The sequence below is a fragment of the Tasmannia lanceolata genome, unplaced genomic scaffold (genome assembly GCF_043159265.1).
Source record: "Tasmannia lanceolata isolate RefF3 unplaced genomic scaffold, GAP_Taslan_0.1 ptg000005l, whole genome shotgun sequence".
NCBI lineage: Eukaryota > Viridiplantae > Streptophyta > Magnoliopsida > Canellales > Winteraceae > Tasmannia > Tasmannia lanceolata.
In genome coordinates, this window is record NW_027518682.1 from 13,292,925 (window position 1) to 13,437,103 (window position 144,179).

General features: G+C 38.1%; 6 protein-coding genes and 1 long non-coding RNA gene across 17 annotated transcripts; 5 read left to right on the forward strand and 2 right to left on the reverse strand.

The window, feature by feature from the left end:
- Positions 1–4,805: 4,805 nt before the first annotated feature.
- Positions 4,806–10,117, forward strand: LOC143877569 (GDSL esterase/lipase At5g03610-like). Its single transcript, XM_077379711.1, has 5 exons — positions 4,806–4,979; positions 5,120–5,335; positions 6,756–7,027; positions 8,577–8,880; positions 9,667–10,117. Exons 1-5 carry the CDS (start codon positions 4,919–4,921, stop codon positions 9,876–9,878), a joined length of 1,065 nt encoding a protein of 354 aa, XP_077235826.1. The 5' UTR covers positions 4,806–4,918; the 3' UTR covers positions 9,879–10,117.
- Positions 10,118–15,508: 5,391 nt separating this feature from the next.
- On the forward strand, positions 15,509–22,839 carry LOC143877567 (GDSL esterase/lipase At5g03610-like). 7 transcript variants are annotated; one of them, XM_077379707.1, is made up of 7 exons: positions 15,509–15,759; positions 16,414–16,458; positions 16,576–16,767; positions 17,375–17,646; positions 20,956–21,201; positions 21,735–21,792; positions 22,479–22,839. In XM_077379707.1, exons 2-7 carry the CDS (start codon positions 16,422–16,424, stop codon positions 22,718–22,720), a joined length of 1,047 nt encoding a protein of 348 aa, XP_077235822.1. In that variant the 5' UTR covers positions 15,509–15,759; positions 16,414–16,421; the 3' UTR covers positions 22,721–22,839. The 7 variants fall into 7 exon arrangements, with proteins under 7 accessions (XP_077235822.1, XP_077235824.1, XP_077235823.1 ...); XM_077379709.1 differs by having other exon boundaries at positions 16,651–16,767; XM_077379708.1 differs by lacking the exons at positions 15,509–15,759; positions 16,414–16,458 and adding an exon at positions 15,824–16,413 and having other exon boundaries at positions 16,651–16,767.
- A 3,442-nt stretch (positions 22,840–26,281) lies between these two features.
- LOC143876673 (GDSL esterase/lipase At5g03610-like) lies at positions 26,282–41,649 on the forward strand. 3 transcript variants are annotated; one of them, XM_077378361.1, is made up of 5 exons: positions 26,282–26,374; positions 26,469–26,651; positions 27,250–27,521; positions 28,659–28,962; positions 41,207–41,648. In XM_077378361.1, exons 1-5 carry the CDS (start codon positions 26,314–26,316, stop codon positions 41,416–41,418), a joined length of 1,032 nt encoding a protein of 343 aa, XP_077234476.1. In that variant the 5' UTR covers positions 26,282–26,313; the 3' UTR covers positions 41,419–41,648. The 3 variants fall into 3 exon arrangements, with proteins under 3 accessions (XP_077234476.1, XP_077234475.1, XP_077234477.1); XM_077378360.1 differs by lacking the exon at positions 41,207–41,648 and adding an exon at positions 29,636–29,933; XM_077378362.1 differs by lacking the exons at positions 26,282–26,374; positions 26,469–26,651; positions 27,250–27,521; positions 28,659–28,962 and adding exons at positions 36,213–36,349; positions 37,014–37,190; positions 38,425–38,696; positions 40,163–40,466 and having other exon boundaries at positions 41,207–41,649.
- A 14,814-nt stretch (positions 41,650–56,463) lies between these two features.
- Positions 56,464–65,822, forward strand: LOC143877570 (alcohol-forming fatty acyl-CoA reductase-like). 3 transcript variants are annotated; one of them, XM_077379713.1, is made up of 10 exons: positions 56,464–56,625; positions 56,728–56,831; positions 59,353–59,555; positions 59,638–59,738; positions 60,450–60,630; positions 61,297–61,458; positions 63,147–63,228; positions 63,443–63,709; positions 64,746–64,873; positions 65,607–65,822. In XM_077379713.1, the coding sequence occupies exons 1-10, from the start codon at positions 56,547–56,549 to the stop codon at positions 65,758–65,760; spliced, it is 1,461 nt and encodes a 486-aa protein (XP_077235828.1). In that variant the 5' UTR covers positions 56,464–56,546; the 3' UTR covers positions 65,761–65,822. The 3 variants fall into 3 exon arrangements, with proteins under 3 accessions (XP_077235828.1, XP_077235827.1, XP_077235829.1); XM_077379712.1 differs by having other exon boundaries at positions 56,468–56,625; positions 60,438–60,630; XM_077379714.1 differs by lacking the exons at positions 56,464–56,625; positions 56,728–56,831 and adding an exon at positions 58,816–59,079 and having other exon boundaries at positions 60,438–60,630.
- Positions 65,823–75,455: 9,633 nt separating this feature from the next.
- Positions 75,456–83,429, reverse strand: LOC143876675 (proteinaceous RNase P 3-like). Its single transcript, XM_077378363.1, has 7 exons — positions 83,175–83,429; positions 81,827–83,055; positions 79,966–80,055; positions 79,682–79,842; positions 78,874–78,997; positions 78,272–78,340; positions 75,456–75,690 (listed from the first exon to the last, which is right to left on the reverse strand). Exons 2-7 carry the CDS (start codon positions 82,718–82,720, stop codon positions 75,670–75,672), a joined length of 1,359 nt encoding a protein of 452 aa, XP_077234478.1. The 5' UTR covers positions 82,721–83,055; positions 83,175–83,429; the 3' UTR covers positions 75,456–75,669.
- Positions 83,430–84,599: 1,170 nt separating this feature from the next.
- Positions 84,600–98,004, reverse strand: LOC143877571 (proteinaceous RNase P 2-like). Its single transcript, XM_077379715.1, has 6 exons — positions 96,777–98,004; positions 93,207–93,308; positions 92,886–93,058; positions 91,578–91,698; positions 87,008–87,076; positions 84,600–85,155 (listed from the first exon to the last, which is right to left on the reverse strand). Exons 1-6 carry the CDS (start codon positions 97,707–97,709, stop codon positions 84,859–84,861), a joined length of 1,695 nt encoding a protein of 564 aa, XP_077235830.1. The 5' UTR covers positions 97,710–98,004; the 3' UTR covers positions 84,600–84,858.
- An 814-nt stretch (positions 98,005–98,818) lies between these two features.
- LOC143877572 (uncharacterized) lies at positions 98,819–103,669 on the forward strand. Its single transcript, XR_013250670.1, has 2 exons — positions 98,819–98,958; positions 100,781–103,669. It is a non-coding gene; the product is annotated as an uncharacterized LOC143877572 (long non-coding RNA).
- The last annotated feature ends 40,510 nt before the right edge of the window (positions 103,670–144,179 follow it).

Genomic DNA, 144,179 nt, shown 5'->3' on the forward strand with positions numbered 1-144,179 from the left:
TCCTGTCAACCAAACATGGGATTTTTATTTTACTGGGATACTTCCAGGGAGTTTTTTTTTCCACCAATCTCCTAGAAAGTTTTTTGTTCCACAAAAATCCCAAGAACCAAAAGAATTCCGGCAACCTACCAAATCTGTAATGCAACAGCCTCATTTCTAGGGCTGCAACTCGAGCCGGGTTTTACCCGACCCGACCCGAAAATAGCCTGGGTTGGGTTCAGGTTTCTCAGGTTTCGGGTCGAGCCGGGTTGAGCATCCAAAAGCCCGCATGAATCTTGGGTCGAGCCGGGTTTGAAGGGGCCTGACCCGACCCGACCCGAGTTACATAAGCTATAGTATGTATTTTTTTTCTTCTATTGTTAGTTAAAAGTTAAAAGTGAAAACCCACGCACACACTGTTATAGTATGTGAGTGTAATTTCTGCTTCTATGAGTTGAGTTGATTCAAGTGTTTGATTGTATTTACAGCATTGTTTGATTACAGCATTGTTTGATTCAAGTGTAATGTGAGTGTAATTACATCATTGTTTCATTCAAGTGTAATGTGAGTGTAATTTCTGCTTCTATGAGTTGAGTTGCCTTGCCAAACAAGAGTTTTCCTTAAAAAATTGCGTCAACGTGAAAAAACCCGACCCGACTCGAGATTTATCATGGGTAGGGAGGGCCGGGTTTAGGAATCGTGGGTTTTTTTGAAAAAAAACCCGACCCGACCCGACCCGAGATATTTCTCGGGTAGGGTTAGGTTCTCCAAAACCCGACCCGCCCGACCTGAGTTGCAGCCCTACTCATTTCTACACAGCAGCTCTACATGGCAGATGAAAAGAGTATGTATTGACACGGGATTTGCTAGGCAATTTTGTTGAAAGCCATTTTGCAGTAGATAACAGCCACCTCAGATAAATTTAATTAATAAAATAAGGGGGATTTGCTGTTAACTTACCAACTTCTCCAAAAACTTAAGCTGTTGGAGAAAGACGTTATTTATCTTTTATACTTTAACACTCCCCCGCACGTGTGGCCCACTTGGCAAACACGTGGCACATGTGGTCCCACTTTGGGCAGACCATCGCATGTGGATTTTTGCTATCCCGGAGGTTTGAACTCGAGACCTTTGGCTTTGATACCATGTTAACTTACAAACTTCTCCAAAAACTTAAGCTGCTGGAGAAAGGCGTTATTTATCTACTTTCATTTGCTAGCGTCCACCGACATAAGTTATTTCGCAGATGGGCTATTGCATGTGAGAGCAACCACACAGGCTCACTTTTCAGCAGATTTTGTCTTCATTCGTGAGGTGGTTGCTCTCACATACAACAACCCATAAGCGAAATGCCTTCTGCGATGTACACTAGCAAATCCCATAAGACAAATCTGCTAAAAAGTGTGCCTGTGAGGCTATTATCCCGTGCAAATGTGAACCATGAAATGGGTTTCCGCCAAATTGCCTAGCCAATTCCATCATTCTTCTATATAGATATCTTTCCAGGCGTCATTATCCAATGGTAAGTTATACAACGGATTCCCAAATCATTTTCATAAAAAAATAAAAAAAAATAAATCTAAATAATAGATGGTTTATTGCTACCAAACCCACAATGAAGGTGGTCCTAAAGTCCACCGCGACAAAATAGAATGTTTTTTTTTTTGGGTAGGTAAGCTGGGATTGAACCACGACAAAGTATAAGTTGCACCAAAAACAGAAGGATTTTTTGGTGACCGACTTTCAGCCATGTTTGCCTCGTGACGGAGCATATATATATAGAAGAGACGCGAAACAAATACTATGGAAGATTGCACTGGTGGCCAGGATGGCCTCATATCATTGCTCAGCTTTAATCTCCACCGCACATTTGTAGTGATTGAAAAGATTCTAATCATCTAATTAGTTGCCCATTGAATATTAATAATTGGCCATTTTTTTCTTTAACCGTCTTTTTCCAACCTGTTATGGGTATCTTTAATTAGTTTTAGCTTGGCCACCCTTCTTGAAAGGGCTTATTTTGATTTTCCTATGCCGAGAATTAAAAATAAATAAAAATGGAAACATCTACACGAATAGGCGGAAGTCCAAGCGGCTTTCAATGGCATAAAAGAGGTGAGTAGGGACCGTCTGAAGAGTGTAATTGTTGAAGGGGATTAGTTTAATGTTATCCGGTGGCTGAGGGGTGGGGTGGCTCCACCTTGGAGGTTTTTGGATCTTTTTGACGAAATGGAAGATATATTGACGGAATCAGATATTGAGTTGATTCATGTTAGAAGGTTTGCTAACGAGAAGGCGGATGCGTTGTCTAGAAGAGGCGTGGTATGCAACTCGATGAATTGGTCTGATCAATTTCCTTTTTGATGTCCTATTCGTTGTGTAATTAGTTTTTTTATTTTTGTTCTGTAACTTTGGGTATTCCCTTTCGGGTGTCCCTTCTGATTCTTTTATAAAATTTGCCATTTCAAAAAAAAAAATCTACACAAATTCGTTCTGCAAAATAAATGTACACATGACTGTTTGAAAAATGAGTTTTTTTTACTGTATCTACGCTGATCATTCGCTTTGTGAGATTCTTATTCTTCCATTTTTGATTGTTCCTTCAGCTTAGCCAGTCTGCTATTCACACAGAAAAGACCGGCCCCGGTATCTGGGATGTGCGGGAGAAGGCCAATTGCGAGAAGGTGATTCACTGCCTTGACACCTGGGATGTGCGAGGAGGTAATTGGCCGCCCTGATTCTATAAGAGATCAGGATGATTGACCTGTTTTAGAGCCAGGATGGGGTATTCACAAGATGAGTCGGATGAGCCTTACAGTCGTTGATGAATGATCCTGCATGGTGTAACCGCATGACGATATATCTAGTTCCGGATGGTGTGTTCTTTCTGAATTTACACCATGGCGTGTGCACTAGGTGCGACACGTGCTAAAGACCATTACCTACAGGTGCAGGATTAATCCCTTTTACCTAGCACCGTGTGTGAGGAGCCGGTTTCGTAAGTAACCCTTGTGCCTTTAGGACCCTTCGCTTTGCTATGAACTTGAGGTCTGATGCTCGCTACTTTGGCATGCTAACCTACGGTTGTGATCGATTCGACCTACTGGTGCATTGCTGGGAAAGCAGTTGGACTGATACGGAATAACATTATGGTTGGGGAGGATCCCATTATATTTACACTATGGCTAGGCTATGGCATGCACTTGTTTCTCTTTATCAGCCGCGGCATTTTTATCTAGTTTTATCAGTCGTTTTGCAAATTGTTTTCTAAATCTATTTATATAATTAAATATGCTTATTTTAAAAAATGGTTTTGCAAGGCATCAGTTTACTCGACAAATGTACAAGTGCGTGCTGAGGTGAATGGGGGCTCTTTGGGATTAGAGCAGTTCATCTCGGTGTATATTGTGAGGGTCTAGGGCAGGTTAGATGGGGCTGTGATGTTGCCGTGCTGGTCAGTTGGAGATTTGGTACGGTGCTCTCGTTGAGGAGATAATTGGTCATTGAGGTCTCACCTGTTAGGCTTCGGTATTTGAGATCAGGTGTGGATGGTTAAGATTACTATATGGTTAGTTTTGTGCCGTTGATTGACTGCCTTTTGGGTTAGGCAGGTTGGTAATTATCATTATGCCTTGGGGTATTTTGGCATTTTATCACTAATGGCGCGACTGTAATAAAGTCGAAGAAGGAGGGCCTTTTATTTGCTCTTGAAAGTATAGAGATTTTGGGGATAATTTAATTACCAACTTTCCTTTCTCTATATAAGTGAGTTTATGGCTCATTCTCTACACACGTAATATTCTCTCATACCTCTTCTTCTTCTCCTTTTTGCACTTTTCCATCCACCCTCGATCCCACTCGTCCATCTTCGTCAGACTGAGACCTAACGGGCGTATAGTTACAAGCACCCTAGTGGTGTACATACAAACCCCCTTAGGGTTTGCAATCGCCTTCCATCTCATTGTTTTGTGGTAAAATGATAAATGCGCACCTTTCATCACTTGGGACACCCAGCTGCATTGTACGTGGCAATCAGGTCACTTCATTCCTTCAAATGTGAAGTACATCAGCACCTTTGCAGTCATAGATACACTGTAGCTGGGTGTCCCAACTAATGAAAAGAGGCGCATTTATCATTTCCCATCTATATATTATAGGGAGGAAGGGCAGTTTCACTGTTCATACTCACGTGGCAGCCCTCCTCTTCCTCCCTCACGTGTATGGCAAGAAATTTCTGATGTGTCATTTATAAATCAGAATTCAAGAACCCATTGCCTTTTAAATTGGTCATTACTAAAAAAAGCCCATTTCCATTTTTGTTTCCATTTAATTTGATCATTACTAAAAATAATTAGATTCGATGCGCAGGTTTCTTCTATAAAAAAAAGTAAGGTTTCTCCCAGTGATATTTAATTAGTTGATATTTTACCCACTAAAGCGCTTTTTGGATAAAATCTTTTTTTTTTTTTTTTTTAGATTTTGTGAATTCTAAAAGCTTAGAATCGCTTCCCACGTGAAACGCAGCTAACAACTCTCCCCCTTCCCACATGTTAAAAAGAGTGGTGTTTACACTACACGAGCCATTAAACAAATTGTAACTTATATAATTCTCCACCAAACAGGAGACAGCGAGGGTTTTATAAACTAAAAAAACTAGCTTTTAGCGACTGCCAAAATAGACCTCGTCGGCCTCTCTCTCCGCCCGCCCCGAGTAAGTGGAAATTTTCTGTAGTTGAATAAAATAACACATAAAAGACTAGCACGATTTTTACACGATGACACCTTCTCTCTTTCCCACCTTTGCCGCTTTATACGGCACATACTGTTTATAAATTGAAGGAATAACACTTCTAAAAGTATACAAAGCCTCTATTCTCAGAAATAGCACTACCCATCAAAAGGCTCTATTCTACTTTTGCTCTCTTTGCTTTCTTGGTTGATGGGTTTGATGGAGAAAGAAATATTCTTTTGCTTTTATCTCTTCTTTGTTTTGTTGATAGGTAGAGAGATGACCTTCTCGTCCTCCTCTTCTTCTTCTTCTTCTTCGTACTCTTCTTTCTGCTGCCTTTGATTTGTAGGATGCTGATTTGAGTTTGGGAATATTGAAGGTTTTGTTCTTTGTTTTTTTTTTCTTTGATAGGGGTTGAGGTCCAAGGTTCTCATCATCATCATCACCACCATCACCACCACCATCGTGTTGGTGAACATAAGCTTTTCGTTTTTGGTGATTCGTATGCGGATACAGGGAATACTGCAAGATCGGTGTCTCACGCCTGGAAGGAGCCTTATGGGATCACCTTCCCTGGTAAACCATCAGGCCGTTGGTCCGATGGCCGGGTCTTGACCGATTACTTATGTGAGTTTTTCTTTTACTCGCTCTCTCTGAATCTAAAAAATAATCATTTTTCAAAATTTCGCATTTAATGATCTGATTTTGCCTTTTCTAGTGGTTTTTGTTTTTGTTACTTGTCATGACAAGTGATGGTTTAGCTCTCTCTCTCGCTCCAACATATATGCCAAATCAGAAATTTCTACTAATCTCAGTTAATTTTAACTCCGTGTTTAAAAACTCCTTGACTCGGCAAGGAACTTGCCTGAGTCGACTCCTTTTTACTTCGGCCGCATTCCGCGTTTCACCACATCCGCGTTCCGCGTTTTGCCTTCCAGAGTCAATAAACTCCTTTGACTCTCTCGAGTTATGACCTTGTCAACAGTGTCCACCACGTTCTTGGCCGCGTCCGCGCCGAGTCAACAAGGATTTTTCTTGACCGCGATTCCGCGTCAAATCCGCGTTTTTAAACACTGTTTTAACTAACAACTTATAAATAAAAATGGTAAAAGATATGATTAAGGAAAGATAATCCTAATCTACTCTAACAATGTGATCCATCCTAGTTGTCAAATCTACAATCTTAACTTGTCTAACAGCTCAAAGTTCTTTTTTTTTTTAACAAAACCATGAGAAATTTCTCCATCCGAGAATAAAAAATATCCGTTTCCTATTTTACCTCCTATACTAAATTTTAGGCATAAGACTTTCCATGTTTGCAAGATGCGCCTGGATCACTCTCTCTCTCTTTTGTGTGGGTGTGGAAAAGTTCCCCCCCCCCCCCCCCCCCTTTCCTTTTCATGATTTCTATTGATTTTTTCTATTTTACTAGAATAATGATGTTGCTTTCTTTAGCTTGGATGATTTATGGGTTGGGTTTACCAATAAAGTGAAATTTCTAAAGTGGTATTTTGCGCAAATGTTTAACAAGAAACATTCCTTCGTTATAGAAGTTGGGGGAGACTAATGTGATGCTGCTTTCTTAAAACTTCGTATCAACTTCTAATAAGAAACTTTCTATTTTTCCTTTCACAAATATTTTAATGGTATCATTTTATTCTTACTTTGATCTTCCAATAGCTTCTTGGGTCTATAGTTTTAAATTTTTTTGTTCTAGCTTGTCTTTCCTTTCCACTTTTACTTTTCTGCACCTCATTATGTCAGAAAATTTTCTCTTGTTCTTCTCCTTCCACGTGATCTTATCATTCACTTTTTAAAAAAATTCCCCGTTTCTTTGTGCCTCACACTTGCTCTGTTTTTCCTTTGTATTCTTTTTATGTTATTCGTGACAGAGACTGACCCAAAAACGGACAAAATATCCTATTTTTTTATGTCTTTCAAAACCTTTCCCATTCTAATTAAAATTTCTTTGCATAGAAATTCGATTACTCTTACGTTCACCACATTTAAATTTTCATAGTTTTAAGTATCGTATTTTTTTTCTCAGCTTCATTCCTGGGAATTCGAACTCCCATCGCTTACAAATGGAGGAAAATGGGGCTGAAACCGCTACGACACGGGATGAATTTCGCCTTTGGAGGGTCGGGGGTCTTCAATACGTTAAGTCCGGTACCAAATTTAACGGCCCAGATCGATTTATTTCAAGAGCAGATCAAAGAAGGTGTCTATACGAAGAGCGATATCGAATCCTCCCTAACTCTAGTATCTATCGTCGGCAATGACTATGCTGCGTATCAGGCCCGAAACGGCACGTTACAGGTAATATACCTTCTTGTTTTTTCGCTCACGTGAGCTTTGGAGGGGAGCATGACACTAACATTGGTGGACCCCATCCGCCTTGGATTCATTGATACCCACCTAAGGGTGGCAAAATCAACCGAACCGAACCGAAAATTCGGTTTCGGTTCAGTAGAACCAAACCGATGATTATTTCGGTTTCGGTTTGGAGATAAGTATGTTGGGTTTGGTTTTGGTTTGGGGTAAACCGGGGTCAAACCGAACTGAAACCAAACCGTTGCCACCCCTACAGGCACCGAGCCAAAGGAAAGATTCCAGATAAACCAACGCACGTGATAAAGTTTGCAAAATTGGGTCTCACATCAAATGTGGGTCCACTATATTTACTTTGAGAGTCTCAATAATGCCCTGCTGTGATTAAAAGGAGCCCAGGTCTAACTTTATAAAACGTAAGGATGCGTTCATCATTATTTTATACAACACTAACTTTACTTACTGGAATATAAACATTGAAAAATATCTGGCATGACCAAATGTACGTAAGGTTATCTGAATATCTGTCACCATTTCTACTTGGCTGGGTGGACAAAAAAAAAAAAAAAAAAAAAAACCAAGTATTTACTTGTTCAACTTGTAACACAAAGTATTTCTTTCGACCTAAAATGGGCGTAAAACAAATTTTACACTCATTTTACGACTTAAAGATGGGCATAAATTTGTCTTGCGTCTAAAGAAACAGAACCCTACTAAAATTCTAGTTTGAAAATGTGCGCTCAAATAAAAGATCATAGTCACATCAGACCCACCACCTACGATTTGGTCATGAGATCTTGATCCGACGCTCATCGACCATATTGATGATCTAATGATCATTGGGGTCACCAAGCATGATTTGATATTCAGATCTTAATCTAATGATTACCAGATTGATTTCTATTTAGTTCTTAATTTATAGACCATTGAACTCGTGTTATCCGATGACCATCAGATATACGCCAGCTTGACTTAATGATCATTGATCCTTGGTAAATCTAGTTTAATCGGATGAGTTATCAATTAACAAAGCACGAAAGCCAGGATCTTTCAGAAAATGAATTCCTATTCAAAGAATGCATAACCGCATGGATAAGCTCACACCAACCCGTCAATTTTGGATCCAATTCTGGATTTTCCTTGGGAGGTATCGGGAAGGAATTGGAATGTAATAATATTGATTCATACAGAAGAAAAGGTTCTCTATTGATTCAAACCCTGTACCTATGGGATAGGGATAGAGGAAGAGGAAAAAACCCGAAGATTTCACATAGTACTTTTGATCGAAAAGGACTCAAATTTTAATTGGCCTTAGCAATTTAAAAGGAATTTTATATCTATTCCTTTTGGTTTCTTGGGCTTCTTAGACTTGTCCCTGATTATTGGCTTTAGTATTCTCAATTTATTTCCCCAACATTAACATATTTGTATAGTTTTTTGTATGCTTAAAAGACCATCCAAAAAATGTGAGTGCACTACTCATTTGGGTTTCATTGTGTTAATTTCTAACTTCAATACTTCTGTTTGGTTGTTGTAGGGTTTGCAAGCCTTCGCTACATCTTTAATTAATCAGCTGGCCATTGATTTGAAACGGCTTAATGATCTAGGAGTGAAAAATATCGCCATGACTAGTCTCCAGCCTTTCGGATGTTTGCCTGGAAACAACAACATGGCTTCTCTCAACCAGTGCAATGAGACTCTGAACCAGGCTTCCACTGTTCACAACCTCTTATTGGATGCAGCTGTACAAGAGTTGAACAAAACTAATGAGGGTCTAAAAATCACAGTTCTCGATCTCTACAACGCCTTCATGTCCATTCTCCAGAGCCCTACAAACCAAGGTATTGTCTAAATCACTGCTTAGGAGAGAAAAAATGTTTTGCTGGTTATGTTTGGGTTCTTGGACTTAGGCATGTTTGGGTACCATGAAATTCCCACCCCCCCCCCCCCCCCCCGCCCCCTAGAATCTTAGCTTGCCCAGTGGTGAGGGAGGGCGGGAGCTGGATAGACACCAGAGTTACTGAGGGGAGGGTAAGAAAAGCCTGGAAAGCTAGGATACAAAAAACTCGACCCAAAATATGATTGATTTTTTCTTTGGTTTTTAGTGACTTGTCACCCTCTACTCATCTGTGCCCTCTAAAATTTCTCCTCCCACCCGCCCCCTCTACTCATTTGTGCCCTCTCAATTCTCTCCTCCTACCCACCCATGCTAGAGTGTGACCGCATGCTAAGAGGAATGCCAAGTGGATAGTTGTTCTGATACCTAGATTAAGGATTTGATCATCTGATACCTAGATTAAGGATTTGATCAATCTCTGTTGATCTTTGTTTACAATAATCTGTGCTTATATAAAAACACTTGCAGATAAGAATGATAATAAGGGAGAATCCTATTCAAAACCAATTGCCTAATTTATTCTAAGTACCACTCATCTAATTCTCATTTACTACTTGATGATCCCTCTAACAGCCTTACCCCTCTCACCGAGAAACTAATTTGTCATGAAAAAAAATCATGGTTAGTTGGTTACCTAACATGGTCTAAATTTTCCTTGTTTTGCTGGTTTTGCTATGGGTTTTTGGAAAAATCCTCATCATTTTCTATTTTTACTATGAAACTTTGGCAGGGAGGTGGAACATTGAGAATCCATTAAAGGCTTGTTGCCAGCCAATAAACAGCAGCTACTCATGTGGGAGTACAGACGAGAATGGGAACGAAATGTATACATTATGTAAGAAGCCACGCTCGTCCTTTTTTTGGGATACTTTTCACCCTACCCAGAAAGGCTGGACTGCTCTTGCCGCTTACTTGCATACTACTTTCCACACACTCTCCTAATCTGAGAGAGAAAGATCAGTTTCTTTTGTTCATTGGTTTTCAATTAATTTTTTTTTTCATGTAATAAAGAAATAAACGTGAACAATTCCGGATCTCATGAAAATTTGGGAAACATTTGTAGGGATAATAAGGAGAACATAAGAATTAGGCTTCTCTCGTTGAAACGTTTGTAGCCGGTTTTATGGCAACATTGTTTGTTTGCAAGAACATTTTAATGGAAGTGGGTTATTCTTATTTAATGCTTTGGAAAACAATGAGAGGCGGGAGCCCACTCGATGGACCAATGGGATCTTATTATTTCATGAGTTAGCCTTTTTTTAATCAATGGTATTTATTTTTGGGAAAATTACATGTACACCCCCATTGGTTTGGCCATTTTCTGCTTTAAACCCTGTGATTTGGAACTTACCAACGACACCCCCTCAACTATCCTTGGGTTTTTTTAATGTGACGGAGTAGGCGGAAAGGGGGAAATGATTGTTATGCCCTCGTCTTCCCCATCTGAAATTAGGGTTTTCATACTTTAAAACTGAAAATTAGGGTTTGATTCAAACCCTTGTTTATTTATCAACATAAACTCTCGATTTAGGAGTTTTATTCACATCCTTATTATGATTTGCACATAAACCCTAATATTTTAGGGATTTTTTTTATTTTTATCAATATTTTTTTCTTGAAATGGGGGTTTGATGTAGCCATGGGGTGGGGTTTCATTGTCTGTGGTGGAGGTGACGGCGTTGGTCGGAGATGGCGGCGGCGGTGGTCGGATGTGGCGGCAGCGGCGTTGGGAAATGGGGTAACTCTAATCCCTTTGCAAATGGCCGAAAACCAGTGATAAAGGGTATTTCGGTCTTGAAAATATTAACCATAGTTAGTTTTAGTCATTCCGTCGGGTTAAACTAACGGACCGTTAATGGAGGGGGTCTACTTAAAAATGTCAGGAAGTTGAGTGGGTGCCTTTGGTAACTTCCAAACCACAGGGTTTAAAGGGGGAAATGGCCAAACCACAGGGGGTCTATCTGTTATTTTTCCTTTATTTTTTGAGCAGAAGATTTTATGAAATTGGGGCGTCAAACAACCCACCACAGTGACCCGTTATTTTAGACTCTCTTAACAATATTTTAGAGAGTTTAAATATGTAACAATAAAAAAGCTACTTTGCCTTTTTGTTTAAAATTTGGAGGGAAGATTCAAAATTTGAAAGATCCCTCTTGTTTACAAAAGCGAGTGTCTTTTGTGTTTACAGAGACTTGAACCCAAGACCTTGGGGTGTGTGTAGTGGGCTGTGGGCTCACATGCTCACTTTTTAGCAGATTTTGTCTTATTTTTATAATTCATCTGAGGTAGTTAAGACAAAATCTGCTGAAAAGTGAGCCTATGTGGCTGCTCTCACATTCAACAGTCAGCGTGAAATGCCTTTCTGCAATAGTCCTAAGCAAATCCAAAAATTAAGAAATAGAAGGAAAGGGATGTCAAAATAGTTAAATGGCTACCCAGCTTGTATTTTCTTTTCCTTTTTTACCGTCAAATGTCAAATCCATGGGGCGGGGAATTCTTGTTTTTTTCGTTTTTTACCTACTATGGCGTCTGCTTAATTACATTTGGATTGTCGGAATAAGGAATCGTCCTATTATCCTTTAAAAGGAATGAGAACATATTAAAATGAAATTTTGAATTCAAAAAATTATATTTAAAATTCCATTCCGACTGGTGTGGAATCAGAATAAAAACTCTTGCGGCGAGAAACAATTCCCACATCTCCCCCTTCTAATTCAGCCCTAAAGTAAATTCCGGTGTAATCCCTTGATTCCATTCTTTTTTTGAACCAAATGATGGAATAGAGTGGAATTGGAATCAGATCCTGATTCCAGCAATCCAAAGGCTGAGTCGGAGTTCTTGTGGGCAAAAATCAGAGACAAAAGATTGACATTTTTCAAAGGGAAATGATATCAGCACTCCAAAATTTTGATGATCGCACTCCTCACTTTATTAAAAGGGGTGGGCCCAACCTAAATAGGTTGTGCCCAAAAATCATTTCCATAGGTTGATCCTAACCGTCCAATCTATAGAGGAACAGAATAAACCCTCCAATCTATAGAGGAACAGAATATTAGAGGGTTGATCCTAACTCACTATAGATCGGAGGGTTAGAATCAACCTATGGAAATGATTTTTGGGGTACAACCTATTTAGATTGTGGCCCATCTAATGGACGGTTTGGATCATCCTATGGTGCCGGCCATACCCCCCTTCTAATAAAGTGCGGAGTTTGATCATCAAAATATGGGAGTGCTGATATCATTTGTCTTTTTAAAATGTGTAAGGGTAATTTTGATAATTTAGTAAAATAAAAGTTTAAAATACGTTATTGGACCACTATTCTTCTATGTACATATCTTTCCACGCGTCATTATCCAATACAGTCTTGTTCTCATTTCATTTTCCAAAAGAAGAAAAAAACAAAAGAGGAATGCTAGGGTCAAGCGGTAAAATAGCCGCTTGAACCTACTCGGGTTGCTATTGGATAAAAATCCTCATTGATATCCAAAATCTATCTATTAACTACGGTTAGAAGAGAATTCCTAATTAGTCGGTTGCATTACTTTTTCTCTTTGTTTGGTTTCTCTCTTCAACCGTGATATTTTGATGCCATCAAAATTACGAGAATTTATATGATGGGTGGCCGTGAAGTCTTAAAGAGTTGGTACGGCCCACTTTTTTTTATGATCCAAACCGTTCAACTGTTTGGGCAATTTGTAAATAGGTTGTGCCCCAAAAATCATTTCCATAGGATTATTCTAACCCTCTGATCTGAACTGATCTGAATATGTAGTGCCCCAAAAATCATTTATGGAATCTTCTACAGATCGGAGGGTTAGGATCATCCTATGGAAATGATTTTTGGGGCACAAACTATTTAAGCTGTGCCCAAATAGATTAACGGTTTGGATCATAAAAAAAAGTGGGCCGTACCTACTTTTTTTAGACTTCACGTGTTTTCACGGCCACCCATCATATAAATTCTCCAAAATTACACCCATTCGATGTCTCTTTCCTTAATTTACCAAAACTACCCTCATAACAGCCATCAAAATTACACCCATCCCCAATTCAGGATCTTTAAAAATATCAGTGGGTTACTGGCTATTTTAGTCAACTACAAAAAAAAAAAAAAAAAACACATCTCTCTCACACCCTCAAAAAACAGTGGGGCCCACATTTTTTGGGTGATCCAAACCGTTCATTTGTTGGGCCTGATGTAGATAGGGTGGGCGAAGAAAGAAAACCTTCTCCGTAGGATGTTGCTAACCCTTCGATTTGTGGAAGTTTAAAATGGATGGCACAGTATAAAAAACTTCCACAGATCGGAGGGCTAGGATTATCCAATCAAGAAGATTTTCTGGGCCCACCCTATCTACATCAGGGTCCAATATATGAAAGGTTTGGATCACCCAAAAAAGTGGGCCCACCATAAAATTTCTTATCAGAAAATCAGAAATCAACTTGCCTGTCAATCCAGACCGTTGCTTCATAGTTTTTCTATTGCCAATTTGACAACCACAATTTTGATGGTTAGACTAGTTCCCTTGGGAGCGAAATTTGATCCATGGAATTTCTTGGATTCAGATCTTTACCTGCAGTTTTTTATTCTTCTCCTCCTTCATCTTCGATATTCATGGTTTTTGCAGTAATTTAACTACAATTAAAGCATTGTAATATTTTTGCACTAATAGATGGATTCTCTATTAGTGCAAAAAGAGGTAATGCAACCGCCTAATTAGGGATTCTCTTCTAATCGCAGTTAATAGATGGATTTTGGATATCAATGAGCGCCAACATGGAGGATTCTTATCCAATAGCAACCTGAGTAGGTTCAAGCGCCTCTTTTTACCGCTTGACCCTAGCATTCCTCATAAATCTACACGAGACCGTTTCAAAAGGTTTGTCATCAACCCCACGAAGAAGGTGACTTGAGCCATGATTTAATCTCTACCGCACACTTGTAGAGATGGGAACCATTTATCCTAGGGCCCACCAGCGATGACCCGCTGTTGAAAATATCGCATAAGAAAATGAAACTTTCATCGTTTTCCATGCTTTTTGGGGCACCCCTTCTCCAAACTTCCAAAGGGCTTATTTGTATTTTCCATTCCAAGAATTTAAAAAAAAAAATGAAAACATTTTAACTATAGAAATAAAAAAAACAAACCTAAAAACCTAATCATCCCTGAGTCCAAAGCCAATGACTTTTTGTTAGACATGCAAAAAAGGAAAAAAGAAAAGAAACCAACGAAATACGTCTCTAGGCGTCATGCATGTTGCATATGCATAATCAAAGCTGTTGAATTGTTGCCACAAGTCTTGCCCGTTATAGTTAGTCACACCATAGTAAAATAATCCTAGATCATTGATCAAATAAGCTGCCTTTAATTGGGAGCCCGCCAATAGAAGTTAAATTGTTAGTTTTTGTTGGCATTAATTACACATATAAAATGTGAAAGTGGGCTGGGATTGAGGTCATTGATGCACGCGAGATCACAAAAAATATTCATAAATAGATTTCTAAGCATTCTGTTGCCCACTCCATCTCAAAGTGGTCGAGGGGGGAAATCGATGAGAAAAATTAATCAGAGCATCTTATATGTAAAATCCATGTACCGTTCGGGCTAAGGAGATCGGAAAGCCGGGAGGAGCTGGGCTATGTTCACTTGTTTTCCTGGAAAAGGAAAAGAAAAGGTTTTTCGAGAATCTGACGTGGCATTAGGAGAAGAAATCCAGGAAAACTATGCAGGAAAAGGTTTCCCGCGCCTGTTCACTTGCGCAGGAACTGTGAAGGAAAAGGTTTCCCGAGAAACTGCTTGCCCACCTTTTTTCAGGAAAGCAAATCCCACCAAAATAAAGGGAAAATGAATCTCACACTTGTGAGAAAAGACTTATTTCCACATCATTTTTCCCAATTTCCATGTCAGATGTGACATTTTCCATCTAGGCTCTTTCAAAATCCCGTAAAGATAAGTGAACATGCGAATTTTAGCTTTCTCGGGAAAAAATGGGTGTTTTCCCAGAATTGGTCTCCCGAAAACGCAGTGAACAGAGCCTAATTGTTAGGATAAAGCTGCTGTCTCATTCATACAAGCACCTAAGTAATTAAAAGTAGGTAAATCATACCAGCACAACCATGTTTTTATTGTTGCACAGTCATAACTTGTTCTTTCTTTTTTAATTGGCTTGTGAGAGCTTTTTGGGAACTATAATAACCTTTTGACATCTCTTTAAGCACTAAAAGACAAGATGCTTTGTGGAAATATCAAAATATGGTGGTGCTGATATCATTACCCAAAAAATAACTAAAGCCTAAAATATCACTGAAAATAAATCAGCGAAAAACTTCTATTAAACTATGTCAGATCGAAGATTCGAGCACCAATAGTTTAAACAGATTTGCCCAAGCTGTTGTGGGTCCAGCCCATGTAGGCCCCACACTCACTCACTTATTAGAATCCTATCAAAATAGGAAATGAGACATTTCCTTATTGAAAAAGGAAGAGGAGAAAGTCGGTGGTGTCAGGTGTGTGTGGGTGTTTTTGACGTTTAGTGAAAAACGTTAGAAAGAAATAAGGAACAGAAGGGAAAAAAAAAAAAAAGAGGGAGAGAAGGAGAAGGAGAAGAAGAAGAAAAGCAAGGGTTTTTTCTTGGTGGCTCTTTCGAGAGCTTTGTGTGAGATCAAAATCAAGATTTTGGAGCGTTCTTTTTGGAGATTTTTACTACGCCGTTGGACCTCTCGTTGCACTGAGACTTCGCGAGAATTTGGGTTTCTTCGACTTGAAGAACGAAATGGGTAATTTTTTGTGAGAAAGTGAGTTTTGTTGTTCGCAACAAGGTAACCCTTTTATCTCTCTCATTTCTTGTATTTTCTCAAGTTTTGAGTAAAAACTTGAGAGAAAGACGTTGTATTACTTATTTTGATTAGTGGATATTTTGTCTGATTCGCCCTGTGATTTTTCCCTCTTCGTTGGAGGGTTTTCCACGTAAATCTTTTATGTTCTTTTGTGTGATTGCTCTCTTGATTGTTTGGTTCTTTTATCTACATATTTATTTGCATCGTAATTTTAGTAGGTTTTCTTTGGCGAAAAACCCAACATACGTTACATGCGGCATTAAACAGATTCTAACCCTCATTCTTCCCTATAATTCTCTACCACAACTCAACAAGGGTTAGAACAGGGATTTTCTCAGCTCAAAAACTCGGCATTTCTTGTAGTAAAATAAAATATAAAGCCCAGCACGATTTTTCTACAGAAAGTGATGGGAACGATGGATCCTTGTCTCGTTTTACGCTTGCAACTTTCTACAGAACATACTATATATAAATAAAGGCATACAAAGTTTCTGTAGTAGGAAATAGCACCACCCACCAAAATAATGGTCTTCTTTTTCTACTTTTGCTGTAGTGCTCGGGTTCTTTCTTGGTTGATGGGTTTGATGGAGAGAGAGAATCTCATCTACTTTTTTCTCTTCGTTGTTTTGTTGATAGGTAGAGAGATGACCTTCTCTTATTCTTCTCCTGTTTTGTTGATAGGTAGAGAGATGACCTTCTCTTATTCTTCTCCTTTTTCCGCTGCGGCTGCTTTTGATTTGTAAGATGTTGATATGAGTTTGGGAATATTGTATGTTTTGTTCTTTGTTTATTTTATAGGTGTTGAGGTGCAAGGTTCTCATCACCACCATCACCACCACCATAAGCTATTCGTTTTCGGTGATTCGTATGCAGATACAGGGAATACCGCAAAATTGATCTCTAGGTCTTGGAAGGAGCCTTATGGGTTCACCTTCCCTGGTAAACCATCCGGTCGCTGGTCTGATGGCCGGGTCTTGACCGATTACTTAGGTTACTCTCTCTCTAATCTAAAAATAATCATTTTTTAAAAAAATTTCGCATTTAATGAACCGCTTTTGCCTTTTATTGTGGTTTTTTACTATCCCTGCATCACAAGTGATGGGTTGGTTCTGTTTCCCTTTCTCTCTCCTGGGCTGGGTGGGTGTGGAAAAGTTTTTTCCCCCTTTGATATTGGAAATGATTTCAGCACAAACATGTTTTGATGCCATGGCCTCATGTATCTTGTCTTTTAGTATTTAAAGAGCGGTAAAAGGGTTATTACGGTTCCCAAAAAGCACCTAAGAGACAATTAAATACTACATGTCAAGAATATAGTTGTGCTGAAATCATTTCCCTTCATATTTTTCTACTTTGCCAGAATAATGATGTTCCTTTCTTTAGCTTTGATGATTTATCATTTGCTTTTTACAAGTATTTTTTCCAGATACCTCTGTGCCTCATACCTGCTCTGTTTTTCCTTTGCACAGTTTTATTTTTATTTTTATTATGCATTTCAAAAGCTTTCCCCATTCCAATTAAAATTCCTTTCCATAGAAATTCGATTACTCTTACGTTCACCATATTTAAATTTTCATAGTTTTAAATACCATTTTTCCAGCTTCTTTCTTGGGAATTCGAACTCCCATCGCTTACAAATGGAGGAAAATGGGGCCGAAACCGCTACGATACGGGATGAATTTCGCCTTTGGAGGGGCGGGAGTCTTCAATACGTTAAATCCGGTACCAAATTTGACGGCCCAGATCGATTTCTTTCAAGAGCAGATCAAAGAAGGTGTCTATACGAAGAGCGATATCGAATCCTCCTTAGCCCTTATATCTATCGTGGGCAACGACTATACTGCGTATCAGGCCCGAAACGGCACGTTAGAGGTAATATACCGTTTTAGATTTTTCCTCTCACGTGAGCTTTGGGGTGGAGCTAACATTGGTGGACCCCATCCGCCTTGGATTTATTGATACCCACCACCAAGCCAAAGGAAAGATTCCAGATAAAACAACGCACGCGCCTGATGAAGCGTACAAAATTGGGCATTTCATCAAGTGTGGGCCCACTATATTATAGGCTAATGATATTGGCACTTCCATGAATTGATAATTGCCCTAACTCATGTTGTCATTTATTATTTGAACAGCCGTGGACAATGTTATTACAGTTCCCAAAAAAACTCTTAGAAGCCAATTTAAAAAGGAAGACAAGTTGATATTGTGCAATTATCAATATCAGAAATCCATATTATATATTATAGGCTAATGATATTGGCACTTCCATGAATTGATAATTGCCCTAACCGCTGTTGTCTCTATTCATGAGGTGGCTGGTCTGTCATGGACGATAGCAATTCCCATATAGTAATTGGTTGTTTCACATGGTACACATTCAATTGCCTAATCCTTTAACTTAGTTTTTTAGGATCCCCAATCATGGTGTGACAAGTGGCTACTTATAAAACATCAACAATCCAATAAAAAACGTTTGTGCCATGTTGGACCACCTTGACCTTTTATTGGAGAGTCTCAAGTCTCAACAATGGCCTACTAGTTTATGAAAAATCGATGACAGAAATGCCCCTTAAACTCATTTCAACCACTAATTCCCTTTTGATATACATTTTACAGAGGGAAGTAATATATCTGCCCCATTTTTACTTGGGACAGCCTCCTCTAGTGTACTTATGAACTCACTTTTACACTATAGGTGGTTGTCCCAAGTGAGAATAGGGGGTGGGTATATCACTTCACTTTTGCTTTACGTTTTACACATGGAAGTGATATATTCGCCCTCTTTTTACTCGGGACAACCCCTTCTAATGTATTTATGAATTTTCTTATACACTATAAGGTGTTGTACCATGTAAAAATAGGGGGTGAATGGATCATTTCACTCTCTCATCTCCTCTCATCTCTGGTCTCTCTCTGCTCTCATCACTCCTCTCTCTCATCTCTCTCTCTCTCTCTCTCTCTCATCTCTTTCATCTCTCTACTCTCCTCTCTCGCTATTTAAACACTATGAACGATAATTAGATCCGCTAACCACTATGAACCACTAATTACATCCTCTGAACCACTACGAACTATTATTAGACCCTCTAAACCACTATTTAGACACTATTAGCCACTTTAGACCCTCTGAACCACTATTTAGACACTGTTAGACCCTCTGAAGTACTCTTTATACCCTATGCCCTCTGAACCACTGTGAACTACTAATTACACCATCTGAACCACTATTTAGACACTATGAACCACAATTTGAAATGGAATGAGGTCGACTATGCGATCGACCTTCGAATGTAGTTCATAGTGTCTAATATTGGTTCATAATATCTAAATAATGTACAGGGTGTAATTAGTGGTTAATAGTGGTTAAGATGGTCTACTAGTGGGTAATAGGGTATAGAGAGTGGTTCAGAGGGTATGATTAGTGGTTCATAGTGGTTCAGAAGGTGTAGTTAGTGGTTCATAGTGGTAAGAGGGTGTAATGATTGTTCATAGCGTCTAGAGAGAGAGAGAGAGAGAGAGAGAGAGAGCAAAGAGAAAGAGAGGAGATCGATGAAAGAGATGACAGAGTGAAATGAGATATTCACCCCTTATTTTTACTTGGGCAGCACATTATAGTGTATAACAGAATTCATAAATACACTAGCGGGGGTTGTTTTGAGTAAAAAGGGAGCGGATATATCACTTCCCTGTGTAAAACGTAATGTAAAAGTGAAGTGATATATCCGCCCCCTATTTTCACTTGGGATAACTCTCTATAGTGTAAAAGTGAATTCATAAATACACTAGAGGAGGCTGTCCTAAGTAAAAAAGGGTGCAAATATATCACTTTCCTCCGAAAAATGTAAAGCAAAAGGAAAATACTAGTTGAAATGACTTTAAGGGGTATTTCTGTCCTAAAAATGTAGTCAACATCAACCTCTTTTATTGTTTACAAAACACCCCCTCATTTTGATCATTTTCCCTTTATTTAATAAATTATGATGGAAACGAACCATGACTAAGTATATAAAATAAAGATAAAGATGCGTTCTTCATTAATTTATACGATACCGACTTAAAGAAGAATACAAGCGTTGTAATATATCTGCCACAACCAAATTTAAGGTTATCTACTCGTCTGTCACCATTTTTACTTGGTTTGGCAAATAATAGTAAAAAAAAAAGTAATTACTTTGTCCAACTAATAACATCAGAGTTCTAGAATTCCACAAGTTTCTTATTATTTTCGCCGTATTATCATATTTTACAACTTTATTATTATCATTAATTTTCTTTATTTAACAAGTTCTAGAAAATAAAAGACCCAAATGATATCAGACCCACCACATGTGAATTGGTGATCATGAGATCTTGAACGTCATGGTTAGGATGATTTGATGATCATCTGGCCCTCCACGTATGATTTGATCATCGGACGGTGTGATCAAATCGTCATCGAATAAGACACGTTTGATCTTATAGTTAGATCTTAATTTAATGTTCATCAAATTAAAGTCTCAAAATTTCAATGGCCCTTGCAACTTAAAAGGAGTTTTATATTACCACTCCTTTATAGACCGTTTGGATACATGGATTTTATAATCCAGGATTGTAAAACTCGGGATTTAGCTTATGAAGGCTTGTAAAATCCAAGTTTTAGCTTGTGAAATCTAGGAGTTTATAATACTGGATTATAAAATACAGGCATTTTAGACTTGTATCTTTTTTTTTGTTTTGAAATGGCAATAATTATATATAGCAAATTTAAGAGGCGGAGATGGACCACCCATATCTACAATATGAAGCAAGAAAGAAACAGGAACGAAGAAAAAACAAAATACAGAGAAAATCCCTTCTCAAGGAGGAAGGTGGTCGAACCACATAATAGAACCACCGGAGACACCACGCTTAGCTAGCGCATCCGCCGTATCATTTGCCGATCATTGGCTTTACTATTCTCATTTATTTCCCCATCAACATTTTAGTGTACTTTCTTGGATGCTTAGAAGAAAATAGGACTACCCATTTGGGTTTCTATGCTAATCAGTTCTAACTTCATTGGCTTTACTATTCTCATTTACTTCCCCGTCAACATTTTAGTATACTTTCTTGGATGCTTAGAAGAAAATAGGAGGACTACCCGTTTGGGTTTCTATGCAAATCAGTTCTAACTTCAGTGCTTCACTTTCCTTGATGTAGGGTTTGCAAGCCTTCTCTACATCTTTAATAATTCAGCTGGCCATGGATTTGAAAGGCCTTAATGATCTAGGAGTAAAAAAGATAGCCATGACTAGTCTCCAGCCCTTCGGATGTTTGCCTGCCGACAACACCTTGGTTTCTCTAAACCAGTGCGATGAGACTCAGAACCAGGCTTCCAGTGTTCACAACCTCATATTGGATGCAGCTGTACAAGAGTTGAACAAAACTAATGAGGGTCTAAAAATCACAGTTCTTGATAGGGTCCGGACTCAGCACTGAGGGAATCCGGACTCAGCACTGAGGGGTCCGAACTCAGCATCCAATTAGCTGCTGGCACGTGGCCCTCACAAGGACCGTTGGAAGGCCAACACCTGTCTCCACTAGGTGTGGCACCTGGACCAATCAGGGACCTCCACCTGCCCTCCTTAGGTATGAGACCTGGTCCATACAGAGGCCACCACCTGGCTCAGAACTACCACCTGTCCTAGACAGGTGGCTCAGAATCACTATAAATAGCCTTCACTTGTACTAAGGTGAGGGTCCTGGAAATCTGAGAACCAAAACTCTAAGCTTTTTGCTCTGACATTGCTCTGCACTCCTGCTCATACTGACTTGAGTGTCGAAGCGCCCGTCCGGAGTATCACTCCGGGTTGGTCCTCTGACCCTTTTCTTTCTTGTCTGTACTCTTGTGCAGCGCAGGACTCAACCAGCCCCTCAGTCGTGGCTTGTTAGCTCGGACCACCCAGCCCTACCATAACCTGTTACCGATTTTAGGCCTAACAGTTCTTGATCTATACAATGCCTTCTTGTCCATTCTCCAGAGCCCTGCAAACCAAGGTATTGTCTGAATCAATCCTTGTTTAGCTGGTTTTGTTTTGGGTTTGTTGTGAAAAGGCCAATTACTCTAGAAGCTTGAGCTAAGAGAGCTTGATATTATTTAATCATTTATACTTCATCACTCCCACTCACGTGTGGCACCTCTTTTTTTAGGTTGGCCATGGTAGATTTTTAATATCAACGAGTTGTTGGATTTTGAATCTAAGACCAATTGTTCTGATACCATGTGAAACAACCAATTAAATAACGCCAAAAAAGAGAGTTAAATAACACCAACTCCAACGGTTTAAACTCTAAACTGTTAGAGATGGTGTTATTTATTCATTTATACTTGTGGTCCGTTTTTTTTGAGTTGGCCATACGCGTAGATTTTTAATATCAAGGAGTTGTTTGGTTTAGAACCAAGTACATCATGTGAAACATTCAATTACTCCAAAATCTTAAACTATTAGGCTCTGTTCCTTTCAGATTGTTCGTATGTTTCAGATTGTGCCTCAATCGACCGCCATAATCTGAAGCGAACAGGGCGTTAGGGCTGGTGTTATTTAAACTATTAGGCTCTGCTCATTTATACTTCATTCTTGGAAAGGCTCAATTACCTTAAATCTTCCAAAAATCTTGTTCTGCTGGTTTTGTTTTGGGTTGTTGGATAAGGCTTTTCTATTTTTACTTTGAAACTTTGGCAGGCAGGTGGAAGTTTGAGAATCCATTAAAGGCTTGTTGCGAGGGAATAAACAGCAACTACTCTTGTGGGAGTACAGACGAGAATGGGAACAAGATGTATACATTATGTGAGAAGCCACACTCTTCCTTTTTTTGGGACAGTCTGCACCCTTCGCAGCATGCCTGGGCTGCTCTTGCCGCGTACTTGTCTCCTACTTTCCACACTCTTAATCTGAGAGAGGAAAATCAGTTTCTTTTGTTCTGATTTTCAATTAGATATTTTTCATGTAGTAAAAAATATAAAAGTGATCAATTTCTGATCTCATGAAAATTTAACACATTTTACAGGGAATAAAAAGGAGAAATTAAGAATTATCATTCTCTTACTAGAGCGTTTGTAGCCAGTTTCATGGCAACAGTGTTTTTGTTTTGTTTTTTTTTGTTTTTTTTAATGGGTAAGCTGGGGTTTAGCGGGGACCCCTACCGATTTATTAGATAAAGAGAAAGATAGTAACTCGGAACATGCAAGAGAGGGAAAAACTAAGGCGCGGCACATTAAGAATTATCATTCTCTCACTAGAGCGTTTGTAGCCAGTTTCATGGCAACAGTGTTTTTGTTTTGTTTTTGTTTTTGTTTTTAATGGGTAAGCTGGGGTTTAGCGGGGACCCCTACTGATTTATTAGATAAAGAGAAAGATAGTAACTCGGAACATGCGAGAGAGGGAAAAACTAAGGCGCGGCACATTAAGAATTATCATTCTCTCACTAGAGCGTTTGTAGCCAGTTTCATGGCAACAGTGTTTGTGTTTTTGTTTTGTTTTGTTTTTTTTTTTTTAATGGGTAAGCTGGGGTTTAGCGGGGACCCCTACCGATTTATTAGATAAAGAGAAAGATAGTAACTCGGAACATGCGAGAGAGGAAAAAACTAAGGCGCGGCACCTATGAGCGACAAACACTAAGCCTAAGAGCTTAAAATGCTCAATACCTGTGAATTACATGGCAACAGTGTTTGCAAGTACATTTTAATTGAAGTGGGTTATTCTTATTCAATGCACTTGAAAACAATGAGAGGCACATCTTTTGTGAAGGGGCCCACTCGATGGACCAATGTGATCTCATCATTTCATCAGTCGATCTTTTTGGGGAAACGTTTTATTCGCCTCTTTTACTTTGGCCACCCGCTTGTAGTGTAAAAGGCTAGTAAAAAATACACTAGAGAGGGGTCATGCATGTTGCGTACGCATAATCAGATCTGTTGAATTGTTACCACAAGTCTTGCCCATTATAGTTGGTTACACCGTAGTAAAATAATCCTAGAACATTGATCAAATAAGGCGCCTTTAATTTGGAGACCTCCAATAGAAGTTAAGTTGCTAGTATTTTGTTGGAATTAATTACACATATAAAATGTGCACGAGGGGGGGGATCAGGGAGGGTCATTGACGCAAGCGAGATCACCAAAAATATTCATAAGTGAATTTCTAAGCATTCTGTTGCCCACCCCATCTCAAAGTGGTTGAGGGGGGAAATAAAGGAAAATAATAATAATCGGAGCATCTTATACGTAAAATCCATGATCCGTTCGGACTAAGGAGATCAATGACTGCGTACTATGGAAGCAGGGAGGAGCTAATTGTTGGGATAAAGCCTAGACAAGTCGAAGGGAAAAGAGGACATCTGAGCGAGTGTTGTCTCATTCTTACAAGCACCTATAGATACCAAGTAATTAAAATAAAGGAATGATATCAGCACAACCATGATTTTATAGTTGCACCGTGCCAACTAGTGTTTTTCTTTTTTAATTGGCTTGTGAGGGCTTTTCGGGAAATGTGATAACCTTTTGACGGCTCTTTAAACACTAAAAGACTAGATGCTTTGTGGAAATATCAAAATATGGTGGTGCAGATATCATTTCTCTAGAAATAACTAAAGACTAAAATATCACTGCAACTATCTGCCAAAAACTTGTATTAAACTATGTCAGATCGAAGATTTGAGCACCAATAGTTTGAATATTGTGTCTCGAGCATGGTTTTAAATTTCGGACAACACCGAAACTGAAACGACCGAAATCCAAAATTACCGAAACTTACTAAATTTAGGTCAAAATTTTGGAACTTTCAGTAATTTTGGCAAAATTTCAAGAAAAATATATTTTTTAAATTCCTTTACAAAATTTCAGCCGAAATTTCTGCCAAAAAACAGACATTTTGTTCATCTTTACCGAATTTTGGGATTTCGTCTGAAATTATAACAAAAAAGCATTTTCGTACTCGTGGGTGACTAAATGTTGTAGAATCGTCCTTGTAGCCCTATACCTCTGTGCTTCTTAATAAAATCTAAGCTCCTCCGAGTGATATTTTAATTAGTTGATATTTTCCGACTAAAGGACTTTTTGGCAAAAATCTTTTTATTTTTTAATAAATCAGGTTTGCACTCGCACATAATGAGGTGGTTAAGTGCATAAATTTGTAAAATTTTAAATTGGTGAATTCTTAAAGCTTTAAATCATTCTCTACGAATGCAACTGGCGTAGCCAGAAGCGCGAAGAACGAGTCGGGTTGAACAACGTTGATACCGTATCGGAATAACCTTCGAATTCATGAAGGATTGTTCTGAGAATCCATGAAGAACAAATAAAACCAGCACTTTCTCTAAAGAAAAAAAAATTTCTTTAATTACAAAACAAGTGTGAACCGAGCAAACAACCCTTTCACTTGAGTATTTATAAAACCACTATTCTATAATCTAAGTAAAACTCTTCCCTAAGCATTGATATAATCTAATAGTTGTAATTAAAGCCCTAAAACTCAACTTTCTAAAAATAACTAAAATCAAACTTTACGAATGAAAATAGAAAGAGTTCGTTCCCTTTTAAGCTTTAGGTCTTTCTCTTCTAAAGAGAACAGAAATGAATTTGTTAACCACGTCAGCTATCCATTTCCCACATGAAACAAATAAAGTTATCCAAATAACTCTATCCTCCCATGCGTTAAATAGTGGCGTTTACGCTACAAGCCGCATTAAACAGATTCTAACAATGCAATCTTCCCTGTATTTCTCCAGCACAACTCGACAAGGTTTAGAACTGGGATTTTCTCAGCCAAAAAACTCGGCATTTCTGGTCGTAAGATAAAAGATAAAAGAGGAGCACGGTTTTTCTAAATGAAGTGTTGGAAACAATGACGACTTCTCTCGTTTAGACCGAGCAAAAAGTGATCAGAACCCGCTGGTTCACCCTGTCCGCCCGTTATTTATAGTCCTGCTTCACTAAATTAGGGACCAGTTGAAATTTGACCCGGTCTGTATGGAGAACTAGGCCAGGCTGGGTGGACCCACGGGCGCCCCTAAAAACCCAAATGATCGATATTTAATTGGTGTAAGCTCTTATAGTCCCTTATTTTTAAGAAAGTACTGTACGGACTACATTATAGGATGATCTAAATCGTCCATGTGATGGAACACAACATAAATAGGTTGTGCCCCAAAAATCATTTCCATAGGATGATCCTAGCCCTCCGATCTATAGAGGTTTCCATAAGTAAGAATATGCAATTCCTCCATAGATCAAAGGGCTAGGATCATTCTATGGAAATGTTTTTCTGGGCACAACCTATTTACGTTATGGCCCATCCCGTACGGGTGGGGTCCGGGTTAACAAAATTGTGACCCTGTCCGTACCACCCGGACCCGTATGGGTTGGGTGAGACCCGATCCAGCCCACCCGTTTGCCAGGTCTAGTCTCGTTGACCGTTTCCCACTTTATACAGCACATACTGTATATAAATAAAGGTATACAAAGTTTCTATAGTAGGAAATAACACTTCCCACCAAAACCATCGTCCTCTTTCTTGGTTGATGGGTTTGATGGAGAAAGAAAAACTCTTCTACTTCTTTCTCTTCTTTGTTTCGTTGATAGGTAGAGAGATGACCTTCTCTTATTGCTTTTGATTTGTAGGATGTTTATTTGAATTTGGGAATATTGAATGTTTTGTTCTTTGTTTATTTTATAGGGGTTGAGGTGCAAGGTTCACATCACATCCACCATAAGCTTTTCGTATTCGGTGATTCGTATGCGGATACAGGGAATACTGCAAGATTGCTCTCTAGCTCTTGGAAGAAGCCTTATGGGTTCACCTCCCCTGGTAAACCATCCGGTCGCTGGTCTGATGGCCATGTCTTGACTGATTACTTAGGTTAGAGACTCTCTCTCTCTCTCTCTCTCTCTCTCTCTCTCTCTCTCTCTCTCTCTCTCTCTCTCTCTCTCAAGTAATCTTTTTTTTTTAATTTCGCATTTAATGATCCTTGGTTAACAAAGTTGGGCTACCAGAGGGAGACTCTTTCTTATTTTCAGTGATGGCAAGTGTCGTTCTGCTCTCTTAGAAACTTCATATCAATATCTTTACTGAGAAGAAATTTGATGATTTTGCTTCTCTCTCTCCTCTCTGATTTCTATTTCTCCTTTCGCTGATAAGAATATGTTTAGGACAATGTTAAATTCGCACACCCAGTAGGATAATTCGCAACCCTCTAAAGTGATTTTTATACCATTAAAATATTAATGATCTTCCAATGGCTCATGTTATATTGTTATCATTCGCTTTTTACTAGTATTTTTTCCATATACCTCTCTGCCTCATACCTGCTCTGTTTTTCCTTTGCACGGCTTCTTTCTTTCTTTTGATGCATTTCAAAAGCTTTCCCATTCCAATTAAAATTCCTTTCCATAGAAATTTGATCACTCTTACGTTCACCATATTTAAATTTTCATAGTTTTAAATACCATTTTTTCAGCTTCTTTCTTGCGAATTCGAACTCCCATCGCTTACAAATGGAGGAAAATGGGGCCGAAACCGCTACGATACGGGATGAATTTCGCCTTTGGAGGGGCGGGAGTCTTCAATACGTTAAATCCGGTACCAAATTTGACGGCCCAGATCGATTTCTTTCAAGAGCAGATCAAAGAAGGTGTCTATACGAAGAGCGATATCGAATCCTCCTTAGCTCTTGTATCTATCGTGGGCAACGACTATACTGCGTATCTGGCCCGAAACGGCACGTTAGAGGTAATATACCGTTTTAGTTTTTTTTCGCTCACGTGAGCTTTGGGGTGGAGCATGACACATTGACACTAACATTGGTGGACCCCATCCGCCTTCGATTTATTGATACCCACCACCGAGCCAAAGGAAAGATTCCAGATAAACCAACGCACGCGCCTGATGAAGCGTACAAAATTGGGCATTTCATCAAGTGTGGGCCCACTATCTTTAGGCTAATGATATTGGCACTTCCATGAATTGATAATTGCACTAACTCATGTTGTCATTTATTATTTGAACAGCCGTGGACAATGGTTATTACAGTATCCAAAAAACTCTTAGAAGCCAGATCAAAAAGGAAGACAAGTTGAGATTGTGCAATTATCAATATCAGAAAGCCATATTATATATTGGGTAATTTGTTAGGGTCCATCGCGCAGAAGGCATTTCGCGGCTGGTCTGACATGCGAGATACCAGCCGCAAAAAGCCTTTGCCGATGGAGGCTAGCAATTCCCGCAAATTGGTCCACTGAAGTATAATGGTTAGATCTTAATTTAATGTTCATCAAATTAAAGTCTCAAAATTTCAATGGCTCTTGCAACTTAAAAGGAGTTTTATATTACCACTCCTTTATAGACCGTTTGGATACATGGATTTTATAATCCAGGATTGTAAAAATCGGGATTTAGCTTATGAAGGCTTGTAAAATCCAGGTTTTAGCTTGTGAAATCTAGGATTTTATAATACTGGATTATAAAATACAGGCTTTTTAGACTCGTCCCTGATCATTGGCTTTACTATTCTCATTTATTTCCCCATCAACATTTTAGTGGTCTTTCTTGGATGCTTAGAAGAAAATAGGACTACCCATTTGGGTTTCTATGCTAATCAGTTCTAACTTCATTGGCTTCACTATTCTCATTTATTTCCCCGTCAACATTTTAGTATACTTTCTTGGATGCTTAGAAGAAAATAGGACTACCCATTTGGGTTTCTATGCTAATCAGTTCTAACTTCATTGGCTTTACTATTCTCATTTATTTCCCCGTCAACATTCTAGTATACTTTCTTGGATGCTTAGAAGAAAATAGGAGGACTACCCGTTTGGGTTTCTATGCAAATCAGTTCTAACTTTCAGTGCTTTACTTTCCTTGATGTAGGGTTTGGAAGCCTTCTCTACATCTTTAATAATTCAGTTGGCCATGGATTTGAAACGCCTTAATGATCTAGGAGTAAAAAAGATAGCCATGACTAGTCTCCAGCCCTTCGGATGTTTGCCTGCCGACAACAGCTTGGCTTCTCTAAACCAGTGCGATGAGACTCAGAACCAGGCTTCCAGCTTTCACAATCTCTTGTTGGATGCAGCTGTACAAGAGTTGAACGAAACTAATGAGGGTTTAAAAATCACAGTTCTTGATCTATACAATGCCTTCTTGTCCATTCTCCAGAGCCCTGCAAACCAAGGTATTGTCTCAATCAATCCTTGTTTTGCTGGTTTTGTTTTGGGTTCTTTGTGAAAAGGCCAATTACACCATAAGCTTAAGCTAAGAGAGCTTGATATTATTTAATCATTTATACTTCATCAATCCCACTCACGTGTGGCACCTCTTTTTTTTAGGTTGGCCATTGTTGATTTTTAATATCAAGGAGTTGTTGGATTTTGAACCTAAGACCAATTGCTCTTATACCATGCGAAACAACCAAATAAATAACTCCGAAAAAAGAGTTAAATAACACCAACTCTAACGGCTTAAAATTTAAACTGTTGGTGATGGTGTTATTTAATTATTTAGACTTAGATTTTTAATATCAAGGAGTTGCTGGGTTTAGAACCAAATACATCATGTGAAACAATCAATTACTCCAAAATCTTAAACTATTAGGCTCTGTTCGTTTCAGATTGTGCCTAAGTGCAATTTTGAGCCCATAATCGGACGGGGGCTATCGGCTCTTAATCGGCCGCCACAATCTGAAGCGTACAGGGCGTTAGAGCTGGTGTTATTTAATCATTTATACTTCATTCTTGGAAAGACTCAATTACCTTAAAATCTTCAAAAATCTTGTTCTGCTGTTTTTGTTTTGGTTTGTTGGAAAAAGCCTTATTTTTTTTTCTGGTTTTACTTTGAAACTTTGGCAGGGAGGTGGAAGTTTAAGAATCCATTAAAGGCTTGTTGCGAGGGAATAAACGGCAACTACTCATGTGGGAGTACAGACGAGAATGGGAACAAGATGTATACATTATGTGAGAAGCCAGACTCTTCCTTTTTTTGGGACAGTCTGCACCCTTCGCAGCATGCCTGGGCTGCTCTTGCCGCCTACTTGACTCCTACTTTCCGCACACTCTTAATTTGAGAGAGGAAAATCAGTTTCTTTTGTTCTTGTTTTCAATTAGATATTTTCATGTAATATAAAAATAACAGTGATCAATTTCAGATCTCATGAAAATTTTAAACATTTTATTGGGAATAAATAGGAGAAAATAAGAATTATCATTCTCTCACTAGAACTTTGTAGCCAGTTTCATTGCAACAGTGTTTGCAAGAACATTTTAATTGAAGTGGGTTATTCTTATTCAATGCACTTGAAAACGAGGAGAGGCACATCTGTTGCAAAGAGCCCCACTTTCTTTCTGGGAAAGTTTGCTTTATTTACCACCACTCGGTGGGAAGGCAAAGGCAAAAGTAGAAATTGCCTTTTGAGTTTTTGAAAAACCCTATTATAGAGAGAAGAGGTTTTTGTCTCTGAGGGTGTGGCAAGAGTGGAAGTTGTTGGGCTGTGTCGGCTGCCTCAAGGGGGAGAGAACCACAACTTGAGGAAAGAGAAGTAAGAGAGAGGAGAGAGGAGAGAGAAAGAGAGGGAGAGAGAAGAAGAAGAAAGTGGATTTTCTTTGGGCTTTTTCTTGGGTTCCTCTTGGAGCTCTCTCTTTGATTTTTTTTCTTGGATATTCTCTTGGGTTTTTCTCGGGTTTCTTTTCGGTGTTCTCTTGTACGGTCTTGGATTGAGAGAAGCAAGGAAATGGTTGCGGGTTTTGGTTTTGGGTTTAAATCCATTGTAATTGTTATATATTGTTTTCTCATAGTGGAAGATCGTGTTTCTCGCCAGTGGAGTAGGCTTGGCCGAACCACGTAAATCTTAGTGTTCATCTTGTGGCTTGGTTTATTTTATTTTTCGTTTAATTTGTGCATGATCGGATCGGATTGCCCGGCGGATTTTCTCAACTCGATGGACCAATGTGATCTTATCATTTTTGGGGAAACGTTTTATTCACCTCTTTTCCTTTGGCCACTCGCTTGTAGGTGTAAAAGGCTAGTAAAAAATACACTAGAGGGGTGGTCTCCCAAGGAAAATGCTAATCACCGTCTCTCAAAGTCTTCTCCTTCTAAAACATCATCTTCTTCTGCCACGAATTCCTTGATGGGGAATAATCAATTTCTTCTCATGCTAAATAGCTAGAAGCCTTTATCCCTTCTCGGCAAATACTTGATTCTACGTCATACACCACAATTGAATGTTGGATTTCAATGTCAAGTGGTAACATTTGTCTGAACTAATTTGCTACTTGATGATCCAACGGTCAGATCTGATCTACTCTAACCGACCTCACCTCTCACCGCTTGACAATACTATTATTGTTTTTGAACGGCAATGAATTAAATTAGGGAAGTGATACCCCCCCCCCCCCGCGGCGGATATTTAACATTATCCGTTAAGAGACAAAGAAAAACGTTAAAGGTGGTGAAGTTATCCTCAAGCAGTGAACCTTTCTCACAGAAATTGTTGAAGGTGGGTGGAATATCATTTCCCCTTAAATTAAAGTAAGAGCGATCAAGACAATACAGATAGCAAGAAAGAAAAAAGCAACAAAACACAACACATTAGGTCCGTTTGGATGCCGAGAAGATTTTGATTTGGATTTCTCTCATTTGCAGCTCTTTTTGTGTTGTGATTTGGATCCAAATCAAATTCTTTGATTTCCAAATTGGCGACTGACAGTGGGAAAAAAAAAACACACTTCCAAATATGCTGTGGAAATAAGTAATTGGAAATCAACAAATCTGGTGGTTTCCTTCACCCTCTTTGGTCCTCAACATCTCCCCTCCAGCAGAAATTACCCCCTTCCCTCTCTGTCTCCCTCAACATGAGCTTGCTGATCTATTCATTATGTACTCAAAACTCAATTCCAAATCCAAATACAAACTATCAGGTATCCAACGGGCCCTTAAGGGCGTAGAAAATCAAATACTTCCAACTCCACTCTTGAGAAACTAATTTATCATGAAAACAAATTCATGGTTACCAAACATGGCCTAAATCTTCCTTGTTTTGCTGGTTTTGTTTTGGGTCCTTGGAAAAATCCTTATCTTTTTCTATATTTACTTTGAAACTTTGGCAGGGAGGTGGAACATTGAGAATCCATTACAGGCTTGTTGTGAGGTAATAACAACAAGTACTCAACATGAGCTGGCTGATCTATAATACAATATAGGAGGTATCCAAACGGCCCTAAAGAGATCTATAAAGAGATGTAGTTGACGTTGAGAGGGGGAATTTTTGAGATTATAAGATTTTATGTAAAAGTGACCACGGATCTTCTTCTTTTTCTTTTGTGTTATCAAATGTGAGAAAATTATATTGGATTTTTTGCTTTGCAATTTCTTCTTCTTCCACGCCACTAAGTTGGTATCAGAGCTCTTGTGGAATAGGATTTTTTTGCTTTACAAGATTTTATGTTTTTTTAAGAAATGGAAGAAGAAAAATAAGAAGAGTAAAAAAAAAGGTTGGAAATATTTCTTAGAAAAGAGGAGGAAGGAGAATAATAAATATTTAAGAAATAAAAGAAAATATTAAAAGGGAAGAAGAATATATATGGAGAAGAAGACTAGGAGGAAGAAAAAGAGAGAAGGAAGAGGAAGAAGCAGATGGTTTTAGTTGTTAAGATCAATATGGTTGTAAATTTGTTTTTAAGATTATTGGTTTTTGAGTGGCAGGATAGAGGGATTAAATTGTAAATTAAGAGGGACTTGCTAGAGACCACATTGAAAGGCATTTTGGGGCTGGCTGTTGCATGTGAGACCAGCCACAGAGGCTCACTTTTTTGTAGATTTTGTCTTATTCATTTAATTCACCCCAAGTGGCTGATCTCGCATGCAATAGCCATGTATCAAGCTGCGAAATGCCTTTTTGCTATGGTCCCTAGTGTCAACACAAATTTTGCGAAATTCAATATCACAAAATTCGAGACAAATTTCAAAGAATTTGTAATTAATAAAAATATAGTACAACTTTCTAAAATCCTCTGATTAACAATCATAGTGGTGAAGACGAGGGCTTTCGTAGCGTGATTCTTGTCTCTATCTTCATGGGACAGTTTTCTTCAACTACTTGATAGCTTTAGTTGAGGGAGAGCTTTTTCTTGTTGTCTTGTTGAGGGAGACTTTTGTTCTCTTGAATTAGCTTTATCTCTAGATCTTTCTTATTTTTCTCTTTCCTTCCCTTGGCTTTCTTTCTATCGCTTCTGCTTGCATTCTCTTTGCTTGCTTTTTTTTTTTAATTTTTTTTTTCCATTGAAATGAGATGATAACTCCTTTATACCCTCCTTCCTCAAGAAATAACTACCCACAACCACTTTGAATAGTTGTGTGAGTGGTTGTGGGTCCAACTACCTCTTTGGTGGTGATGGGCTGTAATTGAATTAGTGGGCCAAGGGCATGCCACTTAGTGGGCATTCCATTTGGGCCCAAGTGGGACCATTTCCATGTAAAACCCTTTTTATGGGTATGGCCCACTTAGCAAATTGAGGGGAAATTTAATAATTTAATGTAACCATTTTTTTTATGTCCACACCTAGACCTAGCGAACAGGTGGGCCGGGCCGGGTTTTCCCCAACCTGTACGGGTCATGGTCTTACGAGCCGGGTCATAAATGACCCGGAATTTTACGGCTCACAATTTGGTGAACCCGGACCCCACCCGTACGGCAGGTGGATCCGCAAGTCACCCGGTTTTTTTTCGTTTTTATTTGCTATTTTTATTCTCACACTAAAATAGGATGATCCAAACCGTCCATGTGATGGGCCATAATGTAAATAGGTTGTGCCCAAAAAATCATTTCCATAGGATGATCCTAGCCCTCTGATCTATGGTGGTTCTGATCTATGCAATTCCTCCATAGATCAGAGCACTAGGATCATCCTATGGAAATGATTTTTGGGGCACAACCTATTTAAGTTGTGTTCCATCACATGGACGGTTTAGATTATCTTATGATTTTGTCCGTACAGTTGTACTTTCTGAAAAATACGGGACTATACGGGCTTAAATCATATAAAATCTAAATCATTTGGGTTTTTACAGGCACGAGCAGGTTCACCCAGGCCGGCCCAGTTTTGACGTGACCCGTACAGGCCGGGTCAAATTTCGAACGGGTCACTAACTAGTGACCCGGACCGGACCCGTAAATTACGGGCGGGCCGGTTGGACCCGCAGGTCTAGGTCACTTTTTGCCAGGTCTATCCACACCTAGCAAATCTCAAAATTAAGAAATAGAAAAAGGGATGTCGAAATAGTTAAAAGACAACTTTGACCTGAACTATTGAAACGTAAGCAAGGACATAGGCAACTTGTATTTTCTTTTCCATTTTGACCATCAAACGAGGAATCATGTCTTTTTCTTTTAATTTGTTACTTAATATGGTATTAGCTTGATTGCATTTGGATTGCCGGAATAAGGAATCACCTGGACATCATATTCCTATTATCCGTTAAACGGATTGAGAAAGGGAAATGATATCTCGCCCCGCCACCCCACCACCCCCAAAAAAAATAAAAAAATAAAAAACAGATAAACTGCCCCCTTCAACGGTTTCTGTGAGAATGGTTCACTGCTTGAGGATAAATTCACCCCGTTTAACATTTTTCTTTGCATGTAAAACTTTACTAATGACGTTAAAGACGGGGTGTTTTCCGTCAGAGGGGGGAAATATCATTTGCCATGAGAAAATATTAAAATGAACATTCAAAATATAAAAAAATTCTAATAAAAATTCCATTCCGACCGGAGTGGAATTAGAATACCAACTCTTGGGGGGAAGAAACAGATTGTGACATTTTTTTCCCCTATAATTCAGCCCCCGTGTAAACTCGGGTTCAATCCCTTGATTTCATTGTTTTCGAACCAAATGCTGGAATAGGGTGGGATAGGAATCAGATCCCGATTCCTGCACTCCGAAGTCAGAGTGACGGAGATATAAGGATAATTTTGATAATTTCTTAAGTGTAAAAGAGATTATTAGTCCATTATTCGTCCATGTACATGTCTTTCCACGCGTCATTATCTATTAGTCTGGTTCTAATATCAATTTCCGAAAGAAAAAAACAAAATCTACAAGAGACAGTTTCAAGAGAAATTATATGATGCCCGATCGGGCGTGTTCTGGTAAAAGAGAACCCCCTTGATATGCGATCCAACAGCAGCCCCTTAAAAAGATGAAAAAGGGAGCTGCTGTTGGATCAAATATCAAGGGTGGCGCCTTTTTTAAGAGCATGCCCTATCGAGCATCATATAAAAACTTCTGTTCCACCACACGCTTGTAGTGATGAAAACTATTTATCCTGCGCCCGCTATCCTAATCATTAATTAATTGCCCATTGAATATATTAATTATTACCCATTTTCCATGCTATTATGGGCAACCCTTCACCCAAGGGTCCTGCAAACTCGGTTCACATGACCGTTTCTCTAGATATCACTTTGCGTTGAAAAATGAGATTTTTGAATGTACGCGGAGTTGGGACATTTTTTTTTTCTATTAAAACTTTGACATTTATTACGCGCATACTATAACAAATAATTTTATTAAACATCATATATTAAACATAGCGATGCAAATAGCCTGGCTTGGGATGGGGTGGCTAGGTGTAATGACCCTTTTTTTCAACCTAAACGAAGGGTCTTAAACTCTCGCCGAGCATGGCTACATTGCATACACATACCACACATGAAAACACTCTCCAATTAACACACCATAGATTCAACACCACAATACAAGAAATAGATCGAAGATTGGCAATCTCACTTTTATCTCTTCATATAGCAATTCATTCACATATACAAGAGGGGAGCCTTACATAGAGGGATGTTGTGGAGAAAATTGGGGAAGAAGATGATGGTTGCAGGATCAAATGGTACACTACTCTTACAATTGATGGTGGATTGAGGTAGAGGATGCTCACTACATATTCTCCTAAGAGTTGGATGGATAGAGGGGTGCCCATTGTAGGAGATGCACTATGTCAGTACCATGGTCAGCCACACTAGCCAAATTCACTTAAATACATAGAGATAACAAGCAAGTATAATTTCATTTCATTACCTAGCCAAGCTACTTATAACCAACACAAAAAGGTGTCCATATCAAATCAATGCCCAAGCAAAAATGTTCAAGAGAGTGCCCGTATCAAATCAATGCCCACGCTTAAAATCATTCATGTCAAACGCTATATATTTCCCACGTGAAAAGAATATGAAGTTATCCAAATATTTCTCCCATCCCCACGCGTTAAAGAGTGGAGGCGCCTTTGAGCAAATTGTATCACGACACGTTCCTATAATTATCAACTATGTGTGAATGGAGATTTTCTCAGCTCAAAATCTCGGGAAAGTCATCTCGTTTATCCTATAAATAGAAGTATACAGAGGCTCTGTAGTAAGAAATAGCACCACACACCAAAATCATCTCGTCTTTTTCCACTTTTGCTCTATTGATCTTTGGTTCCCTCTGCTTCTTGATTGATGGGTTTGATGGAGAAAGAGAAACTCTTCTACTTTTTACTCATGTTTGTTTTGTTGATAGGTAGAGAGATGAACTTCTCTTATTCTTCTCCTGCTGCTACTTTGATTTGACAGACAGCCGATTACTGGGGTTATTTAGTCTTTTACACTTTAACACTACTCCCCCACACGTGTGGCCATTATATGTACAGGTGCAACTGGGGTCGGGTTGAGGCCAACCCGAACCCGACCGGAGGAAACATTTACTCAACCCGAACCCGACCCGACCCAATTTCCAACCTGATGAGGTTCAACACGACCCAAACCGAGGAACCCTTTTTTCCAACCCGACTTGAGTTCAACCCGACCCAATCCAACTTCTTAAGCTTACTAAAAAAATAAAATTTATTAAAAATGTTGGGTTTCACTCGGGCCAGGTACAGTTGGCCAAACCCTCAAGCTGATCCGAACTCAACCCGAAGCCGAACATGACCCAAACGCAACCGGCCCGGCTTTTTTTCCGGTTGAACCCGACCAGAGTTGCACCCCTAATTATATGTGGACTTTTAATATCAAGGAGTACATTTTGAACCCGGGGCAATTGCTCTAGTTCCATGACAAACATCCAATTATTTCAAAAGCTTAAGCTGTTGGAGATGGTGTTATTTAACCATTTATAATTTAACATGTACGATGTTGATTTGACGTTGGGAATATTGAAGTTTTTTTTCTTTGTTTTTTTATAGGGGTTGAGGTGCAAGGTTCCCACCACCATAAGCTTTTCATTTTCGGTGATTCGTATGTGGATACAGGGAATACAGCAAAATCCACCTCTAGCGCGTGGATGGAGCCCTATGGGATCACCTTCCCGGGGAAACCAGCCGGCCGTTGGTCGGATGGCCGAGTCTTGACGGATTACTTAGGTGACTCTCTCTCTCTCTCTCTCGTGTTGGTGTGGGATGTTGCAAACTGTAAGTCAAAATAAATGTGTCTTGTTTTGTTAAAAGTCAATATTGTAGTCTTCTAGGGTAGTTATTATGTGGGGAAAATTGAAGTCATTTTATATTTTCTAGAGTCCTTAATGTCCAGTTAGATTATCAAAAACTCAAATGGTGAGTTTATATGTTGTTGTGCAGGATACCAAAAGGACTCATGGGAACTACGAATGAATGTTTAATGTATTTGCTATTTTAGGAGTCGTAGGTATATTAGTATGAAGTCATTGTTGTAGAGATTATAAGCTAAAAGAAATTCAACGTAAGCTTAGATAGAAGCTTCAAGGGTGAAGGTTTAAGGGAGAAGAAGTGTAGAGATTTTTTGTAAGTTGTATAAAATGGTTAAAAAAGTTGGGTTACTAGGGGAGGCTAACTCTTATTTTCAATGATGGCGAGTGTCATGATGCTTTCTTAGAAACTTCATATCAATATCTTCACTGAGTAGAGGTTTGATGATTTTGGTTTTCCCCCTCCTCTCTCCAATAAGAAGCCATCGATTTCTCCATCGTTCACTAATATTTCAATGGTATCATTTATTTTCTTACTTTGATCTTCCAATGTCTTCTTGGGTCTGTAGTTAGTTTTTAGGGATTTGCTAGGGTTTTAGGGATTTGCTAGGGGCTCCATTGCATAAGGTATTTAGCGGCTGGTCTGACGTGCGATCTTCCAATAAGAAGCCATCGATCGCACGTCAGACCAGCCACCTCATGAATGGAAACAAAAGATCGCAGAAGGCATTTCAAGAGGTGGCTGGTCTAACATGCGACAGACCAGCCGCGAAATGCCTTCTAGGATGAACGCTAGCGGTTCCCTAATTTTTATCTTTTAGCTTATCTATGCTTTTTCACTTAATACTTTTCTGTATCACATCATGTCAGAGCTGTTTCTCTTACTTTGTACCTAAACCCTGCGAAAGTGCCATGAAATATTCCATTTTTCCTTTGCGCGCTTTCTTTCGTTCAGGGATACATATCAAAGAGAATTTATATGACGTAGGGCTTGTATTAACAGGTATAAATGATACAAATGGTGTTTATACGACCCTTCCTAATATAAATTATCTATTTCAAAAGCTTTACCCATTCCAATTAAAATTTCTTGGCATAGAAATTTGATTACTCTAACGTTCACCACATTTAATTTTCATCATTTTCTTTTTCAGCATCTTTCCTGGGAATTCGAACTCCCATCGCTTACAAATGGAGGAAAATCGGACTGAAACTGTTACGATACGGGATGAATTTCGCCTATGGAGGGGCTGGCGTCTTCAATACGTTAGGTACGTCACCAAATTTGACTGTCCAGATTGATTTCTTTCAGGAGCAGATCAAAGAAGGTGTCTATACAAAGAGCGACGTTGAATCCTCTCTAGCTCTCGTATCTATAGTTGGAAACGACTATGATGCATATCAGGCCCGAAACGGCACCTTAAAGGTAATCAACCATTACATTTTTTTCCTCTAAGAGAGCTTTGGGGACCTAGGGGTGCAACTGGGGTCAATTTTTAGGAATTCGAGTTGAGCTTTTACCTTCAAATCGGCTCGGGCTTGGGTTGATTCCAATTCATTTTTTAGTTAAAGCTCAACCCAACCCAACCCAAGTTACACCCCTATTTGGGGTGACGTTTGACCGTAGTTAGCAAAACGTAATTTGGCAAAAAAGTTGGACCTGAAAATTTCAAGTTTAATACGGTATTGATTTTTAAAAAAAGGTCTTAAAAAACGGCCCAAGGTAAAGTGACAAAAACATAGGTGGACCCAATCCGGTTTGAATTCATTGATACCAACCAAGCCAAAAAAATAAAAAGAAAAAAGACTCCATTAAGTGGGCCCACTATATATAGGCCAATAATATTGGCCCCGCCATTAAATGATAATTGCACTAACTCATCTTGTCATTCATTATTTAAACAGCCGTCAAAGGATATTTACAATTCCAAGGAAAGACAATCATTGTGAAATATAATATCTTTTTTTTTTTTTTTTTTGGGTAACGAAGGGTGTCCCCCGGGGGTAGGACTATTTCCCTACGAAAAACGCTCGTCACTGGAGAGCAAACCCATGACTTTACGCCAAAGAACCACACCCTTCCATTGTGAAATATCTGCCACAACCAAATATAGCTTTATCTGTCACCATTTGCACTAGGTTTGGTAAAAAAATAAAAATAAAAAGTAACTCCTTGTTCAACTAATAACATTAGAGTTCTAAAATTTCATAAGTTTCTTATTATTTTCACCCGATTATTATATTTTACAAATTTAACATAATCATTAATTTTTGTTTATAAAATCCGACGTTTGAAAATAAAAAGGCCCAAATGATATCAGATCTGCCACACCTGATTTGGTGATCATGATTCGTTGCTCATCGGACATAGTCAGATGATCTGATGATATCGGGCCCATCACGTATGATTTGATATTCGGATCTTAATCTAATGATCATCGGACATAGTGTGATCAATTGATCATTGAACACACACGTTCAATCTGATAGTTAGATCTTAATTTATTGACCATCGAATTAAAGTCTCGAATTTTTATTGGCCCTTGCAACTTAAAAGGAGTTTTATACCAACGAATCCTTCGTAGGCCGTTTGGATACATGGATTTTATAATCCAGGATTCTACGGATTGTAAAACTCGGGATTTAGCTTATAAAGGCTTGTAAAATTCAGGTTTTAGCTTGTAAAATCTTTTACAATCCTGGATTATAAAATCCAAGCTTCTTAGACTTGTCCCTGATTATTGGCTTTACTATTCTCACTTATTTCCCCATCAACATTTAAGTATAGTTTCTTGGATGGTTAGAAGAACATGTTGGAATATGTGTGGACTGCCCATTTGTGTTTCTATGCAAATCAGTTCTAACATCAGTACTTCTCTTTTATGTTTGTAGGGTTTGCAAGCCTTCGCTACATCTTTAATTAATCAGCTGTCCATGGATTTGAGACGCCTTAATGATCTAGGAGTAAAAAAGATAGCCGTGACTAGTCTCCAACCCGTCGGATGTTTACCTGGTAACAACAACTTGGCTTCTCTCAACCAGTGCAATGAGACTCAGAATGAGATTTCTAGTGTTAACAACCTCTTATTGGATCAAGCTGTACAAGTGCTGAACAAAAGTAATGAGGGTCTAAAAATTACAGTTCTCAATCTCTACGAGGCCTTCCTGTCCATTCTCGATAGCCCTGCAAACCAAGGTATTGTCTCAATTTCTGGTTAGGAGAAAAATCCTTGTTTTGCTGGATTTGTTTTGGGTTCTTTGTGAAATAACCAATTACTCCAAAAGCTTAAGCTATAAGAGCTTGGTGTTATCTAATGATTTAGACTTCAACACTTCCACTCAAGTGTGGCCCCTCTTTTTTGGGCTGTCCTTGCACGTAGATTTTTAATATCAAGGAGTTGTTGGATTTTGAATCCAAGACCTGTCCTGGGGCAATAGGTATGATACCATGTGAAACAACCAATTAAATAACACCAAAAAAGAGTCAAATAACACCAATTCTTAAGGCTTGAGCGGTTACAGATGGCGCTATTTAATCATTCATACTTCACTTGTGGCTCCTCTTTCTTGGGTTGGCCGTACATGTGGATTTTTAATGTAAAGGAGTTCTCACGGTGAGAAACCAATTACTCCAAAAGCTTAAGCTATTAGTGTTGCTGTTATTTAGGCCCTGTTCCCTCCATATTCTGACAACTGATGGTGAGGGCCCCAACAGATTATTGGTTCAAAATTAAACATAAATTGGGGCCAACAATCAGTTCAGGCCCTCACCATCCGTTGTCATAATCTGAGACGAACAGGGCTCAATCATTTATAAATCATTCTTGGAAAGACTCAATTACCTTCAATCTTCCTAGCATTTTGTTTTGCTGGTTTTGTTTTGGGTTGTTGGAAAAAGCCTAATCTTTTTCTATTTTTACATTGAAACTATGGCAGGGAGGTGGAAGTTTGAGAATCCATTAAAGGCTTGTTGCGAGGGAATAAACAGCAGCTACTCATGTGGGAGTACAGACGAGAATGGGAACAAGATGTATAGGTTATGTGAGAAGCCACACTCTTCCTTTTTTTGGGACATTCGGCACCCTTCTCAGCATGGCTGGACTGCTCTTGCTGCATACTTGCGTCCTACTTTCCACACACTCTCTTGATCTGAGAGAGAAAGATCAGTTTCTTTTGTTCATTGGCTTTTAATTTGATTTTTTTTTCTATGTAACAAAGAAATAAAAGTGATTAATTCCAGATCTCATGAAAATTAGGGAAACATTTTATAGGGAATAAAAAGGAGAACATAAGAATTAGGCTTCTCTCTAGAATGTTTGTAGCCAATTTCATAGCAACAGTGTTTGCAAGAACATTTTAATTGACGTCGGTTAATCTAATTCAATGCACTTGAAAACTATGAGAGGCACATCTGTTCTGATGGGGGCCCACTCGTTTGTAGCCCATATGGCATAGTTAGGGCGGAGGCAGATATAGGTTGAGGGGGGCCATAGTCCCCCATGACTTGCAAAATTCCTTTTATAACATGACTATACATGCATGCCCACCCAAATGACCAATGCAGACAAAGGTAAATTAATCCTGCCCCCCAACTGTAAATTCCTGGCTCCACCCGCATAGTGTTCAGATTTACAGGGCTCTGGAGAATGGACATGAAGGCATTGTAGAGATTGAGGACTCTGATTTTCAAAGTAGGTAGAATGTACCCCTGAATCTTCATCTTTTCAAAATAAATGAGAACCAGCAAAACTACCCAAAATTTAAAAAAAATATGGCACTAATAAGTAAACAATTGGCAGAAATATGTGACAGCAGGCACTGTGGACCCCGATCCCGGAGAGAGGTGGGGGACGAGCCCCCAGCGGCCTCTTAGATCATCCACACGTGAAGGAGAGCTCTACCAAGGAACTCTCGAAACAGGTGCCACCCTCATAGCATATCACGGGTGACTATATAAAAAGAGATACCTCTCGATTCGGGAACAAGTCCGGATTCGAAACGTACCTAAAGAAACTCAGAGTCGCCATCCATGGTATACGGCCATGGATCCTTAAACAAATATGCTCTGTATACCATGGATAACCAGAAATGAATGGGTTCGTGCCTGATTACGAAGGGAGAAGGTCCGAAGAGCGCCTACAATTCGTTCGAGTGCAAGCACTTGGTCTCTTATGCCATTTATTATTAGATCCAAAGAATTTTGGGTAAAATCATATGAAATTGGAACAATTCTCAGGAGTCGTCTACCTAAGCATGCATTTCCTTAGAATAGAAATAATAAGCATACAAAAGATAAATGAAAGAAGTGTGTCACCTAAACATAGCTAGGTTGTAAGTGATATGCCTAATTGGTGTCTAAGTTCTAGTAGACATACACATGCAAGCTACAGCTAAAGGTATAGGATCAGTACAAGAAAGTAAGAAAACACAGCAAAACACACAACACAAATCAACTCTATACATGACTGGACAAGACAAATCCTAAAACTCTAATGCAGGACTTGACTCGGACCAAGATGATCGTCCATCCTAGCTGCTCTACGTATCCCGGCCTCGGGAAGAATCGGAGTCAACGTAGTTCGATGACCTATTCTAACTACGATGCCTAACCATCTAGAACCGCTATCCTAGACTCGATCCACTAGACTCGACTGATTTTTAAAGCTTTTTGCATGATTGCTTAAGTTCAGGTGAATTGTAATTTTCAGGACTCTCTATATGCCCTACCTAATGTAAGTTGATTAACCTTAAGCTAATGTAGGTGGGCCTTACATCCTATATGTAACTGGGCTGTGCATCCTAAAGAAGACCACGGGCTGACTATATGCTTCATAGTCTAGCTATCGGTTCGACTAAATGTCTAACCGATCAACTCGAGGCCTCATAACTCTAGGGACACTCACACGACAGGACACACCATATCAATACAAATCAGGACAGACTCCTAACTCTAAAACACCCCAAACAGCTATGACAGACTCCTAACTCTAAGGGAAGATCTTTTTGAAAATGTTTTGAAGAATTTTTGTATTTTTGGAAGATTTGGATTGTTTATTTTTAAAGGTTTGGCTGGACCTGGGATGTGGATCCCAAGCTGCACTACATACCCCGTGGAAAGGGATCAAGCTAACGTAGTTCGGAACGAACTTTCCTAATACGCTATAAAAGTCAACACTTTAGTTTTTTTTTAAAAGGTTTTTGATGTTTTCAAATGTTTTTGAAGTGCTATTATATTTTTGACAATTAAAAGTATGTTAACACCCTTTCCGCTAAAGGAGATCCGATAGAAGAGCCTCTATACCCACCATATCAAGATAGGGTATTAAAGAAGGAAACAGGATCCCTAAAGCCTTGGGGGAAAAGACAAAAGAATGAACTAAAATTCAAATATGAGAAAAATAATCTCAAAGAGATGACGAGACTTAGCCAGTCTCCAAGATAGAGGATATCTAACCTATGGAGTAAAACCCCTAAACAAATAACAAATGACAAACTTCTAGCCCTAAGGGCAGACTTCTAATCAATGACGCTAAAAAAAAGTACCTGACAAGACAAACGGTGTCTAACAACTCTATGAGAGGGGGAGAACATGAGGCTAGGTAAACCTCCTAAAGGGAGAACTCTCTAAATGAGACAAGGCTTGTCTCCAAATAGAGGCTCTGCAAATGAGGCAAGGCATGCCTTATAGACACAAAGATGGGCTCTAAATGAGGCTTGACTTCCAAAGAGAACTGCCTCACGAGACAAGGTATGTCTCCTAATGGGAGCTCTAGATGGATCTTTCATTGCCCTAGCAATGAGGGAGCAAACTATCTAAAAGGGCGTTTAAAAGACTAGGCAAGTCTACTATATAAAGGAGGGGGAACACTACTTGGACTGAGTAAGTCCCCTAAGGATGGGCTTGGGATAACTCCTTCATCGCCCTTTTCAAGAAAACAAATCTGTACAAGACAATAGAAGACTCTTAAGCTCTATCACATGTCTAACTAAGCATTAATTATTTAGATAAACATACATAAAACTAAAACCAACACCTATAGGTAAACAATCATGCTATGATGTCATTTAAAACTGTAATGTAAGCTAAGTGAGCTGAAATCAAAATTACTTTCAAAAGGGATGCTTTGAATTCTTATAAACTCAATAGAATCTAACCATATAAAAAAATGACACTACAGGTTATGAAACAATATGAATCAGACCTCTATTAGAAAATCGAAAGAAAAATATGAAAATGTAAGTGCATACATTTCAAGGCACCAAATATATATCAGTTCAAAAAAAGCTAAAATACAGAGGATAATTGGACTGATCACACCAAACATGTAAAGAACCTAATAACTAAACTCACATGCACCCAAGGGAGAGATACCCCATGAACCATATATCATTGGAACATAAAGAAAGAAATCCATATTATTTTATAAGGGTTCAAAACTACTTGAACATGCTACACGAAGATATTCAAAAGACCATGTACCCAAAGCATATAGACAAATGAAAGTTTTAGATAAGCAAACTCCCATGACTAGCAAATTGTTTAATTCATAGAAATTTAACCATTGAATTATATTAGGAATAACTACTAACTTTAGGTGTAAAATAAAACTTAAGGTTAGCTCTACATTCTAATATATGCTCATGGCAGTTATGCTACCCAAGACTAATACAAACTTATGATGTCATCTGAATCCCAATAAGACAAAAAACTCTATATTGACTTTAAATGTCTATCTAAATTTATTGCGAGATTATGAAATTGAGGGTAAAGCTATTATACTAACACTTTAGGTAGAAATGATCTGTCATTGGCAACAATTCTAACATGCCCAGATATTCCAGCTTGTCTAATCCTCACCTTATCTTTTAATATTTCAAAGCATAACAATTCTTAAAGGAGACAAGTAGATCAAACTCTCTACCAAATAAGTGAGCAGTCATTTAATAACGTTACTTGAGTGACTTATCTCATGCTTTGCAAACTATATTACAAATTTGTATGTATTTAAAATAATTTTAAAGAACATATTTTATAGCTTCAACTTGCAGTTCAAATAATAGTACTAAACTATCTAATAAAGAAGTACACACAGGACAAAATTGAATGAATGTATGTTACATAATTTTATAATAATAAATAGCTTCTATATTAATTAAAAGGACCCTATACACTTTATGAGATAAGTTATCCTTTACCCTTATAACCTTCCATTCAATCTCAATAAACAATTTATGATATGAACATGTCCTTATTAACTCACACAACTACTGACTCCTATAGTTTTCCACTTGTACACATTATTGCAGGGACAGTAACTTAGCTATTTCACAATCGACATATCATACTAAACTAATATCTCAAGAAGACATTGAAAACACTTAAACCAATCTATTAATGACATATTCGTTTCACCTGCTACTGGAATTTACTAGTGACAAAATTCAAGCCTAACGACATGAGTAAATTCTCAGCTACAATAATGTACCTTCTTGAATATTTCTTAACTCATTACTACCAATAGTGCAGGAGTTACAACTATGTAATAACTAAGAGACCCCCATAAGTCACGGGTGCATTAAAAGAAACTAATCTTTGTGCTAATTTTAATTTTTATGACAATTTACATACCAACCCAATCAAAGAACAATTCTATGAAAAACTGGCCTTTGCGTATATTTATAAAAAAAATTTCTATTTGGATAAATTTAACCTGACAATATACTATTATATGTGCTATTGTCCAAAAACAGAGTTTCTTTTTTATGTAGGCTAAAAATGATGATGGTCAATGATGATGAACATGGAATAATATTTTTCTCTGTCAATGAGACATCAGGTGTTCAACAATTATGAGAACATTGTGTTTCAAATGAATACAAGCATATAATCATCTCATTAAACAAAAACAGACATCAGTTCGGTTAGGAAATACAACAATCTTGTCAAAATATTAACCTAAATTTCTCAATCACCAGGATTTATCAAAATAAGGCTGACTTAAATGCAAATGACTTGTGAGCATTGTAATCTAGTGGTTGCCTTATACGAGCCACCAAAACATTTCAAAAGTGATTTGACTTCCAAATGAAGATCACAGACTATTCAGACAAATGAAATTATGTAAAACTATATATATATATATATATATATATATATATATATATATATATAGATATATCCACAGCATAAATACAGATGCTTACTCAACTGAAATAGTATACACAAGTAATGCTTGTACCACGATATACTGACCATAATAATATCATGAATTCACAAATCAATACCCAAGTACATCTCTAATGACTTAAATGAGGCTCTGTATAGACTCTAAGTATCACAAATCAACATTCTCGTGACTTCAAACAATCATATCTCATAAAAATTCAATACAAATTCAAACATTTTGCACCTAAAGGTATCTAATTGAATAAACCATAAGTACAATAACATATGTCTAAAAAAATCAATCTATCAATCACTCAGAGAACAACATAAGCTACATATTCATTCTAACTAGAAAATCAAAGATACTAAACAAATCTATTGAACAACAAGCCTAGATTATTCCTATATATGCAACAGTATCAAAACGCTAAAGTGATTGGGCTATATGGGCAGATAAATAAGAAAATTTTTGTCAATAGAATACCTATAATCTATAAATTCTCCATAATTTCAAATAACACTCTTAAGAAGAAAAAAATCCCTTTGATAAATTTCAATTAATATATGAAAATTAAGACCAATAGAATGGGAACCTCATCATTATGCTATTCAAATGCACATACACCATTCAGATACACTCTAAGAATTAGATGTTGAATCTAAAATCCAGACCTATACAAATGAGATAATGAGCCAAGATGACAAAATATCTTATTCTATAGTAATGAATACATCAAAGGAAAGAAAATGAATACATAAAACTTTCTTTACAATAATCTTCATTGAACCCACTCTTAGTCCAAGACTCACATGATTTTAACATTCAAGGCCATGATGGAGACTCAAATGAACATTAATTAATGACCACATTCTCTTTTATAGTCCATAAGCATATATTTGAATATAAAGACACAACTGAACTGAAATTGAGCATATACATGACTATAGAGACACAACTGAACTATTGCATATATTACTCCAATTTGTATTTCCAAGAGTAAAGCTTATGACCAATTCAATCTAATTATGAAATCATGCCAGTTGAAACAGAGGTGTGAAATTCAAAGGTCTAAAAAAAAAATATTTTTATTACAAACTATTCTTTTGAATTATTGTAACTAAAAACTAATGAAACATTCCTATATGAAACAAGAAAACTAAAATAATTTAGATTTAAGTCTAATTAATTCATGCTCAACTAGTCCCAAAGGACTATTCTAAAATGGGATAGAATATCACTTGTACTGCCTTTTCTTTTTCTCAACTTTTAATTTAACAGAACTCTTCAAGGATATAAAACAGAAACTATTAAATGAACGAGGATATAATTTTCCTTCTATGAATTATGCCATAAGAAAATCATTTTGTAACCATGGACGCACTGTATTAAACATGTACATTTCAATCAACCATGCTAATTCATCAAACAAGCACTCTGTCTTTATGTTTTCTTATTCTTATAACAACAATCTCAAATGAAAATCCCAGTTTTTGATCATAAACAAAATTTGACGTGCATCGAGACGATGATTCGACATATATCTATAAGAAATCAACTTTAAGAACCAAAAAAACTTATATCATTTAGATTTCTGCACCACTAATAAAACTATAGAGAATCAATCATAAAATATGGAAGGAGATGATCAAGACATAAAAAATAGAGATAATGACGATTTAATCATCTAATTAATAATGCTACACTCAAATCATTCTCAGCGTGAGATCCGAAGTGACAATGAAACCTTATATACTTGAAATTCTAGCTCTAGAGTCCAATATTTTCTTCTTTATTTTCTTTAGAAATCCAATGTAATGAACTTAATTTAATAATTAAAATCAAATATAATAAGCTTTCAGTCAATAATCCTCAAATCATAAGTAGCATAAACTAAAGCAAGAATATAATCAAGAGAGACATTTGTAGATTAAAAATTAATTTTCTTAGAAAAGAAAGATAATCGCAGATCAGCAAAACTTGCTAAAAATAATGATTTTGTAAACATAGCAAAGTAAATAAAAATAATCAAACTTATTAACAACAAAAATCACAAGAAAGAGTTGAACTCTGATCTTCTCGGATCCATGAATCACAGAAAAAGATGTTACATATTTACAAATAAAAATAATAAAAATAAACAATCAGATAGAATAATAATAAAATAAATATAAACATAATTTTGCTCAAAAACCTCATGAATTCATTAATCTTAACCTAAAGCTTAAGATAAGCAGAAATCATCATAAATACATCAAACTAAAGAATAAATTTAACAAAAATACCTCTTAGTTGTAGTAATGAATGTAACAAGCTTTCCAATCCTCTTCTTACGATTTTGCGATTTTTTTTCACGAAGATTATAGCATAAAAATGAAATTGAATCCAAAAATTCAAGAGCTAAGATCTCGAACCAGACAAATCATAGATCTATGGATCAGAGAATGAAATGATGAACTAAAAGCTTCAAAACTGAAACTCAGATATCTAAACTAAGGTTTAAAGGTTAGTAAGTTGAAATAAAAGTAAATCTAGGGTTTCTAAAGATTTGAAGCTAAAGAAAGAGAAGATCTAGGTTTTGTAGCTTTAGCTTTAGGGTTTGAGAGGTAATAGATTCGAAAGATGATTAAAAACAAGAGAATCAACGAATCTAGTAACTAATAGAAGAGAAATCAAGGTTTAAAAGAGATTATGAACTAGCCGAAACTTCAACAGAGCTTACCGGAGAAAACGAACTTGATCAGAGTTATGGTTCTTTATGAAGAAAAGAAACAGATCTAGGTTTTAATAGTGTCTTAAAAGAAAAAATAGAAGAAGTTAATGAAGAAGAATAACGAGGTGATGTCCAGTCAGAGCTTGGCCGGAATCTGACCGGAGTTAAGCTGGGGAAGATGATGAGAGAAATGAGGGTTTGAGTTTTTTTTTTCTCTAAGCTTCAAAGCTCTGCTAGGTTTCGGATTTGGGGAAAAAATTAGAAAAGAATATCTCCTTCTAAACGAAGCCTCTTGTCATTTATTTATAGGGAAAGCATGCTTAATTTTCATCCCCCCTATAGTTACAAAGACAACCCTTATATATATATATATATATATATATATATATATATATATATTTGACCTGGTTCGGTTTCAAATAGGGTGATCCACAAAAAAAAAAAAAAATGGTGCAATAAGAAAATTAGAAAATAAATTCGTACCCCTTTAAATGTCCAGGGACACCCTCCTGCTGCTATTTAAACAACAAATTACTCTGACAAGACAACCCTCAGACTGGATAAACTACGCCCCTTCTGCTACACTATTTTACACTAAGCTACCTACCTCGCTTGTTCGCTAGGCAAATCTCGACGGATTTTTCTGAAATTTTAGAAGGACCTAAATGGGTCTCTAACCTACCCTAGGGACGAATTTGGGTCACCAGATCGTAGATTTACTTAGGTTTTAATCAAATCAAATGCAAAAGGGGTTCGGACAAAATGGGGTGTCTAAAGGCACAAAACTAAAAAAAAAAAAAAAATTTGAATCGACACTAATGAGTACAAGAAGGCGAAAAATCCGAAATAATATGAAGTAATTAGTAATAAATCAAAGAGAATTGAAAGAATACAAGAAAATAGATGAAACAAATTGGTCGAAAGGAAAAAAAAAAAAATCGGGTGAACCATAAAAAAATTAGGTGAGACTTCAAAAATAAGGTCGACCCATTAAAATAGTGGGTGGAACCAGGAAAATTTGAGTAGAAATCGATGCAACCGGCTGATATTTAATGATCAACGAAGGGCCACTCCAAATGAAATTCCTCAAGATGCGATCAAGTTCATTCACTTTATGGACCAGTATGGTCAAACGGTTTTAAGCACTGTTTTGACCAGTTTCCAATCTTCCAGCGCGGGAGTGGTGACCATTAGTCCACAAGGTTATTCTGTTTCGGACTTTCGTGAAGAGGGCAGCAGATAGTCTGGTAGATGTAAGATTGTAAGAGGGCAGACCCACATACTTCATGGGAAGAGAGACCCTTCTTTCATGTTCAGATTTTGACAGATAGCATGGCTACATTGCATACACATACCACACATGAAAACACTCTCCAATTAACACACCATAGATTCAACACCACAATACAATAAATAGATCGAAGATGGGCAATCTCACTTTTATCTCTTCATATAGCAATTCATTCACATATACAAGAGGGGAGCCTTACATAGAGGGATGTTGTGGAGAAAATTGGAGAAGAAGATGATGGTTGCAGGATCAAAGGGTACACTACTCTTACAATGGATGGTGGATTGAGGTAGAGGATGCTCACTACATCTTCTCCTAAGAGTTGGATGGATAGAGGGGTGCCCATTGTAGGAGATGCACTATGTCAGTACAATGGTCAGCCACACTAGCCAAATTCACTTAAATACATAGAGATAACAAGCAAGTATAATTCCATTTCATTACCTAGCCAAGCTACTTATAACCAACACAAAAAGGGTATCCATATCAAATCAATGCCCAAGCAAAAATGTTCAAGAGAGTGCCCATATCAAATCAATGCCCACGCTTAAAATCATTCAGGGCAAATGCTATCTATTTCCCACGTGAAAAGAATATGAAGTTATCCAAATATTTCTCCCATCCCCACGCGTTAGGCGCCTTTGAGCAAATTGTATCACGACACGTTCCTATAATTATCAACAATGTGAATGGAGATTTTCTCAGCTCAAAATCTCGGGAAAGTCATCTCGTTTATCCTATTATCCTATAAATAGAAGTATACAGAGGCTCGATCTCATAGATTTCTCAGTCGTTTTCGTTGGATCAAATATCATGGGTGGCACCTATATTGTACCCGTGTAAGTTACACGTAGCATTGTGCTATGTGAAACAACCAATTACTCTAAAAGCTTAAGCGGTTGGGGTTGGCGGTACACATGGATTTTTAATATTGTGGAGTTGATGATGGGTTTGAACCCAAGACCTTCTGTGAGGCAATAGCTCTGACATCATGTGAAACAACCAATTACTCCCAAAAAATGTGTTCTAAGTAAACACTCATTAGGGCTAATTGTATGGCAATAAAAAAATTTGAAGGATTTGATGGGTTTTAAAACCAGGACCTCTCGTGAAACAACCAATTACTCCAAAAGATGTGTTCTACATATACACTCATTAGAGCTAGTTGTATGACACAATCAAAGAATTTAAAGGAAGGTAACAAGAATAGAAATCCTAACTACTAAACCCACTTGCCTAACGCCCTAACCTATCCAAAATACCTAATCTACCACTTGCCAATCCAATGGTTAGATCTGCTGATATGATCTATTCTAACCAAGGTTTAAAATTTCGGTTTCGGTACCGGTTTCAGACCTTGAAATTTTGAAATTTCGGTCGAAATCTAGTAAAAAAAAACAATATTTTATTCATTATTAAATTTCGGTAATTTCGGTGGAAATTTCGGTGAAATATTAAATTAATATTAAAAAAAACAAATTTTTTTGTCAAATTTCGGAAAAACCTAAATTTCGACCGAAATTCCGAAATTTCAGCCTAAATAAATAACCATTTCAGTTTTGGTGGTTTCGGTGTCGTTCTCCACCGAAATCCGATACTTCGGTCCGAAATTTAAAGCCATGATTCTAACTCGTGAACATAGAATTTCACATATTCTTGATATATAGGCTAATATATCGATATAGGAGGGAGTCAGATGTCCGATATGGCCTAGATATCAGGACCTCAAAAACTTTAAAACCTTGGATGGGAAACAACAAATACGTTGATAAATGTGGGAGACCGAAGACATCTCTCTCTCTCTCTCTCTCTCTCTCTCTCTCTCTCTCTCTCTCTCTCTGTGACTGGCTAGAATGGGTACCCTTTAACTTTGACAAGGCACCCATATGAGTTTGTCCCATATTAAAAATGATAAAAGCAAATCAAATAGCACAAACTGAAATGGTACAAAATGCCTAAGTTTTTTGGTGTCAGTAAAATTTCCCATATTTATTACCCCATGAAACCGCCAACCACTTCCCTTTATCATGTCCTCCTTGCACATATAAATAGATTCATCACACACTAAAATGGCGGACTAAACAATACTCTCTAGAGTTTTGTTTTTCAATTTCTTTCTAATCTTTCCAATGGATTTCGGTGGTAAAGTACAATCTCTTGAGTACAAATTCATCATAGTTATTGTTGTACCGGCTTTCTAGCAAAGATTATTAACCCCATGCTCTACTTTTATCTCCTCTCCTTTTCTCATTATTGTTTTTTCCTTTCTCTTCATGTCTCTCTTAACAGTTTAGCTCCACTGAATGTAGTTTTTTCTCAGCTTGTCCATTGGAGAAGCTGAATAGAGTTCACCTTCATGTGAAGAGGCTTTTTCTTCTACTATGAGCTACAGACAATGAGATTGCTAGCTAGGCTTGGACAGCGAAATGATGTATGTCATTTCACCTCGTCTATAATACTATTTCTCTACTCTTTCCTATCAAATCAGATCGTTTTAGGACATTCCATAACTTTCTTATGTTTCTAGTAAATGTAGTAGAGCTAACTTTGAGGGTATTTAATTCGGATGCTTGCAAAAACAATAAGTAAATAGATGTGTCCGGTCCTTACTTCTCTAAAAGAACCCACATGATTCTAAGGATGATTAACAATTTATGTAAAAAAGAAGGGATTTGCTAGGGACCATCGCAGGAAGGCATTTCGTTGCTGGCTGTTGCATGTGAGAGCAGCTAGAGCGGCTCACTTTTCAACAATTTTGTCTTATTCATTTAATTCATCTGCGGTGGCTGCTCTCACATGCAACAGCCAGCCGGGAAATGCCTTCCTGCGATGTCTAGCAAATCCTAAAAAAGAAAAGGAAAGAGAGAAATTTGCCCAAGACTTCATGTGCCCAACCATTTATCTTTGATCAACGGTCTAAATTGAAGAGTGTGATTAAATGTGATTAGCGGAGCCCTATTAACAATGCTTGGATTAGAAGTTGACTAAACGGATCTAAAGTGACATGAATGTTTTAGTGGAGCCCTATTAATAATGCTTGGCTTAGAAGTTGACTAAATGGATCTAAATCAGATCAACATGCAGCCCTATTAATAATGCTTGGATTAGAAGTTGACTAAATGGATCTAAATCAGATCAACATGCAAAAGCGAAGATCCTACATCGAAAGAAGTGGAAAATGTGGATGGGCTTATAAGGGCTTGGGCACCCTGCTAATGCGGGTGCTTCAGAGGGAAGAAGAAGAGAAATAAGAACACAAGAACACGTCCAAGAAAGCAAGAAGAAAATGGGAGCAAAGCTCAATCCCATTGATATTCCATCAATTACATAAGTTTATCAAAATAAAAAAATCCTCCCTAAAGATGATTTCTAACCCTTTAAATAAAAGACAACCAAAGAAAATTCGTCCAACTTCCTCCACAAGCTAACTTAGGGACTAACATAACATTAATTGCATAAGAACTCACTAACTTTGACTGGTTTGGGAACCCACAAACACAGTCTACTAAACCTGCCATTACTTTCTAACCATTTGTTCAATTTTCGAGCACAAACTACTTTTTGGAAACAACTCAAAAAGACCTACAACTTTACAGTTTTATCACTTTCCATGGTTCTGTCATTTAGAAGTCCAAAAATTAGGTTAAAACACGGGCAGCATCATTATTGCGGGAATGCACCTTGGAACTCCACCAAAACCATCTAAGCATGACATGGCTGCCATGTTGGCATTGCATCACCTGCCTTTAACGGCTAGATTTTAAGGGTGAATTCTACTTTGTCCCAACAGGTAGCACATCGTTGATCGAAACACAAAAATGAATGGTGTGAAACCTTTCACCACCTCGAAAACCTCCTCATAGTCTCGTACAAAATTTCCTCGCACTGCTCTCGTGGATCTTATGGAGCATCACAATACTTTTGGTGAGCTACAGTACTTATTGCTCACACTGTTCATGACTAGGCCATTCTAAAAGAGGTCAATGTATGATTGATTCCATGCATGGATCAGACTGCAGACAATCATGCATCTAGGCTTCACTCGGTTTCAATTATTGCGTCCTAAACTCACAATCTACTCGAGACCGTTTCACTTGCAGGGGAAGATTAGGGATATATAAGTGTTACACCTAAATGGCTATCTTTGTGATTGTCTCCGTTTCACTCGCACAGGTTTGCAACTAGTTTCATATAATAATACGAGAATTTATATGATAGGTGGCCGTGAAGACACGTGAAGTCCGGAAAGTATGGTACGGCCCACTCCATATGATGATCCAAACCGTCCATCTGTTAGGCCAGAACTTAAATAGGTTGTGCCCCAAAAATCAATTCAATAGGATGATCATAACCCTCCGATCTGTAGAAGATTCCATAAATGATTTTTAGGGCAGTACAATTTAGTTTTCCAGCGAAGCTCATAAATTAGTAAGTCTATTCATTTTACTCTTTAGTACGTACAAAATAAATAGTCTGACCAACCCATCTGGTCCATTTAATGATCTAGCACTAAATATAGGTAAGATTTTAATGATTTTGTCAGTATAATCTCCTAAATATAGAAAAGTTATCATTATTTCACCCTTATGGCTATCTTTTCTTCTCAATCTAAAAGTTTTCAGATGGGTGAATCAAGAAAATAGAAAGTCAATCATGCTTCTTCTTTACTCCATCAGAACCTACCACATTTCACATGTTGTTGTACTTTCATCAATCCAATTTTGCTAGTTGATAAGATATCACTAGAATATGCCTCCAGTGGAACCCAACATGAAGCTAGATGTAGCTCAAAATTATTCCTATCAGACCATCCTAACAATTGGATCAGTACTGATAAAAAAAAAAAAAAAACAATTGGATCAGTGCACTTATATGTAGAGTGCTGTTCAATATTTTCTTAGTAGAGAGAAATACCACAACATAGCGGCCATATGAGCAATTCTAAGAGGATTTTAAAACCATATCCTACACTTAAGATTGATCCGTAACCTGCACTTCATAGGCTTTTTTGGAAAATTTCCAACACTGGCATCAACTGTAAGGTCAGTGAATGACAATGAGAGTTGTTTATAATAAATAATATAACACTTCACATTCATAAACCATTTTTTTCACAAAAATACCCATGGGTTTGGGTGCAGATGGTGGGCCCCACAACATCAAAACATGAGGTGTAAAATGGTGGGCCCCACCAAGATGTGAATGAGGGGTAAAATTTTCCATGGAAAATATTATTCCCTTGAAAATATCCCCACATTCAATTTTCCTTAAAAAAGGGTAAATTTATTAATCTGGAAAACAATTCTCATGGAATATGAGTTCACAAGATGCTGGAAAATATATTTTCTTTGACAAAAATTTCTAATGATTTTTTTCAGGTAAACAATCGAATGATAACTAAGGTAAACGTGGTGGGACCTTAAAAACATGGACGAGAAGCATCAAATACGTTGATAAACATGTCGGGACCATGGTTGCAAATTTCAGTTTCGGAATGTGTTTCGATCCTCACCGAAACCGAAATTTCGGCCGAAATCCGATACACCGATTGAAAATAATATTATATTCAATACCAAATTTCGGTAATTTAGGTCGAAGTTTCGGGAAAATATTATATACTTAGAGAAAAAGATCTTTGGGTTAGAATTTCAAAATTTCGTCCAAAGTTTCTGAAAAAATGAAATGTCAAAATTTCGGCCGAAATAAAGTACGGTTTCGGGTATTCCCAATTTCGGTTGGGTGCTCTAAGCCTCTGACTGAATTCCTCCAAATTTAAAACCATTGGTGGGACACAAGATGACAGGCTCTCTTTCTCTCTTGCATTGGCTGATATGAACGCCCTTAAAAGTTGACATGACACCCATATTAGTTTGTCCATATTTAAAAATGTAAAAGCAAATCAAATAGGAGAAACTGACACGGTACAAAATGCCCAAGTTTATTGGTGTCAATAAGATTTCCCGACTTTATTACTCCCATGAAAATGCCAACCACTTCCCTCTATCATCGTCCTCCTTTCACGTATAAAAAGATTCTTCACATTGTAAAATGGTAGACTGAACACTGCTCTCTAGGGCTTTGCTTTTCACTTCCTTTCTAATCTTTCCAATGGATTTTGGTGGTATTGCAAATTCCTTTGAGAACAAGTGCATCTTAGTCACTGGTTGTACAGGCTTTCTAGCAAAGAGTATTAACCCCACTCACTCTTTTTTATCTTCTCTCCCTTTGTTAAATTTGTTTTTGGTTTCTCACCTTGTCTCTCCTGATAACTTTGCTTCCCTGAATGTAGTTTTTGTGGAGAAGCTACTTAGAGTTCAACCCAACGTGAAGAAGCTTTTTCTTCTACTGAGAGCTACAAATGATGAGAATGCTAGGCACCGCCTACGAAATGATGTATGCCATTACACTTTCTTCTCTATGGTTCCTAAACTTTTTTCTACAAATCAAATTGGTTTGAAGGGGACATTTCAATATTTCATTACAGTCTTTCAAATGTTTCAAATAAATGTTAATCTAACAGTGATAGTTTTTAATTCTGCTGTTTGCTATTAAATGTAGGGAAATGATATATTTGTCCATTCTTTTACTCGGGACAATCCCCTCTAGTTTATTTATAACTATTCTCTAACACTAGCGGGGACTGTCCCAAGTAAAAAGAAGGGGTGAATATATCACTTCCCCATAAATGAAGCTCAATTGGTTTATACTCCGTACCTCAACCTTGAAGTGTTAGGTTCAGTCCCAGCGTTCCTACGAAAACAATTAATAAATAGATGTGACTGGTCGTTCTTTCTTAAAATCTCAGGTGATTGAGTGATATTATGTACTTTCTATGTGGCAAGGAAGAAGTTAGAGAGATATTTAGGCTATTTTGGAACAATTATTCAACAATTTTGATGATATTTGATAGGCCTGTCTGTAGTCATATATAACTAGTAGCCCTGGGAAGAAAAGGGGGCAAATATATAACTTTCCTAAAAGCAATCAATGTATGGATGAACCCATTGCCAGATGTTACTCACAGTACTATTGGCTAGGGCTGCACAAAATAACCGGCCAAACGATAAACCGAGCCGAACCGAGCCTTTCGGTTCGGTTTTTCTAGGCATTGGTTCGGTCACGGTTAAGACTTTTACGGGATCGGTTTGGTTGACAAATTTTTAGTTTTAATCCGAAAAACCAAGCCAAACCGATGGGAAACTGTAGACAGCCCAGTTTGGCCACCCCCTGTAGATGCCCATTTTTGCCCCCTCCCCCCCGAAAAAAAAAAAAAAAAAAACTCAAAATTGCACCTCCTTTCTTTTGTCTTCTTATTAGAGAGCATTTTTGCCATTTTGGTTAATCTAGGGGTAATTCTGTCATTGTAGTCACCGTAAGGGTATCAACCCTAGATTTAAATGCAACATAAAATCCTCATTTGGGAGATAAACCGTGAACCGAACCAAACCTAACCGGTCAAAATCGGTTCGGTTACAGTTTGGATTTTCTCCAAACCGATGTGATCAGTTCGATTCGAAAAACCAAACCGGACCGAACCGTGTGGAACCCTACTGTTGGCTATCACATGTCCAGCCTATTGCCCTTGGTCCCATCATGATCGGATGATTCTAGGCCATTGATTAAGGATGATGAAAAGTATGTCCTTTAAAATTGCACCTCCTTTCTTTTCTCTTCTTATTAGAGAGTATTTTTGCCATTTTGGTTAGTCTAGGGTAATTCTGTCATTGTAGTCACCGAAGGGTATCAACCCTAGATTTAAATGCAACATAAAATCCTCATTGCTGACACACATGTCATGTCGTGTCCGATACGACACCCGTGTCCACACGTGTCGACACTCCCTTTTAAGTGTACTGCTTAAGTGTACTTCTAGAAGTGTCAGTAACTTTATATATATGTACGTGTATGAGTGTGCCACTATTTCTAGATTTTTAGGGCTTTCCATGTCAGATACTTCATATCCGTGTCAAAACTCAGCACAAGAATCTGTGCCCACAAATCCTGATTATATGTACTTTCTATTTTAGCCGTGTCTCCGTTTCTAAATTTTTGGAGTTTGCCGTGTTCGAGACTCCGTGTCCGTGTCGACACACGACACTCGTGGCCGTGTCCACAAATCATAGGTTACCAAACATGTAGATCCTTTCACCTTCTTCATGAAAATTTTCTAAAGGATTCATTAGCCGACCCCAACTAGATCGGGACAAAGGCTTAGTTGAGTTGAGTTACCAAACGTGATTTTGATTCTACAGTATCATAATAAAAAAAAAGAACATAATCAAGAATCAGAATCAAAATCAAGAAACAGAAACAGAATTGTTGCCCAATGCTCCCTTAGGTTATCCATTGGTGAGAGAGGGTGAGAGTCTGGGTGAGGGAGAGACCTGAGAGGGATTGAGTGAGAGGGTAAGAAAAGGCTAATAGATAAGGGGAAAAACCATCTCTCAAAATTTAATTTATTTTTTCCTTATTTTAGCCATTTCTCATCATCTGCTCAGTGCTCGCTCATTCCCTCTCAAGTGTCCTACTCTCACCAAAAAAAATCATTGTTGCCAAACATGGCCTTAGAAAAATAATTTCCCAAAAATAAATAAATTGAGAAATTTTTTTTTCATGGCTGTGAAACACTCTGAATTTCAAGGTTTTTTTATGAAATTTTTTTTCTGAAATTTCTTTTTCCAATTAAAATTTGTTACAAGAGCTTGGAAAATTTTATTTTCATGGTAAAAAGACTTGTGGCTTTCTGTATCATTGAAATTTCATATATTTACTAATTGATAGTATTAAATCTCCAGAAATATACACTGATTTGTTTTTCTTCTTAGTTGCAAAAGAAGGTTATGCTTCTATGGGAATAACACTTATAAAAAAATTGTTAAGTGTAATGGACCATCACATCTTGTTTTATTTTCAGGTTATGGAGAAGGAGGTGTTTAGGCTTTTGAGAGAAAAATATGGAGAGGGTTTTTATGCATTTATTTGGGACAAGGTGACTCCTGTTTCAGGGGACATCGCTTATGAGAATTTGGGAATAAAGGACATTAGTCTCAAGGAAGAGATGTGGAGAGAAATCAGTGTTATCTTAAATGTTGCTGCCACCACCAACTTTGCTGAGAGGTGATACTGGATTACAATGAAACTTAACTTTCCTTTTTAAGTTTTTCATTTGAATTCACAACTGATTTGAAATTGGCTGTAGATATGATGTCTCCTTGATTGTCAATACCTTGGGAGCTAAGCATGTTTTGGAGTTTGCAAAGAAGTGTGTGAAACTAAATATGCTTCTCCATGTTTCAACCGGTATGTATTAACAAAAACATTTTCATTTTTCTTTTTGTAGTGGTCGCAGATATGATCTTACCGATGAATTTCATTGTTCTGGACATTGGCCCAAACAATTATATGGGAAATCCTATTTCCTTCCCTTCACTTAGCATTTGTTTGTCTTTTATCTAAAAGTTAACTGCATCTTCACCTCCTTTTGGTAGCCTTTGAAAATAAAGCCATTTTCAGGAAATAACAAACAAAATGGAGTTGGAAATACTGTCAAAGGGTATCCTCTCTTCGGCTGGGGGTTGGAAATGTGTGTGTGGAAAATGATATTTTCAACCCTTTTGGTGATGGTTTTGCACTTTATAGTTTGTCTTTCCTTAAAAATGACTTCATTTTTGCCTTTGGTTTGTCTTTTCTTTGGTTGTTTGAGATCTTTTTGGGAGTTGTAATAGCCTTTGAAAGCTGGTTAAAAATGTAAAACAAAGTGTATGTCCATTTATCAAAGGGAAATGATATCCCCCACCAGCCCCCCAACGTTATTCGTTAAGCTTTAAAGGCAAAGAAAAACGTTAAAGGGGGTGAATTTTTCCTCAAGGCAGTGAACCATTCTCACATAAACGGGCGGGGGTATCATTTCCCTTTATCAAAATCTAAGGCATAAAATTTTCCCAATCTGAAATAGATATTTTGGTATTTTGATTAATCAATTTTCATATGGTGTTCTAGCTTATGTTGCAGGGGAAAAGGCAGGCCTTATATTAGAGAAACCATTTCAGATGGGAGAAACACTAAATGGAAGAACAGGCTTAGACATTGTGGCAGAGATGAAAGTGGTAGAGGAAAGATTGAAGGAACTTCGTGCTGATGGAGTTACCAAGAAGGGTGAAACAGTCGTCATGAAAGAGCTGGGCATGAAAAGGCATGGGACCCTAAACATGGAAACATATTAAAATTTTGAAAGTTTTTTCTTAAAAACTGACGAGACCCTATTTGTTTTGGATTTTGAGAACTAATTGTAAGTCCATAATGATTCTGAGTCTAATGATCAGTTTTGGACTCACAACCGGCTCTCAAAATCCAAAACAATCAGGGCCTAACTCATTAGGGTCATGTTTGTTTTGGATTTTGAGAATAGATTTTGATTTCAAAAATGATTACTGAACTCCAAATTAAGGCATTGTTTGTTTTTTATTTTGAATATTGATTTTTGAGTCCAAAACTGATCATTGGACTCAAAGTTAAGGCTCTGTTTGTTTTGGATTTTCAGAACTGATTGTGAGTCCAATACTGATTTTTGGGCTTAAAATTAAACCAATTAAGGCACTGTTTGTTTTGATTTTGAGAACAATACTGATCATTGGAATCAAAGTTAAGGCCCTATTCATTTTGGATTTTGAGAACGGATTGCGAGTCCAAAACTGATTATTGGACTCAAATTTACGTTTAACTTTGGTTCTCAAAATCCGAAACAAACAGGAAACAAAGAATAAATATTTACCTTGGGCTTTTTGCTTTCAATTTCTCAACAATCTCTCTCTTTTTTGAATGGCCTTCTTAACAATCTCTTTTACTTTCAATATTCCAGGGCTCGATTGTTTGGTTGGCCAAACACCTATGTATTTACTAAAGCAATGGGAGAAATGCTTCTTGAGCGACTAAGAGAAAATGTACCTCTTGTCATCATACGCCCTACCATCATAACAAGCACTTACAAAGAGCCATTCCCTGGCTGGATAGAAGGCACCAGGTACATTCATGGACAGATTATTCTGCTTATAATCGTCATGACTTGCATACTTTTATTGTTTCATATTGCTAACTAGTTTGCTTAGGCTATGTTTGGCAACCATGAAGTTTTTTTCCATGGAATATTAGTTTATCAGGTCGTGGGAGAGGGGGCTAAGGAGGGTGGGAGATGACAAGATTTGAGATCGTAGGACTGAGGAGAGGGTATGAAGTAGCTAAAAAGAGGGAAAAGTTAAATTATATTTTGGTTAGAGCTTCTATTTTCCTTATTTGTCAGTCTTTTTTCACCCTATCCTCACTCATGCCCTCTCTATTCTCTCCTTTTCCCATCCTCCCTAGTCCTCTCTCACCACGTGATAAACTAAGATTCCATGGGAAAACTTTTCATTGTTCCCAATCATGGATCTCCATCTCCTCTTTGGCTCCCTTGATCTTCAGTTTGATTCATGCCATTGATCCATGGTCCTTGGCTTTGTCTTTAATGAGATCTTCAACTTAAACACAAAACTCATTACTACAACTAAATTACATATTGAATCAACTTGTGTTTGGAATCATCAAAACATGACTTAGAAGATTGCCAATGTTGAACCCTCGGGCTTACAGTATCCACGTCCACATCACTCTATATATATTCAACTTCCCAAGATTTTCATGGATGTTTTGACTAGTCATCCTATTTTAGATTCAAACTTAATGCTATGTATCCTGGTTGATCTTGGTCTTGCCTCATGACTACACTAATCTGGTCACCAAGATCCATAATCACTCATCTTCTGGGTTACTGTGGCAGAGGGTTTTCTACTCCTGGAAGGGGATTTCTCTATTGGTTTTCCAATTACACTACTACAAGGGAGTGGACTAGCTCTTCTTATATGATAGCCCTCTTAGCCACGTTAAGCCGTTATGCCCCACCTTTCAACCAACCTTAATATAAATACGCCACTTCCCACGCCTCAAGAATTGGGTCCTTTAACTGATCAAAACAGATGACTTAGACAGTCAAGAAAACAGCAATGTCAAAGGCTACTCATATTGGCACTATGATGTTTTGATAATGGGACGAACTCACCTTCTTGTCTTTTCTTTTTTAATTGGACGATGATGGCTTTTTGGGATTCGTAATAGCCTTTGACAGCTAATTAAATAATTAAAGGCAAGGTGAGTTTGCCTCATTATAAAAACATGGCACTGGGAATATCAGAAGCCTATAAAAATGATCTTGACAAACAAGAAGCTTAAGATTGTACGTTGCTTGAGATTTTTGTCTATGACCCAGTAATTTGAGGACCCAACACCAGCTTTGAATGTTTTTGGACCTGTTCGTTTTAGATTTTTGAGTCCAAAACTGGTTATTGGACTCAAAATCGATTTTCAAAATCTAAAACAAACAGGTTTTTTTTCTAGTTTTAAAACTGAAACTGAGTATTCGACTCAAGATTACATTTAATTTTGTGTCCAATAATCAGTTTTGGGCTCAATCCATTCTCAAAATCGAATAAAAACATGGCCTAAACTATTGGACCTTGCTTTAGCTGCCAATATTTTTTGTGGGAAAATGGAAATGGTAGGTATAAGTGTATTTATACAATTTTTTCGAAAATATTTCATTATCTGTGGTATAAAATGACAAACATACTCCTAATTTGATACATGTGTCAATATTAAGAGGATGGTTTGTAACTGCAGAACTATTGACAGCATCATCGTGGGTTATGGCAAAGGGAACTTGACATGTTTCTTGGGAGATCGAAGGCAGACTACTGATGTGGTAAGTTTGCTCAACCCGACCCGAGTTGCATTCCTAATCTTGAGTATTGTAACTGCTGTGACAAGCCAATTAAAAAAGTGTACAACAAAGTGAGTAGTGCCATTATCAAAATACAGTAGTGTAGATATCAATCACCACATACACTGTGAATGCATGTAGTAAAAAAATGAATCAGGCTTATGAATTTTGACATGATGCTTGTATGCTGATACAGATCCCTGGAGACATGGTTGTAAATGCTATGATGGTGACCATGGTGGCTCATTCACATCAACCATCCAGATTCATCTATCACATTGGTTCATCTGTGCAAAATCCCTTTTGTATCTCATTGCTTGAAGATGGCTGCTACCGCTACTTCTCTAAGAACCCATGTATCGGAGGCGATGGAAAACCTATCAGGGTTTCTAGGGTAACAGTCTTCAGCACCATGGCTAGCTTTCGCACTTACATGACTCTACGTTACATGCTACCACTCAAGGTTAGTTTTTTTTTATCTATAAATCCTGAATGTATACGAAGAGAAATGAGATATTCATCCCCTTTTCTTCCCCGGGCCACCCCCTGGTAGTGTAAAAAGAGTTGTCATAAATACATTAGAGGAGGGTGGCCCACGGAAGAAAAGGCACTTCTCATTTATAAAATATATACCAATTAGTCACCAACCATTATGAATTATGGGGCACAACCTATGATTTGTGGACACGGACACAGATGTCGCGTGTGTCTACAACGGAGTGTTGGACACGTCAAACCCCCAAAATTTAGAAACGGGGACACAGCTAAAATAGAAAACTTATGTAACTATAGCTTGTTGATATGGAATTGTGTGTAGAGTTTCGACATGGATATGAGTTGTTTGACATGCAACATCTAAAAATCTAGAAATGGTGACACGTGCATACACATAAAATTATTGATTATTACACAAATACGTGTCCCCACGCCCACATTAACTCTAAAACTCCTAGCAATACATTTAGAAGTGTCCAAAGGAGTGTGTGGACATGCGTGTTGTGTCGGACAAGGCAGGACACGAGTGTCAGCAATAAATTCAGAGTGTCCGCTAAATCACATTGTACATCCTATTTACGTTGTGGCCCAACAACAACAAATGTACAGATTGGATCATTCCATGAAATGGGCCCACTGCACTCGCACACAACATATAAAATCTCAACGAATATATAGGTAGATAAATGCTTTTGTAAATATTTGAATGGCAGGGCGCATGAGTGTGGCAAGCCATGTTTTCCCATTACATATATTTTATAAGTTAGATACTTTTTTTTTTTGCCAAAGTGCTGTTTGAGTATTTCTAAAGGCTTGATCATTTTCGCTCATGTTTTTTCTTCTTATTATTTGTATCCCAACAATACTGTTATCTGTTTTAATATGAGAAACATTGGGCAAAAACATTTTTTAGATACAAATATAAGAGGTCTGCTCCAATGCCTGTCTGGCATTCATCTGATGCTCCCTTAACATCTATTTTTCCTGTGAATTTTTCCCTTTAGGGCTTGGGAATTGCGAATGCAGCATTTTGCCGGCTTTTCCATCGTCTGTATAATGATCACAGTCGAAAGTACAATTTTGTTATGCGTTTGATGGATCTATACGAACCTTACTTGTTCTTCAAAGGATGGTATATTTACTTTCCATTCTGTATTTACTTGTTCTTCAAAGCGAGGTCTATCAATATCATAACAAGTAGGAGATGATTCGCACTCCCTTGCCTTGAAATTTGCAGTTCTCTCCTCATTTTACACAATTTTCATTGCACCCAGTAATTGAAGCTTAAAATAAAGAGAGAGCTGCCAATATCAACACAAAAGAGTGAAAATATAATATGTTTTTGCTACTGATATTGGCACTACTACCATGTTTTGATAATTGCACAAACTCAGTTCGTCTTTCTTCTTTAATTGGTTTCTGTCTTTCTGAGAGCTTTTTGGAAATTGTAATAACTCTTTTTTTCTGGTAGATGAGCTGGGATTGAACCTCTTACCTCAAGGTTTAGAAACAAACCCTTAACCAATTGAGCTAGAGGCTCCACCCAGTTTTAATAACCTTTTACAGCTGTTTAAATAATAAAAGATGAAGTGAGTTAGTGCAATTATCAAAACATGGAAGTGCAAACATTAGTAACCTATGTTTTTACGATAAAAGTAAGAGAAAAAAACCATAGAAAATCAGGATAATAAAAATATATTAGATGAAATAAATAAGGTTTCTATGTTGATAATCACAGATATATCTTGATATATAGGTGATATGACAAATACCGCAAAGTACGTAAATAAGTTTCTAAATTTTTTTTTTTGAGATGGAAATAAGTTTCTTAATTATTATTTAACAATCCTACCGATGTTGTTCAGCTTCGACGACTTGAACACGGAGAGGTTGAGGGTGGCAATGAAAGATGATGGCATGGTAGATGACATGTTTTGTTTTGATCCCAAGTGCATCAATTGGGAAGATTATTTTATGAAAGTTCACATCCCTGGAGTTGTAAAATATCAAATCAAATGAAAATTGTAAAATAATTGTGACGCCGCACATTCAATATTCTATGATTATGCCATTCTACCATCTCTTTTACTAAGATTTAGGGTGAAATTGTTAAAGAATATCTCTCTTTGCAGTCTATGTTATAAAATTCGATCGAAAATATGATATTGCTCGAAGAATCCGATATTAATTGTTGCTAATGTTTTATCAAAGACGAACACTGCATCTCAAAATGCTATAACAAGGACTGAAAACTTTCCTGTAGATACGGCATTTCTTCTCTATGATATCATATTTGATGAAGAGTCTGATATCTAAAAAAAGGGAAAAATAGTAGATATGGTATCTCTATTGGAGAAACACAAAATGGGCATTGTCCAATTTGGAGATTTACCTGTTAATTCATTTATCTAGTTTCTTTGTATATTTTCCCTTGGGTATCCCCAAGATTCTGTAGTCTTTTTTTCGCCTTTGAATAAAGGTTGCTTCCCTTGCGGCTCCATGGGCTACTGTCTCTAGGCATCTAGGCCCTCTTATGGGCCACAGGGCCAATGTATTTGGGGCTGGTGTGTATATGGGGCTCTTATGGGCCGAACTCATGGGCCTATGGTGGGCCAATTAAATAAGAGAAAACGTGGAGCCTGGACCTGGTGCAAACAAACATAGACCAACAAGTTTAAGTCCATTGATCTGCAGTGGTTGAGTGGGCTTCAGGACGGTTATTCATAAGGCAAACAAACACACAAAGGCCTTGTTGATGGTAAACACAAAAATGCTTTAAAGATAAAAGAAAGAAAGAAGGGCTGATGCAGTGCCAACTTGGCAGCTATGTCACGCCGAGGTGGTTTGGGTGGAGTATCCAAGGTTGTTTTGTAATTTAGCTGATTCCATTTCCTTTTTCTTATCTTGTCGTCCACTCGTGCTCTACTTTCTTTTTCTTCCCTCTTAAGCACCCGTATTATTGGCTCTGTCAAAAGAGTAATGCTAGCATGACCGAGTAAAACCGAGCAGGGTATAGAACAAATGGGTTCTCGCCACAACATCACATAAGGTAGCCGTTAGCCTAACAATTCTCATTGTTAGGCTCTCCCATTGGTCTTACTTTCGATCACGATATCTTTGAACTTGTCAAAATTCTCACAAATGCAAGATAAGGAAGGTTATTTTTGATTAAGTAGGGGTTTTTAGTAATTTTCAAATAGGTATAGTTTTGGTCATTTTCTATGAGATAAGGCCAATTCGGCCATTTTTATAAGGAAATTTTATTCTGGTGAGCAGAGGAATAGGGCCTCTAAGGCCTAAAATACCGGAATTAAAGCCTCTAAGGTGTACTTTTCATACTCTACACGCTCTCCACCTCCTCACTATTTTCAAACCTCAGAGTACCCCTATTCTTTGAACCAAAGGTTGATCACTTACGAGAAGAGGCCCCATTCTTTGGACCAAAGGTTGATTACTTTATACACGTTCTCACCCTTTGCTTTGGTTTCTTCTCACTAAAATTAAATCAAACAACAGAGTTTGTACTTTTCACTTGCAGGTATGTAGGGAATAATACAAATTAAGGAAAAACGAAGAAATTCTAGGAGCAGAAGATTTTGTCTTGTGCTTTTGTTCTTTCATTTTTTATAGCTTTGGTATAGTTTTTTAGCTTTGGTATAATAGACGCATTGGTCGAGTAAGAGTAGCTTCGTTGATTTTTTTTTTTTTTTTTTTATCACTCTCGTCATTATCAGAAGATGGTCATGGCCTCATGGGGTGTTGATGGCCCCAAACATATATAAAGTACTGATAAAAACAAGTAAAAGGAAAAGGAAAACAAAGATAGGTGGCTCTATAGTACAATTGTTTTTGTCCCTAAAAGGTTCATTTCTGTGTTATTTCTACCTTTCTTTCTTTTTCTGTCAATTTGGTAGCAAAACAAATGGTACAACAAATCATATATCCCCCTCGTAACTCAGTGTGTTACATTGAACATTATTTACATTTCAAAACTTGCGCGCTCATCCAACCCAGCGTTGCCCTTGATAACTCCAGAGTCCAGACCTCTACACCAACAAATCCACATATATTCACGATATATGACCATGATAACATCACCAAAAAGAACTACATTTTATATGGGTGGTCATGAACTGATCAGCTTGAAGGAGATGAAAATCGAACTTTTAATATTCCTTTGCCTTTCTCTGCTCTGGTGAACTTGCGTGGAGGTGGTGTATAATGGGAGACGTTGGAAGTTTCTAGCAACTGTCGTTCATCATCATCTTCTTCGTCATCGGCATCATCGTCATCATCCTTGTTATCATCATCATCATCATAGTTAATGCCCATCTCGTTTGCGTCCGAGCTAGCTCCCATTTCTTCATCTTCGATCTCGCTTGAAAACTCTCTCGTGATGCAAAGCCAATTACTGGGTATCTCATACATGTTCGAACTTTGTAAGGGCAAATGCCATGACCCTCTTTCTGACTCCTGCATTACATATTGCACAACGGATTAGTCATTTCCTCACAATCCACACTCTCACCATACAAGCTCATGTAAATTACATGTGGATGAATTGATGCATACATACAGATACAATCCATTCACTCTACATACACACCTACATTCATACAAACTCACCATTGAGCTAGAGCCTCAATCCCTTCCAGCGATTAATTTTAATAGGCTCGATGACTCGATGGATCATGGATTTAGGATAATCGATCAAGGTGCTCTTAACGGCAATTGGCCAAAGCTTAACACGTAGATGAGAGCACAAACTGGGCCCAATAACGCAAATTAAAAAAGTGGGAATTAAAGATGGTACTATTATTCAAACAAGTGAGTATCGATATCAATCCCCTAAAAAAGCTGATGTAAAACCTAGTTTGTAATGTTTGTATTTTTACAGTTTCTTGATTTTGTATGAAAGGTGAGGACTCCTTCTTTTATTATTTAAAGAGCAAATTAAAAAAGTGGGAATTAAAGATAGTACTATTATTCAAAATTTATCACAGTTTCAAAAAAATCTCTGAAAAGCCAATTATAAAAGAAACAGACAAGCTGGGTTTGTGCGATTATTAAAACAATTGTGCTGATATCATTTCCCATAATATAAATAGGGAAATGTTACCGGCACTACTGTATTTTGTTGAGGGCACTCCTCGCTTTATTAAAAGTACGGTATGGCCCGCACCATAGGATAGTCCCAATTAATGTATAATGGGGTCATTCTTCATATGGATTGCAATTTGCAACCATGGTTTAATTTACCGTTGAGAGAAGCTAGGGATACAATTCGGGTCGGGTCGGGTGAGCTTTTGCTAAAAACTGAATTGGAATCAACCCAAACCTGATCCAAGTTTTTGGTAAAAGCTCCATTCGACTTCTTAAAATCAACCCTGGTTGCACCCCTAAGGACCTATTTGTTTTGGATTCTGAGAACCGATTGCGAGTTCAAAACTTATGCCCTGTTCGTTGAGTGTTCGTTGAGACTATGACAACTGATTGTGAGCCCCAAACCCATTATTGGACTCAAAATTATGTTTAATTTTGACTCCAAAAATCAGTTTGGGGCACAATCACAAACGAACAGGGCTTTATTATTGGACTGAAAAATGAACGGTTTGGATCATCCTATGAAGTGCGTCCCAGTGTACGATTTGAAACTACACATGGGCACAGCATATAAAATCTCCCCAAATATGAATCCAATCTGATCATACAGTAAATTTTGGATCCAATAAACATACCAGTATTTGTGGCTCACGTATGAGTAATTGAGTAGTGTAGAATGGTGCCCCCTCCCAAACATGTGTAAAATGGAGGGACCCACCCTATCAAAACTTGTGTAAGATGGTTGACCCCACCTTATTATGAATGGATTTGGGCGGACAGTGGAATCAACTCGTCAAAACTAAGTATAAAACGGTGGGCACCACACAATGCATGGGTTTGAGTGGAGATGGTGCGCCCTACCCATGGGTGTAAAATAGTGGTCCCACCCTACCAAAACATGTGGGCCCACCCTATGGATGGGATCGTTGGAGATAGTAGCTCCATCCCATCAAAACATCATATGTAAAATGGTGGGCCACACACCCCATCATAAGATTAGGTGTAAAATGGTAGGCCTCACCTATGCTATTCATGTGGTGTAAAAAAATTCTATGAAAAACAATATCTTTTGGAAAATATTCTTCCTTGAAAAAGTGGGAAAAAAAAAATTCAGAAACTAATTTCCATGAAAAGTGAGTTTACAAAATGATGATAATTTTATATTTTAAGGAAAAAAAATCTAGTAAAATTTTTTCACATTACAATAAAAATTTTCCATAGAAACAAAAATGCTAAAAAGGTAAAAGTCGAGTTTAACTATTTCATATAATGATTGGAGGATTGCTTCAGTAAGGTGCATACTCAATTACTCATTGTTTTACAATGAGCTATGCCCTCTATAATAAACTGGATGATACCTTCTATTGATCTGAACCGTCAATTTGGCACGTCTTACTATTGAATGTTAGACTTTAATGATTGAAGTGGTTTCTAGACCACAGGAGATTCATAGCAAAGCCTATTATTAAATGGACGGCTCAGATCAATCAGTGGTGTGGCCCAACTGAAACGGACGCAGAGGTAGGATCTCGTAGGCAAATAGAACATAAAAGTGACGTCCATTTCAGTAATTTCCTTCTATTCCAGAGCTTCAAGTACTAGAGAACTGAGCTTTTGATTTGATAGGTAGCGAAAGCTTCTTGTCTTTTAGTGTTTAATTAGAGTTGTGAGAGCATTTTGGGAACTGTAAATAACCTTTTGAAAGCCCTTTAAACACTAAAAGACAAGAAACTTTTGCTGCCTATCAAAAGAGTGGAGTGCTAAAATCATTTCCCTTCTTTTATTAATCTTACTTAATTTGGACCATTTCTCGATCTGTGCGTGTCATCCTTGCGATGGGGCAATTCTATGTATATGTATGTGAAGAGAGAATTTATTTACATTTAGTCGTCATTTATAGGGGCAAAACTCGAGCTGGATAGGATTGGGTTGTGTCCAAGCTTATTCCAACCCGAGGTAGCGTTAGATCAACCCTAACCCAACAAGAGCCTCAAGTCAAAGAGGGTCAACCCTAACCCAACCTACCTGTAAATCTTTCAACTCTAACCAACCCGTCAATCCCAGTTTTCCAAAATCAGGAAAGGTTGGATAAGGAGTTCGGGTTGGCATGGGGCAAAAAAGGACAAAAAAAGTACGGATATACAAAAAAACCCATAACCCTATGGGGCTGTATGGATATGCAGATTTTAGAATCTTGGATGTCCTCAAAATGCTGGATGGTAGACGAGAGAAGGAGACCATCCGTCCTTTTCTAATTTCTCGCCCTTCTTTCCGTCGAGCGAGAGAGTAGGAAATCGTCCCGTGTTTTCAGGTTTTAGAAATCTCAGGATGGGCTGGATTTCTTACTTCAAATCCAGGATAATCGATTGCAAAATCTAGAATTTTACACCGCTTTCAAACTAAGACCTGGATTCTCAAATCCATGTATCCAAACAGCCCCTAAGGTTTTGAAAACTGCAATAAAATCACGATAAAATTATGGGAAGGGAGTCAATTTCGGGTTAGGTTGGGTTACCCAAGGCCTCAAACCTAACCCAACCTAAAATTAAATCGAGTTGCCGTTTCCCAACCCTAACCCAACCCAACCCAACCTGAGGAAATGTCGACCCAACTTGAGCCGAAATCGGGTTGAAACCGTCATGTTGCAGTGGAACTCATCCCAAGTTGCACAGCTAGGCATTGACCTTTCCAAGTTATATATACTATCCCTCGCGCCTTTACGATTAGGAGTTATTTACTTTCAGTCCACATTCCTCGTACCTGGTTATCGGCCAAGTACGTTTGTTTTTGTTGAAAAGCAACAAGGGGACTTATAACCGTATCCAACAAAGGGAGACAAGTCGTCCCACCAACCAATTGGCATACAGAGTAACCCAAAGATTCCTAGAATTTAGTTAACAGACCCCCAACTACAGAATTTGTCTTGTGCTTCAAGACACCTAGACAATGACCGAGTGAATCTCATCCAAAACATACACACTATCAGACCTGTCAATGGCCAGAAGTGATAATAGAAGATGTGCTTCCAGCATGCAATGCTCTCTCATTGTTGGGTTCCAACTGAAGCACAAGAAATCCCTCTGTGTTCACTCCATTTTTCGCTAACTGGTCCGCTTCTTCATTAGCGGATCATCTCTTATGTTGGAAAGATGGGTTATCCAGCTTGATGAGATCTCGTATTTCGTCAATGATATCAGCTAGATACCATGGAAAAGCTGATTTGTTTGTGGCCCAGGCAATGGCGTTTGCCGAGTCACCTTCAATTAGCAAAGGACCGGATCCATGCCCTACAAACCACTTCAAGCCCCATAGTAGCGCTTTAGCCTCCGCTTCATTGGCGACACAAGAACCGGCAGGGCCCGAGAAGAATATGAGAGAAAGCATTTGAATGCCGAAATAGGCCTTCAATCCCCGCCCGTCCCGGGTTACCTTTTGAACTTCCATCAAAGTTAAATTTAGTCCAACCAATTGAGAGAGGTGACCACTTCTGCATTGCTTTAGTTACTTTCCTTCTTTCCAAACACTATTACCTTCCAATTACACAAGATCTCCCTGACACTATATTTTGGCGCGTCTTTACCGCTCCTGCACCAATGGATCATATTCATCTTGATATCATGCACAATCTTACTGTAACATCGCTCTGTCCTTGAAAATCCAATTATTCAGCCACCACATGGCCCGACCGAAGTCTCCAAATGGTCCCCCATCCCATCCAACAATACATCTTTTATAGAGTTCTCGAAAGACAATGGGACTCAAAATCTTTGATGATGTTCATCCAAATACAATAGGAGAAGGGGCAATGCAATAGAATATGCTCTAAAGATTCTTCACTTTGCTTACAGAGTGGGCACTAGCTTGCTAAATGAATCCTCCTCCTCTACAATCGTTCACATGTATTGATTCTTCTCTTGACCACAGTTCATGTACCGGGTGCGTGGGTTCCCATACCTTCGCATTGATCTCGCTCTCTGTTTAAGGACACCAGCCTATAAAAGAAAGAGTGGACAGTGAAGGCTCCACTAGGGTTCGGCATCCACACCCTCCTATCTGTGGAGCTACAAGAGAAATAAGAACATAAACGTGAGAGAAGAGTAGAGAGGCTTCCTATTTCATTATCTTTGAGGTTACGCCTAAGCCTTGGGGACCACACAATGTTCCCATCCCTCCCCCTCTCCATGTAGTCACTCACTCTCACCTCCCTATCAGCCGCTAGAAGGTATAGGCCTAGAAATGCATGGCACAAAAGGGACTCCCCTAACCAAAGGTCTATCCAGAACCTTGTCCCATACCCCCTCTCCACTCTAAACCTCGGTCAAGTACATTGGGCATAGACACATCCCCTAAGAACTCCCTTTATTAAATGGATGCCTATAATTGTACTTGAGAAGGAGCTCATAGAAAGGAAATCCTGACCTTTGTAATCGCCTGATTTAGACAAGTGACCAAGCCAGCAACCAATATACCTCAATCACCCAGTTGCAAGCGATTGCACAGTCAGTTTGGTGCTTCAGGCCAAAATTGGCCGAACACAATGAACCGTGACCATTTCTGGCACAACGTCATCAACCAAAAGGGAAGAGGTATTTTCTCTACCTACAGGCACAAAACCAAATTCTCTGCCATTCCTTCTCCCTCTTCATTTTCTACTAAACCGGGGAAACACAAGTACAAGTGTGTTGCTACTGAAATCTAGAGTGAGGCTCTCGAGTGGCGAGCAACGCTGAGACAGCTCCCAGACGAGGATCTACAACCTACGAGCACAGAAGAAAAGTTAGAAAGTTGTCGGAGTTTGGACTCCAAGGAGGCTCTCTGATGCCTAAGTCAGAAGGGGCAACAGATATGCACTGAGCTCTTTGCAGGCTTAGTGAAAGCAAGAGAATGAATATTGAATTTGTACCTTTGAGCCTTGTTCCCTTTATGTAGAGTAACAGTCTCCAGCCAATTAGGAAAGTTGCCTCTCTGGACTCTCATGATTGGCTGGTTTTCCTAAAACTTCGGTTTCCTAGATTATCTTTGGCGGCTAAGCTGAGATTTAAGGTTGTAGCTTTAGGGTTTCTAGGACTTCTTGAAGAGGTGCGAAGCTACCCTTCTGCCCTTTCCAACCGTTGAATCCGTGCATGCCATGTGTTGGCCTCTGATTGGGCGCTGATTTTTACCCCAACAAAGTGAAACCTTGTAAGGACAACACCAATAGCGATGGCAAAAATGGGTGTCAAAATTGAAAGAAACCCCCTGAATCGAAGCTTGAAGAGGTCAGAGTAGGAAAAAAATGCCCCGATTTTCTACAACAAAATTTCACCTTGACAGTGTCAAAATCACTCTCATTCAGAACACAAATTGATCAAAATTGATTTGTTGCAAGAAAAACTTGGTTGCAAGGTTACCCTCCAAGAACTTGGTCTGTTGAGAAGCTTGTTACCTTTTGATGTTGGTGTTAGAGATGTCTCTCTTAGGGTGGCGCACATTGCCACTTTAGTTAGATTTGAATTAGGATTTTCTAACTGAAGGTTTAAGTTAATTAAAGCTAAATCAAATTAAGTGTCCAATCACAACAAAATTAATTGATCCCCACGTATTGTTTATATGCAAACTACAGTACATAAAAAAGTTGAAATAAATCACATAACATGTACCAGATATGATGAATAAACACCCTCCCTTTATTCAAGAGAAGAGCTTCGGCACTAATCACACCCAACTTGAACCGCAAACTCTCCTTAGTCCTTGACACTAAGAGAAATGAATGCATATACTAAAGGTTGTACATAACCATTACTTTCCGTAGATAAAAAAGGAAAAAAACTCTCCTTCCGAGGATTCTCTAGCAAGGGAACATGAAGAGCTTCATGGTTCTGATACTATGTATAAAATATGCAACAAGAATAAGAAAAGCAGAGAAGATGAAGGAAGAAGAGAGAAAGCAGTAGAAAGGAGAGGAGAAGATGAAGGAAGAAGAGTAGGGAAGAATAGATGAAACTTTTGATCACGAGGTTAGGAAAACCATAACCCACGAGCTCTATATATAATAGATGTGAGTGGGGGAAAACGCAAATACATGAAAATGGGCCCCACTCATATAATTAATCACTTAAGTGACTTAATGTCAAATTATATAGACAACCATCCATCGAATATAAAAGACAAAGGCACAAAGGAACCTAAACCAGCAACTATATGGGTCCTACAGGATCTCGAATACATCAACCAGGATAATAAGAAATGTATGATTTTTTCTCAAAGGTAGAGCTTATAAAGAGCAAGTATGGTGTGATGCTGTTTCTATGGAATTGTCACTCACTCTTGGAAAGCCCATCGCAATCTAATAGATGTGTGATACAAAACACGCATTATGGATGGGTGATGATGTGGAAAATGTTATTTTACCAAGTATAGGAGAAAATGCTCCCAAATCTTTACAAGGAGGTAGCAACTATCTTTATTTGAATTTATGAAACAACGGCATGAAAATAATATCATATCTTTGTTGGTGGCAAAGAATGAAGACAGGCACATGGAGATTCCATGTATCAAGTGCATGGATTCGTAGTCACCCATCATAACAACAAATTCAATGCAGTACATGTAACATGCATAGGGCTGGAGCCACCTTCCTTTTTTTCCATTTTAGTTGCCTGCACTTAAATCACGTTATAGTATGTTTTCAAATAGCGTATAGATTCCTTTTTTTCTAGAATGATAATATCATATAGATTCCATTAATTTGTATACAAGGTATTTAATGTCACTAGAGAAATCGCTTGAGGGCTGGGAAGGAACAACTGACAGCAGGAATTATCCAATGCTAGCCAAATATGACTTCTAGTTGAGCTTGGATGCCATCTAGCCACGGGAGGTTACACTAGTTAGGTTTAAATAACATGTTTATATATCAAATACATAGGGAAAGATTTACATTTATACTATGATTTGTGGATACGGACACGGAGTGTCGGACACGCCAAACCCCCAAAATTTAGAAATGGGGACATGGCTAAAATACAAAGTAAATATACTCATGATTATAGATACAGCATACAGATTCATATGTTGGGTTTCGACACGGATGCAAGTTGTCTGACATGGCAACATCTAAAAATCTAGAAATAGTGACACGTACTTGCATATAAAATTACTGATTACTATCATAATTTGTAACAAAATAAATATGGTATTCATTTAACAAACTAAACATGTCCAAAGGAGTGTCGACACGTGTGGGCACGCGTGTTGTGTCGGACATGGCAGGACACGTGTCGGCAACAAATTCAAAGTGTCGACTAAATCATAGCATCTATAGGGTTATAAAAAACCTAAGAGATTAGGGTAGAAAGAGGTTGTTAAAGTATAAAAGATTAAATAACGCCTTCTCCAATAGCTTAAGCTTTTGGAGTAACTGGTAGTTTCACATGGTATCAGAGCACATGCCTGGGTTCAAACCTCCTTGATAGCAAAATCCACATGCAATGGCCAAACCCAAAAGTGGGGCCACATGTGCCACGTGTAGGGCAACCCAAAGATAGAGGGGCCACAAGTGAGGCGCAGTGTTAAAGTATAAAAGATTAAATAACGCCTTCTCCAATAACTTAAGCTTTTGGAGTAACTGGTAGTTTCACAGAGATTTACAATGGCTTTAAATAGCCTAAGTGCATAATAGAGAGATATTCAGGTTTAAAGGATTTTAACAGGCATAGGGCTTAATAGATAGATATTTACATTATAGGGTTTAAATAAACTTGGGGCTTAATAGAGAGGGAGAATTTCTCTTGCATTTATAGGTTTTTAAATAACATAAGGGCTTGTGAGTATGATGGGCCGTAAATAGCCTAGGGGCTTGTGTGCATGACAGCTCAGGGTTTCAATTTATTCTATATAAGTAGGTATTAATTTTCTAGCTATATAGTATAGATACATATATAGTACAATGCTGCAGTCCAAACTCAATACCCAAAAAAGGCAGTAATGGTAAAAAAAAATGTAAACATGCAGCAGTCCAAATTCAACAGCCAAGAAAAACATTTACATATGGTTAAGATGATTTTTGGGAGATGTTTGCATTTCTAAGAATGATCCAATGCTTCTTAGATGCATCGATGCTTCAATCATAGTATGCATGAAGAGCCCACATTGATTGATTATAAAATATATGCATGTTATAGCCCAAAGAAAAAGAGAAAAGAAAAAACAACTATTTTAACTGTCTTCAAAGGCTATTTCAGCTACTAAATTTATATCATTGCCTGTTTTTTATATTGTACTTTTTCTACGGATCCTGATCTGATTAAGTTCACCTGATCAGTACATTTTTGGGGTAATGAACCATCAGAATGGTTTAGATCAATATGGCCAGCCCCATATATACGACATATACATATAGGAGCTACACATTATTTCAGACTCACATGGCTTTATGACAACGAAAGCGCCATTAAAATGTCACAGAATCTTATGTTCAAGCCATAGCTAAACACATTGAGATAAATTTTCACTTCATTCCTAGATGGTAGAAAGTTGACGCACATACCAAGCAAAGAGCACGTGGTTAATATCTTCACTGAAAGACTTAATGTAGAATATCATCTACATCTACTTTACAAGCAAATGATCAGAGGAAAATTTCAGCTTGAGGGGGAGGGTTAGAGAAGTCATTATTCATAAGGGAATATATATGTAATTGATATATAAGGGCTGCAATGTACTATATTCAGTATTGAACATGACTCCTACATGAATTTTGTGTCTCTCTAGCATCACTGTTCTTCGCATTACATCATATATCACCTTCAAACTATTGTTTTTTGGTAGGTAAGCTGGGATCGAACGTCCAACCCCAGGGTCGAAGAACATAGCCTCACTTTCAAACTCTATACAGGTAGATTCACCAAAAAATCGGTTGGTGATCCCAAGTCCTAACTATCCGATCAAGAACCATAATAGTGCAAATTATAAACATGAAGTTATCCAGATTTAATGGCCAAAAGTGTTATTGAATACGTGGTTAAAATAGTTGAGTTTTGGGTTGGGCTATGACCAATCCAAGATGGAGCCCAACACATGAAGGGGTTATATCAAATCAAGTTGGGTCTCATGGGAATGATATACTTGTGTATTTAGGACATTCAAACCCCCCCCCCCTCCAAACACACACACACACACACACACACACACACACACACACACACACACATATATATATATATATATATATATATATATGTGTGTGTGTGTGTGCATGCATGTATGTATAGGTATATATTAGTTTGTCTTAGTAATATAACCCATAACCAGCATGGGCTTGCCTAGAAATCAAGAAGCATCCGCACCATATGTTGATTTTTGTAATAAAAAGGCCATGAGAAAATAAATGCTGGAAACAACAATATAAAAGTATCCGAAATGAAACAAACGAAGGTAAGAATCTTACTTGGATGACCGAAGAGAAAGGGGGTGGCATCTTAAGTTTCGCTGCGGCATCCACAATACTAAATCGAACCTACAAAAATAATAAAAGGCAATAACGTATTCAGTGAATGATGACTATAATTGTCCAACTTTAAAACATCACTTAGGGGAATAACGGGAATATAGGAGCATAACAGGAATATCATGTCAATTGGAGACATACTAAATTGAACACTCACACCCTTTGCTAAATAAGTGAAGTGATCAACACAAAACTCAACTGAATCAACTTGATTTTGGTCCAAATTCCAAGACCAAACTCATGTTTTATAGAAATTTGGCCCATTTGATGACTAACAAGGTGATTCGAGTTTAGGAGGTTGGCAAAATCCTTGAGACTCGACCAAGTTAGCCTCACAAGTCAAAAGGGTTGACCCAAACCCAAGTTCTAGAATATCGGTCATGAAAACAATTCAATACAAAATTCATCTCTACAACTTGCCTATTAATCACTAAATAAACAACATATTAGATGAGAAAGCAGGGTGTAAAACTAATTGCCAAGTGCAATTACAAAAAGGATCAATTCTGCAATTGCAATCACATTAGAGGTAATGTGCATACCTGATATTGCTCTTTCCACTTGAGAAAAAAATTGTTGCCCAAGATTAGAAATTTTGGATTGCTGTTTATTGAATCATTCGTCACAATCAAACACTTCCGTTTGACTGCTGCATAGAGACAAAACCTGATGCATAAAAAAAGTGTTTTCAAATTCCAAAATTTAGAGAAAAGGAAGCCACCAAGCAATCGCTACCCAATCAACACATGAAAAAGTGGAAAAAAAAAGAGAGAAAGAACTGCACCCTATGGTCAGGATGTGTAATTGTAGAAAAATTCGACAGGAAAAAATGGATCCGATAAAGAAATAAAAAGGGACAAACCATAAGATGCATATATTGAAATTTTACGTGGTTCGACTAAGATGCCTTTTCCACTATGAGAAAGAAATAAAAAGATTGCAGTAGGATTAACCCGTTACCACAAACTGCAACCCTTTACTTCATCTTATCAACTAAGACCGTACAGAAAACAAAGAGAAAAAATGCTCCCCTCTCAATTTCTCAGCACAAGAGAAAACCCGAAGAAGAGAGCTCTCTTTCTTTTCTCACTCTCACCCCACTCACATTCTCCCTCCCCCAACAATATATTTCTGAAATGATGTTTGTCTTTGCATAGTCCCAGGTTGGAATGACAATGCAGAATAAGAGCATTGTGATGAGTGAAGCTTTGCAAATAATCTGAATCTTTGAAGGCATTGAAAATAAGGGCATTGTCATGAGTGAAGCTTTGCAAATAATCTGAATCTCTAAAGGCAGTCAATGATCACCAGAAAAGAGTGCTTCATAGTCACAGATTCACAGATTCATACCAATCAGAAGCTCCATTTGGTGCTGAGTGAAATAGCTGTTGATCACGCCATTGGTTCAGAAAAGCTGGAAAGGCTTTCGAAACTTCCCGTAAATGCTGGTCATCCAGTATAGCAAGTGGAGATTTGTTTTTGTTGTATAGTTCTTTGACAACAAGAATTAGCTGCTTGATACCAATTTACAAGCAAGCATAAATACGGTGAGATCCCCATGACTAGCCATAAAGTAAACCCTCTTGAGAAATGGAAAGCCACACATGCAAAAAGAAGAAAAAAACCACCAATACCTTAGAAGGGCGAAATCCACCATATTCAGAGTGTCCAGCATTCTTTCCATCCACTACAGAATCATACAGATTATGATTATGCAGCCACTCCTAAACAAGGATTATTTACGATAGTGTCAATCCATGAGAATATAGAGCAACATAGAGTTCATCACTTAAGAAGAGGCGACTCGTGCCAAGTTGATGGAGTAAAAAGAGGTAGGGGCAGACCGAAAACAACTTGGGTAGAAACAATGAGGAAAGACTTGATATCTAGGAACATAACAGAGAAAACGACCTTGGATAGGATAGAATGGAAGAAAATGATCCACGTAGAAAAACCCAACTAGAGCAAGGATTAGAGCCAGGTAGATTCCTTTCACCTTCTTCATGAAATTTTTCTAAAGGATTCATTTAGCCGACCCCAACTAGTTTGGGACAAAGGCTTTGTTGAGTTGAGTTGAGTATAGAGTTCATCACTTACTTTTCTGGCATTAATCAGAAACCAAACTATACATTATAATTTTGACAAGAAAGTTTAAGAATATGTTATTTAAATAACTATTGTTTAAAAGATGCCTTTTTAAACAGGTCTCATCAACTCGAAGAAACAGTCAGCAAGTCAACTCATTTTGGTCAAAATTTTGAATGAGCTTTCCTGGACTTAAATTGCCAAGAATATAGAAAACACAGTTCAGAAATTGACTAAGAACCCAGAAAACTAGTTTTGAAACTCAAACTTGACCAGAAACTTATAAAATTCAAAATTTGGGACTTGGGAGACTTGCAGAATGTTTCCTGCAAGAAACCAAGAAGTCAATAGTAAAAATAATATAAGAGGACTCCGGGCTCAACATCATACCACTTTACACCCATGTAAAGTCCAGAGACTTTAGAGTTTGAAACCTTGAACAGGCATAATACCGCATGCACTCTTTTCCACATGAATATCAAATGATTTCAAATGATTATGATAATAAATGACATGATTTATATAGGGAAATGATATCAGCAAAAACATGTTTTGATAATTACACTGACCCATCTTGTCTTTTATTATTTAATGAGCTGCCAAAGGTTATTATAGTTGCCAAAAAGCTCTTACAAACTAATTAAAAAGGAAAAGACAAGGTGTGTTTGTGCAATTATTAAAACATGGTTTTGCTGATATCAATTCCCTTTATATATCAAGACAGAAATGATAACTCGATTTTCAAATGCCACTAGTGTAAGCAGAAACATAAGATAAAAACTAACATATAACCATCAGTTGTCCCCTTTTCTAGATTCCAAGTGAGTTATTGAATCAATAAACAATAGTCAGAGATTTAAAACTTTGTGGCAGAATCCATTGATCAAACTAGGCTCTCATACTTCCAATGTCAGTAGATGAAGTGAAAACCAAGCAACAATGCTAGTCAATTTCCAACAACCTTACTACTTGAGTTTGGATGTTTGAATCTTGCTTTGAACTGTGTATTGGACAATTCATATTGAAACCCATTATACAAGCTTTGGAGATCCAAATCCATAAGAGACTCAAAGTTGCTGTGAAAACGACCAGTTACTCCAAAAGCTTAAGCTGTTGGAGAAGGCGTTATTTATTCTTTTATACTTTAACACTCCCCCCTCATGTGTGGCCCCTCTTTCTTTGGATTGGCCTACACATGGCACATGTGGCCCCACTTTTGGGTTGACCATTGCATGTGGATTTTTGACATCAAGGAGGTTTGAACTCAAGACCTTTGCTCTGATACCATGTGAAAATGAGCAGTTACGCCAAAAGCTTAAGCTGTTGGAGAAGGCATTATTTATTCTTTTATACTTTAACAGTTGCAGATTTAGAGTATCCCAAAGAAAATTAAAACACGCAGAAATTCACCTGAAAATTTCTGAAAGTTGCTGTGATTTCCTTGTCAAATGATAAAGAAGCAATCAACTCTGCCAACTTTTCTGTCTCTGCCAGATCAATATCAACGTCAACTAAAATTTCTTTGCAACCGGAACAGGAGCCATCTGAACCGACACGAGATCTAGAGAATTTCCATTTCCCCTTCCCCAACCATCCCAGCCCATGCCAACCTCCCCCATTCTTCAAAACCGCCTCTTTGACCAAACCAACATCCCAATCCAATTTACCCATTTTAGACGCCGATTTCAAGCTAAACCAATTTTTTAATATCTGTGCAGTTGTTTCACTGACACAACTCACAGACTCTCTCAGTTTCTGCAAATATGAATAAACCTTTTCAGCTCTCTCATAGAGGGCACTAATCTCCAAAAGTGCAACAATCTCTTTCTCCTCTAGCTTGACCCCCATTGAAACCATGTACTCTTCAACAGAGTAAGCCTTATCAACCTCAAGATTCTCACAGAAAAAAGAGAGTGGTATGCGACATGAACTCAAAGTTGGACACAAATTGTAAAATCTCATGTCCTTCACCAATCTGAATGCAATATCACCTTTCTTACGGGTAGCGGCAATCACCACCAAGGGTGTCATATCTGCTTCGGTTGGTTTGATATTACTAGCAAGCATGTGATTAAAGATCTTGTAACCGATTCGGTGAATGTCACTTCTTAATGAATTGTCTATGGGTTTGGCCTTCGGATCACAAAGACAAGTGGCACAGAGGGAAAGGAGGATATTGAAATGACGGTGATTGAGATGGATATTTTTAGAAACAGCATCTTTATAGAAGGACAATGCGGTTGGAAAGTCTTTGTCAAGCTCGCATCTGGTGAGGTTCTCTAGTAAGTTCCAATTCTTCTTCATGTCTGGATCCGTCTAATTCACGAGCACCAAGGCTAGATTTCCAAGAAAGAATGAAAACCCTAAAAATCAGAAACCCTACCCAATGAACCTTTCTTTGTCAAATCAAATGCGTGAGGGCCTCTAGTAAGTTTCAATTCTTCTTCATGTTTGGATTCGTCTAAATCACAAGCACCAAGGCTAGATTTCCAAGAAAGAACGAAAACCCTAATTCAAAACCCTACAAATCAGAGACCCTACCCAATAAACCTTTCTTTGTCAAATCAAATGCGTGAGGGCCTCCAGTAAGTTCCAATTCTTCTTCACCGTCTGATTCGTCTAATTCACAATCACCAAGGCTAGATTTCCAAGAAAAAACGAAAACGCTAATTCAAAATCCTGAAAAACTAGAAACCCTACCTGATGATTTTCAGCCTCCAGAAACAGATTAAAAGAGAGAATCAGGAAAATCAAATACCTTAAAATCTTTCTGAATCATCATCTCATTTGAAGTCTCCGTCACAAGATGCCGACAAACAGAAGAAGAAATCTTGGAAATAGATTATAGTTTCCATGTCAAGATCTCAAGATCATGAAGAGAGGGAACAAGAAGATCTTGAAAACCCTAGAATCAAGATCGAACTCTTATATACTCAGTGCGATTTTGTGGTCTCCATGGATGCATTTGAAGAGAATAGAAGCGCAAAACCCTAGGGAAAACTCGACTAGTCTCTCATCGATACATTTGAATAACTGTTACTTTGGCGCCAATGCTCTGGGTATTTAAAATGAATTATTTAAGAGAAGGGCGATGTGCGGTTGGAATTACGGAAACAACCTTGTTTTTTTTGAGATAATGACAAAGAAGTCCTCGAGTTTTGAAAACGTGAAAACTGAAAACGATATGACGACTCGCTCGTTTCAGGATTTCTCCAAATATCCAATATAGCGTTGCCACGTGTCATAGCGTTGCTACGTTTAATAAAAATTTCGAGAAATCAGACTACCCCATTTAATTATGCTCCGGTGTCATTTTCTTCCCCTTAATTCCGTTTATTTTTTAACCAAACCCAGGAAAAAGGCAGAATTGGAATAGAATGCCGATTCTAGCGCATACCTGATTCCAAAAATCCAAACTCAACTTTACTTGTGTTCAGTACGAGGTTTTTATAGGTTAGATTTCTTGATCCCATCCGTTCATGTTCAATACCATAAATTTACTATCACGAGATTTATGGATCACTAATGAGCTGATGAACCCAAAATAATCAGCGGTTAGATTAGAAATTAGAGAAATCTGGTGATGAATTGAAGATCCAAAACAAACAGGGCCTTTGGATTTTGAGAACTGATTCGAGTCCAAAACCGATTTTTGGACTAAAATTTACGTTTAATCTGGAGTCCATTGATCAGTTTTTGGACTCACAATCGGTTCTCAAAATAAAAAACAAACAGGGCCTAATGTTTTTTCGAGTCGAGAACACCCAGTCCACCAAAGCTGTTAGAATGATCCATGACTATCTTGTTGTATTTGCATAGGGCAATCCACATCTTAGCAGAGAAGATAAGGTTTTAGTGGTGTGGCCGCCAAGCTTAGGTCCTGCATTAATGAATCTTTTAAAAAACGGTTGTCCAGTGCACGAGGCTGCCGCCATTGAGGGGTCTAGGGAGGGCTAGATGTACACAGCCTTACCCCCTGCTTTGCAGAGAGGCTGTCGGCTGTCACACATGAATTTCATTAGGTTTGTCAGAGCCAAAACCATCTAGCTTTATGCTTTGATTTGTTAAATTTCATTCTAAAATTATTCCAAACTACACCAAATCACAATTTGTTGACATACCTAATTGGATCTTAACCATAGATTGAGATTTCAAGGAAAAAGGAAAAACAAATCATCCTGTGTAAAACAGCAAAAGTTCACCGTTGCATTACATTGAAAGTGTTTATTTGGTATATGATTTAAATTAAACAAGCATTTTTGGATATTTAGTGAAATGCTGCTGCAATACAAAGGGCTTTATTACATACACTCAACCGGTTACAAGCTTCCTCATTCAAGAAACCACTAATTTTCAGCAGCGTTTGTATTTTTACGAGTAACATCTGATAAATAAAAAAGAGCCAAAGCCACCATAGATATCTCCACAGCTCGTGACCAAAGTTAATGAGGGGGGAAATTGGAAGGAGAGGGAGATCGGTCTTTCCTTTTGCCATTTACAGCTAGGGTTCCATTAACAGGAAGTTGGGATGGCACTGAGAAGCTCCTGAAACCACATTCGGATGTAACAGTGAAAGAGCTAGCTGATGTTTGATCAGAAAAGGCCTTTCGATCAATTTCGTGAGAATCTAAGCCAACCGAAATTTCTTTGGGATTTTCACATGACTTCTGTCGGTTGATGCAAAGCCAAGTTCCGCATTCCACATCCAAAGGAACATGCCATGACCCCTTCTCTGATTCCTGAAGCGCAGAAGAGGATGACATCAGGATTCCTCATACATATATAGATGAGTACATATACTGCTACAAAAGTGTGAATCTCATCTCATTTTCAAGAACAATACTTAAATATCAAAATTTTAAGGGCTTTCACTTGACTAAAATTATCTTTAGTTCAAATTGATCACCACATCCATGTGCCGCATATCTGCATCTCCTCTCCTCAATAGCTCATCTATCAATTCAAGGAATCATACTAAGAAAAAAAATTGTATTTCTCCCATTCCATTTTATTTGGTTCCTCCTCTTCTTTACAGCTATTCTTTACAGCTATTCTACCCTACTAATATACATTTTCCGCTCATTTAAAGTCTAGAAATCTCAAACAGTAACTTCAAGGATTCTGGTGAAACTTTTCACAATGGTATATCTACATATATCAAATATTTTAGTCGTCTCGTTTTAAATTACACAATAAATACAAAAAAAAAAAATCTTCTCTTTTAGATATCTCACAACAAAAATGACACCCACCATAAGGTGAAAAACATTAAAAGGAGTGAGCTAAGGATGGAGCGTATAAACATGTACAAAAATTGGAGCTTCCAAAGATCAGTAAAACCTATGCAAGGAGAGCTAATGTCAGGGCTGTTCGTGACCTAAAAATGGACCAGAAACAAGAGCAAAAGAAGAGAGGAAATGGGGCTGTTTATGAGACAAATTCTGATGCAGATGGGCCCTATTTAAATGAGTATTAGACGGTTTTATGTCATAAGATATAATAGGTATTTTCATTAAATTTCACTTGAGTCACCTAAGTGAATTAGAATAAAAGATGGCTCACACCACTATTCACATTATTGTTCATGATGCCATTCACACGACTGTTCATGACACTATTCACAGTTTGTAGGGAGCTTTGAACTAGGATATTTTTGTCAAAAGTTTAGAGTTTTTAGTTTAGGATTTAAGAGCTTTCTAGGTTCTTGTCTCTAAATATACGTAGTTGACTTTCGTTTTTGGGGTAATTTTGCATCTTTTGGAATAAAAGAATTTAGGTCTAGTTTCTGCGAGAACTGAAATTTCAGCAGGTTTTTGCTATCTGTTCGTGGGTTTCTTTCTTTGAGAAAACCTTCCATCTTTCAAGAGCCTTTGCTACAAATCTCTACAATATTCTCTAGAGCATTGGTCCAAAGTTGTAATCAACCTACCTCTGATCCATTGAGTTTCAATCATAATTTTCTGAATTAATATTAAAGTAAACGTGAGTTGTTGTACTCTTTTGGTATAATTTATTTTAAGAACCATATTTAAATCTATTGTTAGAAGTTTGGATCCAACAGCTACTCATCGACTTTTGAACATTATTCTTGATAAATGTTAGATCATAATATGATATCAGGGTAGTCAATCGTAAATTTGTTCTACATTATATGTTACCAGAGCATCAATCATAGATTTGTTCCACCTTAGCAAATAAAATTAATTTAAGTAAATATCGTATTCACAAATGGGGCATTAAAGCCTCTTTGGAAGCATATAACCATAATCATTTATAAAGCTATTATAACTATCATTTGCAAATAATCATAGTTAACTTCAAAAGCATTTGCATATAAGATTATATCTGCAACTAAATTTTAGACTTATCCAACGAGGCCCTTGAACACTTATACTTTCATATTAATTGTAGGTTCTAAAAGTCACTTTGAAATTATATACCAACTACTATAAATTTACAACTTCAAAATAAATATTTAGAGGCCTCACATATCCCATCAGAAAAGTGAGTAATAAAGTGGGGAGTGTCATTGTCAAAACAATGGAGTTCGAATATCATTTCCCGTGAAAGAGACCAAGATAACATTCTTACTTGGATGACTGTAGAAAAAGACGGTGGCATTTGTAGTCTCAATGCACATTTCACAAAAGTAAACCGAACCTACAAAACAATGTAAAAGTTGATTAATGAATTCACAATCCACCCTGTGAGAAAGAAATAGTGAGGAACTTTGGTCGCGATACAAAATAAGAGGTAACAATATGTATGATGTCTATGTTGGACAGTTAATTCTTTTACATAAAGATTTGAAATGCATGTCTACATTTAATGAAGAAAATTGATTTTTGCATTACCTTATTTCTATACCAGCACCCTTTTTCATTTTAAACTTCTAGTATTTGCTTAGGAACAATGATAAGGTTGTGATTTGGGCATTTAGTGGGCCAATAGGGGTGGCAGACTCTAATGAGGCAGAAGTTCGTGCCATACACCAAGGAATTAAATTGCTACAAAATCAAGACATTAAGGTGGGGATAGAAGGGGATTCTCTCTAACGTCATTAGGCGGCTTAGAGACTCGCGTATCGCCCCTTGGAGATTTGCAGCTTTTTTTTATGAGATTCAAGATAGAATCGGATCCTCCTCGATTTCCTTTAATCATATAAGGCGGTTAGCAAATGGAGAGGCCGACAAACTTGCTAGAGAGGGTGTACATAGGGAGAGAGTGGACATCTTCGATTTCCTTCCTCCCTAGCCGCTTTTTGTTATGTTCTGTTATTTTCAGGTTCATATGCTCTCCTTCTCGTTGTAATTTCAGGGACCTCCTCGGTCTCCGTTTGGGTTTAATGAATTTGCTCTTACCATTCAAAAAAAAAAAAAAAATTCTAGTATTAGCTGTTTCAAGTCCCAAGAAGCCCTTAACAGCCAATGGGAGAAGTTCTGATGTAGGATAGCCAACGAAGACCAAAAAACTTACTAGAATAACAAGATATGCAATTATAGATCTAGCACAATCAATTGGAATAATGAAAAGAACAGAAATACAAGATAATGCAGTCTCGTCACTTTAATCCAAAGTAGAGAGGGTTCCCACCACTGTCGAGGGTATTCTTGGAGTCTCACCACTAAAACCCAAGTAAGAGGGTCCACAACAAGTGTAGAGGGTATTTCTTGGAGTTTCACCACCAAAACATAAAGTGCCCCACTTTTCCAAAAGAAAATCAGAACTCACAAAAACAGGAGAGATATCTTCATTCATATCATCATACCACTAGATGGCCCTAGCCAACTTATAATTCAATCCTACCTAAGTGAAAAATAATTCAAACTAACTAACATTCCTAATTAAAACAAACTAACTAATAGCGTAACTTATCCCACTACCAAATAGATCACTTCTAAAAGACTACCACTACCCATGTGGGTACCATATGGATTGGGCCCACTTATTCTTGCATGCTTCTGGGACTGGACTTAGCCAATTGCAGGCATTAATTTAGGCCTGCGTTTATAAACCCTTAGAGTGCATTTGGATTGCCGGAATCAGGAATTGGAATCGGGATCTAATACCAATCTACGTAATTCTGAGTTCTGACGTTTGGTTCAAAAAAAAAAAAGAACGGGATCGAGTGGGTGGAATTGGCATCGGGCCAGAATTAGACGGAGTGAATGCCGGAATCTGTTTTCCGCCCCAAGAGGTGGTATTCTGATTCCGCCTCGGTTGGAATGGAAATTTTACTAGATTTTTTTTAATTAAAAAAAATTTATTTTTTTCCTATTCCATTTAATCCTTTAAGGGAAAATCGGAATATCATGTCAATGATTCCAGCAATCCAAATAAAGCCTTAAGGCTTTCGGTCCTCCATCACCTCTCTCAGGCTTTCAAGAGCTCGGCTCCAACAATTGATAAGCTTGATATTTATATAAGTCCGGGTCAAATCGCTAATTGACACACAACTTCCCTCATCATGTTGGCTGTCCAACATTCTCTTGGCATAGGAATTTTCACTTCATGTAGACATAGTGGTCAACCTCAGCTTTGATACCAAATTGATGGGATAGCTAACAAAGAACTTACTAGAATCACAGAAAATGCAGTTGTAGATCTAACATAATCAATTGGAGTAAGAAAAAGAAGAAAAATAAAAGATAACACGAAGTCTCAACACATTCAAGCCCAACTAGCGAGGCCACTCACCAGTCTATGGGGGTGTTATTGATGGAGTCTCACCACCAAAAAGAAAAGTATTGCACTTTTCCAAAGGAAGATCAGAACTCACAAAAACAGGAGTTATCTTCATTCAAAACATCATCTCTCTCAATGGCCCTATCTATCTATCTATCTATATATATATATATATATATATGAACTAGAAAAATCAGCTCCATTGGATCATCCTAACCCCTCCAAAAGTGGGGGCAAAAATGGATAGACACGTTTTGTCCACAAATCTGCCCATTTTTGCCCCAACTTTTGGAGGGGTTAGGATGATCCAATGGAGCTGATTTTTTGTACACACCCTATCTATGATGGGGGCCTTTCAAATGAATGCTTCGGATCATCCTAACAATGTGGGCCCCTTATGTTTTGTGAGAGCCACCTCATATAAGCTTATATGAGGGCACCCTTAGGAACTCTATTCTCATAAATATATATATTTCTATATATATATATATATATATATGAGGAAAATGATTGTGAGCTTGAAGCTCATATAGCTTATATGAGCTTGAGGGCCCAAACACATGGGTCCCACATTTTTTGTGATGATCCAAACCATTCATTTGCAAGGCCCCATCATAGATAGGGTGTGTGCCAAGAATCAGATCCATTGGATAATCCTAACCCTTCCAAAAGCGGAGGGAAAAAATGGGCAGATTTGTGGCAAACGGTGTCTGTCCATTTTGCCCTCCACATTTGGATGGGTTAGGATGATCCTATGAAGCTGATTTTTTGTACACATCCTATCTATGTAAGTGGGCCAATAGGGGTGGCAGATTTGTGGCAACGGTGTCTGTCCATTCAAGCTCACAATCATTTTCCTCTCTCTCTCTCTCTCTCTCTCTCTCTCTCTCTCTCTCTCTCTCTCTATATATATATATATATATATATATATATAAAGTTCTCCATGTCGACTTGCTAAAAGACTCCTAACTAAACTTAGTAACTTCTAATTCAATCCTACTAACAGTCCTAATTAAAATAAACCTACTAATAGCGCACAACTTATCTCACTACCCAAACAGATAACTTCTAAAAGACTACCATAACTTTGAATGGGCCCCACATGGATTGGGCCCCACTTGCAGGCATGTCAGTTAAGCCCTGCATTTATAAATCCTAAAGGTTTTCAACACTCAATCAGGTTCAATGTAGAGTGCAATGAATATCAAAACAAGGGGGGTGCAATATCTGCTCCTTGAATGAAGTAAAACAAAATTAATTTTTTTTATGACTGCAGTATAAGGACACCCAAGTACAAGATTGAAAAATGATACTCTTGGTAGAATCATGGCTGCATTAGCCGGTGGCAGGAGAACGAGCAGATTGAGGAGTGGGAGCAAGCAGCGCCTTGAGCAGAAGATCCCTACAAGTAAAATATAGAATTGTTCTAGATTTTATTTGTAGGGATTGTGTTCTCCAACTCACAAAAGAGTAAAAGACCCCTGGTAGTGCATGATGATATGCACAGTTATTCACTACAGAATAACAGAGATTAAAGCTCTCCCCTTCTTGCGGTCCTCTTTTTTTTTCCTTTCTCCTCAAGATTAGTTGTTCAAGCAATGTACTGAACAACCGTATGACCAATTTCTGAAAAGAAAGATTGATTTTTGATAACTATAATGAGGCTATTTACGTATTGAATGATCTGTATTTACATCTGTCTAACATGTGAAGCTGACCACCTTTTATCAGCCTTTTAGGAGGATTCATGTCAGTTCAGCCATCACAAATTGCCTATATAAACTGCCGGAGAAAAAAAATAAAGTATAAAATATCGTGAAAATGATATCGAGGAGCTGCATAACAGTTTTTTTTTTTTTTTTTTGTCTCTGACAATGCCCATGTATTGTTCTCATGGTAATATAAAATGAAGCAGATAATGAGGAAAAAATTAGGTTACGGCCAAAACTTTTCAAACCAACTCAAGATTCATCTGATTCAACTCATTTCTTTCCAACTAATCCATGTATTATTCTCATGAAAATATAAAACGAAAAGGATAACGACAAACAGGTGAGGTTACAAATTACAGCAAAGGTCTGCAAAACTAGTTGGTAAACTCAAACTTAGCTGACTCAACTCATTTTCACTGGACCAAATCCAAATTTGGTTTTCAACAAAAAAAATGGTGGAGTTGATGATCAAGTTGACAGGTTTTATCTATATTAAAAAAATGGAGATTTTTTTTCTGATTTGACCAAGCCAAACACAGAAAGGACTGATTTCTGAGTTTATAACAACTTTTAAAAACATTGGTTATAAAACAAACAATCTCATACAAAATTCATCCATAGAGTTTGCCTATTAATCACAGGTGAAGCATTGGATTAAATAAAGCTGAATGTAACTATAATTGCTAAATGCAACTATAAAATGAATTCCTTATGGCAAATTGTAATCACATATCAAGATAGGGTTGTTACATAGTAGAACATACTTGGTGTCGCTCCTTCCATTTGAGAAAAAAGTTTCTGCCTAGGAGTTCAAAAATGTGATCTCTCATCTCATCATTCGTCACAAGCAAACACTTCAACTTGACTGCTGCATAGAGCCAATACCTGAATCATAAACAACTATCATTACATTCACGAAATTTGGTCAGAATGGGAGGGAAGAAAAGTAGGAAATATTGGAGATAGAAGACAGCTCCATGTGATAATCCGAAAAGCATGTCGGCAACAGAAAGAAAAAAATTGCTAAATGCAAGGGCATCAAAAGCAATTGGAGCAGAGGACAAGAGTGTATAACAGTCTACCCACATTTGCACCCGGCAAAAGTTTTAGGACACTTATGCACAAGATAACCACCATGTCATTCCAACCACAAATGTTGCATGTCTTGTAGGTAATGTGGTGGTTAACAGAAGCAAAGCAAAATGCAATTCGCAGGGTGTGAAATTGACTATATTTTTCATTATATATGTATGCATATATTAGGAAGAGAGAGTGTGTGTGGTAGAGATGGACAGATATTGGAATTATTGATCAAAGAATAAAAAGAAGAAATTGTATAATTGAGCTCATTTATGATGATTTATGAGTCTATGACATTGAATCTGTAGATTTGTTGAATAGGAGTTTGTTTATGCAGCATTTCCAACAATTTGAGCCAAATAATATAACCCAAATGATCCTGTGCGGTAACTGGTTAGGGAGATGATGATTAAAAGTCCCCAATCTCAACCTCAACCAAAAAACCTTTTCTTGGATTAATTTACAGAGGTATCTGACCATTCAAAAATAAATAAAAATACAGAGGTATCTTTGTGGCATGAATATGAGTGCATACATATTTGATGTTATAAATTACCCTAAAGTAAAATTCTTCACAGTTCCTATAATTTCATACAGTTTTCTTCATAACAGCTGCTAAAACATCATCGCAGTCGGGGATTACAAAGTGAATCGCAAGCTGAAACATAAAGAGAACCAGAGTGTCATTACATCTTTCATTAGAGGTATGATTGTCATCATAACTTCCGTGCAGTTTGTTATTCCTTTTAGCAATATTCTAATTGGAGAAATGAGCTTGTCAATGAGACAACAAAACTAGTGGTTTGACAAGTCAATTTTCACACCATTTCAAACATCAACAGCTGTTAAAAAATCACACAGGAGCATTCACTGAATAGTGAAAAGGAAAGAGCATTAAAATATGTGAACTTTTTGAAACATTTCAGATGTTTAAACGCAATGACTTTCACTAAAAAAGACATCCTAAAAGGCATACATGCATAAATTCATACCAATCATCATTGGATCCATTTGGCGTTGTGTACAATGCTCCTCGAGCTTTCCACTCCTCAAGGAATTGTTGATTGGAAGGGACTTCCATGAGTGCTCGAACACGCTTGGTATGGAGTATCACAAGAGGCCATTTTTGGGTTCTCTTGTATAGCTCTTGGACAACAGAATTAAGCTGCTCTACCGAAATTTCACCATTATAGCATAAATATATGCAGTAATATGATATATCCATAAAAGAATACATGTCAAAAAGCCTTTTTAAAGCAACAAAAGGTCACATGCAAGTGGAGGAGAAAACCGCCAAAAGAAGATGTACAAACCTGAGAAAGGTTGAATCCCCCTTCTGCGAAGTTCTGTTGATAAAATCCAACATTCGCACCATCCACTGCAAATTCATACTCTGTATGATCATCCAGCCATTTCTAGACAAGAAGTTTCTAGGAAAATGTTAATCCAGGAAGAAGCATTGCAATATTGAGCTAGTTGGAACTTTTTTTGAATGGTAAATATAAAGAGCTAGTTGGAACTTACCTTTCTAGCATGAATAAAGCATCAAACAAAACTTGGGCCCTGTTTGTTTTGGATTTTGAGAACTGGTTGAGTCAAAAAATGATTATTGGACTCCAATTTACGCTTAATTTAGAGTCCAATAATCACTGTTGGACTCGAAATCGGTTCCAAAATCCAAAACAAACAGGGCCTTTAATGTTTCATAACCAAACACATACGAACGAATCCCTAAATGCGAACGAATCCCTAAAAAGGCTCAAGCAAGTCAACTCAACTTGGCTTGTTTTGACCACGAACATGGAAGAACTTTGAAGAAAACTCGACCAAATTCGAAAAGGTCAAAAAGGAAACTTATAAAACTGAAGCATAAGCAAGAATGAATTCCTTCTCTTATGATTGTTGCACGTATTGAGCTTACTCATCATTGTCACTGAACAAAACTTTCCACCCATGGAAGTACAAGAACGCCCCACATGTGCAAGCGGGAGTGTTGTCCTTCAATTGATACAAGTGAATCAAACATAATTTTCTTTGTGGATCTAGCATCCAAATCCCTGTGAGATTTCTCCTAATAAGGTAGATGTAACTAACCTCAAATCCTCCCAAAATCTATTATCCTCCTCCCTCACCCACCTTTAAGTTTACTTGAGTCAAGATGAACAAATTGACCGCCATGCTCCTTAGCACTAAGCCACTAACTACAGAAGGATTCCAACACTTCCAACAGCACATATCATACCATATTTATCCCGAATTATTTTGTTCCACAAGGCATCTATTTCTTCCCAAGCCTCCACAACCCAACAAAGCCAAGTTTCGCAATTGTATATTCCCAACAACAAGCCCTCGTTCTTGTCGGCATACATATCTCCTTCCAATCTATTAAGTATTTAAGCTTTTTGCCCTCCACCTTACCTTCCTATAGAAATCCCTTAAAAAATTTCCAGCTTGAAGCTACTCGGTCGTAGGGTTGGAGTAAGAGCCCCAAAGCCCACCAAATCTTTCCCCACTGCTCTCTTTCTTTTCATTCTTCTACGCTCCTCTCTTCCCATGCTGCTACCTTTTTTTCATCCCTCTCAACTATTGTCCCCAATGTGTCTTTGAAGGAATTCCAATTCCCAATGGAACCAAAGAATGTAATCAGGAGTTTTAGTTTTTGCTATGCAAATGTCTTGCATTCTTGCATTATCCAGCACTATGAAGGAATTCCAGTTCCCAATGCGAGTTTTAATTTTCACGTTTGCATTTTCTTGATATAGTGGCATTGATATATAAGCCACATTTTAGGGTTACGGGTTAAAATTGTTTTCTTTGTGATTTCTTGGCCAAGAAGAATGGGAGTTTTGTAAGCCTAAACCGAAATAGTGAAACTCTTCTTCCATGGACGTAGACATACTACCAAACAACGTAAATCTTTTGCTTTCTTGTTTTTTTTTTGAGATTGTGTTTGTCTCATCTTATCTTGATGTTTTGCAGCAATTCCAGTGTGATACTATTTGAGAAGGAACTTTAACCAAACTCATGGTGAGCAATCTCAATCTTTCATTTATCTTTGATAACACTTGCACAGAAGTTTCATATGCCTAATATTGCCTCAAACAATCTCAATATGGCACAATACTGTGTCAAACCTTCTCAATATGGTAAAGATGTTATTCATTTCACCCACCTTACAATTTCCAGAAATTATAATGCCCTTCGCGAATTGAAGACACCACATATTGAGGATGTTTATACTTCTGTTCCACTCTATATAAGAAAAAATCAATGCTTCAGCCACCATAATAACGAGAAAAGAGGCGAGTGAATCACCTCGTCTAATATGCATCAAGGCAGCAATGCCAATAGCTGGATACAATGCCAAGAACTAGAGTAAATTTTTAATGTCATGGTGGAAAGTCTTACTACCTAAATTTGGACATCCCATGGGAACATCTATGATGCAAACAAATTAAATATCGCATGGAAATTTTTCACAATTAGGCCCTGTTTGTTTAAGATTATTACAACCGAATGTATGGACCAAACCGATTACTGGACTCAAATTTAAATGTACTTTTGAGCCCAGTAATTTGTTTGGAGCTGACAATCGGTTGTCATAATCTTAAACGAACAGGGCCTTAGAAAATTCATAGCAAGTGAGTTTATTCATCAATACAAATATAATCAATCCGAGCAGGTTGTATATATTAGATCTATGGAAGAAAATCAAACAAGCTGAGTAGGAAATCAAACCACAAATATAGGTACCATAAGCAACAGATTTAAAAAATAAGTCTAAAATGCTCAGATCAATACTCAAATGGTGAATAGGGGAATGGTAAATTGGTAATAAGGTAACAAGATCGAGGACGATGGTGATGATAACAAAGGAGTTAGGGGAACAATTGGAGATAAGGATATAAAGAAGAAGATAGGAAAGGATAGAAAAATAGGGGGAGGAAAGGGAAAGAGGATTGAGGGAGCAAGGGAAATTTAAAAAAGGGATAGATAAGGGGAATAGGAGATAATGGGAGCGTACTTGAGATGGGTGTGTTGGGCCCCGTGCCTTGGCCGTTCACCAAGAAAAGGATGGTCAAGAGGAGAGAGAGAGAGAGAGAGGGGGGGGGGGGGGGGGCAGAAGACAGAAAGAGGAGAGGGGAGTTTCTTTTTCTTCCAAAAACTAGGTAAGGAAGAGGGGGTATGGGTTTCTCTAGGGAGTTAGGTTTGGGGTTTTTAAGTGGTGAGCCATGGGGAAGCCTAGGTGGGTTTAAGTGGGATTAGGGTCATAAGTGACAGGTCATGGGTAGAAAGGTGAGGGTAATGAGCCATAGTACGGATGTGAATCCCCCGCATTTAGGTCCAATCAAATACAAAATAAATAAATAAAATAAAGTGCCTAATTGAAATAAAACAAACATGGCGAACATAAATAAACTAATCCTAAGGCTAAATCACATCAACCTACAGATGAGGCACAAATTCCCATGTTTAAATGCCTCTTTTTAATTCGAAATCAAGATTTCCTAGCCTATTTGGTAGCAGGGTTAACCAGTAGTTGAAGATTTAGAATATTAAGTCCAGAACTCAATGACCAAAGTATCAAACAACGCTCATAGCATCGATGCCAGTAGTTAGAAACAAAAAACAAAGCAACATGACAGTCAATTTGAATGCCCTAAGCATATCGGCAAATTTTCTAATTAGATCTGGGCATTTGAATCTTGCTTAGGCTTTCAATGTGTACCACAACTAATTAGACAAGCGATTCAATCTCAATTTCAAAATCTAAAAAATTGGAAATTTAAATCTTTAGGAGTTAAAAAAATTCATAAGCAACTCAAAAGTGACAAACCAAAAAGCAATACCCTATACAAAACAAAGAGAGAGAAAAAGCTCACCTGAAAATCCTTGAAATTCGACTTGAGTTCCCTTTGCATCGCTAACGAAGCCACAGACTCAGCAAACTTTTGAGTTTCTAACCGATCAATATCAATGCAATCCAAATACTCGCCACAACAGCAACATCGCCCCTCCAAACTAACATTCGATCTACAAACTTCCCATTTCCCTTCCCCCAACCATCCTTGCCCATGCCAACCTCCCCCATTTTTCAAAACTGCATCTTTAATCCGACCCGCATCCCAATTCAAATTACCAACATCAGAACCCAATTTACTCAAAAACCAACCTTCAATGATCTCCGCAGTTGACTCCATAACGCATCTCACAGAGTTTCTCAGCTTCTGCAAATACAAATAAACTTTTTCTTCTCTTCCACATTCAGCACTGACCTTCAAAAGCGCAGCAATCTCTGGCTCCTCTAAATTAAACCCCATAAAAACCATGTGTTCCTCAACCTCATAAGCCTTTTCAGCATCATTCTTACGACAAAAAACAAACAATGCTGGACCATATGATCTCAATCTTGGAGAAATATTATACTTCCCCATGGTCTTAACCAATTCAAAAGCAAAATCCCCATCATCTTTAGCTGCGGCAAGCCTCGCCACAGCTGTGATAGTTGCCTCTGTCGGATTGATATTGCTACCCAACATTCTATCAAAGATTTTAAAACCATTTTCTAGAATTGAGTTTTTGGATGAGGGATCTAGGGTTTCAGAAAGGGAATTGGAGAAGAGGTAAAGGAGATTGTTGAAATGGTAGGAATTTAGGGTTAGGTTTTGAGAAACAGCTCTTTCGAATAGGGAAAGAGCCCCAATTAGGTCTTTGTTCTTGGAACAGGTGTCTAGGGCAAATCGGAACTCGGATTCGGGATTCAGGTTTTTCTTCTTCTTTTTCTTATTCTCACTGTTCTGGTTCGTGAGTCCCATGGCTAGATTTTTTTTCAGAAGGTGACGAATTTGAAACCCTAAAAATCTAGAAACCCTAATCTCTAAACCCTAGCTGGATTGTTTCTTCCTTGTCTGATCCATCTGGTTCGTGATCGGAAATGCGTAGATTTGAGATTTAGGAGTATGAACCCTAGATCCTAGCCGAATCTCGTCTACTTTGTGCTGTTCGTTTGGTCTGAGATCCCCCTTTAAACCCTAAACCATAATTTTCATGTCATGAATCTTTCTTCGCGTGGATTCGTAGGTTTAAGGGTAAAAACTCTAATTATCAGATGTAATCTACGGGCGATTTAAAGGGTAAATTCACCCCATTCTAGGATGAATTCACCCCGTATTTTTTCAAAAATGGACTCCACACTATAGGATGATCCAAACCGTTAATTTAATAGGCCAAAATGTAAATAGGTTGTGCCCCAAAAATCAATTCCATAGGATGATTCATCAAATGAGCAGTTTACTTATGGGGCACAACCTATTTACTTATGGGGGCCTATGCTTAGGGGTGGCAATGGTTCAGTTTCGGTTCGGTTTAACCCCCAAACCAAACCAAACCGAACCGAACCGAAATTTGAATCGGTTAAAACCAAACCAAAATTGAATTTTCGGTTCGGTTTCGGTTCTGTTCCGCCAATTTTGCCACCATTTACTCATAATAATTGCAAATATTCGGTTTCGGTTCGGTTTGATACCCAAACCGAATCAAACCGAAATTTGAATCGGTTTGGTTTAACCGAAACCGAATTTTCGGTTCAGTTTCGGCTCGGTTCCGGTTCGGTTCGGCCAATTTTGCCACCCCTACCTATGCCGCTTAATAGCTTCTTTCGGTGGGTCAGATGGAGCCATGGAGGTTCATTGGCACAAATGGAGAACTCGAATGAGATGCTTCACTCGCAAATGGGCGGTTTTGGATCATCCTATGTCGTGCGCTGTACAGTCCATTTTGAAAAATACAGGTGAATTTATCACTTCCAGTAAAATATTTAAATGCTCTTTTTTCACTTAGGACAGTCCCCTCTAGTGTGAAAAGGTAGTGACTGATAAATACACTAGAGGGGCTGTCCCAAGTAAAATGGGGGCAAATATATCACTTCCCTTTTATAAGTTTGCAAACATTAGCACTCGACTAAAAACGAAAAGAGAACCCTACAAATCTTATTCTCCCTGTTTATTTTCCTGGTCACCCATTCAACTACTGTCTATAAATCATGGGTTCGGGTCTCGCATTAGGGTACGTTTGCTTCTTTCCTTAGGATTTATTTTTATTTTTTTCTGTTCTTTCTTTTTTCGCTCTTTATTGACTTATGTATCAAAGGGAATTTTAGGTATGGATGAAAACCCCACTTGTTTCTTGCTCCCTCATGGTAGATTTTTCCTATGGATTCGTTTTATTTTCTGGGATTTGACTAATTATTTACGAGGGTTGTTTGAAAAAATCCTGAAAAAAAAAAACCCACTTATCTTTTTGTGGGGTTTTGAAATCCTGATAAGTCCAATGAGAAGATGAAATAGAAGAACAAGGTTACCTGAAAAACCCCATGTTTATAGATTTATTTTCTGCTTATGGGTTCTGGGTATCTTTGAGACTTGAAAAATGCTGTAAAGGTATTGATGGGCACAATGAGAAGATGAAATGGAACTTCCTACTGAAATTACTGAGGATAGATTCTCATAGTGATAAAAAATGGAAAAAAGTAGTGCTTTGCTCCCCATCCAAACTCTTCTACCAGTATTCTTAATAGGATCAGTAGTTCTTTGCTCAGTCCTAAGCGAAATCTTATGGATCAATTCCTGTTTTTGAAGTGGTAGCCATAAAATCCCCAATCAGTTCTGAAATGCTAGTCTTACAAACTCAATCCCCGCTATTCGCCTGAAATATTGTGAGGTTAAGGCTTTAATATCTTGTCCCCCATGACTTGGAAAATTCCTTTATATGGTGCATGGCTATACATGCATGCCAAGCTAGTTTAGTGGCCATACCCCCCCCCCCCCCCCTCACACACACACACACACAATGACCAATGCAGACAAGTGTAAATTAATCCGGCCCCCCCAACTGTAAATTCCTGGCTCCGCCCCTGCCCAAGAGCTAAGTAAACTTCAACCTTGACATCGTGATTGCCTCTAAAAATACCCTACTATCATTCATTGTCCCTTCCGCGTACACAAATGTGATATATTAAGTTTGGCCAATACGATATAAGTAGATCGTATTATTTCTGGACAATACGATATGTAATATAGTTTCATGGTTCTAATCCTTATCCATTGCATGTTGTCGTAGGTCATCTATGTAATATATTATCAGGTAAAGTCCTTGTCCATTACACCATAGTTTGTATAGTCTTAACTCTCAAGTCCTTCATGTTTTTGGTTGAGCAATGCCTTATTTGTATTGAATATATAGTTCAATAGGTGTTGTTGCCACTACATGGGAACCCATGGGAACTAGAGTCAAAGCGTATACAACCAAGAATTTCAGCGGGGCAGAGAAGGAAATAGAAGGTAGACTATTCTGCCTCCCTAGGACTGTCTCTGTGGAAATAATAAGAGCTGAAGTTAAAACCTTTTTGTTTGATTTCCTAATTTGTACTGGAAGAGAATTGAACAAAGCAAGAGGTAACAGATGGACATTACACATGCTTCAAAGGAAAGTTCTTAAGCATAACAAAGCCACATGAAAAAATGAATAAAACCGACAATTTAATTTTCTGTCACAGTTACTAGTTTTCTTGTTTTATAGTCAAAACTTTCATTCTTATATATAGCGGTTTATCTTTATTTAATTCTTTCCAAGACTTTCATGTTTTATATATAGTAGTTTGTCTTTACTCTGTTTAAGCCTCTGTCATTGTTCAGAATCCTTGTGTTTTACATATGATAATTTGAATTTGATTCTATTCAATTCGTACTGTGGTGAAAGATTTACATACGACTCCTTTTTGTTGGTTGTTCTAAATTAGTTTCTTTTTGGTTAAAACCTTTCATATGTTGCCTGATCCAGTTCATCAATTCTAGTTTCTCATGCTGATATGTATATGTATGGTGTGTAGGACATGGTTTTAAATTTCGGCCGGTGGAGACAGAAACCAAAATTTGTCAAAATCCGGAATTTCGCGGTTTACCAAATGTCGGCCGAAATTTCGGAATTTCAGTCCGAAATTTCTAGAAAATGTATTTTTATTTTTATTTAAAAAAAAAAAAAAAAAAGGTTCCAAAATTTCAGCCGAAAGTTCGGAGTCCGAAATTTCGAAATGAATTAAATAATATTTTTTAATTATTACGGGATTTCGGTCCAGACCGAAATTGGGTCCGAAAACCGAAATTTAAAACCTTGGTATAGGAGGTAGTTATTGTAGGGATTTGCATTTTAGTTTTGTGGGTATGTGTTTTAGGATCATGGGTGTTAGTTTTTATTATGTGTCATGTTAGTGGTAAGTGGGTTGATGATGCGGCATTCTCATTGTACTTGTATTTAACTTTATGTATTTCATTGAAATGGAGAAGAAGTGAAATTTACAGCAAGCAAAGGAGACTTTGTTTTGGAGAGTCACGGTTCCTCTCGAATTGAGCCGCTAGGAGATCCGGTTGCCTCGAATCAACCATTTCCCCCTTCTTTTCCGTCTTTTTCATTCTTTATTTGCGTTACGGCTGATTAGGCACATAACACATGCTTTCCAAATTATTAATTTTAGCCAGATTTGTTCAGGCAACGAGTAGCTGCTGTTTTGCTTTATTTAAATTAATTTTCCCATCTTTAGCAATCTAGCATTCTCATCTTTAGTTCTAGATTTTTATTACTCTAATGGTTTCTAGTTTGTCTCATCTTAGAGTAGGTTTTCTTCTGAATTTCAGAAACTTCACTTCACTTAGAAGTTTCAGTTGGTTGTTTACTTAGTATCTTCTTTTTTTTAAATGGTAAATACAGTGATGTTCTTAGTGATTTTCTTAGCACTGTTATTAGAGATTGTTGTTACATAATAGTACCCATGTTGATTCTTCTTCCTATATTGCCAAATTATGCTACGCTGCACATATATTAACATCACACTTCAACAGTTTCTTTTTTGTTGCATTCTAAGATCTTATTTTTCACTTCACTATGGGACAAGTAGCATGAATCAGAATCTTTTTCCTGTAATATACATATGTCTACCAGACGGTCTGGGCTTCCTAGATGACTACTTCCTTGATGAGAGAAAATATGGTGTAGCTCAGAAGTATCGACCATTTCAAATGGACAGCGATTTTGCGAATTTCTTAAGAGCTAACCAGTGGATCGGTGTTATATAAATGACTGATTCAAAAAGTCAGCTTTTTCCAAGAAAATCTAAATCATTTATTTTTGTAATCCTTTATCATAGATATCCATTGGGATGGGACCGTGGTTCTAAATTTCATCTGAAATCTGAAATTTTTGGATTTCTTTGGGATTGAATCCGGAATTTCGGCCGAAATTTAGGAATTAATAAAACAATACTTTTTTTTATTACCAGATTTCGGACTAAGGCTTGTGGGTTGCCTAATTATTTTCTACAAGATCAATGGTTTGGATCCACCTATGCCTCAGCCATGATTCATTCAAATCCCTTATCAATCGGATCGGATTCAAAGTGTTCTACGGATCTTACTTCATGTGTCTCAGTCGTGTTCCATTTCAATTCCAACAGTCCATCGGCGTGTCCCAGTAGCTTCTACATACGTTGTACATAGTTAAAATTCTCAGGCGAGGGCGAGGGCTAACTGCAGTGCAGTGACTGGTGGTGACACAGTGGATTAGGGACTTAGAGTCAAATGGTTAGAGAAGGAAGAGAAGTGGCTGACTCGAGACTTGAGAGAGATGAATGACAAAATACTGAAAATAAAAAATGGATATATAAGGATTATTTTTACTAAAATATCCTTGAAATAATACCTAATGTTATAAAAATTGGAGGTTATTTTCATAAAATAATATAATAAAATCAGATTTAGGACTGTCCCATGGGCTTTTGATATTTGTCTGGATCCCATTGGTAATTTTTTTGGATCCCATGATGATCAGGATCCGAAATATGTCCATGGATCCTAGTAGTGTGCCTAGATCTTGTCTGTTTAAGTTTGGATTCAGTTCGGATTTGGATGGTCCATCAGACTTTCCGAGTCCATTGACCCCCCTATTTGTGGCACTTCCTTCTTTGGAAAACCTAGTGGCACTTCATATCTTCACTCCTGTGTTTTTGTAGAAACACACCCAAAAGAAAGTCACCATCATTTTCCAAATTTCAATGCTCAAACCCAACCATGACATGACGAACTCAACGTGAAACACAAAGAGGGCATATTTTGGTGATGCTTTATACCATAGAGGTGAGCCTTTTATTACATCCAAAGATTAGGTCAAGAAGATAATCAAATCAAAGATACCATTCCAGAAACATGTACGAGACCAAGTTGGCTACTATCCTCGGCTACATGCACCCCTCTTACAATTCAAAGATATCTTGTCTTGCCAATAAATCTGCTACGCTTCTCTTTGCTCATCAACAACAACAAGAACACATCACCATAAACACACGCCCATAGCAAGATCAAATGCCCTCCAAATTCTTAAGCACCACTAAACTCTGGAGACGGCGCCACTGTGCATCATTGCAAGAGTTTTGATAAAAGGCTGGAAACCATTCAAGAGGAAGGCGACTGGTGCAGTTTTAAGGATAAGACCCGCAGGTTTGGAGAATTCAGTTGCAGATTTTGCAAAGAGACGTCCTTTTGCAGTTGTTGGGTGGTTTTTTTTTTTTCTCACTGGAGACTTTTGCTGACAAAAGTTGTTTCTGTTATTGATTGTCTACTGTAACTTGTAAATATTTCTGATAATGACTGACTATTGTAATTACTATTAAAAATATTGTTAGAAATTAAAGCGCTGAACAGTTCACACCGGTGACCCATTAACAATCCGACATACAAATGTTTGTTTTCTGATTTTGTATGCTAACAATATGAAAATTTTGAAGAACTAGATTTACAAGAAAAAGAATTATAAAGTGCAAGACCGCTACAAATAAAACACACAAGGTATATGTGTTTCACCACATAGTGTGGCTACATCCACACGTAAGAAGACTTAAAAAAGTATTTTACTATGTGAAGAATATGAAAGATTACAGTAAGTTCTCATTGGATTACAGTAGATACGAACTCAACTCGGAATGCTCTATGTTTGAAACAAGTGTACCAACTACTCTGTGCCATGGTCTCGTTGCACAACAATTGCTTTTCTCACAAAGAAAAGCTGTCAGCGAGGGTCAGTCTCTTCTTGTTGGCCATGCTATCTCATCTTAACTCCTCTACAGATCAAAAAATCACATACTTCTTTTGGTATCCTCTTCAGTTTACCTTCTCAAGAGAGAGAGAGCCAAAAATCCCCAATGTTTTTGGTATCCTCTTCAGTTTACCTTCTCTAGTGAGAGCCAAAAATCCCCGTACATTTTTGGCATCCGCCTCTAAAGAGACATCACAAAATGTATTTGGCTTGTTGAAGGTTATCTTTTCAAAAAATAAGAGTTCCAATAGTTTTACCATTCTAAAAAAAAAAAAAAGGTTCCAGTAGTCTTGTAAGAATTGTCATTCCCTATCAAAACCGACCCAGTATTAATAACCAATATCTATGTGGGCACATGTGAAAAAAAAAAGACACCTTGCATCGAGAATCTATGTGTCATGATAATGATTAATACCTGAAGAGATGGTGAGCATCTTGCCACAGTCTTCATTTAAGCTTTCTTCTGCCACAATTTCCTAGTACGAAGGTTCCATTATTGTTTTCCTGGCCTTATTTATGTTTATGTATTCTTTATTTCTTTCTTTCTTTTGAAAATGTATGTATTCTTTCTTTATATGTCTTTTTTTTGTGGCGGTAGAAACACTTTATCTTGCCTTTTCTTGTCTAATATTTTGATCTAGCCCTACCCTGATTTCTTTCTTTCTCCCTAGCAATAGCAATTGAGCATGTTGCTTGTTCTCACCATTGAGCCTCTTATTCATCTCATTAGAAAGAAGAGCAGCAGTGACCTCTTACAGTTCTATAGTATCGTTACCATAAACTAGAGTTGTGATAAGATATTCATATGATGGAGGTAAAGATGTCAACAAAAATCGAGGCATTGTCTATGATCAGTGTTAACGTCAATATTTGGCAATTGACGGATGATATTGTTAAATGCATTCTAGTGGTCCATTACTTCAGTTCCTTCATCTTCTAAGTACAAAATTGTTTTAAGTTCAACCTAGTTGTGAGAGGCTTTTTCATACATCACATGACATTTGACATTTGTATGCTAGTTGTGGGTAGCATACAAACAGAGGTAGTCTTCAAACCCATGTCATCGCATTCGTCATCTTACATGTCTTGAAACTCCTTAGCCTTAGCAATGTTTTGTGTAGTACTTAGTGAACTGACAAATCACTAATATTGACTTACCAAATATTAAAGTACTTCTTTCCGTCAAATCTCTCTACTTCAAAGTGTCACCGTCATTATAAAACCAAATGCCAACTTGTTATAAATTAAGCGCTAAACAGCACACATCAATGACACGTTATCAATCCAAACACATACAATGTCTATCTCTAGTTTGAGAAATTATATGATGGCCGGCCGTGAGAACGTAAAGGGCGGAAGGAGACAAAACATTCTTCCTTGGTTCAAAAGTCAAAACAGTGCTTTCTCTTGGATTTAAAATCAAGGGAGAGAGTTACCTCTCTCTCCGAGCTTTATATTAACGTTCGGCCACCATATAAGTTCTCCTAGTTTTATATATTAACAATATGCAAAGCTTGTAGGACTCTATTTGCTAACAAAATTAACAAAGAGAAAGACAGCCACATAAAACATATCAGATATAAGTGGTTCACCACAGAGTGTGACTAGGTCCATAGAAGAATACTTAAAAAAGTATTTTACCATGTGGAGAACACAAAAGATTACATGATGCTCTTACCGGATTACACAAGACATAACTCTGGTATGCTTGAAAACAAGTGTACCAACGCATTTGTACTATGGCCGTGTTGCGCAACTACTGCTTCTCTCACTAAGAGAAGACCTCTTTTTTTTTATGGGTAAGAGAGAGAAGACCTCTAGTAACAAACACCAGTCTCTTCTTCTTGCTGACCATGCCATCTTACCTTGCCTGCTCAAGGGATCCAAAACTCCCATACATCTTTTGTTATCCCCTTCACTTTAATTAAACATTTGGACCTTCTGACTAGTAAAGTTTCTGCCTAAAAATTGTAAAGCTAAGATGCCATATTTCATTACAAGCACATTGGAACATTTTAACTAATAAAAAGTCATTGTAACTAGTGAAGTTTTTGTATCTGCATATTCACTTGAAATATGGCCTCAGTCATCTCTCAGATTCTTATCTTCCCCAATTGATTACCATTCAAGATTTTTCCAAGGACTAGTGGCCATAAAAAGCAACAACTCCACACCATGAATCGATATTCCTAGAGAGGTAAATGGCCACTCGATTGCACTGATCTTGGGCAACAGAATAATGAGATCTAATAAAAGAATACGGGGGGACCAGACCAGAAGAATGTTGGTTTTTCTACCATTGGGGAGTCTGTTTGTGGTACTCATGGATATGCTTTCTGTTTGTGATACACTGATACTTGTGGATATGCACTGATAAGGATAAATCTTCTTGGCATTTATCCATCTTTAGTTTTGATGACAAAATAGCTGACACAGATAGCTGGTGGCCATTTGTCAGGGAACAGATGGTGATGTTGAGAGCACGGTGTACCTATATTAAATCATGTGTCCCCAGGGCACCACTTGCTGATGCAAATTCTGTTTTTGACACTAGCACAATGCTGTTAACACTTACTAACATATTGCTGCTGAGTCATTTTGGGCCTACTAATTTTGTTCCATTCAAATGATTAGGTTTGCAATTTGGGTTGGGTTGGGTTGGGTTGGGTTGGATTGATCTTTTGCTAGAAATGAATTGGAATCAACTTGAACCTGGCCTGAATTAGTGTTAAAAGCTCAACCTGAATCACCAAAAACCGACACGAGCTGTACCCCTATAAATGTAGTTTTCTACCCTCCTTTCATGCACGTTTGGAAATATCAGTTACATCCATTTGTATCAGTGGGGTACATGGGTTCTAGATCTGGGTTTATGAAAATTTCAAAGTACATCAATCTTGTAATATTCACCTGAATATATTGAACCTCATTGTTTTAGACTTTTTAATCATTTTTACAGAAAAATATAATTCAACATAAACTGTTAACTACTAGATCAAGTTACACGAATTAAAATTTGAAGCATGAATCGATTGATTGAAGTCTAATTTAAAAGGTTTATGGTTTAGCTGTAATAGAGGGAGAGCCTTGGCGCACGGTAAGGTTGCTACTTTGTGACTTGGTGGGTCACGGGTTCGAGTCACGGAAAATAACTCGATAGAGATGTATATAGATAGGCAACCATGCTTGCTAACACAGTAAAAAACTTATGTCCCTCCACGGAATGACTCGGGCTTGGTTTCTTCCCAACAGGTGCTTGAATTGATGGTGGATCATACCATGCACATTAGTTCTCATCTGGGTCTAATATTTCCGGGTCCCGTTGAGGAATATAGGTCTAGCATAAAGGCGGCAGAACTACGAGAGGTCGCTGGAGTGTCATCTCCAGTTTCCATATCCGAAGTAAACCTGAAACGCACGGAGCGCGAATTGGTGAGACTTCAATCAGATATCAATTATGATTCTGGATCGCATAGCAAAGGTCTCACATCCCAGAAAAAAGGAAGAAAGTCTGGTATCAGGGCGGGGAGGAATTCATCGGAATACAGTTGTTAATGAAGATTTTATCCTGGAATATAAACGGCTTGGGCTCTCGGGAGAAAAGAATTCAAATCAAAGCATTAGTTAAACATCGGCGCCCTGAGGTTGTTTGTCTTCAGGAAACAAAGATGGAGCAAATCCGTAACATAGATATGAGAAGCATGGGGTTCAATACTGACTGGAATTTTGCTTTCTTAGCATCCAAAGGAGCTTCAGGGGGCATCTTGGTGGCTTGGGATTCAGTCTTGTGGGCCAGCACGGATGTTTGGCGTGGAGTTTTCTCTCTCTCCGTTGCTTTCCGAAAATGCAATGATAATTCAGTCTGGTTCTTCTCAGGCGTCTATGGTCCTTTGTCATCCTCTGAGAAGTGTCTTTTTTGGGAAGAATTAAATCAGACGCGACGCCTATGTTCCGCTCCTTGGTGTATCGGGGGGGATTTCAATGAAGTTCTAGGATCAAGAGATCGACTTGGGGGTCAGCGAGTCACTGCGGGCATGAGATCTTTCGCTGATTTCATCGCAATCAACGAGCTCGCAGATTTACCTTTGGGTGGCTCCTCTTTCACCTGGGCCAGAGGTTCGAACCGGAGTCGACTTGACCGATTTCTTCTCTCGGGTGACTGGTTGGCAATTCTTTCTGAAGTCTATCAGCAGGCTTTACCCCATTCAGTTTCCGACCATTGCCCTCTCCTTTTGTCTCCTAAAATGGAGTTCTGGGGCCCGCCCCCCTTCAGATTTGAATTAGCTTGGCTGGAAAATCCCCAAATGGAGGCTCTCTTAGTCCGATGGTGGTCTGAAAGCATCTTTGAAGCTCCAGGGGACGTAGTTATAGGCAAAAAATTACGCTTCATTAAGGGGAAATTAAAAGAGTGGGATAAGGAGCAGAAAGAAGTGGACCAAGGCAGGAAGAGGATTCTTGAGGACAGATTGATGGAGATAAATACATTGGCAGAGAGTGGTTTGGCCTCGGCGGAGGATTATGAGCAACAAGGAAGATTAATTCAAGAGCATAAAGAGTTGTTGATGCTTAAAGAAATCTCTTGGCGCCAAAGATCTCGAGTCAAGTGGTTGTTGGAGGGAGATAAAAACACAGCCTTCTTCCATGCCATGGCTAGTGCTCGCAGAAGAAGGAACAGAATTGAATCCTTAGAAGTGGAGGGGGAGATTGTATCTGACAAGGAGCGAATTATTGAAGAAATTATTGAATTCTACAGATCTTTATACTCAGCTGATGGGATGTTACGCCCAATTCCTCAAGACATTTGTTTTGCTAGCTTAAGCCTGGAAGCCTCAGCCGGATTGGAAATCCCTTTCTCTGAGGTGGAAATCCGATCAGCACTATTTTCTCTGGCAAAAGATAAAGCCCCTGGACCCGATGGTTTTTGTTTGGCTTTCTTTCAAACTTGCTGGGAAACAGTAAAATCGGATATTCTTCGATTCTTCATAGAATTTTTTGAGGGAGCCATCCTTGACAAAGGGACAGGTGCAACTTTTCTCGTGCTCATTCCAAAAATTGAAGGAGCAACAAAAAGCTCGGATTTTCGCCCGATTAGCTTGGTGGGCAGCCTTTACAAAGTCCTCGCAAAGGTTCTGGTGGATCGTATCAAAGTGGTTCTTCCTTCAATTATATCGGTCTGTCAAAGTGCCTTTATAAGCAACCGGCAAATTCTTGATTGTTCTTTAACAGCCAATGAAGCCATTGACTATTATCGGAGGAAGGTGGAAGGCGGCATTCTATGCAAGCTTGACATGGAGAAGGCATATGACCGAGTGGATTGGGCAGCATTAGATTTTCTCATGGGTCGTATGGGCTTTGGGGGTAGGTGAAGAGGGTGGATCCGAAACTGCTTATCGTCCGCCTGATTTTCTGTCCTCATCAACGGATCAGCAAAAGGATTCTTCAAATCTTCTAGAGGATTGCGGCAGGGCGATCCTCTCTCTCCTTTTCTTTTTCTGATTGTGGCTGAATCACTGTGCAGACTGCTGAAAAAAGGAAGTGAGTTGGGGCTATATCAAGGGTTCCTTATTGGCGAGAGTAAGGTGGAAGTATCGATTCTTCAGTTTGCGGATGACACTCTTCTGTTCTGTTCTCCGGTCATATCCCAGATTCTTAACCTTAAAGCTATGCTTCGTTGTTATGAGATGGTTTCGGGTCAAAGATCTAATTTCGCAAAATCTCGGTTGTTCACGATCAACGTTTCTGAGAGCGATGCATCCTTTTTCGCCGGAATTATAGGGTGTGGTTTAGATGTCTTTCCAGCAACCTATCTGGGTCTTCCTCTTGGTGTGGGTCGACCGAAACACAACCTATGGGCTCCTATTATTCAAAGGATTGAGCGACGTTTGGCCACCTGGAAGCGCCGGTTGGTTTCCAAAGGAGGTAGATTGGTGCTTATAAAGGCCGTTCTATCCAATATGCCGATATATTTTCTATCTCTTTTTCAATGTCCCGCCTCGGTTGCTAAACGCATCGAACAAATTCAGAGACGCTTCCTGTGGGGCGGATCAGGGTCTTCCAAGGGGGTCTCCCTGATTAAATGGAGTATGGTCTGCTTGCCTACTAAAAATGGAGGTTTGGGTATCAGGAGGGTTCAGAGTTTTAACCAGGCCCTTATGGGCAAGTGGCTGTGGAGATTTGGCGAAGAACAATCCTCTTTGTGGGTCCGGGTCATTGGAAGTAAGTATGGTTCAGATCATGGGCATTGGGACTCTGTTGATAATTTTAAACTCAAAGGTCTCACGGCTTGGAGGGACATCTTGAAGTTGAAGTCGTTATTTGCTCCTGGCGTCCGATTCAGAGTATATAGGGGGGATCGGATTCGGTTCTGGCAGGATCCTTGGTGTTCGGACGATCCTCTTCAAGTGATGTTTCCTGACTTATTCATCGTTTCATCTCAGAAAGAGGCCTGGGTATCGGAATGTTTTGTAAGGGAACATGGGAAGGTGGCTTGGTCTCCTAAGTTTCGCAGAGACTTCTTTGTTGGGGAGTTAAACTCTTACAGCGCCCTCCTCTCCTTATTGGATTCTTGCTTCATCAAGTCTTCGGGCGTAGATCGTCGGATTTGGATTTGGAATCCTTCGGGGATATTTTCAGTCAAATCTTTTTATAACCATCTGATCCCTTCTTCAGTGGAGCATGTGTCCTCCTCTTTGGGTGGTCGGTTAGCTGGGGCCGCATTCAAACTATGGATTTTTGGAGGAAACGAGGGATGTGGTTGGTAGATCACTGTCCTCTATGTTTATCCGCTGGGGAATCCATTGACCACCTTTTCATACACTGTAAGGTTGCTCGCCATATTTGGGGTCTTATTTTTTCTCGTTTTGGAATCAGTTGGGTCCCCTCCAACTCTATGGCTGAATTCATTCAGAGTTGGGCCTGGACTCCTTGGAAAAGGAAAGGCAGAACGCTGTGGAAGATGTGTCTCCTGGCCTCATGGTGGTTCTTGTGGAAAGAGAGGAATGCTCGTATCTTTGAAGGGAAGGCTAGATCTCCCTATTGGATTTATATTCAGTTGATAGCTGCGGTCATATCCTGGGCTCGAAGCCTTCCTCTGTTTCGTTTTGTTTCAGCTTTCGACCTCTGGGAAGGATGGTCAATCATATGCTTGGAATCGGCTACCAAAGTGAAAATCCTCCCCTCCTGGATTCCTCCTCCTCCGGGGTCCCTGAAACTTAACTTTGACGGATCGTCTATCGGCAATCCAGGAATGGCAGGAGTAGGGGGGTTATGTAGAAACCACATAGGGGAAGTCCTCTGGGCCTACTCGGGGCCTATCGGAGTGGCAGACTCAAACGAGGCAGAGGTCCGAGCCGTTCATAGCGGGCTTCTCTCGATGCCTCGTCTAGAGTGCGACAAAATTATCGTCGAAGGGGATTCCTTAAATGTTATTCGCTGGCTTTCGGGTAATGCTTCTCCCCCTTGGCGATTTTTGCCTCTCTTAGAGGAAATAGAGGACAGGGCTAAGGGCTCCTCAATAGTTTTTCGCCATGTCAGGAGATCAGCCAATGCGGAAGCAGACACCCTTGCCAAGAAATGAGTCTTTCGGGCCGCGTTTGAGTGCTTTGACTATCTACCTCCTTGAATTATTGTACTGCTATCTTTGTATTATCTTTGTTCCTTCAGGACCACCTCGGTTCTGTTTTTACATATATATATATATATATATATATATATATATATATATATATATATATATATATATATATATATATTCTGTTGCCCTTTTCAAAAAAAATAAATCACTTCAAAATTATTAAATCGTTGGTTTTAATTGAAGAAAATACACCAAGAATCACTAAAGCTCCGTTTCTTTCTATGTAAAATGGGCATAAAAACAAATCTACACTAGCATAAAATTTGTTTTATAGTCTATAGAAACGGAGTATAAAAGTAAAATAAACAAACAAATCGCTTGTATGGCCCATACATATCATCTTAGCAATGTGCCAATCGAAACGTGCAGATGCCACCATACATTGTCACTCGATTGCACGAACCTGGACAACTGAATAATGAGATTTAATATAAAAAAATCTGGAAGAATGAATATAGGACTAAATGATATCATAATATAATCCAATGGGAAATAAAGGAAAACACCCTTAAGCTAGAATAGTATACTAAAGGATTCAATTGAGGCTATAGGGGACCAGTATCACTAGAAGGATGTTGGCTCTTCTATCATCGAGGGTAATCTATTTGTAAACAATAGAGTGGTACAAGCTGTCTTTCTGTCTGTTTGTGATACTTATGGATATGTACGGGCAGAGATGAATCTTCTTGGCATTTGTCCATCTTTAGTTTGATGACAAAATAGCTAACACGGGTTGTTGGTGGCCATTTATTGGGGAACAGATGGTGATGTTGAGAGCCTCAACGTACCTATTTCAAATCATGCGTCACAAGGGCACCACTTGGTGATGCAAATTTGGTTTTTGACACTGTTAAGGAGCCTAGTAATTTTGTACCAACTAAATGATTAGGCATGCAAATTGGGTATTGTTTACTAAATATCGAAGCTATGCTCAAATTTATATGAGAAAAAAGGTATAGTTCACTACTAGAAATTCATTTATTGGCGACGAACAAAATCCGTCGGTGTATACATTTAGGCTCTGTTCACTTGTTTTTCCGGAAAATGAAAAGAAAAGGTTTTCCGGGATTCTGACGTGGCATTAGGAAAAGAAATCCAGGAAAACTGTGTAGGAAAAGGTTTCCCGCGCCTGTTCACGTGCGCAGGATCTATGCAGGAAAATGTTTCCCGAGAAACTGCTTGCCCACCTTTTATCACTAGTTTTCCCGCGAAAGCAAATCCGACCAAAATAATGGGATTTGATTTCTCACACTAGTGAGAAAAGAGACATTTCCACGTCATTTTTGGCAATTCCATGTCATAATTTGACATATTCCACCCAGGCTTGTTATTTTCTCAGGAAAGCAAGTGAACACTAGAATTATGTCTTGTCAAGGTCTTGTCAAGAAAAAAGGAGTCTGTTTCCAGGGATTTGCTTTCCCGGGAACGCAAGTGAACAGAGCCTTAGGACATTACATCAGATTTAAGGTATTTAAAAACTCGAACTTGGGTGAGAACTCAGTCCATCAAATTATTAATTATAGGCAAGTTAATGATTGATGTGATCAATTTTTCATTAACTTGCTATTGTTAAATAAGCTTTTGATAGAGTCAGAAGGGCTAAACTCAGAATTAAATGAGAACTCAGCCAAGAATAAACCGGGTGAATCGATGATTACTCGTGGAATTCAAAAACAAGTAATAGATTAATTAATGCTTAGCACTTGAGCAAGTGAGGAACCCCTTTTCTTATTTTTGTTCTTTTATGAATGGTAAAGAATGACATTTATGTTTTATTATTTTTGTCCTACCCTTTAAAATATTAGAGAAATTTATCTATTAGTATGGGGAGTGCTAATGGGTGAGTCTTATCTCTTAAATTATTAGGTTGGTGTCAATCTTTGATGGGAATATATTCATAAAATGTAGAACAGTCCAAAGCTATAAACTCTAATGCTGTCTGTTTGTGAATGCCTATGGATAGGCATGGGGATTTACACCCTTCTTTTGGTGATAAATGACAAAGTTGTAACATGTTGAAAGCAACTGAACTAAGACAAGATATGGAAGCTCAAAACAAAAGCCGACCCCGGTCTTTTTTATCTTCTTAAAGCCGGCCAATTTGACTTGGTTTTGTACTGCCTTTCTTACATGCATGCATTGTATCTAGAAACGAACAAATTTCCTTTGTAAACTATATTTTAATGTAACATTTAGATTTTGACTATCAGAGAACAAATTTAATTCGAAATCTTATAGATTTCATAGAGGCCTTTACCATGTCCTTTTAGCTTGTCAAACTGTTAGAACATCTTGCACCTGGATTTTAAAGATTTTTTTTTATGGATTTTAAAGATTTGAAAAGCCATTAGGTATTCCTAGAGTGATTCAGGTCAGTTTGATTCCACTTCCTTGCTCGGCACTGTTTGTTTTTTGTTTTCAGAACCGATTGAATTTTGGATTTTCTATACCGATTGTGAGTCCAAAACTGATTTTGGATTTTCTATACCGATTGTGAGTCCAAAACTGATTATTGGACTCAAAATGACGTTTATTTTTTTAGTCCAAAACTGATTATTGGACTCAAATCACATTTAATTTTGTGTCCGATATGATTATTGGAGTCAAATTTTTAAAGGGCAGTGATAAATCGACTCCCAAATATCTTAAATCGGCCCCATGTGTCTTTCTCTGTCCTCTGTCCTCTTTCTCTCTTAACCCAGAGGAGAGAGAAAGACACATGGGGAGTCGATTTATCACTCCCCTTTAAAAATTGTTCTGTAATTCTTGCTGTTTTCTCATCTATTGCCATCATTCTAATTTGCTTTTGCAAAAAGAGTCATCTAGCTTGACAATTTGCAAATAGTGAGAATTTTGCAAATCAGGTTATGCCATAAATCTCTGACTTACAACAAATTTTATATCACTTGCAACAATTAAGAATCGTAGTGTTTTCATCTATATACTTTTCCAACAGGTGTAAAATAGAAAGCCCCGCCGTATGATCGGTTGGATATCGTGGGACCTTTAGAGAGCTGTAATAATCTTTGATAGCTGTTTAAATAATAAAAGACAAGATGAGTTAGTGCAGTTATTAAAGCATGGCAGTGTCAATATCTGTAGACTACTTTTATAAATCAAGGACAAACCAAAGACTAATCATGGGCGAAGGAGATTGAAATTTCTAAAGCTGCCCGAATCCCTCAACGGCTCTACCCCTAGCTAGAAGATCCGCCTCACTAGGCTGATCGGCAGACATGATGGAATCGGACAAGATGACCATCCACACAATCACGAATCTCGCGGATCATATCTGCAAATCTCCATGGATATTGTATGCAACCATCTTTCCTTCTGATGGTGTTAGGGGAATCTCCCTCAAACTATTGCAATACTTTCTCATGGTGAAAGATTTTGTTCTTGCCTGTAGACGTATGCATCTTGATTGAACCACGTGAAACATCAAATCTATATTTTACCCATTGGAAATTTAAACAATTAATATTTAGAGTTGTTGGATCGATTTATCACTGTTCTTTGCTCGGCACTGTTCTTTATTTGGGAGTCGATTTATCACTCCCCTTTTTTAGAGTTGTAAGTGATTTGAAATGACAATAAAGGGCTCGACCTCGAAATTTGAGATAGAGAAATTCGGGAAGGTCAGGCAAAATAGACAAGGTACATCCTCCCCCCCCCCCCCCCCAAACGTCAAAAAGCATTAGAGTCTGTCCACAATTCACGTCAAAAGGGGGGCGCATAATCCTACAGGGGGCGAAAAAATCACCTCTCTTATTAGAGATGATAAAAAATGGTATGTTAATGACCACAATGGCTTCACAGTAACGCACGGGGGATGCATATGTTTCAGGAAACGGTGTTAATTTAATGGTTGGGGCTAACTTCACCATAATTAAGGGTAGACCCGTTATACAATTAGCAAATATCTTAAAGAAAAGAAACCACCAGAGTCCCTCACCTACCAATCTACCTTCCTCATCTATTTCTTCGGTTCTAAGATTCCTAGAAAAAAAAAAAGAGCCGAAAATAGTTATGTTTTCTGGACAAGTTTACAAGAGTGGAAATGCAAGAGTGCTTTTTCTTTTAAGCAACGTAGGGCATGTGTAGTTTAACAAGAATAGTTGGGAAAGGAAAAGTTTTTCCATATTTTGCCCCTTTTTCAGTAGTTGGTTGTGGGAAAAAATCTGAAGGAAAAAAAAATTCATCTGGAAAATAAGGCATTTCTCCAAACAAATTGGTATTTTTTCCCAACCCTTCCGTGAAAAACAGAAAGAGCTCTCTCTCTCTCAATGACATTTTAGAGCGATTATAGATAGATTTTTTTAATTTGGGCGATTTTTTTTTCACCCCCGTAGGATGATGCGCCACCCTTTCAACATGATTTGTCATTTGAGGCAGACTTTAGGTGCTTTTTTACTTCAAAAAGTAAGCTGCTGTTGGATCAAATATTAAGGGCATTTTCACTTTCGTCTTTATTTTCTCAACGGAGTTCGATTTTGGAAGTGTTTTCCGTTGAAAAATGTAACAACCTTGAATAGTTAATAGAGGAATGCTAGCGTCAAGCGGCAAAACAGCCGCTTGAATGTAGTCGGGTAATCGGGTTCCTATTGGAGAAACAAGAGGTCTGTGTATGATTTTTTTTCTGGGTGTTGTTTATGAGCTTGTCTTTATCAAATCTACATATATCCTTGTGATTGGTGTTTGTATAATTCTCTTTGTCAAAACTACACCAGCTATCTGCTTCTATATAATATAAGTTTGACGCTATGATACTTCCATTTCATGTGTCCATATTCATGTGTATAGAGGTATACTATATTTTGAGTATGAGTGAGAATGATATATGTTACTCCTCCAACTACCAAAGTTGGTATTCTGCCCACAATCTCCACCTTTGGAGTGTCAGGCTTATGGTAATGGGAATCGGTCATCCTTGGCCCCCACTATGTATTGTCACTGCTGAAATATCACGCTGATTAGACAATCCTAACAATCCGACCAATAAAATTTTGCCCAATGTGAGTGAATATCTGATAGGATGGCTCATGGTCATTAGATCTCTAAGACGCTGTTTGTTTTGGATTTTGAGGACTTATTGTGAGTCCAAAACTCATTAATGGACTCAAAATTAAACACAAATTGAGCCCAATGATCAGTTTTGCACTCACAATCTGTTCCTAAAATCCAAAACAAACATGGTCTAAGATTTTTGGAAGATTGTGAGCCGAACCCACTGAATGATGAGTTGGGGTGAAACACCAACTTTGGTAGCTTGATAACTGGTTTGTTCTCTGCATGTATCCATGGTTACCAGTTGAAATCATTCGGATACATGAAGTCAAAAGAAACATTGCACTCACATCATTCTTCCAAAGCCACAAAACTAAGCTCATATAAGTTTTCGAATCTGCTACTGAAATTGGAGTTTGGGGGAGAGAGAGACGTATTTACAAAGAGGGAAAGTAGTGCAACTTTACAAAAAGAAAATGCAGTGCAACGAAAAAAATGGCTTTAAAGAAAGAAAAACCTGATATTTAGGGATTCCTCTCACCGTAGTTAAAGCAGCCGATTTAAGATCTAAGAAATTGCCAGCATGGCGGTTTTATCTCCAAAAGGAACCCGATTAGATTCAAGTGGCTGTTTAGCCCGCTTGACGCTAGCATTCCTCTAGTTAATATGACAAGAATTAAAACAAAGAGAAGTGCCATTATTAAAAGAGAAAAGTGTTCCTACGCAGTTCGCTTAAGTAGCTTAAAAAGCCTCTTATTGGTTCGTATAGCAAGTACACAAAACGTGACCAATGGGAGGCTTTATAAGCCACTAAGCGCAGGGAGCTCCTTGCGCAGCTGCGCAGGAACACTTTCCTCTTATTAGACGACATTGAACTAATCTCCAAGGTTGAGGATGGCTACCATCCATCCATTAGATGTCATTGAACTAATCACCCTCCACAGTCAACTTGCTTAAATCCCTGTCATTGGAAATTCTAATACATTCAGTTCCGCCTCATTGGAATCTGCAATCCCGATTGAACAGGAGAACGCCCACTTGGTCAACCCTTGATCATCTCTAAGGAGACCTCCCATGTCAATTGGATTCAGGTTGCCCAAGCTCAATCCATCGAAGTTTAGCTTTAAGTATCACCTATCATGGGGGAGGGGGGCTTTGTATGCACGACACATTGAAGTTAAGCTTCAAACAATCCATGTATGCTCTATCCATCGAACATACATGCACATATTTACAAAAACATACACTAGTGCCCGCATCATTCGATAACCAAACAATTCATTCGTTGGGCTCCAAAGTAAATATGACGTACAATGAAATATATTTTCGTAAAATGATCCTAACCCTCTGATATGTAGGTGATTCTATAATGTGCTATCCATGTGCATATGGACGAGTTAGTATCATCCTAGGGAAAACCAATTTGCCTTGGGCCCCAACAAATAAGTGGCTTGGAACTTTGAAGAATGTGTTGTTATTGTTAACTTACCAACTTCTCCAAAAGCTTAAGCTTTTGGCGTAACTGGTTGTTTCACATGGTATAAGAGCTGAAGGTCCCAAGTTCAAACCTCCTCGATAGCAAAAATCCAAACCATCTCCATCAGCTTAACCTCCTCGATAGCAAAAATTCAAACCATCTCCATTGCTATCGAGGAGGTTTGAACTCGGGACCTTCAGCTTTGATACCATGTTAACTTACCAACTTCTCCAAAAGCTTAAGCTTTTGGTGTAACTGGTTGTTTCACAGTTATTCTTAACATTACTTTAGTAATCCCATAGGATCTTTGGCAATGAAATCAAAGAAAAACTAAAAACAAGTAAGTGAGTTTGAAGTACCTTGTGCCATGGCTTGTTCTTGAAGGCGTGAAATCCGGCGATCCTCGTAGCTTTTCCAAGCACTGAGATGACCCAAAAACACCCCTTGATACTTCTCTTACCCTGCACACCAATAGCTCTATAGGAAACCTCTCAAAAGTGAACTCTCTCTCTCTCTCTCTCTCTCTCTCTCTCTCTCTCTCTAGTGTTGTGGTGTGTAGCAAGAGGGGCCAAGGGTCTCCTTTATAGGCAAAAGCTCACATAGAGCTTTCATAAAGTGCCCAAATTCGTTTGGCAATTAAACCCTAATTAGAAAGTGCAATTAGAGTCATTTTTTCCTTCCCAAATGTTTCCAAATTCAAGGGATTACCCTATTAGTATGAAGGTTACTAAACATGCAAGACCATACTCAAATTAGCAAGCATAAACATAGCAATGATAAATTCGCACCCTTTATACTTAGGATAATGCGCACCCATTTATACGTTAAAAAGCATTAAAGTCTGCATCATACCATCCTTTAGAGGGGTGTGAATTATCCAACTGGGGGTGCGAATTTATCATCCCTGATTTAGTTCTGACTCATAAAAAACCAAACGGAAATGTTATCAGCACAACCTTATTTTGATATTTGCACAAACCAAGCTGTCTTTTCTTCTTTAATTGGCTCGTGACTTCGTGAGAGCTTTTTGGGAAATGTAATATCCTTTTGAGAGCGCTCTAAATACTAAAAGACAAGATGTGTTAGCAGAAATATCAAAATATGGTTGTGCTGATATCATTTCCCCTAAAAGTATCATCATCTCTTAAAAAATAAAGGGATTTTTGCCAAAAAGTCCCTCCTACAAATAATATAAGTCAAATAGTCCTTAATATTGTCCACCAAGTATTACTTTTAAAAAATTATTGCCACAAGATCCCCAAACTAAACTGACGTTACCTTTTGTTGTAAAGACTTCCAAAATGACAAGTTTACCCTTCAAGCTAGCCCCGTAAGATGCCTTTAATAATCACACGTGCCTAGCTTTCCATGAAACTGTATGTCTGTATGTAAGTAGTTTTAGTCTATAAGACTACAAAATATAAAGTGGGCCCCATGATCCGAACCACTGATTTGCTAGTTTAGAATATAAGACTACCAAATATAAAGTGGGCCCATGATCCGAACCGCTGATTTGCTAGTTTAGTCTATAAGACTACAAAATATAAAGTGGGCCCATGATCCGAACCGCTGATTTGCTAGTTAGTCTATAAGACTGCAAAATATAGAGTGGGCCCTATGAACCAGACCGCTGATTTGCTAGTTTAGTATGTAAGACTACAAAATATAAAGTGGGCCACATGACCCGAACCGATGATTTGCTAGTTTAGTCTATAAGACTGCAAGATATAAAGTGGGCCCCATGATCCGAACCGCTGATTTGCTAGTTTAGCCTATAAGACTACAAAATATAAAGTGGGCCCCATGATCCTAGCCGCTGATTTGCTAGTTTAGTCTCTAAGACTACAAAATATAAAGTGGACCCCATGATCCGAACTGCTAATTTGCGGAGGTCTTTGTACTCGTTTGTGAAGAAGGAGAAGAGCTGGAGATAAAATAAAACGTGGTATGTTGGTAGAAAAAATCGCTTACAACTAAGGGTAAGTTTGTCATTTAAAAAGATTGACGGAGCAAACTAATAGCCGTGTCGCGGAGGGACTTGGTGGCAATTATTCAAAAAAACCATTACCGTACAGCTAATATTCTACTCTCAAGGACTTATTAGCAACTGTATTATGAAGGAGGGAATATTTGGCAAAAATTCCAAAAATAAAAGGCTGTTGATATTCACACTACCACGTTTTGATAATTGCGCTAACTCACCTTTTCTATTATTATTTAACCAGCTGCATATGTTATTACGATTCCCAAAAGGGTGACATAAGGCAATTAAAAACAAAAGGACAAGCTGAGTTAGTGCAATTATCAAAACATGGTAGTGCCAATCAAGGTTTTAAATTTTGATCGAAACCTGAATTTCTGGTTTCAGTCGATAACAAAACTGAAATCGATTAAACCCGAAATTGTGGTTTATTTCGGTCGAAATTTTGTTTATCCCGAAAATATAAGGGATGTCACCCAAAAACCTAGATTTTTTATAATTACTTAATATTATCCCGAAATTTCGATCAAAATAAACTAGGAGAAAAATATAGACGTTGAATAGATTTCGTTGGATTTCGGCCGAAATTTTGGTTTCGGTGAGGACCGAAATGCATTCTGAAACTGAAATTTGAAACCTTGGTGCCAATATCAATAGCCAAATAATTGGCAATATTTTGAACAAGCTTGATACAAAGGGTATCTTCTACCCCCCCCCCCCCCCCCCCCAAGGCGTTGGCTCTTCGGCATAAAGTCACGGGTTTGCTCCCCGTTGACGAGTGTTCGAATCCCGCCCCGACTTACCTGATACATGTGGTGAGTGGGTCGTTTCATTCCCTACCACTCACCTCCATGCCATGCGTGCCCACTTTCCCGTGCTAGAGTGTAGTTAGTGTTTTGCACCGACCAAATTAATGGGTAACACGTCGGCATATTCTTGTCGACAACATTTGACACACATAACGTTCACCACCCGACATGGGCCAAGTCTAATAGGGACAAAAAAAAGTGTTACACGTAATATCCATTCACGAGACTTTTATATGGTGTGCGGGACAAGTCCGATATTTTCCTATATAAGTACAGTGGGGCCCAGTTCATAGGATTGATACAAACGGTTCATTGGGTGGGCCACAAGGTAAATAGGCACTATTCCAGGCAAAAATCATTTCCAGAGGAGTTTCTATTGTCACTGTAATCAAAGACTCATGTATGGCTCCAGAAAGTAAGTCAGGAAGGGGTGGGCCTAGTGGATTGAAAGCAAAAGAATGGAATTGTAATATTGGATCCGTATCTTTGAGCCTTAGTTTTTTATCCAAACCCAGTTGACAATTCTAACCTTTTAATTTGTACAGGCTTTCTTGATGAATATAGACCGAAGCTTTTTATTTTCTTACTTTCATATAATGCCCCCAACCCAAACTAGAAAGTTAGAATGATGAATGGAGTAAGACCTGGCAAATGCGGGTTGGGTTGGGTTACCCACGGGTCATGTGGGTGCGGGTCAACCGGGTTGGGTCCAAAATGACCCGCATCCCTACGGCTCAGCACTTAGGTGACCTGCACCCACTGCCGGTAGGTTGGGTCAACCCGCGGGTAACCTGCACTTTTTTGCCAAAGAGTTTCTTTTTTTTTTTTTTGTGAATAAGGAAATTATAGCAACAAAAAGAGAAGAAAAGACTTAGAAAATAATGCTTGGAGTACCCCCATTGGAAACGAACCCTTGTCCCTTTATACTAGGTTGCATTTCCTCTTAATCTATATCATCCATTTCTCTTTTTCTTTGATCTCACAGTTCGTATGGATTGCTCCTCAATGAAGTAACACTAAATACCTGGAGCACCCTCCAAAAGAGAGAAATTCCCTCTTTTATCTGAAAGTTACCCCTTGTTGCGAGTTAGAAAATGTGGCCGGTATTTATTCGAACAAAAAAAAAACGAAATGTGGCTACCCACAGGTTCACCCGACCCAACCCATTGGTTGGTTGGGTGACCTGCGGGTCAATTTTGACGGATCACTCAAATGCCAACCCATACCCGCAAATTTGCAGGTGGGATGGGTTGACCCGCGGGCAAGGGTCGATTTTGCCAGGTCTTCTTTGCTCCATTCATAAGAATTGGCATCCAATTCTATGGGGTTTGATTAGAAAATTTTTAACGGAATCAAGGGGGTGGAAACCACAACGATGTGGAATTAAACTATTAAAGAGGAAAAAAGCCTGGAATCTAAATGTAATTTAATTAAAAAAATTAAATTAAATATTTTATTTAAGTTTTCCCTTTTCTGTTTAGGAAACAAGGAAAACTGTTTCCCTCTGAAAGATTAAGAAACCGAGAGAGAGAGAGAGAGAGAGAGAGAGAGAGAGAGAGAGAGAGAGAGAGGAGTTGGTCCCAGATACTGTGATACCCCACGTGTAGGAAACAAGGAAAACTGTTTCCCTGTGAAAGAGAAAGAAAACGAGAGAGACAGAAAGAGGAGCTGGCATTGTATCCGCCGCGCGTGATGCACCCTCCACGCCCACTCTAAACTGAAAAACTATTCTCCACTTTGTTTTGCCGACTAAAACACCCCAACAAAAAACACGTTCCAATGAATGTCGGCATTTTAACTTTTCACCATGCATTTCTTTTCCTCCCATTTTTTTCCTAATTTCAAGTTCTTCCTCTCTTATTTCAAATCTTAAACATGTAAAATTTCTCTAACTACTAATATCTTATAAGTGTATTTTGTATAGCTATTAAATACCATATACTTGTAAATTTTTCTAAATAGATGTAAAGTTTTTTATATCTATCAAATTCCTTATACTTTTAATTTTGATTCATGTTTTTACCTCATAAAAGCTTGTAAAACACATTCTTTCTATCTCTCTCTCTTCTTCTTTTTTAAGAAAACCAGTTTCCCTGTTTTCTAGCAGCTCTCCATTGCTTCAGTCACAATTAAAGCTCATTTTTTCATGATTAATCCTCACCCAGATCATGTGCCACTTTCTTGTACTATATATCACAAAAGTTGGGTGGTTGCAAACAAGCTTCTAGTTTATTTGAGGTTTTAAATTTTGGTTTCCGTCGTCGTAGAAATGGAAATATTCTTGTTTTGTTAGAAATTTCAATGAAAATCCAACAGAAGCGTCTATAAATAATTTTAAGATAAAACTTCAAGAAATGTAAGAGTACACGTGCATGTTTAAAAACAATCACATAAATAAGGCATGCCATGGATAATGATTTTAAAATGTCGAACACCTAATGATATGTGTTGTCGTGCATGTCTAATAATTTAATCCATACAAAATTTCACATGTAATTTGTATAAATATTTATACACAATGCATATGCCATATTTCACGGGAAATCCATTCAAACATAATTGTGTAAGATGTACATTCATATGCTTATAGTTTTACTTTCAATATGCATTTCAATTTTGGCATACATGCATTTCGGTGGAGATTAAAACAAAAACATTTCGATCATTTTGTGTTTCGGTGTCACTGTAGACACCCCATTTTGACCGTACCCTAATCCCTCCCTGTTTGAGCAACCACATCAAATCATTAAATTAGAACCCCAAATTCTACCTTAGAGCAGGTTAGGGTCCCACCAGGGTCCCTGTTAAATTTCGTCAGGATCCGAGCACGTTTACCTAGCGAACGAGCTAAGGCAGTGTCGTGGTGCAAGTTCAGGGGGTGAAATACGTCATTTTCCTTGTGAAGGAGGGCATTCTTGGCAATTTTATATTGCTCCCTTCGCAAGCAATCGTTATTGGCCATTAGATCAGATCAGAGGGTTAGGAATCATGTATAGCTGAATAAATTTTCGCCCTGTTTTCTCCTTTGGCCACCCCTGCTAACAAAAAATGAATAGTCGCAAATATACCAAAGGGGCTGTCTCGGAAGAAAAGAGGGGTGTAAATTTTTGGTATTTTTTTCATCTACAAAAACCCAAGCGAGTTAGGGCTTCAGGGGATCGGCATTTTCGGAGGAAATTGACAGAAAAGAGAAAGAGAGGAAGGGAGAGGAGAAGCAGAGGAAGAGGGAAGGATTCCTAGCTTCATTACCTCCAGCCATCAGCCGAGCCATCCACCTTCTTCTCCTTCTTCTTCTTCTTCACTTCATCTCCTCAATCTACATGGCCACCACCATCTCCAAGTCAAAACCCTTTCTTTCAAAACCAACCCACCAAACCCACCTCCATTAATTTCGGTGGCCTTGCCGGAATCCGACCGTTCCCTCTACAGAACCCATTATTACCCATTATCCCACCATCAAACCTCCCACCAAAATCAATCTCCATTAAACCCTTCTCCATTTCCACCATTTCTAACCCAAAACCCCCAATCGGGATCCGGAAAACCCACCGGAATCCAACCGGACACCATTAAATCCGGCCATCTCCATCAACCCCCTCTCTCAGCCACCTCTTATCTCCACGCTAAACCCATTTTCTTAACCTTCATTTCTAACCCCCAAACCCACTTCGTTCCTACCCCCATCTCTACCACCATCTCCAACCCTTCCCCTGTTTTATTCAAAACCCACCTCAAACCCATCAGCCACCACATCTATTTCTTTTGTCTCCGTTGCCGCTGCATCTTCCGGCAATTCGCTATTTGCCGGAATCCGGCAATTCGACGTTGATCTTGGTAACTCTCATCTCGGTCCTTCCAATCGCCATTTTGCTCACTAATGTAAGCATTTCTTCCAACCAAAGGATCATCGGATTGGACATTCCTTGCAAATCTCGATAATCCCTCCTAATCAAGGTAATCTTATGTTACTTGTTTTCACAGTAATTTGGCGTTGATCTTACTGTCTCAATAACGACATGCAATCTCTTTGCTTTTACTATCGATACAGCAATGTTAGTGTTGATACCAAATCTGTTTGTCTTATTTTCATCTTGATTAGCACTATCCAGTTTTGATAATACCTTCAAATTAGGTTATACCACTCTCTTTTGATATCTTCATAACCTGGTAAATGGCAATAAATTTGTTGGTAATCTGTTGTCTTATCGTTGGTACTTCCCCGAAATCGATGAGAGCATGAGAATCTCTGAGTATTAAATCAGCTTGGCTGTTAGGGAGGGGCCCCTTTTTATATGTAGTGTTTTCTTTTGATTATGAAGTATTCGCATGATTAGGGATTGTCATGTCTTGTCGTGGTTTGAGGAAATATCCTGGTGGAAGCAACTGAATTTTACTTGGAAATTACTCTGTCTTATCAGTTCACCATAGTGCAGGTTCTGTTAATTTTTTTTGTGTTGGTCACTGAATTTGCTCAAATTTTAAAGTTTACACCGGTCTATCTTTGGCGCATAGATTTTAGCCTATGCAACTTCTTAACAGATTTGGGCTCCTTTTATGTTCAGCATTTTGTCAGAACTTCCATTTATGTTATTTTGGTCTGTCAAGAAAATTCATATCTATTTAGTGACGTTACTAACTATCGTGCAACAGTGTTAGCATCGCTCTTTGAGTTCGCACTGGTGCGAATGATTTTATTTTCACTAGTGTTAGTGTAAGATGATCGTACCTTCACTAGTTATGATATGCTTCCTCATTATGCAAGTTATGTCATGCCATCCCTTTTGTTATTCAATTCAGCCCCCGATTTGGTCCCAAGTTTCAGCACATTTCAGCCCATAGATATGCCCCTTGTGTTACACAAAATCTGCCCCTTGTCTCGCACTAAATCATTCCCTGTTTTGGCACAAGATTTAGTCCAAGTTGATGCCCCCTGTTATGCACTAAAATTTTTACAAATTGGGAATATTATTGAATATATTGAGAATCTAATGCTCTTCTTATCTTAAGCATTTGAGTTAGGTTTTGAAGACGGTAATGAATGGATTGTTCAGGTGAGACTATCTTGAGGCTTATCATACTTGTATTTATTTAAATAAATTGTTTAAGTGGAGAAGGAAATCAGATGACTACTCTATTCGATGTTATCGACATGAGTACTGTCTGATTTCAAGGCGGTTTGTAGAAATATTATATGTGTATTGAAATCAGATGATTACTTTGGCATCATCTGATTTCGTTGGAGTCCCCGTATTGGGGTTTGTGGTTGGCTTTGAAGTGTTTAATATCATTTTTTTTTTTTACTTCATTAGGCTACCCAGCGGCTGGTCTGGGCTAATTAATGTTGTTTACCATTTTATGATTGATATTCTTACAGATTGTGCACTCTTTAGTTGTAAATCATAATTTGCGGATATTTGTTTTGTTTTTATAATAATTGATTGGAAATTTGAGATTATCTGGTATCCTTTTTCCTCTCTCTTTGGATAGACTAGCACAGTCTTTTAGATTTTTTATTAGATTTCTTTAGACACTATAACCTGTACTAGGAGACATACTCTGTCTCGTTAGGCAATCCTCCTTTGGAGGCAAGCCTCTTTTTTTAGTTTAACCTCAGGGAGGTTGCTTTGATTTTGATAAATGGTGTACCTATAGGAGGCATGCCTTGCCTCATTTAGAGAGCCTTTGAATCATTCGTTTGTGTGGTGATGTTATCGGGGGAGTCTTTGACTCATTTAATCTTTATTGATGTTATTAGGGAGTCACCTGTCTTGGCTTTGTAAGTAATTAGCCTTTAGAAGGCCTGCTTGGCCTTATTTGTAGAATCCTCCCAATTAGTTGTCTTAGCCTTGCTTACCCCTTTCAAGGGCAATGATAAGGTTACTTGGAGTCCATCTTTGTGTGTGTTTGGGAGACCCGCCCGGTCTCATTCTCTCGTTAGTCCTCTTTGTGCGCCGTTTGGTTTTGGGAGAACACCCTACTCGGCTTGGCTTCATACCCCTACCCTTATGGGTATTGGGTTGCACATTTGTTGCACCCTAGGGCTAGGTAGCTGTCCGGCCCGGCTGGGTGTTTTACCTCTGCCAAATGTTCAAATTCGTGTTTCCTTTTCTTTTAGAGTGTCTTTGACTCATTTATCTTTTAGTTGGTGTTTTTGGAGTCTTTGACTCGTGTTTCTTTCTCTTTTAGAGAGTCTTTGACTCGTCTATCCTTTAGTTGGTATTAGTGGAGTCTTTGACTCGTGTTTCCATTTCTTTTAGAGAGTCTTTGACTCATTTATCTTTTAGTTGGTGTTTTTGGAGTCTTTGACTCGTGTTTCTTTCTCTTTTAGAGAGTCTTTGACTCGTCTATCCTTTAGTTGGTATTAGTGGAGTCTTTGACTCGTGTTTCCATTTCTTTTAGAGAGTCTTTGACTCATTTATCTTTTAGTTGGTGTTTTTGGAGTCTTTGACTCGTGTTTCTTTCTCTTTTAGAGAGTCTTTGACTCGTCTATCCTTTAGTTGGTATTAGTGGAGTCTTTGACTCGTGTTTCCATTTCTTTTAGAGAGTCTTTGACTCATTTATTCTTTAGTTGGTGTTTTTTCGAGTCTTTGACTCGTGTTTCCATTTCTTTAAGAGAGTCTTTGGCTCATTTGTTTTTGTGATGTTGTTATCAGTGGAGTCTTTGACTTGTGTTGTTGTCAGTGGAGTCTTTGACTCGTGTTTCCATCTCTTTTGAAGAGTCTTTGACTCTTGTATCCCTCAGTTGCTCTTTTTGAAGAGTCTTTGACTCTTATATCCCTCAGTTGCTCTTTTTGAAGAGTCTTTGACTCTTATATCCCTCAGTTGCTCTCTTTGAAGAGTCTTTGACTCTTGTATCCCTCATTTGCTCTCTTTTGAGAGTCTTTGACTCTTGTATCCCTCAGTTGCTCTTTTTGGAGAGTCTTTAACTCTTTTATCCTTCAGTTGCTTTTATTAGAGAGTCTTTGACTCATTTATTCGTCAGTTACTGCTATTAGAGAGTCTTGGACTCATTTGCTCTTATAATGGTATTATTAGAGCCTAGTTTCCCATTTTAGCTCTAGGGTTCGTCCCTAGGTTGTTGTTTTGTATATTCCCTCCGGTCTTTGACCAAAAGGGTGAAAACATCAAAAATTTTAAAAAAATCTAAAGTGTTGAGTTTATAGCGTATTAGGAAAGTTCGTTTCGAACTACGTTGGCTTGATCCTCTTTTATGAGGTACGTAGTGCAGCTCGGGATTTACATCCCAAGTCCAGCCAAACTTTGTAAATAAAAAAATGCTTTAACCCTTCAACTTTAAAACCTTGTTTTTAACAAAAATCTTCCTCTAGAGTTAGGAGTTTGTCCTAGATAGAGAGTTTTAGAGTTAGGAGTTCGTCTTTGATTTGTTGTGTGCTTGTTTGTGTTTGTTTTAGAGTTAGGGGTTTGTCCTAGCTAGGAGTGCCTCCGTCCGGTTAGTTGGCGATTCACATCGCCGACTGATGACTAGGTCTTGGATACGTTAGCAATCCTATTGTTTTCCTTAGGGCATACAGCCTAGTTACACATAGGTTGTAGGAACCACCTGCATTAGCTTAGGGCTAACTTGCATTTAGTTAGGGCATATAGGGTGTCCTAAAATCTACAATTCACTGGAATTTAAATAATCGTTCAAGAAGCTTTAATAACTAGTCCGGTCTTTTAGATCGAGTCTAAGATAGAGGTCTAGGTGTCTTAGGCATCCTAGCTTAGAATAGATGCGAAGAACTACGTTGCCTTGATTCTCGTGGAGGCGGGGATACGTAGGCTTCTTTGGATGAACATCAGACCATCCGAGGACTCGGGCCAAATCGTTTAAAGTCTTAGGATTTGTTGTGTTGTTATATTGTGTATTTTGTTGTGTCTTCTTACTTTCTTGTGCAGACCCTATACCTTTAGCTGTAGCATGCATGCGTTCGTCCACCAGAACTTAGACACCTGTTAGGCATGTCACTCATAACCTAGTTGTCATTAGGTGACATTTATTTCGATTCTTTTGTGTGTGCTTATTTTCATCTCCGAGACATGCATGATTAGATAGACGTTTTCTCGGAGATGTGTGTTCCCATTTCATATGATTTTCGCCCAAAACTCTTCGAGGTTAATAATAAATGGCATAAGAGACCAAGTGTTCGCACTCGGGCGAATTGGGGGCGCTCTTCGGACCTTCTCCATTCGTCATCAGGCACGGACCTTCTATATCTCTGGTTATCCATTGCAAACAGAGCATTTGTTTTGGTTCCATGGCGTGTCCATGGATGGCGACTCTGAGTTATATTTTCAGATATATCTTGGTTTCGAGCTCTGGCTCCGGATCAGGATGTATCTTTCTTTTTATGTCGCCACTCATGCTATGCTGTGAGGGTGGCATCCGTTTCGAGAGTTCCCTGGCAGAGCTCTCCTTCACATTGTGGAGATCTTAGAGGATCGCAGGAGGGACCTCGCGTCCCTCGCCGCACTCGTCCTCGGATCGGGTTCCACAGGCTGGCGACTTCTTGAAGCATTGCCTAACTCTTTAAAAATGCCATTTTTATTAACTTTGGAGAAATTTGAGCTAAAATCATTTTAAATGGGAATTTTATCGTTAGAATCCAGGGGCACCGGATAGGTGCGTAATTAAAACAAGGGATTCACACACTGCACATCATGCATTGTCATATTTTTTATTTTTTATTTTTTTCATTGTTTTCATTGTTTTTCATTATTGGCTCCACGGGATAGATTCAATGCGTGCCCGACTGGGATGTTATTACACCTTGATGGTACTGTTGAATCTATTTCCAAGCTATGCGCCGGAGCTGCAGCCGTAGACACTGGGTGTGCTGGTGTTCTACAGCAGCCGATGAGCGGTGAACATACTCTGTATAATGCTGGGCGTGCTGGCGTTATACATCAAGGGTATGGTCATATGCATAGTACCCATTAGATTGAGTCCGGAGCCCTACTTTGTTTTATATATATTATGTATATACTTACTGACTTAGTGAAACCCAACTAGGAAGTACCTGTGTTTATATACGTCTGTATTGCATTCACATAGGGACGAACATGTGTTGCTTACACATGTAAAGCCTAGAGTTAGGAGCTTTGTCCCATTAGTAGACTAGGGTAGCTCATTTTATATGGCTACAACACGGTCCTAGCACACTCATTAGTCTGTCTTGAGTCGAGACTTCCTTGACTCCGCTAGATTAGAATTAGGGCTGGTGCCCCTGGTTAGGATTTGTGTGTATTTGTATATACCGATATATACTGATTATGTGTATTAGGGTTCTCCTCTTAGTTAGGGTTCCTTATTCATTTCAATTGGTTATATCCATTCTCAGTTCAGATCTAGATCTAGTCAGTGGTTTTTGCTTGCCATTTTCTTGGCCGAGTTTTGTCCTTTGATCTGTTGATTATAGGATTTGACCCGTTGTCGTATATGTTCTCACCTTTGGTTGGTCCTTCATTTGGTCACCTTTTTCTGGTAACCATATTCCGAGCTTATCTTACAACCGTTATTCGTATACCTTTGGTTGAGTTGTGGTTATCCTTTCTAGCGTCGTCATGTTGCCGGATTTTGTCCAGAATATTTTGAGCATGACCGCTATCTTTAGAGTTAGTTAAACCATGAGTTTACCTTACCTTGGCTTTCTTGTCTAGTGCCGTTATGCTGCCGGATTTTATCCAGAATATTTTTAAGCACGACCGCTATTCCTTTAGAGTTAGTTAAACCATGAGTTTACCTTACTTCGACCTTCTTGTATAGCTGTTATGCTGCCGGATTTTACCTGGAACATTTTGAGCATGACTGCTATTCTCCAAAGTCAGGGATAAACCATGAGTTTGTTGTATCGTGATCCTTTTGTTTATTCCTATTTATCCATTTGTGGATTATCATCAGATTCTTGACTTTAGTCATAATCTATTTTTTGATCTTTTGTACATATGATTGATTCATATTTTCCATCATGAATTTACCTTTCTTATATCATGATTATTGATGGATTAGCTAAATCTTGCCTATCTGTCGCGAGTGCATGATTATTGCTGAGGTCTAAACTCATTTAGATTAGGGGTGTTTATCATCCTTAACTTTTTCATCCCTCAAAAGAGAGCAGTCATATTCCAGAAAGACTTAAAGGGATAAATTGAAGATTTTTTGAGATCCTGTTGGTGTAGGTCATGTTATCAGTGCCTACCTTTCTTTGACCTTCATAGATTGACTTACCTGTTTTGTAATTCAAACATGTTCAGGATTATTTTTGTCTCTATTTGCAGAGGATATTTTATCCCCATGATCATTCATTTAACCTAGTGTTTTAACCTCCACTTCAGTGATTCTTAAGGTGAGCAACTATCATTATCACCCTCAAAAGAGATAACCAATTGAAACCTGCTTGGTCTAGGCCATCTTGGGTATCTAAACTCAGTTGATCATCCCATTACATCGAGAATACCTTTACTCTCTTTGTCTGAATTACCAGAGGTTCATCCAATGGCTGTTAACAGGACTTCAGAGGACCACCCTTTCAAAGGTTTCTGAAACCGGGTCGAACTTCTTACCCAGCATTATCATGGAGGAAGGCGTGCTACTTGTGAACTTCAGTGCCAATTCCTTGCCTCTGTTCAAGTGTTATGTTTTAAGAGTCATATGTCAAGTATCTTGTTTCAAAGATTTGTATTTTGTCAAATTTTTGAAAGTTGGTGAGTCGTGTAGTGTCAATGTCAAAAAGAAAAAGAAAAAAAAAGAAGTGTTGTGTCTGTCAGTCTTCTCATCGAGTCAGTATTCGGTCCTGTGTTAAATCTGATGTAAAGCCCATAGAGGCGTGTCTGTGAGTCATCAATGTACTTAAAAGTTTTCAATTCAATGAAAGTTTGATTTCAATGTTATCAATGTTATTGTGATTCACTCTTTAGATCTAATGTTTAAACAACTAAAGACCCCCCTTTCTCGGATGAGAATGCAGATGAAATTCACCTCGAGATCTGAAAGATGATCAAACGAGAGGAAGAGCGTCGAGCATAGCCACTTGAAGAAGAAATCGAAGACATTGATAGTGGTATCGAAATTCGAAACTCGAAAAAGATGGAGTGGCAAAACTTTATCTCCCGAGGAGTGCAAAGAATTGATAAACCTGTTTAGAGGGGTTTGAGGTAGTCTTGCTTGATCCTATAAGGATAAACCAGGGGAATGCCCTGTCGTTGATCAAAGCAAGATTTCATCGGCTTTAGACATCCAGTTGAAAAGTGAAGATTTTAAAGAGCGAAACATCAGACATCCTTTGGAGCTGATGAAATATTGAGAGAAGAGTTTCTCGCAAGGAAGTATGATAAATTTGAGTCCCAAAAAAAAAAAAAAAAAAAAAAAAAAAAAGAAGAGAAAAAGAAAAAGAGACAAGGAGTTGTGGAACCTTAAGCATAAATTCAAGATCTTCGAGATGGGAGTGGAGCACAATGGTTGTAGCTTTGCCTGACATGCCGTCAGACTCCTCGAAAAAAAATTCTAAGTCTTTGAACCTTAAGCAAAAGAGCTTGTACATCAAATACATCAGGAGGCCATCTTTGGACGTCTGAACTTTTATGGCCAAAATCCTAATGTTTTAAAATCTATTTGTAAACCCTTTGGGCCAAAAGTCAAATCAAACCATTTCTTTTCAAACACATTATAAACCCGGGGCATTTATGCACCCGAACTACGTCGGACCTGATCCCCACCTCTTCAGGGGTACGTAGGCAACTTGATTTATTCAGGTTCGGTCAAACTTTGGATTAAAATCTCTTTCAAAATTTTGAAGCTAAATGCTAAACCATTCTTTGAAAAATCCCAAAGCGAACTACGCGGATCTGATCCTCCATTTTTGGGGTACGTAGGTAGTCTGGCTAGACCAGATTCGGTCCAAATCGTTTGAACTTTAAATATCCACCATTTTGATCCCAAGCCACCTAGAAAGTCTTTCTGGTGAAACAAGCAAAAGTTGAGACAAGTGGTCTTTTAGACCGAAAATTGGAAGGCATTGGTTTTGACTTCTTTTGAAGGGAGAAATCGAGGAGACGGAGAAGCAACCACTACATATGGCAGGATCCCGGAATCCGAGTAGTGTCGATAAGATTTACTTTGATACCTTTCTAAACTAGGGGCATTAAAACCGAGCAACCCAAAGGGGGTAATAACCATGACGGATGTCCCGATGGAGGAAACTAGAGCCTCTTGACATGGTTTTCGAGAGCACTCTAAGAGTGGCTAGCCTTACCATAATAAGATAACACATTTTGTCTAAGGGTGAATCAAAAGTAAGTCAAGTCCCTTGAGTAATTTGAGTCTTCTTTGATTGAGTCTTTGGGAGTCTTTCTCTTATTTTTATCATTTTTTCTCTCTCAATGTCCGAAGTGTTTGGCACTGGAAGAGCGAGAGTATACCTTTTGAAATGTAAAGAGAATTCAAATTGGATCCTGGTTAGGAATCAAAGAAGGGCAAAATACATTTTGTTCAAACTTGCCAGAGACATCAAAGCCTCAAGTAGTAAGCAATGAAAGAAAAAAATTCTCGGACTCATCCATTGTGGATATCCTTTTACCCATATACCAAAGAAAGAACCCATGCAAGCTTAAACTTTCTTACCTATCCTGGTTTTGCTCTCCTATGGATCCTGTCATGGAAGTAATCATACTAGGGGCATCTTTTATGACTTGCGTCATAAAAGATATCAAATACAAGATAATTGAGATAAATATTTTCAGCAAATAGAAGCAAGAGAAGCTTGAACGCTCTCTTGAATCAAATTCATCAATTGAACTCATTCTTTGAAAGAGTCAATATTTCAGAAAATCTAGTCCCCAACGGAGTCTAGAATTCACTTTTGCAATCTTCAAATCTTAGCAGAATGCTTTTCCTCCCTTTTAAAGAGTCAATACCCAAAAAATCTATCAAGTTTCTTGAGTTTGGTTTTCATCAATGATCATGCACTCCCATTTATTCTCGGCAGGAGATAGCTATGCTATCAATGAACTCGATATAAGATTGATAAATTTTTTTTTTTTTTTTTTGTTGATTTGAGACTCTTTGAGTAGTTGAGGCCCTTTGAGTGTTACAGACTCTTTGGGTAGTTGAGACTCTTTGAGTATAAATGTTTTTATTTTGAGTTGAGACTCTTTGAGTAGTTAAGGCCCTTTGAGTGTTACAGACTCTTCGGGTAGTTGAGACTCTTTGAGTATAAATGTTTTTATTTTTGAGTTGAGACTCTTTGAGTAGTTAAGGCCCTTTGAGTGTTATAGACTCTTCGGGTAGTTGAGACTCTTTGAGTATAAATGCTTTTGTGTTGATTTGAGACTCTTTGAGTAGTTAAGACCCTTTGAGTGTTACAGACTCTTCGGGTAGTTGAGACTCTTTGAGTATAAATATTTTTGTGTTAATTTGAGACTCTCTGAGTAGTTAAGACCCTTTGAGTGTTGCAGACTCTTCGGGTAGTTGAGACTCTTTGAGTATAAATGGTTTTTTGTGTATTTGAGACTCTTTGAGTAGTTGAGACCCTTTGAGTGTTGCAGACTCTTCGGGTAGTTGAGACTCTTTGAGTATAAATGGTTTTTTGTGTATTTGAGACTCTTTGAGTAGTTGAGACCCTTTGAGTGTTACAGACTCTTCGGGTAGTTGAGACTCTTTGAGTATAAATGTTTTTATTTTTGAGTTGAGACTCTTTGAGTAGTTAAGGCCCTTTGAGTGTTATAGACTCTTCGGGTAGTTGAGACTCTTTGAGTATAAATGCTTTTGTGTTGATTTGAGACTCTTTGAGTAGTTAAGACCCTTTGAGTGTTACAGACTCTTCGGGTAGTTGAGACTCTTTGAGTATAAATATTTTTGTGTTAATTTGAGACTCTCTGAGTAGTTAAGACCCTTTGAGTGTTGCAGACTCTTCGGGTAGTTGAGACTCTTTGAGTATAAATGGTTTTTTGTGTATTTGAGACTCTTTGAGTAGTTGAGACCCTTTGAGTGTTGCAGACTCTTCGGGTAGTTGAGACTCTTTGAGTATAAATGGTTTTTTGTGTATTTGAGACTCTTTGAGTAGTTGAGACCCTTTGAGTGTTACAGACTCTTCGGGTAGTTGAGACTCTTTGAGTATAAATGTTTTTATTTTGAGTTGAGACTCTTTGAGTAGTTAAGGCCCTTTGAGTGTTACAGACTCTTCGGGTAGTTGAGACTCTTTGAGTATAAATGTTTTGTGTTGATTTGAGACTCTCTGAGTAGTTAAGACCCTTTGAGTGTTACAGACTTTTCGGGTAGTTGAGACTCTTTGAGTATAATTGGTTTTTTTGTGTATTTGAGACTCTTTGAGTAGTTGAGACCCTTTGAGTGTTACAGACTCTTCGGGTAGTTGAGACTCTTTGAGTATAAATGTTTTTATTTTGAGTTGAGACTCTTTGAGTAGTTGGGATCCTTTGAGTGTTACAGACTCTTCGGGTAGTTGAGACTCTTTGAGTATAAATGTTTTTGTGTTGGTTTGAGACTCTTTGAGTAGTTGAGACCCTTTGAGTGTTACAGACTCTTCGGGTAGTTGAGACTTTTTGAGTATAAATATTTTTGTGTTGATTTGAGACTCTTTGAGTAGTTGAGACCCTTTGAGTGTTACAGACTCTTCGGGTAGTTGAGACTCTTTGAGTATAAATATTTTTGTGTGTGTTTGGGACTCTTTGAGTAGTTGAGACCCTTTGAGTGTTGCAGACTCTTCGGGTAGTTGAGGCTCTTTGAGTATAAAGGTTTCTCTATGTAGTTGAGACTCTTTCGAGTATAAAGGTTTTTGCATGTGTTTGAGACTCTTTCGAGTATAAATGATTTTTTGTATATTTGAGACTCTTTGAGTAGTTGAGACCCTTTGAGTGTTACAGACTCTTCGGGTAGTTGAGGCTCTTTGAGTATAAAGGTTTCTCTATGTAGTTGAGACTCTTTCGAGTATAAAGGTTTTTGCATATGTTTGAGACTCTTTGAGTAGTTGAGACCCTTTGAGTGTTACAGACTCTTCGGGTGGTTGAGGCTCTTTGAGTATAAAGGTTTTTTGTGTGCTTTTGAGACTCTTTGAGTAGTTGAGACCCTTCGAGTGTTACTGTAGACACCCCATTTTGACCGTACCCTGAGCCATCCAATTTTGTGCAAAAACCCCATCAAATCTTTGAGCTAAGGTCCCAAACTTCACCCTTAGCTATTTTAGGTTCCCAGCTAAGCCCCTGCAAAATTTCGTCAGACTCCGAGCGCGTTTGCCTAGCAAACGAACCCAGGTGAAGTCGTAGTGTAAAGCAGAAGAGGGGGGTGTGTTTATCCTGAGAGGGGGGCGTTTTTATTCTGAAATGATGTATTTTTTTTTTTATCCGGATAGGACGCGCAAAATCGCGCGCCCATCATTTTGGCGTGCCAATATCAGCAACCCTTATTTTTCTTATAAAAGCCATTTCGTGCAGGAGAGAGAGGAAGGGGATTTTATTTTTATTTTTCTTAAAAAAATCGGAGAGAAGAATAAGATTTTCACAGAGAGAGATTTCCGATCGAGATTTTCCGATCGTTTTTTTTCATTAAATCCGGCTAGAATCCGGGCATTCTTCCGGTCAGCCACCATTCTTTTATCTCCGATCCGAAAAAAAAAAGAGAGAGAAAATTTCTGCAGAGAGAAGGAGATCTAAAAAAAAAAAAACCTATTTCTTCCTCCCCGATAATCTTCTCCGGCTAATCATCTCCGGCGAGCTCATCTTCTCCGATCTGTGCGAGAATCCGGCGATTCTGGAGTTTTAAGAAAGGAAAATCTCGTTTCCGCTTTGCAAGGATCTGAAATTAAGCTTTGAGATTCTGCATTGATAGCTCAGATCTGTCGAAGAGGAAAAGGAAGATCAATCCAGGTATTTTAGTATCTAAAATTGTTTTAATCTCTGAAATAATCTTATCAAACTATCTGTTAATTTCTAGTGTTAAGTTAGAAAGAGGAATATAAAAAGGATCATAGAATATTTATGATTCTTGAATTTCTGCTGATTGATTTTATGATGTAATTTGTTCTGTTGAAAATTTTATGCTCTGTTTTGGATAAAAAAAAAAAGAAAAAAAGAAAAAGGGGAAACATTCTCTTATTTCTTCGATCAGGTAATTCTTTCCTTGATGATTTGAAATCTAATTCTGTGATAGCTTGGATGATGATTCTCGTTGATCCTTGAAATCGCTTTTATTTAAGCTGGCTGGGCCGTAAGGATATAACAGGGATGTCACTTGATATGGAGTAAGAGAGTTAGGTAGTAATGATTTAGTGGATGCCTTCATGGAATTTATATTGTGTTTGTCCTTCCAATGCTTTCCCTTATGATCCTCATGTCCTTGCATGTAAAATCTTTATCTTCACAGCTTGTAGGGGAATTCATTTTTGTGTCAGATCATGACTGAGGATATTAGTCAAAGTATACAATACATATAATGATCATTGACTAACAGAGCATGAAGTTCAAATGGAGTAAAATTTTTTATGAATAGACTAAATTGCTTAGTTTTTTATTTACCTATGTCTTAAAGAAAAACAAGTGTTGCGTTTCAAATTCGGATGTACTGCTTGGATTCATTGTATTGAATTTTTTTAAGACTTATGGCAGATTTCGGTATTTTTAGTTGGTTCATCTTAAAATATATACAATTATTGGGTTTAGGTTCATGGTGAAAGTAAAAGTCTTATAATATGCTATTCATAGTTATTTCCTGCCTACACATAAAATTCTGTTTTGTGATTCTACTAAGAAAATAGTTGTATAACAAATGTTGTCTTTACTTCTTTGCATCTTAATAGCTACATATATCTAGTACATATTTATATTGTGATGGTGATGTAGCTATGTAAGTTTATTCTATCTATCGTTTCATAGCTTATTGATATACATATACAACGGTTATGAGGACATTAGGTTTGTTAGATTCAAGATTTAGGTGTAGTTGCTTTGGAATAAATCATACATATGCTTTATTCATGAGAACTGAAGGCTGTGTGCAATTACTTTTTATCCTATGAGCTAGATAATATGGTGCAGATTTTAGTACAGGCTTATGTTTACAAGTTTGTAATAATTGTGAAGTTGGATGAGAAATAAGTAGAATCTAATTTTTTTGTTATAGACAGTAGTTCTTTGATTGCTTGATCTTCATCTTCATGCACCTGGACATCTATCTCTAACTCTTTAAATATTAGAATGTGGTTTTGCCATCAATGTCTTGAAGCCCATAATGTTTGACAAAAGGAATTATTGTTACAAAAATCTAATGATTTTGGGTAATAATTTGAAATAACTCCCAGTGTATGGTTTTAATTTGAAATATTTAAGTGCTTTCCTCATAGGTTTCATGACCTCATATCTTTGATTCATATTTGGTAGTATATTTAGAAGTTCAGTATGTACCCTCTGTTGCAAAAGCAATGCATTTTCTCCTTCCCCATTCTTCATTCATTGGCTAATATAGGAAGTGCACAGGTAACGATATTTCACAACTCTAAATTTCTTGTATCTTTGCCATATTATTGTATCATATTGTTACTTATAATAAACAAATGAATTCATAAATGGAAAAGCATGCAGAGAAAGTTAAAATGATATTTTACTATGAAAAGGTTCATGATAGAAATTATTCTTGTAACTGTCGATAAGGGTTATCATTTTTTTTTTTTTTTCTCTTTATAATGGACAGGTTCTCTTAGGACAATCGGTTTATGGAAAAACAATAAAATAATATGTTTGGATAGCTTACTTTGATGATAGCATCATGTATACTTGTGTCGTTATAATTGAATAATTTCAAAAATACATGAACTGTTTTGATGATAATCTATTATTTCAATAGACTATAAAAATTATCATTGTGGTTTGGGTAATCCTTTAGACAATTAAGTGAGAATGATTATAATTTTTGTGAGAATATAGTGACAGCCTTCATCCAAAGGAAGATGTTTATATCATTTTTATTTTGGCAAGGATAATGACTATTATATTGTTTTGTTTGTAGTTTGGATACCTAAAAAGTTATATATATCTGAATTACATTTTCTTTTATCTTAAATTTTTACCAAGTAAATATTAGTAATTGAATCCAACTTAAGAATTTATGCATATGCTACCTCTTTTATACTTCTGGACAGTATTATGCTTTATGAAGAAAAGTTTATTGTCCACTAGAATTCCAAAGTTTATTTTTCTCACTAACTGATTATCTAAGTCTTTTATTTGCTCTGCCCCTTTTCTTGTAGGGCGATGAAGGCGATAGCCCAAGCCCATTATTCTATACATAAACTGCTGCCCTTTGATCTTTTTCACTAGCATATAGCTGCTGTCTATTAATGGTTCATTACTTGCTACCTCTTATTTTGCATAAATTGCTGCCCATTGGTTGTTTCACTAGCACATAATTGCTGTCCACTGATTAGTTTACTACTTGCTGCCTTATTTTATTTAAATAAATTGTTTAATAGGAAGAAGGAGATCAGATGACTACTCTATTCGATATTATCGACATGAGTACTGTCTGATCTCAAGGCGGGATTAGAAATATTATTATGTGTATGTGATATCAGATGATTACTTTGGCATCATCTGATTTCATTGGAGTCCCCGTATTGGGGTTTGTGGTTGGTTTAGAAGTGTTTGATATTGCTTGTTTTTTTACTTTATTAGGCTATCCAGCGGCTGGTCTGGACTAATTAATGATGTTTATCATTTTATTGCTTTAGATTGTGTATTGTTTTTTTTTTTTTTTTTTTTGAAAATTCTTCTTTGCTTAACACTTGATTTATTTTTAGAGTGAAATTTGCAATTATCTGGTAGTTTTTTCTTATCTCTTTGATAGACTAACACAGTCTTTTAGATTTTTGTTAAATTCTTTAAATATTAGAATCCCCTCTCGTTGCATGGGCGATGAAGGCGTTAGCCCAAGCCCATCCTTAGGGGACTTGCTCAGTCCAAGTTGCATACCTCTCCTTTGTATATAGGAGACTTGCCTAGTCTCATTCTCTTACTAACCCTCCTCTTTGTGCGTCGTTTGGTTTTGGGAGAACACCCTACTCGGCTTGGCTTCATACCCCTATCCTATATGGGTATCTGGTTGCACATTTGTTGCACCCTAGGGCTAGGTAGCTGTCCGGCCCGGCTGGGTGTTTTACCTTTGCCAAATATGCACAAGGTCTCTTTTTCCTTGTTAGTATTTTCTCTATCCTACCTCTGTGTCTAAGAGACTTACCTAGTCTCATTTTCTTGCTAAACCTCCTCTTTGTGTATCATTTGGTTTTGGGAGAACACCCTACTCGGCTTGGCTTCATACCCCTATCCTATATGGGTATCTGGTTGCACATTTGTTGCACCCTAGGGCTAGGTAGCTGTCCGGCCCGGCTGGGTGTTTTACCTTTGCCAAATATGCACAAGGTCTCTTTTTCCTTGTTAGTATTTTCTCTATCCTACCTCTGTGTCTAAGAGACTTACCTAGTCTCATTTTCTTGCTAAACCTCCTCTTTGTGTATCATTTGGTTTTGGGAGAACACCCTACTCGGCTTGGCTTCATACCCCTATCCTATATGGGTATCTGGTTGCACATTTGTTGCACCCTAGGGCTAGGTAGCTGTCCGGCCCGGCTGGGTGTTTTACCTTTGCCAAATATGCACAAGGTCTCTTTTTCCTTGTTAGTATTTTCTCTATCCTACCTCTGTGTCTAAGAGACTTACCTAGTCTCATTTTTTTGCTAAACCTCCTCTTTGTGTATCATTTGGTTTTGGGAGAACACCCTACTCGGCTTGGCTTCATACCCCTATCCTATATGGGTATCTGGTTGCACATTTGTTGCACCCTAGGGCTAGGTAGCTGTCCGGCCCGGCTGGATGTTTTACCTTTGCTAAATATGCACAAGGTCTTCCCTTATTACTTGTGAGTTTTATCTCAGCTTGATAGTCTCACTAGCACCCTTCTTTATCTCTTTTTCTTTTAGGAGACAGGCTTTGTCTCATTAGCACCTCCTTCTTAAGAATCCTATTTTCAGAGTCAGTCTTTAGCCTAGGAGTCTGTCCTTAGCTAGAGAGTCTGTTTTCCTTTCAGGAGTCAGTCCTATCATCATAGGGGTTAGGATTTTATCCAACCTCTCATCAAATCTTGTGTTTTTTCTATCCGCTCTTGTAAGGTATAGGATGCTGTCCAACCCTTGCAGAGTTGTTATTCTGTTCATTTTCCCTCCGCAAAGCATAGGATGCTGTCCAACCTTTGCGGGATATCAGGAGTCTGTCTTCCCCTTATGATGATAGGATTTGTCTCCCTTGAGTCAAAAACACTTAAAAACAACAAAAACATCTGAAAAACCAAAAATCTCAAAAATCTTGAGTCATTAGGAGTAGTTAGGAAATCTGTTTCGAACTACATTGGCTTGATCCTCTTCCACGAGGTACGTAGTGCAGCTTGAGATTTCTTATCTCAGGTCCAGCCAAACCTTTGTAAATAAATCATTTACCCATTTTAAGAAAAAATACCAAAAATCTTTAAAACCTTGTTTTTCAACAAGATCTTCCTCTAGAGTTAGGAGTTTGTCCTAGATAAAGAGTTTTAGAGTTTTGAGTTTGTCTTTGATGTGTTGTGTGGTTTGTTTGTGTTTGTGTTAGAGTTAGGAGTTTGTCCTAGAGTTATAGGAGCGCCTCCGTCTAGTCAGTTGGCGATTCATATCGCCGACTGATGATTAAGTCTTGGATACGCTAGTGATCCCATTGTTTCCCTTAGGGCGTACGGCCTAGCTACACTTAGATTATAGGAATCACCTGCATTAGCTTAGGACTAACCTGCATTTAGTTAGGGCATATAGGGTGTCCTAAAATCTACAATCCATTGGAATTTAAATAATCACACAAGAAGCTTTAAGAACTAGTCCGGTCTTTTAGATCGAGTCTAGGATAGAGGTCTAGATGTCTTAGGCATCATAGCTTAGAATAGGTGCGAAGAACTACGTTGCCTTGATTCTCGTGGAGGCGGGGATACGTAGGCTTCTTTAGATGAACATCAGATCATCTAAAGACTCGGGCCTAGGTATAGATTAGAGTTTTAGGGTTGTATGGTATCGAGTCATTTTCTATGTTTTGCAGTGTTTTCTTACTTTATTGCGCAGACCTTATACTTTTTGGTGTGTCATGCATGTGTTTGTTCATCAGAACTTAGACACCCATTAGGCATGTCACTTATAACCTAGCTATGCTTAGGTGACACATGTTTCTTTTATTTTATCTTGTGTGCCTTTGATTTCATCTCCGAGACATGCATGATTAGATAGACGTCTTCTCGGAGATATTCATTCCCATTCCATATGATTTTCGCCCAAAGCTCTTCAAAATTATTAAGTAAATGGCATAAGAGACCAGGTGTTTGCACTTGGGCGGATGAGGTGCTCTTTAGACCTTCCGAATTCGTAACCAGGCACGAACCTTATTTTATATCTCTGGTTATCCGTTGCAACAGAGCATAGTATGGGGATCCAGGGCCCATTTGCCTTTTCCTTGGATGGCGACTCTTCTTTGTTTAAGGTACGCCTCGAATCTGGGCTAGTCCCCGAATCGAGAGGTATCTCACCTTTTATATCGCCACTCATGCTGTGAGAGGCACTTCTTTCGAGAGTTCCTTGGTAGAGCTCTCCATTCACGTGGATGATCCTGAGACTTAGTGTGGGGCCCGTTCCCCGCCTCTCTCTCGGATCGGGGTCCACAGGCTGGCGACTCTGCTGGGGAATTCTTTCGAGATATTGCCTAACTCTGTTAAAATGCCATTTTTATTAATTTTGAAGAATTTTGAACTAAAGTCATTATCAATGGGAATTTAATCGATTAGAATCCAGGGGCACCAAATAGGTGTTTAAAACAAGGGATTCACACACTGCACAGAGACATACATCATTTTGTTCTTTATTTTCTTTTATTGATTTTATTATAATTGGCTCCACGGGATAGAAACAATGCGTGCCACATGGGATGTCATTACCCTGTTGGTGCTGTTGTATCTATTTCCAAGCTATGCGCTCGTGCTGCACCCGTAAACACTCGGTGCACTTGTGTTTACAGCAGCCGATGAGCAATGAAGCATACTATGTATAGCACTCGGTGCACTTGTGTTATACATACTAAGTATGGATCATATGCATAGTACCTAATTGAGTCCGGAGCTCTACTTTCCTTTCACATATATTATGTACATGAGTATATTTGCTAACCTAGTAAAAACCCAATTAGGACTTGCTTGTACTAATATATGTATTTTATTCATATAGGAGCGAACATGTGTTGCTTACACATGTTGGAGCCTAGATTTAGGAGCCTTGTCCTGTGTATAGATTATTGTAACTCACCTTATGTGGTTACAATGCGGTCCTAGTACACTCGCATGTCTGTCTTGAGTCAAGTATCTTGACTCTGTTTGGATATATTTAGGGCTGGTGCCCCTGGTTAGGATATATATGTGTATATATATATATATGTATATTTTGATTGTTAGATTAGGGTTCTCCTCTCTCCCTTTAGTTAGGGATCCTTATTCATTTCAGTAGGTTATCTCCACTTATTATCCAGTCTCAGATCTAGTCTTTGACTCTTATTTGTCCATTATCATCGTCATGATCTGTTATTCGATCTTTCGGCTATTGGATTAGACCCTGTGTCACATAGACTCAACTTTGGTCAAATTTTATCCAATTACTTTCTTTTCGTAACACTGTCATTTCGAGATGATTAGTATTCTTGTTCAGAGTGCTACATTACTGTTTCTTTTTACCCATATACCCTTCGTAGCACCGTTATGCTGTCAAATTTTACCTAGAACCTTTTGTGATAGAGTTAGATAACCATGAGCCTATCTTATCATTGCCTCATGAGTTTACTTTACCCTGACCTCCCTGTATAGCCGTTATGCTGCCGGATTTTATCCAAATCATTTTTGAGCATGACTGCTAGTCTTTAGAGTCAGTTTGCATTGTTTCGATTCCCATTTTCATGTATCAGTTAGCTTAAAATTTCACTCTTAATGGGAATCTCTGATTTGATCAATTGCGTTCACGTTCTTTCGTCAGTGACCCATACATGTCATTGTTGGTCATAATCTATTTTGTTATCTTTTTTTGGAAGATAACCATTCTTGTGTTGTATCATAGATTCAATTTGTGCATATATTTGTTGTCTACCTGTTTCGTTTTGAGATCTGGCCGATGGCTTCTTTGTTATCCTCATGACCATG

Excerpts from the sequence above, each read along its gene's own strand:
- LOC143877570 (XM_077379712.1), top strand. The coding sequence starts at position 56,547 with ATGGATTTTGGTGGTATTGCAAATTCCTTTGAGAACAAGTGCATCTTA. Across the intron at positions 59,556-59,637 it reads ACCACCAACTTTGCTGAGAG|ATATGATGTCTCCTTGATTG; the intron begins GTGATACTGGAT and ends AATTGGCTGTAG. Across the intron at positions 63,710-64,745 it reads GTTACATGCTACCACTCAAG|GGCTTGGGAATTGCGAATGC; the intron begins GTTAGTTTTTTT and ends TTTTCCCTTTAG.
- LOC143877571 (XM_077379715.1), bottom strand. The coding sequence starts at position 97,709 with ATGGGACTCACGAACCAGAACAGTGAGAATAAGAAAAAGAAGAAGAAA. Across the intron at positions 87,077-91,577 it reads AATGGAAGGAGCGACACCAA|GTTCGGTTTACTTTTGTGAA; the intron begins GTATGTTCTACT and ends ATTGTTTTGTAG. Across the intron at positions 85,156-87,007 it reads CTTTTTCTACAGTCATCCAA|GAATCAGAGAAGGGGTCATG; the intron begins GTAAGAATGTTA and ends TCTGCGCTTCAG.
- LOC143876675 (XM_077378363.1), bottom strand. The coding sequence starts at position 82,720 with ATGAAGAAGAATTGGAACTTACTAGAGAACCTCACCAGATGCGAGCTT. Across the intron at positions 80,056-81,826 it reads CAACTTTCAGAAATTTTCAG|GAGTGGCTGCATAATCATAA; the intron begins GTGAATTTCTGC and ends ATCCTTGTTTAG. Across the intron at positions 78,341-78,873 it reads AGTGGAAAGAGCAATATCAG|GTTCGATTTAGTATTGTGGA; the intron begins GTATGCACATTA and ends TTATTTTTGTAG.
- LOC143876673 (XM_077378360.1), top strand. The coding sequence starts at position 26,314 with ATGGGTTTGATGGAGAAAGAAAAACTCTTCTACTTCTTTCTCTTCTTT. Across the intron at positions 26,375-26,468 it reads CTTCTTTGTTTCGTTGATAG|GGGTTGAGGTGCAAGGTTCA; the intron begins GTAGAGAGATGA and ends TTTATTTTATAG. Across the intron at positions 26,652-27,249 it reads TGTCTTGACTGATTACTTAG|CTTCTTTCTTGCGAATTCGA; the intron begins GTTAGAGACTCT and ends CCATTTTTTCAG.
- LOC143877569 (XM_077379711.1), top strand. The coding sequence starts at position 4,919 with ATGGGTTTGATGGAGAAAGAAATATTCTTTTGCTTTTATCTCTTCTTT. Across the intron at positions 5,336-6,755 it reads GGTCTTGACCGATTACTTAT|CTTCATTCCTGGGAATTCGA; the intron begins GTGAGTTTTTCT and ends TTTTTTTCTCAG. Across the intron at positions 7,028-8,576 it reads CCCGAAACGGCACGTTACAG|GGTTTGCAAGCCTTCGCTAC; the intron begins GTAATATACCTT and ends TGGTTGTTGTAG.
- LOC143877567 (XM_077379703.1), top strand. The coding sequence starts at position 16,302 with ATGGTCTTCTTTTTCTACTTTTGCTGTAGTGCTCGGGTTCTTTCTTGG. Across the intron at positions 16,768-17,374 it reads GGTCTTGACCGATTACTTAG|CTTCTTTCTTGGGAATTCGA; the intron begins GTTACTCTCTCT and ends CCATTTTTCCAG. Across the intron at positions 21,202-21,734 it reads CTAATGAGGGTCTAAAAATC|ACAGTTCTTGATCTATACAA; the intron begins ACAGTTCTTGAT and ends ATTTTAGGCCTA.